At 42.1% G+C, this 127,175-nt stretch overlaps 9 protein-coding genes across 15 annotated transcripts; 5 read left to right on the top strand and 4 right to left on the bottom strand.

Annotated features, from left to right (window-relative positions):
- Positions 1-11,007: 11,007 nt before the first annotated feature.
- On the top strand, positions 11,008-27,213 carry bace2 (beta-secretase 2). Its single transcript, XM_069147608.1, has 9 exons — positions 11,008-11,562; positions 16,969-17,057; positions 17,339-17,555; positions 20,434-20,565; positions 21,126-21,260; positions 22,199-22,300; positions 22,736-22,885; positions 22,973-23,141; positions 24,685-27,213. The coding sequence occupies exons 1-9, from the start codon at positions 11,266-11,268 to the stop codon at positions 24,924-24,926; spliced, it is 1,533 nt and encodes a 510-aa protein (XP_069003709.1). The 5' UTR covers positions 11,008-11,265; the 3' UTR covers positions 24,927-27,213.
- Positions 27,017-33,637, bottom strand: LOC138197504 (transmembrane protease serine 2-like). Its single transcript, XM_069148380.1, has 12 exons — positions 33,589-33,637; positions 32,725-32,817; positions 32,500-32,613; positions 31,097-31,226; positions 30,894-31,004; positions 30,768-30,811; positions 30,261-30,423; positions 29,999-30,171; positions 28,882-28,971; positions 28,480-28,622; positions 27,639-27,791; positions 27,017-27,116 (listed from the first exon to the last, which is right to left on the bottom strand). The coding sequence occupies exons 1-12, from the start codon at positions 33,635-33,637 to the stop codon at positions 27,099-27,101; spliced, it is 1,281 nt and encodes a 426-aa protein (XP_069004481.1). The 3' UTR covers positions 27,017-27,098.
- An 857-nt stretch (positions 33,638-34,494) lies between these two features.
- On the bottom strand, positions 34,495-62,853 carry atm (ATM serine/threonine kinase). The gene is made up of 63 exons (XM_069147607.1): positions 62,595-62,853; positions 62,349-62,456; positions 62,050-62,168; positions 60,629-60,774; positions 60,243-60,407; positions 59,920-60,085; positions 59,586-59,824; positions 59,026-59,195; positions 58,741-58,919; positions 58,231-58,602; positions 57,929-58,132; positions 57,659-57,760; positions 57,297-57,516; positions 57,076-57,207; positions 55,952-56,077; positions 55,746-55,835; positions 55,453-55,630; positions 54,560-54,753; positions 54,395-54,474; positions 54,134-54,289; positions 53,780-53,855; positions 53,444-53,577; positions 52,521-52,638; positions 52,238-52,408; positions 51,883-52,058; positions 51,475-51,718; positions 51,202-51,317; positions 50,971-51,097; positions 50,641-50,840; positions 50,147-50,321; positions 49,565-49,723; positions 49,078-49,210; positions 48,898-48,993; positions 48,628-48,799; positions 48,376-48,517; positions 48,093-48,266; positions 47,624-47,801; positions 47,322-47,427; positions 47,022-47,180; positions 46,278-46,380; positions 46,094-46,182; positions 45,890-45,992; positions 45,538-45,686; positions 45,350-45,454; positions 45,137-45,256; positions 44,801-45,035; positions 44,533-44,703; positions 44,220-44,339; positions 42,836-43,053; positions 42,502-42,709; positions 42,286-42,411; positions 41,586-41,726; positions 40,537-40,675; positions 40,218-40,300; positions 39,911-40,051; positions 38,421-38,537; positions 38,132-38,281; positions 37,696-37,861; positions 37,138-37,224; positions 36,912-37,026; positions 36,238-36,301; positions 35,433-35,575; positions 34,495-35,340 (listed from the first exon to the last, which is right to left on the bottom strand). The coding sequence occupies exons 2-63, from the start codon at positions 62,418-62,420 to the stop codon at positions 35,160-35,162; spliced, it is 9,240 nt and encodes a 3,079-aa protein (XP_069003708.1). The 5' UTR covers positions 62,421-62,456; positions 62,595-62,853; the 3' UTR covers positions 34,495-35,159.
- Positions 62,854-63,154: 301 nt separating this feature from the next.
- npat (nuclear protein, ataxia-telangiectasia locus) lies at positions 63,155-73,133 on the top strand. Of its 2 annotated transcripts, XM_069147606.1 has the most exons (18): positions 63,155-63,348; positions 63,517-63,635; positions 63,751-63,811; positions 63,912-63,984; positions 64,402-64,442; positions 64,966-65,202; positions 65,597-65,672; positions 66,035-66,158; positions 66,651-66,742; positions 66,859-66,937; positions 67,068-67,164; positions 67,290-67,406; positions 67,753-68,412; positions 68,518-69,117; positions 69,743-69,843; positions 70,413-70,506; positions 70,611-71,959; positions 72,381-73,133. In XM_069147606.1, the coding sequence occupies exons 1-18, from the start codon at positions 63,312-63,314 to the stop codon at positions 72,459-72,461; spliced, it is 4,038 nt and encodes a 1,345-aa protein (XP_069003707.1). In that variant the 5' UTR covers positions 63,155-63,311; the 3' UTR covers positions 72,462-73,133. The 2 variants fall into 2 exon arrangements, with proteins under 2 accessions (XP_069003707.1, XP_069003706.1); XM_069147605.1 differs by having other exon boundaries at positions 67,753-69,117.
- A 1,117-nt stretch (positions 73,134-74,250) lies between these two features.
- vmp1 (vacuole membrane protein 1) lies at positions 74,251-91,635 on the top strand. Of its 3 annotated transcripts, none has more exons than XM_069147604.1 (12): positions 74,251-74,347; positions 75,019-75,114; positions 75,423-75,555; positions 75,972-76,062; positions 76,702-76,812; positions 84,014-84,181; positions 84,383-84,514; positions 86,661-86,741; positions 86,923-87,039; positions 88,333-88,394; positions 89,796-89,895; positions 90,567-91,635. In XM_069147604.1, exons 2-12 carry the CDS (start codon positions 75,048-75,050, stop codon positions 90,708-90,710), a joined length of 1,206 nt encoding a protein of 401 aa, XP_069003705.1. In that variant the 5' UTR covers positions 74,251-74,347; positions 75,019-75,047; the 3' UTR covers positions 90,711-91,635. The 3 variants fall into 3 exon arrangements, with proteins under 3 accessions (XP_069003705.1, XP_069003703.1, XP_069003704.1); XM_069147602.1 differs by having other exon boundaries at positions 75,019-75,126; XM_069147603.1 differs by lacking the exon at positions 74,251-74,347 and adding an exon at positions 74,395-74,465 and having other exon boundaries at positions 75,019-75,126.
- A 1,112-nt stretch (positions 91,636-92,747) lies between these two features.
- tubd1 (tubulin, delta 1) lies at positions 92,748-96,271 on the bottom strand. 2 transcript variants are annotated; one of them, XM_069147601.1, is made up of 8 exons: positions 95,937-96,271; positions 95,697-95,844; positions 95,196-95,412; positions 94,843-95,074; positions 93,742-93,906; positions 93,454-93,582; positions 93,173-93,356; positions 92,748-92,986 (listed from the first exon to the last, which is right to left on the bottom strand). In XM_069147601.1, exons 1-8 carry the CDS (start codon positions 96,085-96,087, stop codon positions 92,887-92,889), a joined length of 1,326 nt encoding a protein of 441 aa, XP_069003702.1. In that variant the 5' UTR covers positions 96,088-96,271; the 3' UTR covers positions 92,748-92,886. The 2 variants fall into 2 exon arrangements, with proteins under 2 accessions (XP_069003702.1, XP_069003701.1); XM_069147600.1 differs by having other exon boundaries at positions 92,748-92,966.
- Positions 96,272-101,753: 5,482 nt separating this feature from the next.
- Positions 101,754-105,049, top strand: LOC138197503 (excitatory amino acid transporter 3-like). The gene is made up of 9 exons (XM_069148378.1): positions 101,754-101,775; positions 101,923-102,025; positions 102,153-102,195; positions 102,300-102,356; positions 102,457-102,635; positions 102,926-103,033; positions 103,894-104,016; positions 104,164-104,358; positions 104,911-105,049. Exons 1-9 carry the CDS (start codon positions 101,754-101,756, stop codon positions 105,047-105,049), a joined length of 969 nt encoding a protein of 322 aa, XP_069004479.1.
- Positions 105,050-108,070: 3,021 nt separating this feature from the next.
- On the top strand, positions 108,071-118,329 carry rps6kb1b (ribosomal protein S6 kinase b, polypeptide 1b). 3 transcript variants are annotated; one of them, XM_069147596.1, is made up of 16 exons: positions 108,071-108,230; positions 109,689-109,732; positions 109,830-109,965; positions 110,154-110,222; positions 112,595-112,742; positions 113,555-113,612; positions 113,814-113,914; positions 114,059-114,149; positions 114,801-114,891; positions 115,030-115,137; positions 115,224-115,286; positions 115,675-115,752; positions 115,996-116,103; positions 116,597-116,709; positions 116,826-117,067; positions 117,886-118,328. In XM_069147596.1, the coding sequence occupies exons 1-16, from the start codon at positions 108,162-108,164 to the stop codon at positions 117,963-117,965; spliced, it is 1,599 nt and encodes a 532-aa protein (XP_069003697.1). In that variant the 5' UTR covers positions 108,071-108,161; the 3' UTR covers positions 117,966-118,328. The 3 variants fall into 3 exon arrangements, with proteins under 3 accessions (XP_069003697.1, XP_069003700.1, XP_069003699.1); XM_069147598.1 differs by having other exon boundaries at positions 108,072-108,230; positions 109,845-109,965; XM_069147599.1 differs by lacking the exon at positions 109,689-109,732 and having other exon boundaries at positions 108,071-108,271; positions 109,845-109,965; positions 116,826-118,329.
- A 44-nt stretch (positions 118,330-118,373) lies between these two features.
- On the bottom strand, positions 118,374-124,218 carry slc33a1 (solute carrier family 33 member 1). The gene is made up of 9 exons (XM_069147595.1): positions 124,164-124,218; positions 123,151-123,608; positions 122,857-123,010; positions 122,573-122,768; positions 122,264-122,463; positions 121,942-122,126; positions 121,742-121,859; positions 121,061-121,276; positions 118,374-120,969 (listed from the first exon to the last, which is right to left on the bottom strand). Exons 2-9 carry the CDS (start codon positions 123,564-123,566, stop codon positions 120,802-120,804), a joined length of 1,653 nt encoding a protein of 550 aa, XP_069003696.1. The 5' UTR covers positions 123,567-123,608; positions 124,164-124,218; the 3' UTR covers positions 118,374-120,801.
- Positions 124,219-127,175: the final 2,957 nt, after the last annotated feature.

Below are 127,175 nucleotides of genomic sequence, written 5' to 3'. Positions count from 1 at the left end.
AGATGAACGATAACTATGAAATTATTCTCCACAGCCATGTTCTGAATATGAGCCGAGTGGATTTTTTTGGGGGGGTTTAGTTAAGTGTGTGGGTAGGGGGAGGAAGAGGGAGTAGTTCATTTGAGCCCCCCCAGCATGATGCCTAAACAGTAGTAAGTGAATGTGACAATGAGGCCCCTGGGCTGCTGCAGACAGTCTTGGCCTTGCTGTGTGGCCAAGCATGCATGTCTTCCTGTGGGTGGGTTCGCATGTGCCACCATATCTGTGTGTTGGGGATACAAGGGAGGGAAGTGGCACACATATGAGACAATTCATGAACACTGCACAGTCAAGGTCACGACTCCTCTCACGATAATACACACACTGGCATGGGATGTGCTGTTGCTCTTTATCTCACTGCCAGCTTCGTTGCAGATGATAAAATTAGATGAAAGATATTAACCACAGGGGTGGTAGCAGTTATACCAGTGGAAATTGTATTGTTGTATTTTATGCCACAGTGTAAGAACAAGAATGTGTGGTCTCAGTTGTTAAATCATATTGTGTACAGGTTGATGTCTATAGAATAACTCTCACAATATAGCATGTATTAGAGTTATGAATCAAAGACAAACACTTGATCCTTTAATGTATTGTTTTTAAATTGACAGTGAAGCAAAGAGGAAAATGTAGACTAATGGATGAAGATGAGTTAAAGAAGGTTTTCAGAGCAACCGATATGTGGATTGTGCAAAAGAAGCTGAAACTCTATGAAGAACCCATAATATTAAAATTTGTGTTTCTGGAGGGTCACCATCCAAATTCAAGAGTTGCAACTTATCAATTATTACCTTAACCAGTGTATCAGATGTACTATTAAAAAATAAATGCCTTGACATTTATCTAAAAACAAATATGCATTAGAATGCACACTGGGAAATTATAAACAATTTCAGAAAAGTTCAAACGTTACACATTAGTATAATTAATACATAGATTGTGTCTAAACTTGTCAAGATTAAGATTAAATAGAAGTGATTGTCTGATGACTTTTGGTCAATCTATTCACCAACTCTGCTGCAACAGCTGCATGGATTTACATGAGACTATTTTTTTTGTGTGTTTACTGTCGGTTGGACTCAACAACAAGCATTTGAGATCATTTCAACACTTAAGGCTTTGGAAAGCTGCAGCTACATAGGCCATGTATATTGCTTCAGTCAACAATGTGTTTTCCAAAGTTCACATGTCCAAATCTCAACAACACAAGTTCAAAACAAATTGTTTTCATGACCAATAGTCATAATGGGCGAGACAGATATTAAAAAAAAAATTTAAAAAAAATGGACAAGCCAATGCTTCAAAACTACCACAAATTTTTTTTAGATATATCCACTTGCCAAAAAGACCCCATAGGTAGTGATACATAGTGTGTCTCAGTGGTCATACTAATTTCATCATAAGCCAAATCGAGTGCAGCTCTTTCTCTATTCTTTATTCAAACATATTCCAATACCGTTTCAGTGAAGTCTGCATGTTCTTAATAATGACTATTGCCAATCCAAAATATCAACTATGATAGGAAGATACAGCACATTGCCCTCCAGCTATGTCCCTTCTACCATCCAGCACCTTCCTCCCTGCATGGCACTCACACACCACACATGTCCACAGACCAACACATATCCCTCCCTGTCCCTCTAGCCGACCCTGTCCCTGGCTTGTGTGCAGACAGGGTGCGTAATCCCTCAGGATGGGGCCTCTTGTTTTGACAACTCCTGTGAAGCCCAGTGTCTCTTACAACAAAACACAGACTGGCCTATCATCAGCAAAATGTCAGCCCTCAGCTCACTTCTTCGTCACCCAAAGGAGGATCAGGTTGCCTTTACACCAAGCGACCCATTAACTCAGAATAGAAACATTCTCAGTGTCGGTATAATGATCCTCTTTGTTTGCTAAGACAATGACATTGATAAGAGACAAGCCGCGCTCGTGGCTCCTGATACAAGTGTGTATAAGGTTACATGTTGCCAGGGCCAGAGTAATGTGGCTCCTAAACAGAGATCAGGGTGGTATACTGTTACGTCCTACTGCCCCCTCGGGATAAAAAGACACCTGCAGGTCAATCAGCATTGTGACACATGCACGCTCATTAAATTAGGACTGCTATAATTTGGGAATATGCCAATTGTGGCAAAGGCATTAAGGTTTAAGAAGTCAATATGACAAAGGGACAAATGATAAAATACTAGAGATGAGATATATTTCTGTAGAGGTCAATGGAAAGAGCAAAGAAGAAAGGGTAAGAAGTTTGACTTCTTTGTTTGAAGGACACATCATGTACTCAAACCAAAATATTAAAATCGTCTTTATAGTTTAATTTGAGAAACTTTCAAGGATGGGATGTTGCATTTCTAAATTCATGTTGTGATACAAATAGTTTGCCATTTGGGAAAATAAATGAATTAATGATTTTGCAGAGTTAGCCAATAGGATCAACTCTCATATGTGGAGCTACCTCAGTTGGCCAGTTAGCTTAACACAAAGACTAGTAACAGGGGGATGAGCTAACGTGACTCTTTTGAAAGTTCACAAAATCCACTTGCAAACACCTGTTAAGCTCCCTACTTACTTACTCTTTAAATAGATTTTTTTTTTTTTAAAACCTGGTAATTAGTGAGCCTTAGAGCTGCTGGTAAATGTATTTTGTTACCTGTGAGCAGAGCGAGGCCAGCTGTTTCCCCTTGTTCCAAGTCAGTTCATCTCTGGATGCTGGAACTGGCCTCCTATTTACTGTACAAACATGAGATAATAGCATCAATCATCTGATTAAATTCTTTGCAAGAAGGCAATTGAAACTATTTCCCCAAATCTCAAACTGTTCCTTTAATTTATGTCTAAATTGCTGTTTCAAATTTATACCTGTACTTAAATTACCTTCAACTGATATGACAGGATTTCAAAGGTAAAACATCTATGTAATAGACACCCACATTTCCTGAATACTCCATCTTAACCTCTAAGTATGGTGCCCTGAGAACTCAATACATTCCAGCTCACGAAAATACAGGCAAACAGACCAAACAAATATATACAAGGAAAACATCTTTCCTAATCTGACAACAAAGGCTGGAAAAAGAGAAAACACAACTAAATACAGAAGCCGCTAAAAAGTGATGAACACGCTGGGATGCATTTGTTGTTGCTATGGTGACTCATGAAGTTACTGAAGTCGGCTAGCCAACCGTGGTGTTGGAAAATAAGGTAAAGTGTATTTTTGTTGTTGTTGTTGTTTGCTTTAATATTCTGATCACATGACTCGGGTATTATTCCAGATATCTGCTGTTAACCCTGCGGCGTTTCAAGGCCGCCACATATAAGACTTCAGTTCCACTCGAAAGAATGGACCGCATGCACGACAGTAACCTCACCCCACCTCCCTCTCAATTCACGATACCAACACCCCAGCCTGCTACAGCAACCCCAGCCACTTTCCCATTGGTTAGCCTCAAGGCACAGAGGAGCATATCTGTAGCCAACCTTGACGTGCTAAACTAGGACGCTGAAGGGGACAGAAATGGGAGGAGAGAGTAAGGGAGAGGCAGGAGAGCGAGCGAAAGGAGGAGAGAGAGGGGGGGGTGGGGGGGGGCGTAATCAAAAGCTGCTGGAGGAGTGGCAGAAATAAGGAAGTGAGGATGGAGAGCTGAGATGGAAAAGAGGGGACGGAGAAGGGAGCGGTGGAGAGGGAAGGGTGTGAAGGTGGAGAGTGTAAGTAAAGGGAGGGAGAGAATAGGGTGGGTTTTGGTGATTTGTACTCCAGCTGCATATGCGCCTGGTCTCCATCTCCTCCATTCTCTGCTTGAAAACTGGAAAAATCAATACACCCACAGTCTAGCGTATCCCCACATGAACTGGATCATTAAAAATATATAATCAAACATCCCGTCGTCATTTTTCATCACCATTACCATCATCACATATCTGAACAGGCACAGATACCAGTATATCACCAACATGGCTGTAACAATGTAATAACCCAATCAATGGCCTTCTAATTATTTCAGTGCTTCAGTTAATCGTCCAGTTAAAGCAGTCCTTCAGCCTTGCCTCTCAGCACGGCACGCGGAGACAGGCTGCTTGTTAACAAATGCACACAGCAGAACCGAAGCAGGGCTGTAATAAGAATATCTGACTTCTCAGCTTCACAACTCAATCCAACTCAGGGTCGCAGTGTTGCCTAGTAACGATGGCACACTACTGACCTTATCTATGTGGTCATAAAAATGTATGAAGAGGCAACCCCCCGTCCTATCCCCTAACCCACGCCTTCCAACCTCCTCCCCACCTGCCTTCATTCAGCCCTTCCTACAACACATTACCACCCTCCCAGCCCTTATCACCCCCCCTATTCCTGAGTAGCATCTAGCCAGGGGGCAAGAACCCTCCACACTCTCCTACCCTTGCCAGGGCAGCTCTGCGGTGGGTGAATCTCTGCACAGGAGCACCCCTTTCTTTTCATATGGGGGGGGGGGGGTTGCAAAACATGAACACATTTTGCAAAAATACAATGCACTTGTGTGCACTATGCACACTACATGCAAGCATAACACAACAGATACAGCACTGGTGGGCGGGTAGTGGGAGGCTGGAAAGATGCAGATTCCATGCTATGAAACTGATAGATAGCTGTAAGAACAGAGGGACACAGTCAAGCGCAAAGGAGACTCAATACCACACCGCAAGGTGAGCTGGTGCACCAGCCTTCATGATAATATTCTTTCAGAGTGGGATGTCTGTTCAGCCTGCTGTGGGAGAAAAGGAGCATGGCAGAGTGTCAGAAAAGGTGCTCGTTTGTGTTAGGAAACAACAAAAATACAGCAGGCTTTCCTCTGCAATGAGCATCACAAATATAGTGTGTTTGTGAAAGCAATTTGCTGGTGAGAGATGAGATGTATGTGATCTCTATCCACTCATGAGTCCTGAGAGCCAGGTTCAGCTTTTCTAATTGGGTATCACCTTGGAGATGCCCATCCTAATGAGGAAACAAACTCCAGGTGTTGGACCTGATATAACCTCTGCAAGTCACAAGGGGAGTGTGACACATACTGTATATATACACACACACACACACACACACACACACACACACACACACACACACACACACACACACACACTCCATCTGTCTGCTCTACAATTAACATTGCCAGGCCATAATATGTCAGGATTCTCACAGCAAAGTCAAAGCAAAGATCTGAAAACACAAACTCATTAATTCAGCTCTGGATTCGAAGGGCCGCAGTCAGGAAGTTATTTAGTTTTGTTCATGGCTGAAAACCATCGTAAGCAGTTAGTTGAATGTATTTTTTTTTTCCCCTTTCTGTGTTTTAGCAAAATCTAAAAGTAATTTCTCCACCCCAGCAAACATTTATGTCTGAACCAGTCTCGCATGAGAGTGATAATAGCTCTGGGTGGATTCAGACAGATCTTCACGGGGTACTTTTTACAGGTTTGAAGTGAAAATGATTATGAGAACCTCTTCATTAAACAGATCCCACTAGAGAGGAGTGCCCTAACAGCATCTCACTAATGACAACGTCCACAGCTTATCACCGCTCTCCTGCCCGCTACTACAGCAACATCTGCTCTGTGGCACCCAACGCATCAGGTGGGATCCCTGGTATTTGAACAAACACAGACAGCACATGCATGTAAGTGTAACTAGAGACTGGTGAGGGTATGAGTAGTGCCTTGAGGCGAGGAGCAGAAGTAAGGCAGGGTTTCTGACTCCCACCGCGGCCTGTTTAGACACTAGCCTCTATGACTCAAATACGTGTCACTAATGCTTTCCCTATGAATGAACAAACAGATACAGATACACTGCAGAGAGGCAACGCTATACCACCACGGGGGGAAGAGTAGGTGTGAATAGCCTGTGAGACTAGGATGAGACACCCTTAGTCATACTCCCGCCTGTCTGAGCAGCGAGAGTTGCCATACAGTTACAAGTAATTGATCTAAAAAATAAAAAAGATAAAAAAAATAAATCAAAACCAGCTGTCTTTTGTATGGCTGGAAACACACAGCATGGTATGAATGAGCCGTGAGGTATCCAGGCACCTGTTGTCTGGCTCGTCCCTCTCATCTCATCCTCTCCTCATTTGGGCTCCTATCCTGAAGAGGCAGCTGTGAATATGTACACCTTGTTAGGGGGTTGACAGTTCTGGCAGAGCAAGAGACAAGGAAGTAGCTTGTTATGAAGAACAGGCTAACTACATGTCAATCTCTGCTACGCTGAGAGAAAACGCTAAAACAGACAAAGAGTAAACAAGAGGTCTTCTATAAAATGCAACACAAGAATAAAATCCTCTTTTCAACTCAGTCTAAATTAATTATTTAAGCAAGCTACATTAAATCAATTTGAATATCTGAAAACAGTAGATCGTAATCCAGAACAAACATGAATGTGATGCCTATTTACTGTTCATCCCCCTATATCATGTCTGTGAAAAGGTAGCACAATCAGCAAATCTCTGATCAGCATTATGGACTTACAGTGGCTGTCTGTGGAGCTGCTGCTCTGTGTGGTGCTGTGTGAAGGAGGGTGGAGTCACTGAACATGCGTTACAGCTAATTAAATATTAAATTATATGATGAATCAGCCTAATGTCTGAATAACCTTGAATAGCTCATTCTTAATTATAATGTTTTGTGCTGTAATGTAAAATGTACATTTTTTGAACAAATTTAAATCCACTGCACAATATCTTGTTTAATGTGGACAAAAAACCAACGAGTAAAATGAAAAGTTGTGGTTAATCATATTTATATAAAACCAGGCTAAATGTTTCCTCCCGTTGTCAGTGTTTATACTAAGGTAAGCTGCTGCTGGTGGAGGGGGATAAATAACTGAACTGTCATACAGCCCTAAAATCACATGCTTACACTGTGGATTTCTGACGTGTTGCTTTGGCCGAGAGTTGGTTATGTTCAGAAATATTAATGATGGAACTTCCAGACAGCATTATAAACTTTATATTCTTTTTCTTAAAATTATTTTTGCAGTGGTCTTTTACACCTAAATACATTGAACAGCAAATGAATTGCCAATAATTCTGATGGTCTATTCATCATTAATCAAACAACAACAAAAAGTATTTACTTCTAGCAAAACAAATGTTAGTTGCTTCCTCTGTTTTATATAATTGTAAATTCAATATCCTTAGGTTTAAAATGAGACCAAACTAAGATATTTAAAGATGTCAAATTAGGCTCAGTGAAAATGTGATTGATATTTTATGAGTATAACATTTTATAGGTTAAATTACTTTTTCAATTAACCAAAAATAAAAAAAAGCAACGAGATAAATCAATAGAAAAATCCTCATTTGTTGCTGCCCTAATCAGCATTAATGTTAAATAGCTCAGCATTATCCAAAAAAATAAAGATATGAGGGTTTTTTTTTAACCCCTACTGGAGAGGAACAACACTTCAATATATCAGGGGAAGATATTATGTGAATCAGGTGACTTTATCCTCATATTTTGTTATTAAGAACATAAACAGATGTTGTATCAGGTTGTAAAACTCAACAGCTTTAACCCCTAGTGATGGTGTTCAATTACTAAAACTATTTGTGATCCATAATTGTAATCATTAGTGAGTATCAGTGTGTGTGTGTGTGTGTGTGTGTGTGTGTGTGTGTGTGCGTGTGCGTGTGTGTGTGTGTTGTTAAGGCAACGAAGGAGGGGGTGCATATGGGACAATGTAGAGCTGCTCTCCTCCTCTCATCAGCTGTAATGATCAGCGCTGTGAGGATTAAGTACCGATGTCCCAGTAAAGGAGCTTTACAATGCCAAATGTAGGACCACTGGCTCCCCTAAACTGCCTAATTTGCTCATCCACAGATGCTACAGCTCCTTGAGATTGGATTAAGGGCACAGGAATGGTGTGGAGTGCCTTCCTGTGGCCAACAAGCCAACTGCAGGAGGAAACTGCATGACCAGATTAAAAACCCTAAATCAACAGATACAAGACAGGCATATTAATACAAATATAACTATCACAAATGCTTCTATGTAAATCGATGTCATTGGGACCAATTTTGGCATTATTCAAACTTCAAACTTAAGTCAACAATTAGCTTTTGGTTGATGACTTTCAATGGGTTTTCACATCAAATTTGTTCGATACATCTGACCATGACCGGTTTCTTAATCAAATATTTAATTAAAATGTTTTTTATTTAAAATACACTTGAAGGCAATCAAGAATATATGCTATAATCAGCTTGACATAACAACTTAACAGTCCTCTAATTTCTCATTTCATATTATTTTTATTAGGCATCTAAAAATGAGGTCAAGAGCCAGAAAAAGAACGCCCTTAACCCAAAGAAGTAAAAGACACATGATCAACCGCCGGATCTACAGTGTTTCAGGGTTTGTAACAGACAAGTAAACGATGCATTAAAGCTTCCCCCTGTTTTTATACTCTCAGGCCAAAGAGGTTTCTCAATGTCACAGGGAAGAAGAAACAGGAATTGTGCGTAAATGGGTCATTCACAAGACCCAGTGCATGACAAGCGACACACCGGAAAGAATTATCTTTGTGGTTACAGTCTTTCCCCACATTATTCAGGTTATGGCAACTATAGTGATTAACTTCAATGAGAGTGTGAGACGGTGGAGGAGGGGGTGGGGGGTTAGAGAGACAGGGAGACGGGCTGAACATGTGACTGTAACTGTGGACTCATGAGGAATTCAGAGTGAGACAGTGGTTGTCTCTGTGTGAAACAGGCAGCATGGAGAAGGCCTGTGGCATTGATCTAGCGTCACCACTGGGATCTTCTTCCTCTTTCTTTTCCTCTTCCTCTGCGCTGTCAATGCGGCAAATGAGACCGTGTTGGCCGAAGCATACAGCAAACAAAAACCCCAGTGTTTTTAACTTGGAAAATTAAGTGCAGTGTCTTTTCTTTACTCACAATTAACCAAAAATCTGGTGTTATTCCTTTTATTGTGGTGGAGAATTAAGAGACCAGAAGATGGTGATTGGGTACAAAATTAAATAGAGAAGCATTTCCCAAAGAAAATACAAGTTATGGTACATAACTCTTTATGTCATCAGAATAAGGTTACGTCACGTCAACACTGAGCATTTTGTGAGTTTGTGCTGTTTACAGGTGGTGTGAATGGACGGATGATTAAAATGAATTAGAAACTGTAAATAACGTCAAAATGGGCTTTTGTATCGAAGTATTTTGAAATATGAATTGAGTTTGCACTGCACAGAGTGGATGAGATATAAAGTTTTCAGAATTTAATCACTCAAAAAGTGTAACAATTAAAACCAAGAGGAGCATTCAAAGTGCAGGCCTCCGCCAATGCCAATAGCTCAGTCCTCTGTGGGAGGTGTGTAAATATGAAAATGCAACAAATACATATTTCTGGAAATATTTCTAAGCTATTAGAATGAAGGCAAAATATTGAAGCCTCACAATGCCCACTATGAAGCCACTATACCATAGTGCTCCATAAAGACGGCTTGCTGTTTTAAGTTTGATCTTGCAATATTATAGAGAGAAACCCAACATTTCAACAGTTTCCACATGAGCAAACATTTGGCAACAAAGGGGAAGAAAAACTCACTTTTAACAAGAATAGACCTCTGAAAGGACGAGACTCAGAGGTGGCCGGCATCTGCTTCAACTGGTTACAACAGGCTTCTGTTTGGGGCCGTGCTTCTCCTCCGTACTGTCACCATTCAAGCCTGGCATCCCGAGTGCTTTAGATCCACCGTGGGACGGTTAGCAGAGGGTACGGTGTGTTGCAAAACAGGTGCTTGTGTAGAAAAGGCGTGTGTTATAGCCGTACAATGAGATTTTGGTGTTGGTTAGTTCGGATTTATGAGCTAAAATAACTCGTAAATGGTATCCCTACTGCACCAAATAAGCATAACCTCCTGGGTAATTAGATCAAATTAATTGCCAGAATCCTACAGACATGTGAGTCATCTTTGAACAAATAAAACTCTCTGAGAAACATAAAAAGACATATGCAAGTTTAGTGCTGCATAGCAATCCTACTACTGAAAATAAGGAGTCTCTAAACTAAGAGAAAACATTTATGTAGTTTGTAGATTGCAGGTGAGAGATTAACTGCAAACATGCTTTGAATTAATGCTTTTAAACTGACTGACAGCCTTTAGATTTTACAACTTTTGCACATTGTGACGTTTCCTGATGTAAGAATGTGTGAATTGCTGCGGCTGAAAAAAAGATGAAATAGACTACCATAACAAAACAACCAAAGGCCAGGGACAAAAGGATAGAAAATTGAATTTGCACTGTAAATACATAAGTGAAGCAAAAACTGTGGAGCAATGAGCAATTTTAGTTACAGTCAAAAGGATGGATACATGCCCCCAAGTGTTCGTGTGGCGATTCACATCAATCCAAATTGTGGTGGGAAGTGTTTGACACGCATGATCGGTTTAAATCTGTCACCAGGCGTGCAGGAAGTGGTGAAAACAGCGAAGTCGAGGGTTCAGAAATAAGACCAACGATTCGCCCACTCTGCCTTCAAAATAAAAGATTGACAGATAAGTTGTTTTTTTTTTAACTAAAACAAGTACAGAGTACCAACAAAAAGTATGCATTTTCGATCAAGTGACTTAATTATTTTCTTGATTAATTGATTATTTGTTTAGTCGTTAAAAAGTCAGAACATAGTAAAAACAAATGTTGATCAGTATTTCTCAAAGCCCAAGAGCAGCCTAAAATGTCTTGTTTTGTCCACAACTAAACGGTATTATGAGGGAGAGTAAAGGAACTAGAATGTATTCAGATGTAAGAAGCTAGAACCAGTGGAAGTTTTCATTATAAATGACCCAAAACAATTAACTTATTCTCAAAATACTAGGCACTAATATTCTAATATACAAAAATAATAACCGATTCCTTTAATTTGAAAATAATAACCGGAAGTCGAGTTTTGTATTGCGGCTCACTTGCCTGGCGGTTGGGGGAGTGGATGGAGGCGAAACATCTTGAAGAAAATACACAGACAGCAGACAGGTTTTTGCGTGTCACTCGCACCGTGTTTAATATGTGAGTGTGTGCGTGTTATTTTTGACGGGGGAGAGGCAAAGTTTCCAGGATGGCCAATCAGAAAACTTAAGGAGCAAACTTTGAGCGAGGAGCAACTCTTTTTTTCCCCCCCGAGACTTTCACCAAAACGTTATAAAGAAAGAAAGAAAAAACAAAAACAAAAAAAACTGCCACCACCATGGCTTTCTCTGCTTCTGTTTCGCTTTGGGCATTTGCTTTGAGTTTCTACTTCTGCGTGTGCAGGTGTTACTTCTCTGTCCCGCTGAGGATCTACTCAGGGAAGTTCAACGTGTCCTCCTCGGCTGTGGATTTGACTCCTGTTCGGCGGGTGGCGTTAACGTCTGACGGAAACGGCCTCTCTCTGGCCTCTGATCCGACCGGGACGGTCAACTTTCTGGACATGGTCAATAATTTACAAGGGGACTCTGGAAGAGGCTACTACATAGAAATGTCGGTGGGCACCCCTGGTCAAAAGGTACAGTATCACACACACACACACATTTACTTACTGTGTGTAACTTCTATTTTAATATCTGTATCACTTGTACAGGTGGGACTCAAAAAGCTTCCTTTCCGCTTCTTTCGTTTTCTACTTGTCCAACTTGTCTCTCACTGGATATTCCCACAGGTCACGTCTTAACATTCAGTCCCTGTTGGCAGTGTTGTGAACAGGGGCCGGTCTATCCACCATGTGATCCACTGAAGGTGGGCTGGGTGTGTTAGTTTCACCCACAGGGCCTTCCCTACATATCAGTACAACACTTTGTATTTAAATAAACTGAAGGTGGACAGGGTCGACATTTTAACTAATAGATATCACCATGAAACTTAACTTATTGAATGACATTATGTTGGGACAATTATTAATTGAATGGCACATTTTGAAAATCGATATTTAAATCTGCAAATGAGGCATAATCCAAAGGAATTTGCATACATTTTCAGAAAATACATGTGAACATTGGACACAGCCTAATTCAAATGTTTTTATATAGTGGATTTTGGATATCTCTTTTTATCACTATAAATAAGAAAATATTTGAATAGCCATAAAATATATATATATATACATATAATATATAAAACATGAACAAACCCAAAAATAAATATATATCTTCAACATTTTCTATCCACTAGTCTGAAAAAAGACATGTTATAAAAGCAAAATATGTTTTTGCTTGCCATGCCTCTCCTTAAAAAATATAAACTAGGGTCTCTTCCCACGATGAGGATCATGGGAAGACAAGCCTGACATATTTTAATAAGACAATCCATGTAAAATACAATCAGCTGTTTATATACAGGCCTGCCGGGGACCATCAAGAAAGTAAAGTAGGGTTTTGTAGGTAGACTAAACCCCCCTGCTCACATGCACTCACATGATGCTGCCTGTGAGGGCTAGTGGTTCTTACCAGGCAGCTGACAGGGATTACGAGGCTCGCAGGGAGCAGGGAGCAGAGAGCAGAGAGCAGCCCTGGAGTTGTACAAGATGGCACTAAACCTAGTTCTTGCCCTATTGTTTGCAAGGAAATATGCCCGTGTGATTTATTGTCACCATTTTATACAACTTGTTAAAATCATATTAATAAACTAAGGAGGACTAAATCTGGATGAGTTGGAAGAGGGATTCTCTCGCCACTATTAAAAATACAAGCGGCTTTGAGGGTGTCGACAATTTGCCATTGTGTTGTAAGTAGATGTGTTTGAAATGGAGCTTAAAGCAAAGGTGAATTATCTCATTAGTAAGTTGACCCGATGCCCCTGGGCTTCCCAAGTTAAACAGATCAGAGCTTTTAAGACTCTTGGGTGGCACAGCTCAGTTTCTCAGGCTCACAGAGGCTTATCAGTGCTGCCTGCCATGTCGCTGCCCTGTGTCAACCTTTGTGAGGATAACGTTGCAGCACTTGCCAGAGTACACTTCCCAGACTTTAGAGACACTCCAAAGTTGCACTTCAGGAAAATATTCTTGACACCCCCCGTCCTAAAAGAACACCACAATCGGTCAAAGCCAAGAAAATCACCCAAAGTTCGACTAAACTTAATAAAAAAGAAACGTTTTATGACTGTAGACCTTTTTCAGGCTGCGTGGAGAGCTAGTAAATGATCACCAGGCCTAATTAGTTGTCAACAGGCTCAGGTAGATGCACAACAGCAGATTTACAGTTATGTGATCACATGAAGAAAAACCCTCAAACTGCGCCTCGTCAGAGACGATATGAGCAACCTGCAGAAACAAGATGGAATATACTGTTGAAATGAATTAACAAAATGTTCAGTCTCCTAAGGTTTTTCCTCAGGTTTGTGGAGGGCTTCGGTGCTCAGTGGTCCCAGTGGAAAGTGGGTTTGGGGTAGTTTTAACCTATGCATTTTCACATCATTTTGGACTATTATCATTACAGTCAAAAATAATCCTAAAACATTAATAAAGTGAGGCTTAAAGTGACTGGATTTGAACTGCTATTTCCTCATCCTGCCAGTCAGCATTTAAAATGTGGGGTTTTTTTCCCCCCTATTAATGGGCTTAGTTGTTGTGGGAAAAAACACTTGAATCACATTAGAATCATTATTGCTTTTGCCGTTAGCGTTGTCTTTAATATATAGATTGCTTCACACATGTGGTTGTAAGCATTTTATTTTAAAAGCTCATGACCACATTTTTGTATTTCTCTGTAATGCAGCACGGCGTGAACAATTGTAATGAAGTATTTCTTATTTTCTGTGCGTCATACATTTCGTCTCAGCCCTGGAAATAAAAAAAACATTCTCTGATGTTTAAATAATTAAATTGATATCATAAATAATACTAATTATCACATATTCCATCTATGCATAGCAACTATAACTTAACATTTGTAATCATTTATCAACAGTACATTTGGACATGTAAAATATCTGTTACCTTTTTATGGGAGAAGCATGTGTCGAAGGTGCCTCAGCTGTTGACTAATAAACTAATAAACCTTTTTCACTGCGTGCACTGTACCAGAGCCCTGAAACCAGTTCACCTGTGTGGACAGCAGTCATTAGGGTGTTTTTAATTACACACGTTGTTAGTTGATGTGCTCTCTATAAAGCCAGAGGAAGTACACTGAAGTGAAAGAATGATTCCATGAACAAACATCAGGTTAAAACTTGTGGATGATGCTTTTGATTTAGTTTCAAGTGTATATTGTGAGTTGTGTAACACATAGTTTCCAGGATTTGTGGTTTGTTAATACTACTAGTGAGATGCACTACATCAACAGAACTTCTTTAATATCTTGGAAACAGGTAGGATCATGATGCACCGTATAGCTAGAGGAGACAATTCCACCACCTTCTGATTTCATGGCCTTTACGCTCCTGTCCTCTGTGCATAATTACAGTGAAGCCTTTATATCAGTTATTCATGCCAGCAGAGCTCAATCCACTTTGGTTCAGAGTGGTTATGCGGTGCCAAAATGTCCTGTAACTCAATACTATTGAGTTATACTCTCAATATTATTCTAACTAAATGATGATGTGATTACGGGGCCGTGGTGTTAAATGAGGCACTATTCAAATCAGCCGCTAATTGCCACATCTGTTAGCATGTGGCACAGCCAGGCTGAAGTGTCGGCTCGAGAGCCTCACATCTGCTAATTGGTACAAACAGGTAGCAGATGCACGTTGCCGCCACGGAGCCACCGCCAATTAGACAGTGAACGCTCAACTGCAGGCTGCCACAGCAGGGGAGGAGATTTGCCTGAGGCTCAGGAGCTCAGCTAGGGGAGAATAGTGTGACTAGAAAAAGATACAGTAGGTGGTGTGGGGATGAGGAAATACCCTTGCTCTCCCTCCACACCCTTCTTCATCTTCTACACAAGAATCCAGTATTTTCCAGTCTGGCCTGTTTGGCTGCTTCAGGCCTCGTGTGAGTGGACGATTGCCATCTGCAAGGCGGCAGAGGGGTTTAAGATGGCACGGTGACAGTGATAGGACCGGCGCCAGCCCAATGAGGAGGACCTGATAAACCTGACTCTTACACACAGGCCAACAGGTGCCTCCCGTAGCGGACCGAACCAGTCGAATACAAATGGTTTATAATTACAGAACTGTTTGAGAATGACCTAATGCGCTCACCTGAGCATGACGGCGGGATTTTGGCTACAAGGAAGTATTTATGAGACTTTGGATTACTAAGCAAACAGTAACCAGTTTAATGATGAACGTTTGTGCGTTTTAGCCAGAGGGCTTGAGGAACAAAGGATGTGGAATTTGTATTCATTTATGGAATGACTTTTTGCTTGTTGTAATTTTACGTTTTAAATGAGCGACTTCTTGCTCTTCTGGTCTCTAAAACAAAGACAACCACAGAGGAGTGATGACAGATTGATTGGTAGCAGTTACTAGATTGTCTTGTGACATGGTCTACAGATGTCTTTGTTGTTGGGTCAGAAGGTGGTTGTGGCGCATTAGCTTTATGAACCCCGTTGGGGCGAGGAACGCTTTCTGAGGAGTGTTAACATGGCCACTGCTCACTCGTGGAGGGGACACAAGTCTGCTGGCTAATTAGTTCCTGCTCGTTGACTTGATGCCTGGAAGACAACATTATCTTAACTGCTGTTAGCCGGTCCCCAGTGTTCACAGGACACACACCAGAATGGCTGGATAGGTCACGCAGTCGTGTCTCTAGCTACGGGCTATCACGTTTGACTCATACATCACACTTTAGAGAGTAATTATGTCAGAGAAGTGCAGTCAGTGCTGCTTAAAATTTGTTCTCATGCCCAGTATCTAAAAGAAGTTCACATATGATTTTATAAAAAATGATGTCATTTGTTTTATTCGGGAAAACTAATGGCTGCAACCAAAAAGCTTCCTCTGCCTCAAAAAAACAAAAACACAGCGGAGTGATTGTTGTTTAATTTTTCATGTGGTACACATTTTAGCTGCTTAGCTGTGAACAAACATAAAACACATGCAACACCGCCAAGTTGTTTAAAATGTCCATTTATGACGGGTCCAATACAGATCTTTCAGATGGGCATGAAAAGCCCGTCACAGAGATACACATCTCCACGTGTTTGGCTAATTGAATGTATATAAAAGTGGACGTGGCTTCCAGGTCTGAAAAATGAGGCCAGTGCGGAAACTTCTTTCATGAAACAGAAGGTCAATACGGTTCATCTAAAGATAATCTAATCATTAATTAGGAAATAGGCCTCACAAAGCCATGTTTTTGGGGGCGTGTCTGTTTGATTGACAGGCCCGTCGTGCAGTGAGGTTTCCGTTATCGGGTGTCCAATCAGATGGTGTCAGCCCCGCCCCTTCCTCTACGTAGCCAAGACGGCGACCGTTTAGGGTGGAACGTGTCCAGCGTTTCACGCTTCTTTTTTGGACCGTTTTGAGTGCGTCATCCTGGTACTCGTAGTGCACTGCGTGTTTCTGTACTGACAGTGTGAACGCACTTATGCACTCAAAATAGTGAGTGTTAGTGCACAAGTACGGCATTTGTAACACAGCGCCGGTCACTTCCGTCTCCAAACTGCTCCAAAATAGCAAGATAGCGGCAGCCAAAACGTGAACTCCAGGCCTCATAATGTCAGTTCGCAAACCAACGGGTGACGTCACTGGTTGCTGCTTGGTTTGGCTGTTTTTTTGTTTCACTACTATCCTATTTCATTTTCAGGGTTTCCTGATGAATTCTTGTGTAATACACCTTTTGTGTTTTCTGCCGTCCAATGAGGAGTTTTCTTATTTTCCATCTTTTAATTGTCTATAAAAACAAACAGCGTCTTGCTTTCATTTGTAATGCTTCTGCTGTCGTACTTTGATGTGTGACCCAGGAGGTATGTAAACCAGAGGGTGTGTAACAGATAACCGTAGCGGTTGTTAAAGCAAACTGCCCCGTGTCTTTCAGCTGAACATCCTGGTGGATACGGGCAGCAGTAACTTTGCCGTGGCTGCGGCTCCACACCCATTCATTACTCACTACTTCAACACTGCACTGTGAGTATTGTAATTCAATACACAAACTCTTGAAATGACAATATTGAGTCCCACAGTCTTTTATGACTGAAGTATAATTTACCAATGAAATGTATCAGATTGTAATCTCACAGAAGTAATGAATTTGCTTAGTATTTTTTATATGTATGATATTACATCGTCTTTGCTCTGTAATTGATTTATATGATTTTGAATTAAATTTGATTTAACTATGCTATTTATGTAAACAACGCAGGCCTTTGTAACTATTCAAACGTTCTCGGCTTCTTCCCGGTGTTTAGTTCCAGTACTTACCAGTCGACCAGTCGAACTGTAGCTGTCAGGTACACTCAAGGTAACTGGGAAGGTGAGCTGGGCATCGATCAAGTCTCCATCCCCCATGGCCCGAATGGGTCCATCACCATTAACATCGCGGCCATCCTGTCGTCCGACGGCTTCTTCCTTCCTGGGATCAACTGGCAGGGCATCCTGGGATTGGCCTATCCTATGCTGTCACGGGTGAGAGGGATTGTCTTTAAGTTACAAACTTTGTTTCAATCTTAGATCGCACAGTTCACAAAAGTTAAAGTTAAAACAGAGAGATGACAGAAGGCTTCTAAATAAAGATAAATACAAATGAAAAAGAATAAAAGCTGTCTATAAAATGGGGGAGATTTAAAAGAAGTCATTGATTCTGCGAGCCTCATCTCCTCAGGCAGGTCGTTTCTAGACGAGGGGCCCCGATGGCAAAAAAAAAACATTCACCTTTAGATTTAAGCCTTGACTTTGGAAGAGCTAAAACGACCCCAGCTCTGGATCTAAAGTCACAAACTGGCTCATATGGGGTCAGCATTTCTGCCATGTAGCTTGGGGCCATACCCAGACGTGCTTTGAAAAGTTATTAGTAAAAATCTTAAGATCAATCCGAAATGGAGAGAAGCCAGGATTTGGGTGATGTAATGTTGTCTGTTAAAACCAGCGAGACGCCCAGCTGCAGCACTCTGAACAAGTTGGAGATGAGAGTGACTTTTGATTCATGTCGGAAAGGAGAGAGTTACATTAGTAAGCAGAACAACTTTTTTGATCTGTGGTTCAAAGCTTAAATCTTAATCAAACCAGCACTGCCAAACATCTGAGTTGAAAATTTTGTGCTACCCAAAAATTGACAGCAGCTAGACTTTTAGGTCACCAGGTCTCAGGGGAGCGTAAATCTGTGTCGTATGTAGAGACATTGTGACTTTAAATAATTTGGCCAAGTGGAAGCATGTTGATAGGAAACAAAATTGGACCTAGAATTGAAACCTTACGGTACACCACAGGTAATGTGAGTACAAATATAACCAAATAAGTGTTTGAGACAGTCCATTAAAATGGCATGATCTCCTGGGTCGAAGGCTTCACTTTGGTCTTAAAGAATTAAAACACTCTCCCGCTTGTCCGCTGCTAAAAGCTAACGTTGAGGAGGGTAGTTTCTGTGATATGTAAAGCTCCAAAACCTGACTGAAACTTCCCAAAGATGGTATATAAAGCTAAAAGTTATGTTGAAACCATTTTTTCTAAAGTTTAAAAAAGTTTTTAATTTTGCCTACAATTGTTAACAGAGGGATCATGGTTGGGTTTCTTTACAAGAGGTTGGACTTCTGCCTGTTTACATAATTAGCTCAATTCAGCAATTAATTAATGAAAAGTACTGTTTGGTATCCACAGCTAGAGCTCGAGCCCTGATTATTTTTTTTTTACTTGCAGAGCTGAATTTGATATCAAATGCATTCGGAGTATCCTTGTTTAAGTATCCTATTTTAAGATTTAAAGTCAATTATGTAGCAAAAACTTGAATTTGAAAACATTTGAATTTGTATTATAATCTCAGTGAACTCAATTAAGCCTCATCCCGTGCAATTACAGGGTCCTCTAATTATTCTATATATATTTATATTAGTTATATGTTGGTTTTTTTTATTACTAAAAGGTGAATTTTTTGACTGCACAAAACTAAAGTGAATGTATCAGATTTACTTTAACACATATACAGAATAATTATACACAATAGGAGAGTTATAGTTGAGAAGGAAGCAAAACCTTTTTAGAAAATATGGTCATACAGTTTTTATCAAATGAATCCAGCAGCACTGCATAACTTCCTGCTGCTCCACATATCTTTTACAGCACTGAATAACTTTTCCGTCTGCGATCTTATCTGAATGTAGTCAAAGACATTTCACATGACAACAGACACGTTTTGTGTTCATGATTTATTTTCAGCAGCCAAGGATGTGATGCTTTTGCATAATGCCGTTTATTTTGCCTAGTTCATGTTAAACCTACTTTTGTAGCTGCATTTCATCATGCCTGAGTTTATATCCTTATTTCCTGTAAAGGAAATTTAATTCAGTTAATCCATTTGTTTTCATTAAATTTACAGCAGAAAAACATCCTGTGCATGTGTGAAATGTGACAAAGGCACAAAAACCAAGGTGCTTCGCAGAGTGTCGGCTTTCTTGAACGTGATAATTTAGCGTTGACGGGGCAAGAGTGAAGTCAGCGCAGCCCACCACAATACATGCTTTCATTCGGTGCTGACTACAGCAACCTTTGGGATCAAATGGCAGTGACTGAGGGGCAGATATGCTCACACTGACCACTTTGTGCTGCTGGTATCTCCTGAGAACTGAGGTTTAGTTTGCCTGAGGGCTGTTTGTCATGCATGACATGATAGAAGAGCACTGACATGAAAAGCTGTCTGAGGAAAACAGACAGAACATCCTTTAGTCAAAGGACAAACCACTGTCTCGTACCATGCACATCAGTCCACACGCACATTCGTTAAAAGATGTGTTTCTGTAGCAAAATGAGTACAAATACTTATTGTAGGAAAAACACTATATGAAAGCGGTACTAACTGTCTATAATTTTGCATGTGTTTAATGTTTAAAATGTAATGTTGAGCTGTGCAGTCATGCAGATGAAGACTTAAGTGTTTTAACACACACAGGGCAAAACATGTCTACGACATTACTATGTTGTATGTCAAGTATTTACGCTGAGGACCATATTCTTTTACAAATACAAATTCTACCAGGAACAAGTGCATTTTCTTTTCTTACTACAGATTTTCTTTTTACTGCTGTTATTTACATTTTTATCTGTCTTGGTATGCAGAATATTTTGACAGTCTCCATCACTAAATTAGTTTTCAAGTCAGTTGTCCATTTACGGAATTTACATAAAACCAGATTGAACATTTTCATGTCATAGATCTTGTTTTCTGGACTCATGTTGTTGGTTTTCTATACTGTGTTGAAGAGAAAATATAAAAGTCGGTGTGGATAACCACACAAACTAAACGCACAAAACTTAAACCATTAATGCGACCATCCATCTCCTGTCTGTCAACTAGCCTGACTCGTCCGTGGAGCCTTTCTTCAACTCTGTGGTGCAACAGCTGGGAATTCCTGACATCTTTTCCCTCCAGATGTGCGGCGCTGGACTGTCAGCCGGCAGCGCAGCCGACCCTGCGGGAGGCAGTCTTGTGAGTAGTCAGGAGGGACTGCCCAGGGAGGCGTTTGACTAAAAGAACAGATTGAATAAGGTTTTGTTTGGACAATTTGCTTCACTTTTTTTTTTTTTTTTTTACATTTTGTATCATCTTTGCCTCCAGTTCTGTATTGCAGTGTTGATAGTAATATTTACACTGAACCACTGCTTAGATTAAATCAAATCCGTTACTGGTGGATCAGACAGAGCAGCCCTGGGCATTTTAAAAACATAATATCTGGTATCCTCCTCGTCAATGTGTTTCCCCTTTGGAAGCCCAGTCTAGTTAGAGTGGAGCTAATTAAGCTAAGACGGCGACCTGCTGAGAGCAGGTCTGTCACTGTTATGCATTCGACCTCGGTGTCTCGCTCACTGCATCACCATCATGTGACCCGCTGATGCAGACAGATGGAGAAGGTGCCTGTGTGTGTGTGTGTGTGTGTGTGTGTGTGTGTGTGTGTGTGTGTGTGTGCGTGTGTGTGTGTGTGTTGTGGTAAACTTTTGCGAGAGTGAATTCCACCTGGTGATGACTGTGTCTTTTTGTTGTTTTCTTAGATAATGGGTGGAGTTGAACCAACCCAGTATCAGGGGTCGGTATGGTACACCCCTATAATAGAGGAGTGGTATTACCAAGTGGAGGTTTTGAAGCTGGAGGTCGGGGACCAGAATCTGGATCTGGATTGCAGAGAGGTAAACTTCCAACTCTGTAGTGCCTCTCTGATAATCTCAACCTAAATGCTCACTTCAAAGATGGCCCCGAAACGCCAGTAAATTGTATCTTTAAGTTCGAAGTAGACCCACAAAACACGCGATACTACAACAGAGTATCAGGGCCACATTAATGAAAAAAAAAAATAAGAGGAATATTTTTTTTATTATTATTTGGCTCTCGAGGGAAAAATCTAAATGTCAAGAATAAAGTTGAGATACTATTTTGAGAATGATGTCAAAATGTTGGGAAAAAAGTCAAAATGTCAAGAAAAGAGTTGAAATGTTAAGAATAAAGTTGAAATTATATTTCTGTAATAAAATTACTTTTTAAGATTAAAGTTGAAATTTTGAAAAATAAATCAAACTTGCTTTGTGCATATGATTCTACGAGAATCCTTGTGCAGATGAACTCGTGCAATTCGGAATAGGTTTTAATGGGCAGACGAAAGAGTATCGGTAGTTACACCTGCATCTGCAAAGAGGATTTGTTAGATATGACGATTGATCAGGTTGTTTGATCCTGAAGGCTTGGAGCTCAGATGAGGCTTGCTTCTCAACATTTGGACTTTTTTCTTGACATTTCCACTTTATTGTCAAAATGTAAGACAAAAAAAAAATATCTTCCTCCTCTAATTTTTTTCCCCTCAATGTGGCCCCGATAGTCCATCTTCAAAATACTGATTGTGCAATAGAAACGGTTAAAAAATTCCTTCTTGATTAGCTGTTTGAGTCAAGGTTAAAACACGGAAATGTAACAGCATCTGAGGAGCAGTACTGCTGCTGAGGGAATGTAATCCAGTTTGTCTGCTTGTGAAAGAACTTCCTCATTTTATATTCTTTTGTTTGCTCAAGGTCTTCCATAGGAGCCTGTTGAACTAAGTAAAACCCTCCTGCACTTCACTCTTTCTCTCTTTCAGTACAACATGGATAAAGCTATAGTTGACAGTGGGACGACACTGCTGCGACTTCCTGTCAACGTCTTCAATGCGGTGGTAGACGCCATCACACGCGGCTCTCTGGTACGCCACCTTCTCTCCACAGACAATGATGAAACATGTTGACAGAGCAAAGAGTTGCAGGGGAGAAAGCACACACTCCCTGTTCAAGGACGTAGGAGCTTTAAATGGGAGGATCGGCAGTTTTGGCTCCTTTTTAAAAAATATATGTGTGTGCTCTGTGGCTTTGTTTATTTACCATTCTGCTTTACACACATTTCACCTTTTGGAGCTGCAAACAAACAGTTCTCAAGGTTAATTTGAACTTGGAAGCAACGTTTTCAATTAAAGTGCCCACACCGTCCTTGTGGATGAATCCCAAGTGGGAAAATGAAAGAAAACATCAAAACCTGTTTTGGTGCTGCACTGACCTTCTGTTTCTGTGTTTATCTTTCGCTCTGCCTGTCCTCTTCTGTCTCTCTTTGTCTATTTCTCTGTCTTTGTTCCTCTTTGATGCAGATCCAGGATTTCTCCTCAGGCTTCTGGGATGGCACCAAGCTTGCATGCTGGTTGAAGGGAGAGACCCCGTGGAGGTTTTTCCCCAAGCTGTCCATCTACCTAAGGGCCACGAACACCAGCCAGTCCTTCCGCATCACCATCCTGCCTCAGGTATCTGGGGACATAAACAAAACAAAATAAGAAGTCTTCATCAAGCTACCATATACTCAACGGTCTACATTTCATGTCATCTCGCAGCTGTACATCCAGCCAATCACAGACGTGGACGGCACGCTGAACTGCTTCCGTTTCGGAGTGTCTTCGTCAGCGAACGGCCTGGTGATCGGTGCCACTGTTATGGAAGGCTTCTACGTGGTGTTCGACCGGGATCAGCGCAGGCTGGGCTTCGCTCTCAGCAGCTGTGCAGGTGAGGGTACGAGTACCGTGACGAAGTACTGCTAACTTCCTAACAATGTTTAGAAGTCTGTCTTCAGACTGTTACGGAAGGAATGACTGGGCAATAAATTTATCCTCCATCATCTTAAATTTATTTGTGATTTTTGTATTTTCTAATTTAGGAATTGTCTTATTTATAAGGTGCTTGTTTAAAATATTAAACATACAAATGGATCCCTAGTATTTGTTTAGAGCACCAAAATGACTTATCTTCAGCAAATGTTGATGAATCTTAGACATGATTTTTAACAAGAAAATGAGTCCAGAAGTCCATAAAGTGTCTTCATTGTTAAGTTTTTGACAAGCAAACTGTCAAACAATAAATTAAAACCATATCCTGTTCACCATGAACTTAACAGCAAAGGTTAAATCTTAAGCAGTGATACTTTCCTGTAGTTCTGTGTAACTATAAGCCGGGGCAAGTTTTCCTCCTCTCATTTTAAAGTACAAAGATCACTTTTGTTCTGTTTTAAGCAAACACACTTGGAGCTGATGTAGGCTGAAGGTTAAAGATGCAAGCTTGTGACAGTTGGGTTTTGCCAGCTCTAATTTCTGAGCTGTCTGGTGAAATCCACAAAGAAATTTAACTATTGATGACTCGCACTTCAACAAAACAACTGATTTCAGTTTCAAAATGAATTTGAGGATGCTGCTCAGTAGTTGCCAAAATAAGACAAATGTTGATTTTAGGAAGCTCCCATAAGTAAAAGTTAATTGTTCCTTTTGTAAAGGTGTAAAAAAAAAAAAAAAAAAAAAAAAATGTGTTCATTATCATTAAAGTGTAAAGTATTTCTCTGGTATGAAATAATCTCAAACTCCTCCCCTTCTGCTTATGTTACTGTATTCAAAATCCCCATAGCAACAGGAAACAACAACAACGTTCAAGCAGCGACCGACATGCTGAAATCGGCAAGTTTTGATTGTGGGAATGTAGACATTTTCATTTAAGAAATACAAACAGGCCACAGTGTTGTTCTCCTCTACACCAGAGTGATATGTTGGTGCAGCTACACTAATATCCAGCGCTAACACAGTCTGGTGGCCATGCCAGACTACTCTGCACTTCTCTTCTCATTTATAAGCTCATAGGTTTACTGTTTTTATTCAGCAGTTGTTCACTTTTATTATAAACAATATGGATGAAGATATTTTAGGTACATCAATGTTATCTTTTAAATAGAGCCGAGTTCATATTTATTAGTTTAATGCTACTTGTTCGCTGCGTCGCAACAGCACGGCCCACCCCATAAACACTAATATTCACTAAACGATCAAAGCTACACCGACGGTCTACTGTGACTCCCTGTATTTGTTTTAAATGAAAAGCCCTTAGTTGTTTCATACACAGCCCATCCCTATGGTAGGTTGTAAGTCGTATTGTTTCAGGTTCATGATGTCCAGTTTGTCTTTTGGTTTGCTACGTTCAAATTAAAGGTATATGACCTATTGTTGTGCTCACATGTGACTGAACCAGTCAGAACTGAAGTCTAAAACGACGACTGCTTTGTCTGCAGTGAACGGTGGAGTGGCTCTGTCAGAGATCGCGGGACCGTTCTCGGCAGCAGACGTGGCGACTAACTGCTCTGGCGGGGTGCTGAGGGAGCCTCTCCTGTGGGTGATCTCCTACACGCTGATGGCAGTCTGTGCTATGGTCCTCATCATCCTGTTGCTCCTGCTGATCCTGCCCTGCAGATGCAGATACCGTTCCGGGGAGATCACGGACGAGTCCTCGCTCGTCCGCCACCGCATCAAGTGACTGAGAGGAAATGGACGGGCGAATGCGGTGATCAGGCAGGGGGACAGCGAGCAGAGCCCGTCCACAGTTGTGGAGAGGGGGGTGAGGGTCAGCCTGCACCGACCGGAGACACTCAGCTCTGAATCACTGACTGACTCTAGACTGCCCTCATCAGCTTGGCCCGTGGAGGTAGACACGGACAGATCGACTGCCTCTTAAAGGGAAAATCCACCCCAAAAACACTTCTGAAAACAGCTCCTGGTGGTGACGTTCTGCTTCCAATTTCTTGTTTGGTGGTGTCTCTTTCTTCTTTCACTGATAATTAGTCGATGTGTGTAGATGCCTTGATTTAGAGAGAGACATCCGGTGTAGAAGAACACATGCAATCTGTCCAGTATTCATAGCTTTTAAAGACCATAATAACTTTAAGCTCATTAAAAATGGGTACAACTTGCTTCTGCTCAACTGGAAAGATGCCCATGATACCAGTATTGCCTTTCTCCACCTACATACACTAAAACAGAAAATAGTTTGAGAGCACTCAAATCAAGTTCAGGCTTATTCTGTTTAGGGCTGTCCAAAGGTACTCTGGAAAATGTAGGACATCACAAACACGAGACGGTGAATGAAACTGAAACAATCACAAAATAATTCCTGACACACACTAAACATGACACCAGCAGTGACTCTTATAAGAACAGCGAACTGTGGAGCTTCTCCCTTACAGACAATCACAAGACAGCAGCTGGGGAAGATGTTAACGGTCCGTGTGCAACACTGATGTCATCTCCAGGCAAACTGTTTATTATACATGTCTAAGGCCATACAACCTCCTAAAACGTGCCTTCACAGGTGATAATCTGCAAACCACAGGTGTGTCTTTCAGCTTTTTTTCTTTTTTTTTAAATCTAATGCTAAATCTGTGATAAATTAGTAGTGCCTTCATATATTCAGTCTTCTGTGGAGGAACATTATTGCCTGTGTTTATTGAAGTTTAGGGGAAAAGCTGCTCAAATAACCACTGTTATATTATTAAAGGTTCCACATATGTTTACAGTGCAGCTTACTGCTAAGACAAACTGATAAATCGTATCAGAGACTTTATTCTGCTGAACTGCACTTTGTTTCTGAAGTCGATCAAAAGTGTAACATAAAGCGACAGATCAATATTTCTCGATTTGTTATGCAATTTGTTGCGTTAATGTCATTTTACTAATTCTGTAGATGTTCAGCTTTATATTTAAATCTCTTTCAACGTGATTGTATTATTATTATTATTCCAAATCTTTGCTTTTTAGACTAGACGTTCAGGGGTATTTTATACTGTACATTTTATACAAATCAAACTCTAAATTAGAAGCCAAAGGATTTTTGAAAGTGACATGTTACAAACACCTACTCCTTCTCAGTATCTCTGGGCTACAGTCAACTTTCTAGCAAAGCTGACTGAGCCATTAGCAAAAAAAATAAAAAAAAATAATTGTTGCTTAACACCATTTTGCCGTCTCTTCAGACGAGTGACAGCTTCTGATGTAAAGTCAATGACAGTCTAAAGAAGACGCTCCTCCACTGACACTGTGCAGCACAATCAGTCTGAAACTTGGATCAGAATATCAGTCGAGTGATTCGCCCCCAAGATGCACTAACACATTTTAAAGCTGTAAAATTGTGTAATTGAAGGTACACTTGAATCTTTGAATGTTCACTTATTTATAATAAGTGTGTTTTTCTGTGCCAAAATTGTACTTGTGCTGTAAATAAATAAAATATGCATAAAGTCAGAGATGTAAATCATCTTAAATTAATTAATAACATTTTGGGAGTCAGCGGGACAAACTTGATGTGGTTTGTGAGTGACATCTTGTGTCGACACATGGTAGCTTCATTTAATGGCTCACTATTAAGCACATGGAAATCTTTAATCATATATACAGTAAATACAGGCTATTGTAAAATGTGGTACTTCACATAGATACATCAAAATAAGACATACTAAAGCTGTATTATACTGCATAATAAGAACACATTTTAGGTGTATTACCTTAAACTGAACAGTGTTCCTGTTCAGTCTGATAATAACTGACATAAATTATTTTTAAAAACAGCAGTGCTTAAAGGAATGTAGGAAATGAGGTTGTGTTACAGCTTGTGTGAGTCTCATACATCTCAGAAGGGTCACTTCTGGTCCTGTAATCAGTCATCTTGATGCTTCTGTAAACAGAAAATGTTTCATGAAGTACATTTTTTTTTCTGTGTTTGAACATTATTCGACATGTAAATTGTAATAAATAAAAATAAATGTAAATCAGTTTCTTGTATGTAAACAACTGCCACATTTCTATATAAAAAGCTAAATATACACAAAACTCTATTGACTTTTTAATGATCATTATATTAGAGCTAGAACTATGTGGTTTAATAATTGTTTGGATTAGTGGAAGATATAAATCCCAGGACCATCGAAGTAAAGGAGGCCAAACATAATGTCTGCTTTTGACTGGTCAAACAGTTGAATAAATAAGATGAATAAACTACAATAAGATCCTAATGTCTGTGTATCTGCTGTGCTGTAATTGACATATACTGTATGTATTATTACATCCAGCCTCAGTCAAGCTAAGAGCACTAGCTGGGTATAACTTGTTATTACATCAGGCCCTCAAAGCAAAAAAAAAAACAGTCCTCCAAAATCTCATGTAATCTGTAAATGACTTTGACTTTGACAGTTTTTACCTTCATCTGACTGAAGATCCAGTCCAGGAAGTGTGTGACGTTGCCATAAACACCTGGTTTATTCTGCCCAGTGCAGTGCTCCTCCCAAATACTGTCCCCTCTGAGCCACCAGAGTCCGTCCATCAGGGACACCAGAGGGCCACCACTGTCGGTCTGAGACAGAGATTCGGACACACTGAGCGAACAAGGGTGAACTACAGATTACAGTGACTTTGAGGTCACAATATAAACTCTTTTCATTCGGTTTAAGAAGCATTAAAAGTCCATGAAAAGCACTGAATGACTTAAATAAAACATATCATAGTCAGCTGCCTCCTCTGTGGCTCTAACTTTACATTCATTGTTGACTTGACTCTATAAATTGTCTGTTTTAAGCCACAAAATGACTGTATATTTAAAGCTGTTGCCATGTACAGGACATAGTGCAGGTCTCGTTTGACTGTACTGCAAAGCCAGTTTCACAAGAGCATGAAAATGCTTTGAATTCTTTCACGAACAGAAACAGCCTTTTATGCCTCTGATCTGTTAGTGTGATAAAAAAAAACACCCAGATATATTGAGCACATTATACTCCAGGGTCGGTCAAGTCTGTACGTATGGGATGTATTTTCAGCCATCACTGAAACATAAACTCTGAAGGCAGTGCTTTGGTGGGATGGGAGTCACCCTGCAGACGTCTGCGGTTCTGCTTTGAAACAAATCTAACAAACACTTGCAGACTCGTGGCAATATGCGAGTGTGTATCGTGTCATTGTGACTTTAAGCCGGTGTATTTGTGTTGGTTTTATGTCGTATTTAAATGTCATTTTCACACTGCTGAGAGAGAAGACGCTTGTCTTACATGGCACACACTGGCTCCAGCCTCAGTCTCTCTGGTGCACAACATGTCCTGTGATATCCTGCCGCTGTGAGCGATGGAACTGTTGCACTCTGCAGACTCTACGAGGGAGACCTGAGCCTCCATCAGATGCAAAGAGCCGGAGTCTGTCAAAGAAACACGACAGGTGAAACACCACTCACACCCTCTTGACACCTCTTTAAAGTCATGTTGGTATTTTCTTACATACAGTAACAATATACATGGTAACAGTGGAGCCACCTCGATAAAGGAGAAAAAGAACGATGCAGAGCTTTGGGTTTCATATTTAATTTCTGGGCGTCACTTATTTCCTGTGAATTTCCATTAATGAGGCAAAGCATTGGTTTGGTTCACGTCACATAACTTCATTTAACATTGTCTCACCGTTTCCAAATCGTGTTGTCCAGTACTTCTGAGGAGCACTGACGTTTAGTCCAACGTTCGGGAGGCACACAGCTGCAATGTTACTGGAGGCTACCAAAAAAAAGAAGAAGAAGAATATTTCTATTGTTTCTATTATAAATCTACAAAGGGAAAATAGGATGTTACTCAAAAAGTGACAGTGTGTTCAGTCTTAAAGTCTGTAAAGTGCTCTCAGGACATTGAAATTATCAACTGATTTTAACAGAAAAAGGGCTCAGGTGACATTTTATAAGGTACACTTAGCTCAAACTAACAGGCTAACATAACAGTCCTGCAATACATCCCACCTTCTGTTTCCTTCATATCTTCCGTTTAACAAATACTAGACGAGTCGATCACATCAGGCCTGTTTTGGCCTCTCTTCAATGGTTAGCAGTCCGTTTTAGGATAAATTTTAAGATCCTACTGATCACATTCAAAGTACTTTGTGGTTCAGCTCACAGCTACATTGCAGAGCTGCTGCTCCCGTCTGAGCCTCAATGCAGCCTCAGATCCTCGGGCAGGGCTCTGCTGACTGTTTCAGAGTCTCAGCTCAACACTGAAGGTGACTTGGTTTTAGCAAACGGGGGCACAAAGCTCTGGAGCCCCCTGCCTGATAATCTGAGGCTTGCAGGATCAGTGACATCTTTCAAAAAAATAAATAAAAGACTTGTTAATTGTACAACTCTGTTTTATTTTTTTGTTTTTTATGGTTTTCTTTTATTTTTATTTTCCACCAAGTCTTTCCTGTTTTATCATTTCTGTCATTGTTTTACATTTTTGTGGGGTTTTTATTTGTATTATTTCAATTTTCCTGATTATATTTGCTTCTTTCTTAGACATTTTTTTTAACCCTGTTTTGTTTTTCATGTAAAGCATTTTGTAATTTTGTTTTGAGAAATTCTGTACAAATAGATTATTATTTTATCCATCTCATTAATATTTATCAGGCTGGATGCACTTTTCTTCACAAAAACATTTAGTTTTATGTTCCGGAAATCAAGACAGGAAAACTGTGCTGAGTGTGGCTGTGTTGTCGTAAGATAAACGTGTTCCTTCTTTGCAGCACTCCCGTTTCTGTAAATCTGTCTGCAAGCACCTGTGATGTCCAGAGGTTTAGACAGCCTCATAAGAGCGATGTCATTCTGGCGAGTCATCCGGTCGAAGCCCTCATGTGCTATAACGCGACTCACGGAGTAAGCAGGGTTAAACAGAGTTCCTAATGGATCCACTACTCCGGCATACACTGCCCAGTCTCCAGGACTGGAGGCCCTGCAGAGGAGGAGAAACAGCAGAGAGTCGATGCAGACCGGATCAGACCACAGCTGCTGCTGGAAGGAGTGAAATGAAGGAGGACTCACCTGGTCGCACAGTGTGCTGCGGTGACTATCCAGTAGGGGGAGATGATGGCTCCTCCACAGCGGTGGGAACCCGAAACTTGGAGGCTAACGTGCCAAGGCCAGGACGCCAGAGAGGCCAGGTGGCCCCTAGAGGCCCTGCTGGAGTTCAGCCCGCTCCCACAATCTGAAAATAAGACCGCTTTTAGAGAGGATGAACCTGGCTGTTTTTGCTTTTACAAGCAGGTAGAGAAGAGGTCACGATTCTTTGTGACTGTAGTCAAAGTGTAAACAAAGAACATTACAAATGTAAAGGAGAGAGTGAGTCAGTCAGTTTGATCTGGCCTCTTTTTTTATGTTTCACATGTTAAATCATTGGACAACTGAAGGACACAAAAGTAGAGCTTTTCATTTATTGTGATGGGAGCACAAGAGCACAACATGAAGGAGATGGAAAGCACTACAATTCCCCCCAAATGGATTCAACTCTGGTGATTCCTTTTGTATTTTTCAGACTAAATAGTAACATACCAGTACAATGCAAGGACACCACACTGTTTTTAGGACACATGTTGCTGTGGATGACAAAACATTTTTAAATTAGTTGATTCAATATTTATAGTCGCATCTTGGTCTGTTTTTTACCAGATCACTCACCTGAGTTCAAACTGTTTCAGTATGGAGGCCTGAGGGTTGAAACCCGACTTTACTTTTAGGAATCCACCATCAGAGTCAGTCTGCTCCTGGTCTGATTGAAAATACGTGCCCCTGTCAAACCACATCATGGAAAATACAACTTCATTCAAACACACCTTCATACATTTTGCTGCCATTTTGAATGAGTAACCCGAGCACCTCACCTGCGGTATCCGATGCTCTGGCAACTTGCTCTCCCCTGTTGCTCGGTCCAACCGTGAGAACAAACAGCTCTCCAGTCTTGGCTTTGAGTCGAGTAGATCTGCAGCAGGAAACTGGAGCCGTGCAGCCTCACTGAGCACAAACAGCGGAAAAATAACAAAACAAACGATGACTCAACGTTTTAGAAAGTATGTGAAGAAGTTTGCCACACCAGAGTCAAGTAACACACACAAATAACTGTCAATTAACAATTGCTAAATTAACATGAGAGTGTAAATGAAAGATTAAATATTTAGCTGCATTAACATGATCTCTTCTGAAAAACCCCAACCAGCATGAACAGTGTAAAATGATTTCAGAAAACAGTATAAAATTGAAAAATAAAGGTAAGAAATCATAAAAATATCATGTAAACTGCCGTGTTAACCAAAATAAATGAGGAAAAAAATTACATCAAGGTGTCCCAATTAGCTGTAAAAGGTGCAAAGATTGTAGTTTCTGAATCAGTTTTATATTAGTTTGGGGACCTATAAGTCTGACAGAGACTATCCTGTCTCTCTTGGGGACCACTCCTCGGTTAATACTAGCACAACATGTGAGGTTACTAAAGGCTCTACCGCAGCTCTTCCAGACTGACGAACAGCTTCGCCCGTGAGGCCGTCAGGATGCTGAACTCTGTCCCTTCTGTCCCTCTCACCCCGTAAAGCCTGAGCTTTTGCACTAAGGACCCGTATTTGCACTACATTGTACTTATATACACTACAGTTAAGCGTTGATTTTTATTGTTACATATTTATACTTTCCTTGTTTTATCTTTTTATTTTGCACAGCGTGGGACTGAGAAACAATTTTTCGATCTGTATGTCATATGGTGGATTAATATTAAAGTTGAAGTTGAAAAATCTTCCATATTCTGATCTGAATTTTTAATCTCACATCAGTAATATCACAAAGAATGCTTTTTATATTGTCAAAATTGTTAAAGTCCAATAACCCGATACTGAGAAACGTACACGTTTTTATCACCAGCAGGCTCGATTACTGTAACGCTCTCTTTTCTGGCCCTCCAAGTAAAGATATGAACAAGCTACAGATCATTCAAAGTATGATGCAGTGGGACGAGTACCGACAAAGACCTGTCAAAGAGCTTGTAATCTATTTTATGTTTATTTCTATACTTTTATATACTCTGCCATGTCATTAGTTTTCATATTGTCTTTTTATTCTATTTTAGTTTCCTAACAAATTGTTGTGTTTTTATTGTATTGTGAAACCTCTTGTACTTCAATTTTGCATGAAGGGTACAATAAATAAAGTTTGATTTGATTAGTTTATAAATGTAAAAGTATATGAACAGCTCTTAAGTGTTTTTTTCTGCACTACGGCCCTGCATGAGGCTGTTTACCGCAGTTGTCTTCGTCCTGGCCTGCAGGACAGTCCTTCACCCCGTCACACCACTGCGACTCCCACACGCAGTTCCCGTCGCCACACTGCAGCCCGTGAACACAGGATGAGGAAACTGCAACACAAAGACAGGGGCTTCTGTGAGAACATACAAAATATGTGCGGGTGTCTCTTTAAGCTTTGATGGACATAAAGTGCATAAGTCAGGATAAGTCCTGACACTCACAGTAATAAGCGAGGAGGATTCCAGCGAGCAGCAGGAGGAGCAGCAGGCAGATCACAGCAGCCACGCTGAACTTAACACACCTCTGTTTGAAATCTGACAGAACAACACACACTGTCACTGGGAATCCTTTTTACTCCCACTTGTTAAATGTGTTGTAGAATCTATTCAAGGAATAATGTTTCCATTTCTATACATAGAACAACGACTGTCCTCAATATGGCAATACGTTTTAACTTGATCCCATTAATTAGTTATTTATCAGACTTAAGTATCATTCAGGCATAAAGAGGATTTAATTATGAGTGTGTATTGCATTTTTTTTTTTTTATTTGGCCAATGTCTAAATCCACAGTCACTTATGTCTGCTAAATCTACTGGAAACATTAAAATATGCGATAAAACCTCACAGCCATGTGATTGTAACTCCTTCCTCGTGCCTTCACCCTCACAGACAGAAGACCACTATCATCTTCTCTGCCGGAGCTACTCTAGTTTCTTCGGATAGTTATTACATCCACAAATACTGCATTGTACAACCACTCACACATCACTATTTCATGCACAATACTATTGCTTGCACCATCACAGTCTTATTTTGCCGTAAATAATACGTACACTGTCTGTATTGATTGAGAGTCACATAACTGACAGAAGGAAATTCTGTGTTCATTTACTTGGCCAATAAACCTGATTCTGATGAATTAACCTTTTTAATCTGCCTTTGAAAAAAAAAATCCTTGCTTTTAATAGTTGTATTAGAGTCAGAGATGTACATTATGGTGTGATGAAAGGACACTACCTTTATGTTTAGGGATGGAGTGGTCGTTCTCAGGTGGGGGCTTCAGGGCCTGATGGTGAACATACTGGGGTTTAACATCTGATTGGCTGAGTGGAGCATGTTTCCACTTGTCATCTTCGAGGATGAAACCAGGACCTGAGTTCACATACTGTTGGTAAAAAAAAAGAAATTAAAAAAAAAAAAAAAAAAAAAAAAAGATGAAAATATAGGTTTCATACTCTGGACTTTTTGGGAGGGGGTTTCCTTTTTTGTTTTTTTTCTGTTTAACACATTGGTTAAACTGTTTGTGCAATATTTCAATATTTTCAGTGCTAGTGTTAATATTACAGTATGAATAGGAGATGCTCTTTAATGTGTATATTTAAAGTGTAGAAAGAAAGAGAAATTAAAACTTACCGGACCGGTGATCATTTTCTGTTTAACCAACGATATCTTGCAGCTGAAAAAATGTCTTCCTGAGATGAATCAAACGTCAATGTTCAAATAATCTGCTCGGCATCAGTGTCTGAAGCTGTAAAAGAAAGGATTCACAGCTCTATTGTCTAGAAACATAAAGTTATGATCTCCAGCATCTCCTGTCTCCCGCTCTGCTCTCTGCACTCTGTGATCAAATGAAGACTTTGTGTGAACGTCCCCTTCTGCACTTCACATTTCGAAGTTTCCCTCCTGAGCACACAACAAGCACAATAAGGACTGTTGCCTCGTCTAAACGTGGCACTGGTGTTATCTGCTGACCTGTCAGTGGGCTGAGTAAGTACTTTGACAATGAGTATGCAATGGAAAGGTACTCCACTTCATGAAGTACACAGGCAAACACATTAGGATCTGGTGCATGAGTCAATGAGCGACAAAAAGCATTTAGAAAGCAGTTATTATCTGTGAGTAAATTTGTGGTCAGCAAAGAGTACACCTCGAATGTAAACTGAGAGACAATTCTAACAAAAAACACTAAAACTTTTACTGCTGTTTTTTTTATTTATTTTATGATACAGAAATCATTTTAAAGAGCAGCAGGCAAGTGATACAAAGCAGCATAACGTAGCTGTTGAATAGTAAGAACTGGACGAGCAGTTCGAAAAGTCATACTGTGTCAGCCTTGTAGAATAATGTAACATTCATTAACCTAATACACTGGAAGACAAACTGCTCATAAACTGCTGAAGTGAAACAAAACCCAGTTGGATAATGACTTTAAAAGCATTTCAAGTTATTTAAAGGCATAACTTCATACATCATACATTCATTAGGCATGTTTTCATAGTAAAAAATCTTTGGCTATTCATTGGTAATAAATCATTATTTTGTAGGTCAGTCAACAGTAACAAAACATTCACATCCAACTGGGTAAAATAGAAAGAGAGTGCAAAATTTGCAGGAAACATGTCACTGCTCCGACCCGGCTGTTCACTGCCACATAGTGTTAAGCGGTTGTTTTATATCGTCAGGACTTGGTCATGTGCAGGTTACTGCTGCAAAACTACTGCTGATTGCACTGATTATTTTTCAAGACTGATTTTAAAAGGACACTACGGTGTTGATTTGTTGACTCTGGAATGAAAAATTCGGTCTTTCATCTGTTGAATGATACACCCCTTCGTTTTAAATGAAACCAGCCCGAGAGTACCTTCTCTCAGGTCTACACCCAGGCCTGCCATCCTGGGAAGAGTCTACTCAGGTTTTTGGGGTCCATGGCTTGTTGGATGAGCAGGTTGACCTGCCCCCCCACACTTAGCACCGTGCCCTCCTCCACCCCCTTCAGCTTCTCCTGCAGCCGCAGCAGCACCCGCTCCGCCACTTTGTTGACACTCTGACTGTCACTGCAGGAAGAAGAGCACGAGAGGATGAGTAAGAGATTCAACAGAGGTAGAAAACATGAATGGCTCTTTTTTTTTTTCTTTTTTTTTATCACCTTGATTTACGATGGTTGTCGATGTCATCGCGCCCCATAGTGGAGCTCGGTGTAGCGTTGAGCTCCTGCTGCTCGTCAAGCTGCAGGTAGAAGGCTTTCAGAGGGTTCATGGTCCAGTCAAACAAGGGGTCGTACAACAGCACCTGCACAGCACACAAACACATACACTGTCTCAAATAGCCCACATCCCTTCGTGCAATCGCACACTGTACAGTGCTCTTACATGTTGGTACACTTACCTGTGCAGTGCATGTATTTGGAGAGGGTTGTATTGTCAATATATACCAATATAACTACTGATCTAAATTATTGTACCCAGAAATGAATGTTTTTGTGCCCTTTGTTTAATGCATACAATAAACATCCTGACAGCACTACACTTGAGTACACAGCCCTGATGTCTGGTGAGAGTATGGATGCATACCCTGTGGGCAGAGCATGGCTAACTTACGGTTTAGCACTGTGTTAACTTGAATAGGGAGGAGAGAATTCAACCATGCGGCTCTTCTTGAATTTCCTAATGTTATGAAAAGAATGAATCAAATTCAGGTCATTCATTTCGCGGGGGTTGTGGGCAGACTTTTATTTCATTCATCCACAATTCATCCATCGTTTTACAGCCACAACAACGGAGTCTATGACGTAAGCACGTGTTGACAGGGTTTTTGTAATTACTCTCACTGCCACGAGGGAGAAATAAAAGTTTAATAAAAGGTTAAGAGAAAAAGAAATGGCATTTATGAGCAGCTGAGGTGCCTTTGTGTTCACTCTGTGTGTGTGAGTGTAGACCGGACCATGCTCGTACCTCTACAATAGTCAGCAGAGCTTCTTGAGAGCTCCTCATCACCTCAATCGTTTTCTCACAACATCTGAACAGAGAAGAAAGTGATTAGTCACTGCATCTACTATAAATCACTGCACACCTGCCCTAACCTCAGAAACAGTTGATCTCCCAACACAAATCTTTTACTTTTTTTTAAACATTTAAAATGATTTTGCTCCATCGAGTTCGCTATTCAGCTTTCTTCAATCTATCAAAGAAGTTAAAGTTTTAAAATAAATCCGGTTGAAAAACTCTTACTTTATACGTATAGTGAGACTAAAAACTAAAACTGACTGAATGATGTGATCAGTGTTGTTATCTCAGATGTAGATGTCTGTATTATGGTGAAAAAACAGTGTCAGCCTTCAATGCTCAGAGTATACTTGACCAACAGTAGCGCAAAATATAATATGCACTTTTTTGGAGTTACATTTGCAAAACACGTCTATTAAAAAGACATGACAGATTAATACAAAACAAGTTTTGACTGTGATAGAGAGAAACAGGAAACAAGGACTTGACTAAATATCCTATAATATATTCTGTAGAGTGGACAGATAAGTTACAGTTACTGCAATTCACATACAAATCAATGTGAGAACAACAAATTTAGGAACATCATGAGACAGCATCATCTGAATATGACTCCACCTCACCTCCTGAAAACTCCCTCCACCCCGGTGATGCCCATCCCGTCTACGATATCTCTGGAGAGTCTGAAGGGGACGGTCTCCGGGGTGGGGAGGATCTTCCCCTGCTCAAAGGCCACACCTGAGCACCAAACGCATGAAGAGGAAACACAACATGACCATAATTAAACTAAAAAGTGACCTTTCCTGATGAGTAGAGCTCTGTGTTCACATAAACGAGAGTAGAATCTACCTAAATCGATGTGCACCAGTTCAGCCGTCTGTTCGTCGATCAGGATGTTCTGGATGTGTCTGTCGCCCAGACCGACAATGTAGCCGACTGTGGGCACAAAACAAAAAGTAATTAATTGTGACTGAAACCAAACTGTAGTGTGTCGAAGAAGGTCATTCATGATATATTGTTATATCACCCTATTTTATTTTACATATGAAACGAAAAATGACTTTCTTACTGTAATGCAGTAACTTAAGTCTCCATTTACCCAGTTTTCATTTGTGCTCGGTAGTCGGGTAAACGGCCTGAGGGGCAAACTGGTACATAATTAACTCCTCACACTGAGAACATAATGTTAATATGCTGTGGAGGAGACGGGAAGTGCTTTCAAGACGAAGCAGGAAAAGCTCCATGTTTGTTTTGCATCAATAAACAACCTTCCTGAAAACAGTTGACCTACATGTTTCAACCCAAATACGACTGATTCATGATGTTGTGTATTTGTTTGCGACATGTCGCATTTGTAGAACATAACCTGGGGTGAACATACTGTAGTGTAGTGTTGTGACTGCGTACCTATAGAGGAGGTGGCCACACTGCGAGTGTAAGCCAGCCGTTTCTCCATCCACACGGCAGGATCCAGGAACCGCTCCATGCAGAAGTACCTGAAGACCGACCTAAACTTCCTGCACACCTCGCTGTAGGCCTGGAGCTTCTCATCAAATGCAAGTTTCTGAGCATCCTATGATGACAGCAAAACACAGATTACCAGGACAGGTGTTTGTTATTTTCTTGTAGAGATGGAGAGTGAGATTTTCTGATGAAATCAATCTAAATAAGATTGTCAAAGCTCAGCCAATTCATTTCAAATCCTCAGGATGAAAAAGACACAACAGTGAGATAAGGTGATGAAACACCAATGTTTTTCTTACAAATAAATGTAAAAAAATTTAAAAGTATTTTTGGTGTGTTGTATGCTTTCCATTCAACACCACTGATCCTTGAGACATACCATCATCCTTTTGCGGCAGACCAGGTTGGTCCAGTCCTGAGGTCGGAAGCGTTTGTGGGCTCCTTTGATGGGATCCACCAGAAACTGCCCGATGGGCACCGTACCAGCGCACCACTCCAACACGCCGCTACGCTGCGAGAAAGGCACCACCTGGAATGAAGCGTGCGTGGTAAGCACAGGGTAATGAACAGTTGTTTTTATTTAATAAGCAAAAAATTAAGTAATTACATGTTGAAAATGCAACAGAGACACAATCCTAATTTATTGTCCTCTTAAAAATAAGGGTAACCTTGTATTGTCGGATGTTGAGTTTCCTCTTGCGGGTGTCTGTGTTGCGCTGCAGCAGCATGGAGCACATGCCAAAGACCTGCTGCATCACCGCATCTTGCCGCAGGTCGTCCTGACCCTGTTCACACAGACAGTGCACAAGTCATTAAAGAATATGCACTATAGTAGATTTTGGTACCCAGGAACAATGATCATCTAATTTTGAGCTTTGGTTTATTCTGTTTTTGACAAATGTTATAAAGGGATTTATAATTAAAAAAATGTAAGTCACTTTAAAGTCCTCCCCCCCTAGAAGATATACATGTTGTTACTTCTCTCGAATGTTTGACCTTCAGTGTTCAGAATGATGAAGGCTGCTGAAAGTGGAAAAGTTTCTTTGAGCTCATCTAAAATCTGAGTTTAGGACGTGTACTAGTTTGGTGGACAATCCTGATCCAACTTCTAGATGGGATGTGAAAATGAACTGATCACTCAGTGGAAATGGTCATTCAGTGAGGAAGGAGACTTTCATTTTTTTTAAATAAAAAACAGATTCAGAAATTTTCAATGAGGAAGGAGGAAGAGTAATTCAAAAGTAAATGTAAAAAAATATGTCACACAAAAATATATATAGATACACTTTTACTTGTGTTTAATAGTTTTATTGTTGGTGGAAATTTAAGATCCATTCATTTACCTTTATTTTTTTTATAAATATAAAACATTATTAAATACAAGGAAAGAATCTTATCTTATTACATATCTATCAAATTTCCAGGCCTATAAAATACTAGATATATTTCCAGAACTGACCAACTACCGACAGATCGGTGAATACATCTATCAAAATAAATAATCTCTTTTTCATATATAATCTATTTTGTGAGTACTCTTTAGTGTGGCTCTTTAATGTGTGTTTAAAGGAAGAAAAAAAAAATGAAAACAAAAGATCAGGAACAAATTTTTTTCACCATGACTCTCGCAAATGGTAAATTATTAACCTTTAAGTGTCTGTGAAATGTTCCTGCAAACACAAACATGCTCTCTGTGCGTGCACACGCACACGCGCGCACACACACACACACACACACACACACACACACACACACACACACACACACACACACACACACACACACACACACACACACAGCCCTGTTGTCTCCTGAAGAATGTCTTCTTTATAAAGGTTTGACAGCCTGTCTTTCTTGGTACAAAAACAGGATTAATTATTACCAACGACCACACCTAAATGGAAAAGAACTGATGGCGAGACTTTAATCCTACATGACACACACACACCGCTCTAGCTTCAAAGAGAGGAGATTTGTTTAGTTCAGAGTACACAAATGTACGACATGTAAGATAAACTCAACCGCCTTTATCAAAGGCTAACACTTCATAATAACACACGGAAGGTGTTCACTCTCTCTCTCTCTCTCTCTCTCTCTCTCTCTCTCTCTCACTCTCTCTCACTCTCACTCACTCTCACTCTCTCACTCTCTCACTCACTTTAACCAGCTGTCTCCTGCTCTTGCCATCAGAGCCGACACAGTCGATGATCTTGGGCAGATTGACTCCTCCGGCCAGGTGATAGTGGGGCAGGAAGGATCTAACAGTCACCAGGCTGTCATAGCAACCAGATGGATCCACCTGTTAACACAATGAAACAGCTGTCATTATAATAGAAAACACACTTTAAAGGTACTTGTACAACTTTGTAAAAACTCCCTCTCATCTATAAACATGAGCTACATCCCATCTTCCAAACAGAAATTGTAGGCATCACGGAAGCTGAGAAGTTCCACATATTTTTCACCTTAATCTCCATTGTGGGGATGACAACCTCATCGAGGTCTTTGATTTGCATGATGGGCTGATCAGCAGGGATGGGAATAGCCTCTGCAGTAAAACAAGGACACAAAGGATGACTAAGCAGCCAGGCATGATAAACACATTCAGGGGGAGGGAAAAGAGAGTCTTTTCTGAATCCTCACACTTATAAATGTCTTTCAGCTGCAGTTGCCACCTCTTTGCCCAAAACGTGCTAATTGTCAGGTAAATCACAAAAAAACGATCAAATATCTTGAAATTTCAATAGTAAAACCCCCCCGAACTGTTGAAATGTGTTTACGTACTCTTCTCATTCTTGTGCCTGCTGGCGTCCATATAAGCCAGAGTGATGTAGGCATCGCACAGACGCTCAATCCCTCGGACCATCTGCCCTCGCTTCTTCTTGATCACACTGATGATCTTCTGAGCCACATCTGAACGCTCCTGCAAGAGGAAGAACTTCACGTGTGAAACAGAACTGAGCTCTACGGAGAAGTCGTGTCTGAGAATGACGGCGCATTTATTTACTACTTTAAAACTAACAAGAACGACTGTAGAAGTAGGATTTCCAGCTCGTGGCTAAATGCCACAACATTCAGTCGGTTTGCAATTTATATCCTTGTTTGTCCAGACTGCTATAATATATGTAATAAAGACTTTGTCCAATAAATCAGGTTCTGCTAAAGCAGAAAGTTGTAGTCATGACAGTCGGCAAACATTTAAATGATTCAAATTCTAAAGCGCGGATACTTCAAAAACATCTTCGACCAAACAGCACCACCCTGAAACTGTTCTGAATGTGAAGATCGTTGGACACCCAAGATTAATGGCACTGATTCAGTATCTGACCAAACATGAAATATGGTCACAATCTCCCCGTCTGTTTAGGAACTATGGTGTTAAATAATGGCCAAAAATAGATTTTTGGGCATCGCAGTGAATTTGACCTTTGACCTTTGAGGTATAAAATGCCATTCTTTTAGCATTTCATACTATTAGACGTTTGTGTAAAATTTGGTCATAATTAGTGCTGAATTCATGAATTATGGTCACAAATGCATTTTGTTAGGTCACAGTGACCTTTGACCTTTGTCCAACAAATACTAAACAGGTCATCCAGGGGTCCAAGTGGCCATTTCCACCAAATTTGATCAAATTTCCTCAAGGCATTCCTGAGATATCATGTTCAGGAGAGTGGGACGGACTGACAGACGATCCGTAAACATGTCTGATTTCGTCCAAATCAGCTTTTGTACTTTCCTTTGAGTTTCTATTTATCAAAATGTGTCACGTTCAAGCTGCACAGGGATGGAAATCTCATTGAATGTTCAACATCATTTAATCAGAGTCCCACCAGGTCAAACGGTGAGGGCTGCCGTGTAGCGCTCTTAGACAGCTGGGTCTGGCAGAAGTCCTCGTCTTTGTTGGCGTTCACCAGGGCGAAGATGATGAAGAGCGTGTGGTGAGGATGCTCCAGAGATGCTCGACACATCAGCTGTGAGGAGAGACGACAACTGAGGCAGCGGCAGTATTTTCAAATGCAGCACTGTTATCTGTTATCTACATCAAACAAAAGTCTTGTGACTGTTGGTGTTTAAAGTCTCATAAATCCCACTGGTTGGACTTTTGGTGTTCTTCATTAAATTATCATGTAAAATAAGTCAGCGCTAAATGTGTCGGATGGAACAAATAACATATTCCTTAAGACTCCAAAAATAAATATTTACTAAAAGATGGAGCCTGCCAGTATTATATTGACACATTTTATTTTTTTTATTTTAAGTACTATATTTAAGCTGGAGAGAAGAAAAAAAAAAAAATGCTTTTTTTTTTTTTTTTTTTTTCATTTAATGTAGTTGAATTGTCTACAAAATATATATTTACACCGCTGTAAAAATAGGGGAAAAAAGAAAGAAAAAGAGTTGAAAATGTTTTCAATTTGACTGTATAAGTTGCTGAAACTGAAATAGTTAAGTCAGCTGTACAAGACTGCCTTACAGCTAACAGTTCATGTACTGCTGTTATTGTGTACAAATAAACAAATGAAGTGTTACATCATTGAGGACGTCATGGAATCCCGTTTCCTCGGCGATGCCAGATGCCATCTTGGTTCCCATGCGAGCAGCCAGCTGATACATGAGAGGCAGAAACTTGTAGGAAGGGATCCGTTTCACCCCTTCCTGGAACACAAGATAGGACAGAAAACGTCTGTTTTATCAAGTGGCTTTTATCCCAAGTGCAAAAAGAAGCCATTCAAATGTTTTACAAACCTTCATCATGTCATTCACGACCTTAATGTCGGCGTTCTCCAGCCAGAGTGAAGCCAGGCGGAACACCCAGGTGTCGTGCTCCTCGCCTTGCTTCAAACACTGGATGTAATTCTCGACAGCTTTGCACAGGAAGCGCTGTCGGTCTGTCTGCAGGTTGGACAGGGCCTTTTCATCCAGCTCCAGCTCTCGTTGCACCTTTATTGTGTACCTGTGAAGTCAGAAGAAGATATTTTATGGTTTCTGTGGTCCAGCTGGCCCTTTGTGTAAATTAGCATCCAGGTTCATCTTGCACACAAAAGTGACAAAAGCTGTAAAACTAAATGTGGAAAACAACCTGTTGGAGATCACTTTACGCTGCCTTATCAAGTCCACCTCCTCTTTGGCTTTCTTCAGCAGCGCCTGCTTGTTCTCAAACTCAGAGGAGTTCATGTATTTGTCGATGCTCTGGTACTGAGCATCAGAGAAGCGAGCCAGGGACAAGAAGGCCTCGGTCCGCTGGCTCTGGAGCCTGGAGTCCTGCACCCCTGATTCCCCCTCTATCACCTCCACGGCCTGAGAGAACAGCACGGGAGAGACTTATTAATCTGAAAGGTTATGAGCAGAAGTATGCGTCACCAGAAACTGAAGAACATCATTTTAAAATGAATTCATTAGTTTTAAATTAAATTTGAATATACTTGAATCTGAATATAATTTCATTAAATTGCATTCATTTGCTCTTAAACTGTATTTGATCCTCATAGAAAATTCCGCTCTCTGTATAAATCGACATTCAGGCCTCACAATTCAAATTCAGTTCTTGAAATTCAATTTCAGTTTCTGTCTTACACATCCGGGTCGTAGAGAAAAAGCAATCGAGTGGAGATGAACAGAACTCCTTTTTGGCCAATCATCAAACTTCACTTTACTTCACTCCCATCTGATCCGCAGCAGCTCAGAAATCCAAAAGTGTCTGATTGTATGTTACTGGTGGTGCGTAGTGGTACACAATTCAAGTTGAATACCACAACTTCAAACTATGTCATTTAAAATCAGGTTAAGCAATTCAAATAAAGATATAAATAAGTGAAAATCCAGTTTCTAGTGACACGTGCTTCTGCCCAAGCTTCTCTCACACAAGGAAATTAGGGTCACAATAAAAACAATGAGCAACAAAAACAAAAGTATAAACTGATGGGTATCAATGCAAAACTACATAAAACAGAGGACTGGGTCCATTAGATGTAATGAAAAAAAGCATCGCTGCAAAACAGTGTGACCTGATTTGGTCAGTTGGGTAGTGATGTGTAAAGGAGCACAACATACAGCACAAACACAAAAACAACATGTGAAATGTTTAATTTTCTCCATATAAATCTCCCATAGCCTGAAGACATATCAGCAAATTTGCAGCGGTTTAATATTTATGTCTTTGCCTTCTCCTAATTTATCTGGACATAAATAAATTATTCATGTGTGTGTATACGAGTACGGGTGGCCAGACACTTCCTGGCTGATGGGTAATAACTCTGAGGGATTCCTGCTATATGTGTACTTCAGCGTGTTGGTGGGTAACACACTTTTTCTAAAAATGAATTTATGGCGTTTTATGAGTTTTCCGGGAACTGTGGACGTCTGTGTTTTTCTGAAAAGACATCCAGACCTAAATCCTTGTGTATAAAACTGTCCGAGTGTCTTTTAATAAATCTATAGCCAGGATACCATAAGCTTCCTCTTACCCTCTCCAGGTACTTCTCCAGGATGATTCCAGGACTTTCCAGGCAGGTCTCAGCCAGCCAGTTGCCACACAGCCTGAGGCACTCAGTGTAGACCGGTGCCAGAGCAGGATTCATATCCACCTGAGCGACACACAAACAAAAAAAAACCAAAACACAGAGAAAAGCTCGTTGAAGGACTTTGGCGTGATGGAATTTTTTTTTATTTGAAAGCATTCTGATAAATTTAGAGTTGTTCCATATTTAGAGTTTAGTTTTCAGTACAACAAAGCAGCTAATTATGGAGTGTTTTTTGATTTAAGTCTGTGTGTTTGACCTTTTCCTCGAGGTTGTGTATCATCTGTCTCAGCAGCCCAAGAGCCAAACCCTGCTCTCCCTTTGCCCAGAACACCTGGGCCTCCTCCAGCTGCCATGACGACACAGGTAACAACACACAGGTCCCTCCACCGACATGCTGCTTCATCTGGTAGACTGCACGCTCTGCCAGCTGGACGGGGACGGCAACACTGTGAGCACTTTGTAGGTAGCCTTTATACCAGATTCACCGAGACTAAACCTTCAAGCTGACGATACGTGGAAGCTACCTGTGTGTTTCCCGCCCAGCGAGCCAAACGGCAGAGCTCCATGAGGTGGTTTGTGAGCACAGAGCTGAGCTGCTGTGTGCTGTCAGGGTCTCCCACCCTGGATAACAGGGTGTGCTGGGCCACGGAGCGGACGGCGAGAATGGGCTCCACCACGGCAAAGTCACTGTCGACGAGCAGCTGGGAGTGCTGCCGCCACTGGCTGCAAACTCCTTTCAGAGCCACATCTGAGAGGGGCCTGAAATAAAAAGCACATAAACTTGAATTAGGCCTTGTGATTCCTGTACACGCCTCCTTGTTTCACTGACTGTTTTGTATGTTTTTGTTGCTGTGAAACACCTAGAGAAGAGTTGTTTAACACTCTCCAGCTCCCTGATGCTCTGTAGGTTCCTGAGAGCCGGGTACAGGGAGGACACAGCCTCCAGACTGCCCCTGCACAGCTCCTCCACCTCAGCACCCCTGTAGAGATGCAGGGGTACATAGCTGTGTGAATGTTTTTTCTTTAATGTAGAAATAATCTCATTATACCGGAGATAAATGTGTCCACCATACCTGGCCTGTTTCAGGGTTTCATCAAACATGGAGAACTCTTTGTCCCTGAGCGTTTGCAGGGCACAAAAGACCGATTCATGGAAGCCAGGAATGGATTTCTCACCCCTGAAAAAAAAATAAAGTAATGAGGACACCTTGTAACTCCAAGGCGTCCCTTTCATGTGAGCTTATGCCTCCCTCCCCCTCACCTCTCTGACAGCTCACAGTCCCACTGCATGTTCCTCCAGGCCGCTTGGAAGCGGAGGTCTCGCAGCTGAGCCCCCCACTCCACCCCTTCACTCTCCAGACCCCTCATGTAGGTGGCGAGGATGCTGCTCAGACCAAAGTTCTGCAGGCCCTGTCGGCACGTTTGTCAGAAACAACATCGAGATTAAAGAGAATTTTAGTTGACATTAATCTATACCTGAAATGAAACAAAATCATTTTGTTTGGGTAGAGGGATAATCTACAGCATGTGTTTTCAACATAGCATCAATCTCTTGTTTATTCACAAGATTAGTTAAATTCAAAACCTCCCCGGAGCAGGTTTCACCATCTTACCTCCACGATTCCCACTTGTCGTGTGACCTCAGGCAGAGTAGAGTGAAGGTCGTATGAGGTCAGGGCCTTCCCCCACATAGCCTCGTGCTCGTAGGTTCGAATCCTGTAAATTAGTGTTCCAAAAAAAATTAAAAGTGTTGTTCCCATAATGACTGAGCAACAAGAGGAAACGATTGATAATATGAAAGATCTGTTATTTTCTACCTTGTCAGTGGAGTGGTCATCGTCTCACCCCCACAGCCGTACAGACTGTCAGGCTCTCCGATGCTCCGATACACCTCAATCAGCAGCTCCTACAAGCGTAGAAGAGTGTCATACACAGAAGAGGGGCATTAACCCTTTTCGTACACATGACGTAACTTAAACGTATCGGGCATGAAGAACAAACCTGCAGATTGATGTCCTCCACACTCTGCTCAGTCAGGCTGGAGATGCTGAAGCTCTGGCTGCTCTCTTCAAAATTGATTTTGCGGGTTGCTCTTGACTTGGTACTGCAGGTTTGGTAAACGAATGGATCAAAAAGAGAAAAGTGTATAAAACTTTGAAATAGTTTTAGTCTGACATATGCTTTCAGGAAAGAAATAAAACTTTCCTCTGCCCTGTAGGATTAAGGATTGTTGAAACCGTTTTTCTCTCTGTTGTGGTTTATTTGATGTGATTTACAGGCCTGCATCTACCTCCTAGTAACAGGTTTATTATAGTACTCATTATTGCTTCCTGTGTGGAAAAAGTCAGGTGGTCTTCTCAGTCTGAACAACATGACAGAGATATGTACTTGTTGGTCTTACAAGGTCTACCTCCCTTCAATGCTAGACTGGAGCTCTGGACCAAATCAAACTCCATCTCATGTGCAGATCACCTTGGACTCCTCACAAAGGAGCCTAAAAATTCCTTCTGTGGGAACAATTTTAAATCCACGATCACCAACCATTCAGCTTCTGTTTGTACCTGCTTGTTGATTTCTACTTTAATTACTTGTTTTTACATACTTGTTTTATTGGACTGTTTTTAAGGCATTTTAAATTCGTACACTGCATCATTTTAAATGCAGCCTTCAATAACTTCACAAAGAACAACAAAAGCTCGACAAAAATTGAAATCCCATGTAAAAAATAAATCTTTCATTGCATACCTTCGACTTTCCTCAGTGTTTGCTTTTATCTTGTCGACATAGATCTCGGTGTACAGCAGAGCGGTGAAGTGAGCCGAGCAGGACTGAGCAGCTTTGGCCACCTCCAGGTAGTTCAGCTCCAGCCAGAAGTTTGAGTCACACACTGTGCCGCAGGAGTTACTGGAAGAAAGACACCACATTTATTTCAAAGGCCTAATACACACAATACAGGTCAGTTTGTAGCATCTACTATAGTGAAAGTACACCAGCAGGCCCAAACAGGAAATGAAACGTCCCTGTAGATTGAATGATGTTACAAACCTATCAGCTTCCAGTGGTCTCTTTTGGTGTCTCAGATAGTCAATAACAGCAAGCATGGTGCGCAGAGAGGTCTTATCGTACAAGCCCTGACTGGCAGCGTCAGACTCTGAAAAGAATAATAAATATGTATTACAAACAGTACACAAGAACATTCAGACTCCTGATTATAATGAGAAGTGTACCACTGCCATTTCCTGTCAAAATTCAGGAATATGATTTGAATATATACCACAGCCCAAAACCAATGAAAATAACTAATAGTCACTATTATTTGTCTTGACTCTGGTGAAGCTCAGACTTGCCAGAGTCAGAGTTGAGAGGTGTGGTGGACCGACTAGAGGCTTGAGCGCTTCTGGAACAAAAGGTGAAGAAGTCCTGAATGTGGGTGGAGAGCAGCTTCCTCCACAAACCGTCGGAGTCATCCAGAAGGATGGAGTGAATGATGAGGGGCAGCAACCTCTGACAGCAGTCCACCCTCACCTGGAGACCAACAGAAGACATAAGGTGCGTTTGGATCTGGAGCTCTCGATGGACATACAGTATGTAACTAAACAGAGTTAAACACAGAAGTAGATATTAGTCAGTGAATAATGGTATAAATGCTTTTGGAACAAAACCCCTAATTTACCCCTTCAATACTGCCCGTATTGTTACTGGGGATGTTGCAAATTTACTTTGATGTTCAATACTTTGGAAATACAGGCATTCAGGGGAAGTATTCAGTGTAATTATGAAGGGAAAAAGATGTTCAGGTGACTTCCAGGTGCTCACCAGACACAGCGGTCGTGACAGCAGCAGAGCCTCGCTCCTGACCCCTCCGCTGTCCAGCAGGGCCGTGCACAGAGCCTTCAGCCAGGCCTTGTGGTCGCCTTGTGGACTCCAAAACTCCTGGCTCTGCAGCTTCCCCCTGGCCTCCGTACTCTCCTCAGCACTCACAGCAGCCACCTGATTAATGCAGACAACACAGTCTTTAATATACAAAAGAAGAAAATATATTTGTAATATTTTAAAAGGAGAGTGTTAATGTTGAGACACAAACACAGCTCTAACCCACCTTACTCTTGGCTGTCCTGAAGGGGTTGAGGTAAGCCAGCATGGGATCTCTGTTGCCTTTGTGTTGGTCCCAGAAGTCGACTCCAGACTGAGTCGCGAGAACGTTCTTCACACACTGAGCTGCTGCTCGCCTCACATCAATACTGGCAGACAATCACGGCAGAGAACACAGTAAATACTAATGACACCCGCTCGCCTCTTCACAGTCCTGAATAACAACCTTTTGACCTCAGAGTTTTAGGAGTCACCGTACCGCGGTTGAGTGAGCGCGTCGTTGGTGCAGTTGAGGATGATGTAAAGACACTGCTGCTCAGTGGAGGTGAAGAGAGACACGGCCTTTTCATAGAGGGGGTCTCTGCCATGGAGCAGGGCGATGGTGGAGAAGTCCACTGGACCAAGCTCTCCCAGACAGCTGCCAGCTGCCTCTGCAGGGAAAGGAGTGTGTTATAAAATCTGAAAAAACTGAAGATCAGACACAGCCAACAACACAAAATACTGCTGCCACAGAAGTGATTTTATATACCTAGAATATCGTCTCCTCCAGGATGGTTAGCTGCTATCTTACAGAGCTGCAGCAGACTGAGGACCAGCTTCACCAGCACGCTGTCAGTGGGGTCAGCTAAAGAGGAGGACACAGAGCTCATTACTGGACAAACATTAAGTTCTTATGCAGAGACCATTTTAGTCCCTTTTAGCATCATACCATGGCACTCTTTGAGCAGCTCCCGGATCTGTCTCTTGTTGTCGTGCAGCTGTCTGGTCAGTTCCTTTAAGCCCTCGAGTCTGGTCAGAGGTAAGGAGTCACAGGACGTCACTGACAGGAAGTGGAGGATCTCCTGTTAATGGAAAACATGGAGGGGTGACAAAATGTGAGATTCAGTTTCAGTAATTTATTTGACTTTCCATCCCCTCATTTCACTGAGGAATCAGAGCTACATGTGCATCAAAACACATTAATGATTTAATGTATCTTAATTATTTACATCTATCCCTATAAACAAAATAACACATTTATCCTGTTAAAAGGGAGGGGTTTTTTCCTGTTAAAAGGGAGGTTTTTTTTCTTCCTGTTAAAAGGAAGTTTTTTTTCCTTCCTGTTAAAAAGGAGTTATTGTTTTTTTCAAGCAAAAACATCAAGGACAGACAATGAATCAATAAATTAGAGAGAAGTGAGGATGGTGAGTTGTTACCTGTCTCAGTGTAAAGGTGCCAGTGTTGTATTTGAGTTTGTGCTGAACAGACCGCAGCTCTCTGAACTCAGTGATATCAGGAAAAGGCTCCAACCTGCTGATAGCTCCTTTTAACTTCTGTTGATTCTCTATCATGAGAAACTGCAACAGACTCAGCACCTTTAGGGCAAAAACAACCAAAAAATTCAAAATATATCAAACTAGAACAAATGCACTGATTTATTAGACAAGTAGCAAAGAGTTTGTGCACAAAACTCCAATTTCTATTATTTTGTGTTTGAAGTTGACCATTTTTGGAATTTCTGCTGTTTTACAAAGTCTCTAAAATGACCAAATCATGAAAAGTGTTTATCCATCAACCCAATGTCAACAAACAAAGTGGTTCTTCAGTCCAGTACATAACATCGTACTTTAGTGGACTGCAACTGCAAATTTGGGAAACATATCTTTATATGTGTGTAACACAGTTGCATTTGTCTGCACTTTCCACAGATGACACATAATTACTATTTCAATGTACATCATGTTGCTAAAGGCCTGAATTAAAACAATAAAACCTTTAATAAACTACCTGTCACTTACCTGTTGGGATATAGAGGGCCTGCTGGTCACCTGAGATGTTAGAGTCCCAACGATGACCTGTAGGTGGCAGTCGAGAGCGTCATCGCAGAACTGCATTGCTGCCTGGCACACAGAGGTCAGCAGGTCGCAGCACAGAGAGAGGCTTCGGTTAGAAACCTCATCACACTGTTGTGGTCTATTAGAGGGACACAGAGTGGTTAGACCACCATGAGAAACATGGGACAGATGTTTACTTTTATAATTTTATGTCACCTAAAAACAACCAAGAGCGTAACAGTACAAAAGTAAGTACAAAAGTAAGTAAAAAATGCATAAATAAAATCATATAAACACATTTAGTAAAAACAATTATAGTTAAAATTAAGCTTCCATAAAGTTAATTTCAAATGTAAGGTTTAATTATACACACTATATGTGATATCTACAGTATACATTATATACAATAAATACTGTATGTCGTGTCAATTCACTTGTGAGCCCTAGCGTGTGCCGACCTGTTGTTGATATGGTGGATGAGTGTGTAGATGATGTCTCGGAGGACAAAGGCCCAGGCGCCTCCCAGGCCGTCCTTCACCTCCCTGAGCAGCAGGCCGACAAACAGATGGTACATGAGCAGGATGCGATGGCGCTCGTAGCTGTTGGTCGTCTCTGCTGCTCTGTCGCACACCGCCAGCAGGATCCTCTGGATAGAAATCTACAGTGCAGAAACAGAAGACACTTTTACCCAGAACAGCGGAAACAAAAATCTAAAGGTGATTCATGTCAAGACAAAAATTTTCACTGGCACGTAATGACCAAAAACTCACTTAGATGAGAGATCTTACCGGGGTTTTTGACAGAATGGCCACCACTGACTTGTGGTTGGCGCTGTGGCATTTGCTGAGGTAGTCCAGCGTAGCTTTGATGACATAAGAGCTGAAGTATGGTGGATTTGGTGCAGGATCCAGTTCTCTGAGAGACGTCATTTTATATTTAGGATAGTCGACAGAAACAAAACAGATAAATACAAATGAACTAACAGAAGAAAAATCATGGTAGATTTGAAGTATCAATACCCAATAAAGCGTTTCAGGTCCCCTCTGTCTCCTTCAGCTCCACCTCCTTCATACAGAGTCATCAGCAGCTCCACGACAATATCCGCCAGGTTACTGTGGATCAGGCTGTCAATTTGCTGTGGACACATTTTGAAATGTGAGGACAGACATGTCGTAAACTCAATTTAACTGAGCCTGTGACCCTGTATACCCTTTTGTCCAGAACACTCTTTTTACAGCTTTCAAAAGTAAATATTATTTATCAATAAATAAATGCCGCACAGCTGCGTTTACCTGTTTGCCCAGACAGCTGGCTTCTTTGAGCATGTTGTACACCCTGTGGGCCTTCTCTCTCTGCTGTGCCACCTGCGGGTCCTGGCCAGACAGCGCAAAGTATGGCAGGATGTTGACCATGATCTTCGGGAAACAGTCAGCCAACAAGTCTCTCCAGTCCTTCTCCAGATTCCTGCCGATCGACTTCACCTGCTCAAAGTCGTCCAGGAAGACCAGGTGGGGGATCAGCACCTGGTAGGAAGAGCTGCAAGGATGTTGGGAGAGGATGCTTATTCATCATTGTCTTCAAACATTGGATCCTTAATAACACTGTCTGTATTTTTAAACCTGGAAAAATACAATTTACAGCATTAAAAGGAGAAGTGAATGGAGTCATCGAAACGGCAAGGGACATGTTTATTTTCTCACTTGTAGAAATCTTTGACCGTGTTGTGGTCCAGCAGACTGTAGGGGAAAGATCCAAGAGTGTAGCGGTCATCAGACTGCCGCTGTGCGAGCCACTCGGCTACCAAGTAGTGCAGGTGAGAGCTGACAAATGTTTTTACGCTCCTGTAGCCCAGCGCCCCGGATACACTGCACAACATCTGCGGTGAGAAGAGGGACAGGACAACCATTCTTCCAATTCTCAGTTTTCAGAAGAAAATATAAAAGCTAAATCAAGTATCACATAGGTTATGCAAAGTACATTTTACTTTAAAACAGTTCAGATGCGGTGATTGTTGAACTTTAATTTTAATAACGCACAGAGACCTGAAACCGTTACCTTTTTGATGAGCTGTTCCTCGATATTATTCTCTTTGTAGGACTGGAAGAGTGCAAACAGAGACTGTTTTTCAAACACTGGGCTACAGCCCAGCACGACAGACAGACTCTTCAGCAGGGTGGCTTTGCGGTTGAAAATCTCATCCTGCTGGTCCTCTGAAGAGCTGCTTTTCTGTGTGATCACACAAATAATACACGTAAACAGACAGAAAATATGAGGAAAAGTTAAAAAACATGCATTAATAAACTGTTTCTTGATGTGTGGCCACATTGCGTGATCTTACTGGGAACTTCATCCCCTCCTGAGCCTTCAGGTAAATGTTCTCAAAAGCTGTCTGCTGGTGTTTTAGTGGCAGCATCTTCCTCTTCTCCGGATGCTCTGATCTGATCTCCAGAAACAGCCTGGATGCACAGGAGAACACGGTCAGCTCTCTACGACACACTTAACTCAGTGGTGCATGTGCCACTAGTAATACAATTAATTTCTTTCATCACGGAATTAATCTGTTGATTACTTTCTTGATAAATCGATTAGCTGTTTGGTCTTTAAGATATTATTAAATGGTGAAAAATGCCTACAGATGTTTCCCAAATCCCATGATGCAGCCTGAAATGTATTATTTAATATAACCTACAGTCCACACCCAAAACGGAGTCAATCTATTATCATTGAAACAGAAAATATTCACATTTAAGAAGCTGAAATCAGGGACGTTTAGCATTTTATCATTTAAGAAAATTACTCAAAACAATTCAGCGATTTTCTGTTGATCATCTGATCAATTAATTGACAAAATTTTGCAGTTCTAGTTTCATCTGACAGCATAACGCAAACGTTAGCTTGATACAGTTGGATTCGAACTCTGAAATGATTACAAATTCAAAAAAAAAGGAGGAAAGTGGTCTCACTGGACCTCACGGGTCAAACAAAGCTTTTGGTAACTGAATTAATAAATGATCCTTATATTTTGGAACACTAGCCTTACTTTGTTGTTTTTCTGGGGGTATTAGATGGTTAAATCAGTGAAGAGTGAAGTGGAACATTTTGGTAAAGGATGTGAAAAGCTTAGGGAACCTCTGAAGTAAGTAAATCAGTGCAGTCTAGGTTTAGATTTATCCTATCTGTTTTATAATGTACATATGTTTGTCTATCCAACATATTCTGTTACTTTATCAAAGGTGATAGGTATCACCCAGCTGAACTCACCTCTCCACTGACGTAGCTACCAGCATGCGGACTTGGTGGTGGGCATCTGCGAGGTGAGACGGGAGGATAAAGGACACTGGGTGGTCTTCCTTTCTGTCAGGATTCAGGATTGCCCACTTACAACATGGGTCAGCCTAAAAGCCAGACAGAAACAGTGCCTTGGTAATCATTCTTGCATGGTTCCCAAATATTTCTCATTCCCCAACCTCAGTTTGTTGCGATTGACCATTCAGACATAATAATGAAAGCAGCTGTGATGTTGGGGCAGCTTTAAAGACAATAACAACAGGATTATTATCCCTAATTGCACGCTAAACAACCTCTGTGACAATTTACCTCCAGCAGAGCAACCAGACACTGCACTAGAGCAGCTCGCACATGTCCCACACATTTGCCTGTATGGCTCAGGAAGCTGAAACACAGCACAATGGGTCAGTTGGTAATGGAAACAGCCGCGGTTGAGAGCACTGGAAAAATGATTCATGCTTTGAGAGTCTAATACTTTAGCCAACATTTTAAAAATACAATTTAAAATAATTCTCTCTCCCCCCCCCCCACCCCCCACCCCCACCGCGACTATGAGAGGAGGGACGTTTTTCACTTGTTTATCCTCTGTATGTTGCAAAAGGTTTATTTAATCTTAAAAGACCAGTCAGTCATCTGTGCACGGTGTAAAAATATGCCTCTGACCAGAAACCAGACAGCACTTGAAGCAGGGATCCCTGAACATGTCTCATCTCCTCAGGCAGGTGACGGGTTTTCCCCAGACTCTGTATGGAGGGTAACAGACTCAGCAGCACAGCAGCACAGATCTCTTGGTCCTGACGGTACAATAAACACAGGTCCCTGTGAACACAGCAACAAATACACAAAGTTAAGTTACATTGGACCGTTCACAACATGAATGAAACACCAACAGAATTATTTTGTGTAATAGAAAGGTTCCCGTACGCCAGAGGACGGAGCAGCGAGTCAAACTCCTCTGGAGAGAGCGAGTCCTCGGCAGGAAGCTTCTTCAACAGGACAAGATACTAAAAGAGAACCAGATGTTAGTGCTCAGCAGCTAAAGCCTCGATGCCACTTCAACCTCGACCCGCCGCACTCACTGCTACTAACCATGTGGAGGTGCAGGGCTTTGCTGAAGTCGATCTGCTCCACCAGCAGCAGCAGCCTGCGCCGCACCTCCTGCGGTTTGAAAAGCAGACCGTGGATGTGCTGGATGGAGCCGCACTCGCACAGGAACTCCAAGACTGCGAGGAGAGCCAGGTCCTGCTGCGCCAGGTGATCGTCTGCGAGCAGGCTTTTTGTGCCTGACAGAGGACAGAACGAAGATTTGTTTACCTGCTAGTCACTGAGAAGATGAGAGATTATTTCTGTCTGGTTGATCCAACACAAACAATACATTGTATATTTGTTTTTCACACTTCAGGTATTCGCCAGACACACGGGAGCTCCAATACAAGTGAAATCCTGCAAACGTTTTCTGCACAGAAACAGAACAGGGGCCCCAACGCATAGTGTGATTTAGAGAACATAAATCAATGCTTCATGTTTAGTGGACCAAAAGAAAATAAAGCTATTAAAGGCAGTGTTTAAGATAGCTATTACTAACCAAAGCTGCAGATTGTGGATACATTTCAGCCAAGAGCAGCTACTGTCAGTGATGTTAATGACTTGTATAGTAATAGATTTCTCTGCTTTTGTCTGAAGCTGTAAGTGTATAAATGATAATGATGATGATGATGATGATGATGATGTTTGCTGCTGATGCATTCGACTGTTGAAATGCGATTTAATGCTTCATCCTGAGGCGATGTGGTTACTCTGTTACTTTGTTCACTAAACAGCTAAATTAACCCAGAAACATCAGACACACCATGAGTAGCTGCTTTAATGGCTCTGATGTTTTTCCAGGTACAAAGTGTGTTATACTTTCTACCATTAATATCTGTTTTTTCTTTTTGGGGCAAACTGGGAAAAGATTTAGTAAAGAAACAATCTCTTCTTACATGGCCCGCAGGAAGTGTCAGTGTTGGCTCCCTTCTGTCTGTGGGTCCTGTTGGTGTGGGGCTCTTCATCATCAAACAGGTCAATATCATCCCCTTGTTGAGTTCTGGTCATTTCCCACTCATCATCCACATGATCGTTTTCATCCACAGCACTGAGTTTCTTGGAAACACTGCTTAGCTGACAAGACAGGGACGGAAGCTTACTTCAGAAAACCGGCTCTCTGTTATTGGAATTCAGATTTTCTGTTTTGTATTATTGTACCACAAACATCTCATATTTGTGACACACTTACCGACAGTTTGCAGATTTCTGCCAGATCACTGAGAAGGCTGGCCGGCAGAATCCTTATAAACAAACCAGAGGAGATGGAGCAAATTTGATCCTGCAGAGAAGAGGACAAATAAGTGAATTTAACTGTCCATACATCGACCTGACTTACGAAATAAAGCTGGTATTTTTAACATCATGGTTTGTTGTTATGATGAAGGCTGTTGTCACCTTGGTGTTTCTGCTGGCTGACTGGGTGCAAAGCTTCATAACGGAGCGCAGAGTAGCCATGGTCCCCTCCTCTGTCATTTTTACTTTCACACTAGAAACAAACCCGCTGAAGTCCTGGGCCACGGCCTGTTAGCAAGAACATCCCAACCACATTAAAGTTACAGTTCATATATTTCAACTGTTTTTTAGGGTACATAAACAGTAGAAATATGAAGGAGGAAGAGAGCAAGTGTTATCAGGCAGGCTGTCCATGAAGAGTAGTGGGGGAATCAATAAGTTCTGAGACTGCTCCTATTGTGCCTGAAAGAAGCACAGCATCGTGACTTGCACAGAGCACGGAGAAGATGTACCCATTGTGAATACGTACTCAAACACCGTCTGCAATGTCTTACGCACCTGAAATTCAGGCAGAGACCACACATCAAAGTCTGTGACAAATTATTGGGGAACAGAAAGAAGCAGCAGGGAGCCAAATCTGGCCAGTAGGGGCGGTGGGGAGCAACGTTTGAGTTGTTGTGGGTGACAAACTTGTGCATTTTAAATGTGCTGTGAGCAGATCCAATGTCATGTTGGAGAACCTGAGTGCTATCCCGCCACAGTTCAGGTCATGTGCATTGAATGTTTTTCCTCAGACGCCTCAGAACGTCACAGTAGAACTCAGTGTTGAGAGTCTGACTCTGGGGAACAAACTCACGGTGCACAACCCTGAAAATATCAAAGAAAATCCACCTAGTTTCTTTCCTGACCCGGTGTGCCTTTTTCGGTTTCGGACAGTGGCGTTACGCCCCTCAGAAACGCGAATGTCACTCAAAATGCCTCTCCAGGCTCATTGCTTCATCGCCATAGGCCTCCTGATTTCAAGGGTCTCTGTTGCCAATTTGACACTCATGTCCCTGGAGAAATCGCTGATGGTCCAGCTTTCACAAAAACATGTGTAACTCAGGAACTGATGATGATCAAGCGATAAAATTTATAGCATTTACTCATTAGGTTTATACCTTCCCCCTGCTTTGTGCACATCACGGTCCTGTGGATCATTTGAGCGCACAGGAGCGGTTTATGAACTTATTGATCCACCCTTGTAAATTCCGACGAAATTGTTTTAAGAGAGTCTGAATGTATACCTTTGCTTTCGTGAAGAGCTGTGAGTGACAAGCCTCCTCCTCAGTCAAGAACCCAGTGGAAACGTAACCTGCTAGAACAGCAGTCAGCTGATTGAAACAACGCACCAGACACTCTGGAGGGGTGGACTCAGCCTGTGGAGGGTCGATCAGAATAACATGCCAGTTTGTCACTACAAAGACTCTGCAGACACATACAAACACACACATGAACTTCAACTCACATTAAGTAAATGGTCAGCGACACAAAGCAGGGACTGCTCCAGCTTGTTTCTGAGGCCGGGGACAGCAGAAAACTGACTGTCAGCCGGCGTCATCTTCACTGATTCGTCTGCTTCTCGAATCTCTGAAGGCAGCATGTTGAAGCTGAACTGCTGGTAGAGTTTCTCAATCTCCTCTAAGTTGTCTTTGGCATCTGATGACAGTTGTTCTTGAAGAAATGCACTTTAAAAAAAAAAGCAAACGAATCCGTTTTATTCCAAAATGTTGCAGCTTTGAGTATGCCAAAGAACAATTCAATATGAAAAATGAGGGTGAAAAGCAGGTAGATTTGTTTTCATTATGAGGCCAGAATCACCGCCCTCACCTTTCCGCTCCTTCAGTACCCAGCAGAAACTTCAGGCCAACTTTTGTGTCTTTTAAGGTCAGTGAGACCAAGATGTTCGCTATAAGATTGTTAGGAAAGTCTCTGCAAACAAAAGAACATAGTAACACATAAATGTATGCAGTTTTATCTGGAAATCACACACAAAATAGACACATATCAACAAAAGTACGTGGAATTCATCTTTGGAGGTTATATTTTCTAAATCTAATTATCATTAACATCACTCTTCTTCAAAGTAGATGTGCCAACCTGCAAATGATGGGGTGTGGTCTGGAGTTGTCCTCCATCTCATCGCTCTGATCGCTCATCAGCAGCCAGGCGATGAGGGTCTCCTTCAGAGTAGGTGAGGAAGATGCTTCTGTGACTCCCGCAAAGTCCCAGCTGGAACTCGAGATGAGAATTTTCGGGACTGGACACTTTAGAAGGGCCTGGGTTAGACAGAATGCAGCACTCCTGCAAAAAAAGAAACACGAATTAATCCAGATTTTTTTTGTTTTCATTCAATATTAGGGAAGATGAACATAGCACAATGACAGAAGGATGAGACTCACTGAGATGGTTTGCATGCAGATCCAGAGAAAAGTTTCCAGAACTCTCTGTCCATATTAATCAGTCCACCGTGGACAATGGAGGCCAGCAGGTCCAGGCTGAGGGACTCTGTCTGGGATGAGCTGACGCCTCTCACTGCCAGGGTCCACACCCGAACCCAGAGCCTGCCCAGCTCCGCCCTGTGGACCTGGCATCTCTGTGGGTAGCCGGCCTGGCACCGGGCCACTTCCCTCAGGCAGCGCAGCACATACAGCCCCCTCTCTCCTTTCCGCTGCTCTGCCAGGAGCTGGTGCAGCACTGACAGCAGTGGGACCAGCTCCCGACCGGGCACCATGGACGGGTACTTAGAGGTGAGCATGCTGGTGATCTGCAGCCTGAGAGGAAAATGAAAGTTGGTGATTCCTTCATGCAATGCTCGATTTCAAGTGGTTACAACCAGAAAAACATCAGGCTTTCATGTCTCAAGATATACTCTGTATACCGGAAAATAATAATCAGTACAGCCAAGTTACCATGGTATAACATCAAAGTCATTATGCTGAGGCTGCAGATGGTCACGGAGGACCTCCCAGCCCACTTCAATGCGCCGTCTTTTGCTGGCTGCTCCATTAGTTGGACTGCCCATCTGCGTGGCTCTGAGGGAGGCATGGCTGACCTCTAAGACGTGACTGTCACTGTCGACATTGAACAGCTATGACAAGCAGGAAACACGGGATCATTATGGGAATTAATTATTCCAGAAAGTCACTTCTTTTTTTTATATTTGAAAAGTAGAAGTAAGGTTTGATGTTTCTTACCTGGTGACAGATATCAGCTGTGAGCTCAGTCAGATTGTCCTTGACAGCTACGTGTCTGTTCCCTGTGATGTACTTCCCTCTGCTGCCGATGTGACTGATCTCTCTGACCAAAGCCTCATAAAGGTTGTACAGCAGACTCCGCCACCTGGTCCAGTCCTCAGCATGAGCACCTGAAATACGAGAGGAGTCAGCACTTATTTTACATTACATTATTGTCAACCACTTTTGAAAGCAAACCCCAAGTTCAGCCCTTGGTTTAGGATAATTTCATGATATAAAAATTTATATTTTATGAAGTTTAAGGAAAGGAATGGAATCCAAGTCACCTTTATTCTCATTTAAGTTTTGTCACAGTTACTTCTGTCATTAAGGAACACAATTTTGAGATCTTTCCTTGGTGGTGCAATTTTTACTTTTTAAATCAAATCAGTGAAATCAGTGGACCGATTACAGAACCGTACACAACCCAGAATAAAGCCGGACTAATGAATATTGACAGCTGAAGATTTCACTGCAACTAGAAACAAAATTTGCTGTTAAAAACAGAAATATCACTCGACCTGTGTCCGGTGTCTTGGCTCCTTTTGGGTGGTGAATACAAATCTGCAGGTTGAAAAAGTCCACGATCTCCTCTTTGAGAGATGCACTGGGCCTCATGTCCGCCCACACATACAGCACAGAGTGGAAGAGCTCCTCTCCCAGTTGACACACCCTCATCCTGCAATTCATGGCCGCCGATCTTAAGAAGACGTTCAGAGCTGCGACGAGGTGTTCCAACACGGCCAAGTGTTTCTCCTGTCTAACACGATCATAGAAAACAACAAGTGTGTGATGTTTACATTTACAACGGAGAGCAGAACATTATCAGATGAAGGACCGGTAAAAAGGCTTCACCTGGCATTCAACAGTGCTTTGGAGAAGAAGCTGAACAAGGTGTTGTTGAACCCATCAGTCTGCATGCAGCAGCCCTGCACCACCGTGTGGATCACTCTGCTCACCAGGACACGGTTGATGGATTTGGATGAAGAGTTGAACAACCCACAGTACAAGTCTAAAAGACCTATGGATGAAAAAAAACCAAGTACAAATCCATCCATCCTTCCCTTTATCAGTCTTTTGATAAGTAAAATGATCAAACTCAGGGCAAATGAGAATGGATAATTTAATTCCATAAACATGTATTGTTTTAAACATATCTAGACAGATAGCCCACTTACTTTCCCACTGCTGTTGACTGATGTCACACCAGTACTTGCGGACAGAGAGGATGTCCTTCAGAAGGAGGCTGCTATAATTTTCTCCATATGCTGAGCAGCAGTATGAACTCTGCAGGACCTCCATCACGTGTTTCAGCAGCTCGCTGCACTTTAGACGAGGTCCCCCTGCAGGAAAAAGAGAGACTCTGTGACAGCAAATAAATTCAAACTGATTGCTCAGGAATTTCAGTTAATTTTACTCGGGGCACCATAGTCAGGTGAAGTAATGAGATAATATTCAGACAGCTACAAAAATGTTCCCTGATGTAATGTAACATTCATCAGTTCATCTAAAATGTTCTCATATTGTAAACAACAAAGACATCACCCAAAGACAGTGGCCTTACGTTTGTTTGCGTAGCGAATGAAGTATTTGATTAAGCTGCACTGTTCAGACATTTTCTTCTGCCGTGTGGCCAGCGTTGTTGCGGTGACGTTGGATTTGCTTGATTGCATGCTTTCCGTCTCCTTCTGGATGTAGCCCTGCAGAAACCTGAGGTGAGCAAAAAGAGAGGATTCAAAACAGGATAATGAAGCCATTTCTTCTGGTAGATAGACTTTACCAAAGCACAATTATAAAAGACGGGTGAGGATGCAAGGAGGAGAGGTGAAGAAGAGATGGCGTGCAGCGTGGATTGGGTGGAGAAGACTGTCAGGAGGAATTTGAGGCAAAAGAGTTACAGCATGAGTCAAGGTAAGGTGGCACTGACAAAAAGGCAGGAGGCAGAGCTGGAGAAGAACTGAAAAAGAACTGAAGTGGAGAAAAAGTCAAACTTTCATTTTTAAGTCTACAGAACTTTTGCTGCTGTGCTTTTGTTTTGAAGGATATAGGTTTTCCTTGACGTAGCTCACGAGCAGCGGCTGTTTGCTGCCAGTTGTCATGAGAGTAGCAGCCAAAATTGAATTTTTTTTTTTCAACAGGTTTAAGTCTGCCCTTTTATTGAGCTGAAAAAACAGTCTTGCTGTTTTAATTCATATTTCACACAGTCCAATTAAGATTCTTGAAACTTGATGAGCATCACCGGTTTAAACTAGTTTGAAAAGCACATATACAGTACTTGTAGATCAAAGTAAGTCCTCTATTTTATTTTATTGGGTTTTGGAACTACTTCCACTTTTGCTGTACTTTGTTTGTTTTTTTGTTTATTTCATGGTTTCAATAAAGACATTGTTTATTACAGCCCTATCTTTTAAGTTAAGTTGGCTTAACTTCGTGACTGAGGAAAAATGTGGGTCCTGAGGCTGGAGTAGTTGAGAACCACTCTAATAGAGGGACAACTCAGGTTGGATCTCAGGGTGGATTCTTTAAAGTGAAAGAGACGAGAGTGAGATGGTTTGGACGTGTGTGGAGAGGAGAGGCAAGGCAAGTGGAAAAGAGGAAGGAGGTTTGTAGATGTTGTGAGGACATGCAGGTGATTGAGAAGATGTAGAGGAATGGAGGAGATGTAAAAAGAGGAAAGTAGAGACAGAAACACAATTTACAAGTTTGTGGCACAAAATGTAATGAGAACAAATTCTTGTGACGTAACTTCAGAGTAAGGTTCCCAGCAGTCAGCTAGTGTTTGTGGATGATGCAGAAAATGAAAGTGTAACTAGACTAAAAACAAACTAGTCCCATTGTTTTAGCATGCAAAGTAAAAACAAATTATAATCAAAATAAACCATTACCCTACCAATGCAAGCTTCGGAAAAGATGTGTGCACAAAAACCCCACGGAACCAGTTTTGTTGCACATTTACAAAACATGCAACTATGCAGAGGTGGCTACCTGAAAACAGCATCCCATGTGAGTTGCTTAGAGCCTTTAGCTTTAATTCCTGAGGTGCGATCCAATTCTTGCACAGTCTCTGGAGATCGAAGGAGCAGTTTGAAGCGCTCGGCTTCTTTCTAGTGGCACAAAGGGAGGGCACATCACAAACATTAAGAGGAAGGGTTTATACTGTAATAGCTGGTATTTCAGTATTGGCTGACACCTTGGAAGAATATATCTGATTTCATTGTATATATATATATATATATATATATATATATATATATATATATATATATATATTTAGGTGTGTTTACCTTCCTCTCTGTAGCTTTGTCATTCCCCAGCCCTCTGCAGCAAAGCAGGAGGTCCTGAAGAGCCATACTCATGGTGCCTTACAGTGGATGTACAGGAGACTGCTCTAGCTGCAGGGGCAGGATGTTGACAACAGAGGATGTTTTTATTTGTCCACCGTGTATAATCAGCTTTCTTCTCCAAACAACTACACACGAGTCAAGTGACAGTTCAAATAGCTGAACAGTTAACTTCGCTGCTAAAATTACCTGCATGGTCTATCCGGCTATGTAGACGAACTACTGCAGCAACGCGACGGTGCCGGGCTCAGTCTGAACTGGATTATGAAGAGTCCATTCAAACACTCAGTCTGAACACACACACCTCAACACGACCGTAGTTACAGATGTGTCATACCTGCACGTGCATATGTTAACCGAGATGCTACTTTAACGCCCACGTAAACTTTGCCATCTTGACGTGCGTTTGCAGCAACGTGTACGCACACGCAAATCACGCAGGAAATTCCCGCCCCAACAGCGGCGGCGAAAAAGGTCGCGTCACTTCCTGGTCATGGCTGCCGGTAAACGAGTCCGTTAGCTTTACTGTCAAAATGAAAACAACCTTTCTGCTTCGTCGGGTAAAACGTAATTGCAGTGGTAGATTACCTATTGAAGACACGTTCAATACATCGCAGCACGTACGTGTGGACAGGATCTTGCAAAGCACGATGCGGTGTGACGATTTGCCTCGGACTACAAGTACCGGAAGTCTGACCGGCATGTTATTTTCGACACTTCCGGTTTTACGTGCTTGAGTTCCCCGCCTTTTGAGTGAGCGGCGGTGTCCGGACGACGTCGTCTTCACAATAATACTCCCGACGCCTTTATTATTTGTGACGCTGTGCAGCCAGATTTCTGAGCGTTTTCCCGAACATGTAGTCAACTCTTCGCTGCTGCGTCCGTCGTACGAACCACCGGGCGGTCATGTTGCTGCCGTCCGACGTCGCTCGTCTTGTTTTGGGTAAGTCCGGTCTCGACGCTAGCTGCGGCGTTTAGCCGACAAAACGGCAATAAAAGTGTAAACAGGGCGGCTCGAAGCTCGCGGCTGTGAACGGCTCACTTCGCCGGCAGGTCGTTTGCTCGTCACTGTCCCGTGAACCGGTTGAATACGGTCGTCTCTCTTCTCCAGGGTACCTGCAGGAGGAGGGACTGTCGGCAACAAGCCAAGCTTTCATCCACGAGAGCCCAAACCTGAAGGAATATGCGGAGCACACCACAGGAGATGGGACGATTCCTGCTTGTGTTTTTGTAAGTTTGCCTTAAAAAAACAACAACAACAACACATCTCACATACTCTTCCGGTGGGTAAGCGAAAGTTAAGCACACAAAGATGTTTGTGATTCATTGTTTCCTCTCCACACAGTTTATCTTTGGGAAAGGCCTCACGTCCATTTTAAATGAGTATGTGGCTGCCAAAACAAAAGGTAAGAGTTCCTGTAATTGTCCCTATTATTTAATGTACCCTTGTGTGATCTATTATTATTCATGTCTCCTGTTGTTGTTGTTGTTGTTTTTTTCCAACAGAGTCCTCCAGTGAGGTTCCTCTCATTATGTCTTCGCTGTGGAAAAAGCTGGATTATACACTCAACCAAATTAAGTAATGAACTTCATTATCTGAATCTCAGCAACTTGTTTTTTTATGGAGCGGTGTGTAGGATTTAGTGTCTTACAGTGAGGTTTCCAGCTGCGTGGGAGAATCCACAGTGGCCTTTCAGATCATGTAAAAAATGCAAAGTAATGCCAATGTTTGGTTTGTTTGCTCTGGGCTACTGTAGAAACGTGGCAGCTTCCACGGAAGAGGAACCACCCCCTGTTTCGATATGAAGGGCTCATTCGAAGCAAACGAAAAACACGAGTTTTCTGTTGATTATACGCTAATAAAAACATTATGAATATTATATTTATTTCTGCCAATAGGTCACCCCAAATCCTACACACTGTACCTCTCGGCTTCATCTTAAATCTGGTTCTTTCACCGATATTGTTCAATTCTTCTTCTTTATGCCGTCCTTAGGTCCATGCAGAATACCCCCGCAATATCGGCTTTTCAAAGAAGTAAGTTTGTTTTAGGTTGTCCATTTTAACGTAACATTTCATTGTTTACACTCTAAAATCTTTGGCAGCAGGTTACAGATTCTTATCATCACCAACCTAAGTAGATTAACACAGACACACGATTTTTTTTAACATATTTGGATTAAGATTTTCTACTTTTCAAATGTGTGGAGATGCAGCTGAAAGTGACAGATAGCTGTATAATCTGTTGTGATGATGAATTTACATGCAGATAAATATATAATATGGAAAAGTAATCTGACTACTTGAAAAATGGATTCCCTATTCATAAACATTTTGGGATTGCATGGCTGTTGTTGAGTGAAGTGCTGATTTGTCTAACCTCAAGTGTGTAAATCCCAATCAACACAGATAAATGTTTAATATAATGGAAACGCCAGATTACACACGGAGGGTAGAAATGATCAGCATCATCACTTACAGTAGTCAAACATTGATTTAATGTGTTTACTTGGGGGGTTTGTATGTGGGCCATTTATTTACTAGCCTCTGTCCATTGCAGCACGTTCACGTGTTGGAGGGGCAAACTTGGCCAGACAGCGGGCCTTGACCGTGGCTTCTGCTGGTGGTCTCATCTGCTCCTCTGTTTCTGAAACGAGCTCCATCATGAGCCCAGCGCACCCCCACCATAGCATGCTGGGCCACTCCACTCCTGTGTGCTACACTGGCACCAGACCAGCTCCTGGCAGCGGCACACTCCACCAAATTCATGATGGCGGCCGATTTGTAAATACACCGAGTCAGTATCATAAAACCTAATTGTTTATATATTTTTATTTTTAAGGTTGAGCTGTTTTGTTTTGATATTTGTCCCAGTCATGGTTTGAGTAGCGGCTAACATTGTTGCAGTGCTTGCTATTTTCTTTCTTTCTTTCTTTCTTCCTGGCGCTCACGTGGCATTGATGGTTTAATCTAATATGACATGTAAACATTAGCCCCACTGTCTTTGAACAAAGATCTGTTTTTATGTAGACATATGAAGCACTCAAGTAGCCCAAAAGTTTTCCCCATTAAAACCCAAACTCTTCTTAATTTGTTCAAGGGCTCTTGAAAGATTAAGTAACACACTATTAGCTCTTTATATCTTTGCATACAGCCTTTGAATAATGTGTGACATAATTTGTCCATTTCAGGGGATTCACCGATACAGATCATTGTTTCAGAGCATCGGCTAACTCCTGGTCCGATGTCTCCTGGTCGACGGAAATGGTAGGGATGGTTGTTATTGTTGTTTTGACCGCACATTACTTGAGAGAGTAAACACAAATATAGCACAAAGCTGAACATTAATTACAATGGCTGGCTTACTAGTGACAGGGATGTGGAATAAACATTTTTAACATTTTGAAGTGATTGCAGAAAAAGCAGCGGTGTAATTAACGTGTCATGTCCACTGTGAGATGTCAATTGGCTTCCCAAGTGAAGCTTAAAAATCATGTTGTTTTTACGCTAGAAAGGGTTTGATTGAAAAGATTTTAGTTTGTGGCGTTTTTGTTTTAGGTTGAACTCTATTGTGCTCATAACTTGTAAAAGATGCTACCTACTCTAAAAATCTTTTGTGCTGCCTTCAGGGACACCCCCAGAAAGAGAGGTGGTGCTCTGAGCGTGTCCAGCGGCCCCGGCAGATCTGCAACGACTGTTGGCAGCCTCACTGCAGAACCCCAACCTGAAGAGGCCGTCGACGAGAACTTTCCTGTAAGTATGACGGTGTTGTTGGCTTTTTTGAACGCTGAAATGAAACACTGAAATTTTGAACATAACTAGAAGCGTTTTCGTCTTGGTCCATCTGAAAATTAGGGCTGAATTATCAATAGCTTGTCACTTTTGTAGTACGAGGGTCTTAGATGTTCTGGACAAAGAGCTATAAGGCTTTAACACTGAACTTTGAAAGAGTTTGATCTAGTTTTGGTGGTGGTTTTAGTTTGTCGTGTGGGGTCAGCATCCCTGGGACAAGACTTCACACTTACAATTAAGTTTAATATTTTTATGATGTAACGAGGAAATGTTACTATATATTCAGTCAGACCTGAGAATTGTCACCATTACCGCCGTGTCTCTAGCAGCAAAAGGAGATAACAACTTTATCGCATCTGAAATTGCATGATCTATAATTCAAAGCATTCATCTTTTAAAGTTCAAGAAATCCTCCGTTCTGTGAGTTCAAATGAAACATCTCAATCTTCACAGCAACTTGTGATACAAAATGCACGTGACAAGATACTGGGCGACAGGGCGCTACAAGAGAAGCTTGCTGAAAACATCAACAAAATCCTGGCCAAGTGAGTAATGAGTTGTAACTCTGCATATATATTAAGTTGTTGTGATGGATAATGTATTATGAAAGCTTGTCATAATATGGCTGTACTATTTTCTTCTATTTCATCTCTAATATCAGTGAGCCAACACCCCAAACATCAAAGGCCTCAAGTACAATAGAGGAAGACCAGTCGATCGATGAAATCCTAGGATTACAGGTGCTAAACGATACAGTCATGCTAATGTTATAATCATGTAATTTCTTTTAGATTTTTATCTCAATCACTTGGTCAAGCTTTGCTTTTTTTCCTCTGTTGTGTCTCATTGTTTTCTGACATATATTGTCAGGGGGAAATCCACATGAGTGACGACGCCATCCACGACATTTTGGAGCAAACCGAGTCGGACCCAGCTTTTCAGGCCCTCTTTGACCTCTTCGACTACAGTAACGACAACCTACTTTTCTTTTATTGTTTTTTTTTTTGTGCAGAGTACTTTTGAGTCACAGTACAGTTACAGTACAATTGAAAGGTTTTCAATAACAGACTTTTTATACTTGAATATTTGCAGATAAAACCAGGCTCACTGATGGAGAACCAGAGGATGGAGAAGTTAGCAGTAGTCCAGAAGAGAGTGACATCGCTGGACCTTCATCTGCAGTCAGACCCCTTCAGAGTGATGATCCAGGTATTCCTATGGTCGAAAAGTATCTCATCTCACACAGGTTTCTAGCAGGTTACTATTTGTACTTCTTCTGGACATGTTGTTCAACCAAGTCAAAAATCAAAAGTATGGAGTCATTATTAATAATTGATCTGAGTGCCAACATTGAAATTTGAAATGAACTTTGGGGGGGGGGGGATTTACGCTTCTCGTCAGCCATTCAGTTTCTGAAGATGCGTTAAAAGTAACAAATCTGATACAATTTATTTTTCCGTGAGGATGAACATTCTTAGTTGTACGCCTATAGTTGCCTTAAGTACATGGATAGGGAGAAAATAATCATTGAATCTTGCTCTGTTGTTTTTTTTAGGTGCTACAAACAGAGATGCTAATGCTTCAGACGCAACAGCAATGACACTAAAGACGAGAGCTGGACAAGAGCGTAAGACCAGGAAGTCAACTGCTCCCACCTTGTTGAAGAAAATAATTATTTGCCCGGTTAGCAGAGCATCCAGAATTGAAAACAGTTCAGCCAGATTGTTATCAGCTCTCGGAGACCCCCCGCGTGTGTCCTTTGCAGCAATGGACTCAAACAGAAAAGAAAAAGGCTCTTTCTTTAATAACAGTGCCGGTGTAACACCAATGGATATTGATGAACCGCTAAATACACCTCCTCCTTTCGACTGCTTGGCCCCTCAGGAGCCTGCCACAAAGGACAGCTCCTCCACCAGCTCTGCCCTCAGTGAATCGTCCGCATTTCACTTATCAAGAGACTCTGCTGCATTTGCTGTGCCGGAAGAGACGTCTGCCTCAACCACGGGCAAAAAACCAGCACAAGGATCTAAAGAGCAACCTGCTTCAGGCCCCTCTTCAGTGCTTTTGTCACCTGTAACAGTTCAGTTGGTTAACACTCCAATGCCAACTGCGAACCTACCCCATATATCACTTTCAAGCAGTGGAGCAGACACTCTGCCGGTGTCTGCTCTCTCAGTAACTCCCCTGTCTGTTTCTACAACAGCTGCTTCTGCAGGTGCTTCAGTTACAGCTGCATCTCTCTCATCATCTTACATCACTGCCCCATTCATTGCTGCGCCTGACTCATCTTCATCTGCTTCTACCTCTGCAACTCTTACAGCTTCACCTGCCCCACCTGCTGGCCCTTCCTCCCATGCCCCGGTTGTCGCGGTTGTCACAACACCTGATCCTTCGACCACTAAGCCCAGCACGCCCAGCAAGGCTGCAGCAGACTCCAATATAATGTCTTTGAAGATCATCATAAGTGACAGCCAGGATGTGGACTCTTCCAGCGACACGGTCTTGAATCAGGCAATTTCTAGCATTTCTGAGGACAAGATACCCACCATCTACCTTTCCTCCCCAGCTAAGTCCCCTGCAGGCCCTGTCACTCCGAAGGCCAGCTTTGATGAGGCGGCACTGGCAGTTAGTGGCTTACAAAGCTCGGAGGCACATCCTAGTCCTCTTAGCGGCAAGGCCGGAGCAATAATCGCATCCCCGTTAACCGGGACATCACAGGCCCAGCAAAGCTATATAATTCAATTACCCCTGGACAACCCTGAACTCCAAGCAACCACCGCCAGCTATTTCCTTGTGACTGAACCCACGACTCCAGATGTTCAAACCAGACAGATACTGCTGCCGGCTGGCGTCTCAAAGCCGCTGCCCACCAACCTGTATGGGGTGACCACGCCAACTCGCTCCCAAGGCTACTCCACTGGTAAGAAACAAAAGACTTGAGTCATCTTACTGGTTAGAAATGTTTTTCTGTGCACGATGAGGTTCTCTTCCACATTCAACACATTCTGTAGATTGTAGCGCAGAATAACTGAGAATATTAAAGTTAATCTCATAAAAAATACTGGAAACACTACGGTTGACGATAGTCCAGTTTGAGTCTTTCTTGAACCGGCGGGTACAGTTAAGGACTGTTAATGAAATCTTAAGTATTAATATTTGACAAATCACAGATCAATTATTAATTGCAAAATGCGCCATTACACAACATAATTTTTTACATAAACATTTTATTTAAATGAAAATGTTAAATAAATAAATACAGTATATATATGATCTTATCTAACCTCATAGGGCAAATTTGATAACATATTGATGATATTGGCAACAGGTTATTGCTTACCTGAGAGCAACGATTCATTTTACTGCAACAGGACAAAAGATGTCTGCAGATTGATGATGATGTTCACTCTGGAGCTCCTCATATCACCTCTTAAGTGTTGTCCCTGATGCAGCAGAGATTCACCTGTTTTGTCTGTCAAACGTTTTACCATAATCTTTAAGTATTGGTGTTATTGAAAAATATAATCAGTGTTTCTTGCGTGCAGGGTCAGCGCTCATCTTACCATCACCTGTTAAGCCCATGATGCTTCCTGTGTCTGTTGTGGGACAAAATACTCTGGGGAAGGTCCAGGTGGTGTCCAGTCAGGTAACATTACTATAAGTTGGGAGTTAAGAGTGTTTCCTTTCTTACCATTTTCACTCGAATAATAGGATGATTCCTGATTATTCCAGTTACACTTTGGTCCATGAAACGGTATCTTCACATTGAATGGATTGATTTTCATGAAAAATACCTTATTTTGGAAAATTTTGTGGGCTCCTATTTAGGGCCACTTATATTATAGTAACACCTTAGTAAACACAATGTACAAAACTAATGTTTTGGTTTTCAAAACCAAAAATCTTAATGTGATCTGCTGATCACGTCTAGATTTAATGTCTTAGCCACTCTCAGGCCAACACGTCAACCTACACACACGGCATCTCATACTTAAACCGGCAATTTACACAAAATTTACTCCACGTTTGTGCTTACAGATGAATCAATATAGGTTTTTTAATGAACCCACAGTTCCACTATTTATAAGGCTTCAATAATAGCAACATTGTTAGTATGTTTCTGTAGTTGTGTAATGTGTGGCACAATGAACACTGCCACCACAAGGAAAGCCAGCCATGTCCAGAACAAAAACACTTGAATTTTTATGTTTACAGTTTGTTACCTTACCGAACCCTGCACCAGCGCAGCAGACAGAAACTGTCCTGCCCAAACCTCTAACAGTGGCAACCAAACAGTCTGCACCTGCTGGTAAGTTACAGGTTAACCTGCAGCAGTGCTTCCTGCTTGCTCAGCAAGCAGTCATGGCTGATTTCACTGCCTCCCTTCTCTTACCTTATTTCTCTGAATTCCAGGTACTGAGAAAAATCTGGTTGTTACGGTGGTTCAACCCATGACGGCTGAAAACACAGGCCAGCAGGATCCAGAGAAGGGTCCCAGTCATAAGAGAATTTTACGTTTTGACTCTTCTGCCGTGGTTCAACCACAAATAACGAGAACCACCACACACGCGTCTCCAAAAACCTCCACATCACAATGTCTCCAGCAGCCTGAGAAAAATAAAAGACAGTCTGTCACTCGGACACAGCCCACTATCTTAGGTGGTAACAAACCCAAGAGGAGAGTAGAGACTGTCAGATGCTCAGCAGATCCTCATGCTGGAGTAGGCTTTGAGAAGAAGTCCATACAACAGAGCCAGAAAAACACTGTTAAAAAGAACTCTCGCAAACAGGACCATAACATTTGTAACCACGAGTCTATAAGTGCAAGCAGCAGCAGCAGCAGCAGTGTTGATGCTTCACGGTCCGAGGCTGTGAAAAATTCAGAATCAGGAAGGAGATCAAAATCTGGTGACAGGAAACTAAATCATGATCAGTGTAATGATGAGGCCACAGCTAAGCATTCTCAGAGCTCCAGGTTGTCCTCTGATCCCGCACTGAATTCAGGAATTAGAAAGGACAAAGAGGAGAACGGCAGGAAAGAACCCGCAGAGAAGACTCCTCTGAAATCACACGAGGGCCGTACAGAGAAGAGGACCCCCACTCAGGAGATGCCTAATGTCACGGCCAACAAGGAGAATGAAATGAAGGGTAGCATGCAAGAGCAGCAACAGCAGTCAACACCTTCATCCTCAGCATCAAGAGACTTTAGCCCCCCAGCTGCCACTCAGCCGACCTCCAACACGCAGTCCAAGGCTGCAAAAGCCTCGTCAAAGACCAGTTCTTTGGCCAAACAGGCAGCTGAGATGCTGCAGGACATCCAAGGGCTCAACTCTCCTCCCACCCCAGTCAAAAAGCCTGGAGCGGCCAGTTCAGACCTCAGCCTTCCTGGGACTGGCCGAAACCAGGAGGCGCCCGCTGATTCTCCCAAAACACCTTCCCGACAGAAGAAGAGTAAAGATGGAGAGGGGACTCCCAAGCAACAATTGCCTCCGAACACCCCGGACGTACCCTCCTGCAGCCCTGCCAGTGAAGCTGGCAGTGAAAACAGCATCAACATGGCTGCTCACACACTCATGATTCTCTCTCGTGCTGCCATCGCCAGGACAGGCACTCCTCTGAAGGACAGTTTGCGTCAGGAGGGAGTCGGAGATAAGTCGCATACAAGCTCAAGGAACTCTAAGAAACGCAAACAGGAGTCTCCTGCAGCCAGCCCCTCTGCAAAGAAAGAGGCAAAACAATCTCCCAGCAAAAAGACAGACCGGGTGAGTACAACACAAGTAGGCATGTGTTTTAAAGTCATGCAGGCTCAGCGCATTGGAGAGTCTTGCTTGTAGGTGTGAATGTATTCAGCTGCCCTGTTATAGATTGACAGACAATCTGTACTGTTGGATCAATCCAACAGTTTTCTATGATGGTGTTTAATGAGCATCACAGCCACACGGGGCCACATACATAGAATTATCCTCTTATTGATAGAAAATAATGGTGATTTTTATCAAAAGAACATCAACTTTGAATCAGTATTTTATTGTTAGATAGTATTGAAGTGTTTAACGACGGCATGTTTGAGTTCCGGAAAAAGCAGATCTCACTAATATTGCCATTAAATGAAGGCAAATGTTTATACTTATTTTTGTCATCTGACTTTATGACCTTTTGATTTCAACCTTTTTTTGTTTGCAGGAGAGGAAGAAACTTGTAGATTGTTTTCCCCATGACTTGGATGTGGATAAGTTCCTGTCTTCACTTCACTATGATGAATGAAACCGGACACGGCAACAGAAAAGGACTTCCATATCACTACCTACTTAAGTTACTGTCCAGGAATAGAACAAGCCATCTGCTTAACCAGTGCCTACGGTTCCTATTAGTAGCCTTGCGTGAGACCTTATAAGCAGCCGTGTCTCCTTCAGCCAATGTGAGACGTTAATTCGACTTTTTTTCCCGTGTAGATTGTAGCCTACATGCTACAAGTTGCACTGGAATAAAATCTTGCTCTATGCAGCAGCAGTAGGGCAACCATGACACTTTTTTATTTTAATGTTTGTTATCGTCATCCTCCCTTTCTATTTGAATCATCACTGTTTTATACTAGAACAAAACAAACCATTTTGTTTTGGAGCTCTTTGACATAATGGCTTCACTCTTAGCATTTCCTTGGTCAATATTTGACTCTTTGATAAATCCGCCTAACACTGACTGACAGCTTGATATTTGAGAGTACGCCTCGGAAAATGTCTCTGCCAGTAATTTTCATAACTCTGAATAAAGAGCTCTCATTGGTTTTAGTTATTTCGTGTTCAAAAAATTCTGAAAACAAAAGTAATGTGAATATAATTTTTTGTAGCATATACGTGTATATCTTTTGCAAAATCAGATGCATTTTTGCAGCTGTGTGTAATTTTCGATCAGTGTTGTAATAAATTCAAGGAACAACTGAGTGTGTTTTGCATCCGGAAACACACAATCAACTTTTTAAGCTACAACAACTGAATCCCAGATGATTTAGTAAACAGCTTGTGTAAATGTTGGCGGTTATAAGTAATGGTACAACACTGGGAGGAGGGGGGGGAGGAATTTCTGTGGTCAGAAAAGTACAAGGCTTATGTGGTGGAAATTCTTCGCTGGAGCCCAGCTGGCCTGATCCCGTCACAACCACTCGAAGTCGTCCAAATCAAACACAGGGTCTTTGGAGTCTGATGTAATGACGATTTATTGAAAATCAATGGTCTCATAAGAGGAGTATTTTAATGAGAGCAACTGAAGTGGAACTGTTGAGCACGGCCTTATAACTGTTTAGGTCCCATGTTGTAGTAGGACTTTGCCAGGAAGGGACGTGTCATCACATGTTATCCAGAAGTCCTTATTCACTGTAATTAAAATGCATGCTACCCCCCCCCCCCTCCCTCCATCAGCTGCTGCTGCCTTTGTACTGACACAATGGGTCTTATCAGGTGAGGAGACCCCCTGAAATGCCACTAGGGACACATGACTTGACACTTGGCACTGTGAATCACACAAAAACAATACTACTGACTCAGCATTAAAATTAACATTTGAGTATTACTTAAGTTTCATATATAAGGCAATAAATTGATAGGTTTTGTGTCACTTAATAAAAGCATCTATACACAGTCTGCAGCATTTACCTTTTAGGGCTCAAAAGTAAGAAATCCTTCAAGCATGCCGGCCTCTTTCACAGTCGGACAGACCTGAGACTTGATGGACATACAGTTAAGACCAGTGTGGGATTTCTTTTCTTTTTTTTTTTTTACTTTGGAGAAAGGTCATTTTCATTAACTGCATAGCCCAAGATGTGTTTCAATGCCATCGTTAGGAGTTTTCAGTTTTGTTGGCAAATCTGGCAACCTCCGATTGGACCATAAATCACAATTTACGGAAATACGTCGATACATTATTTTCACAATAAAAGTATCACGTTTATAAGGCGACGCATGAATTGCACTTCGACCCAACACAAGGCTAGAGTTACACCATATTTTACTTCCATATTGATACAGTCGGTTGTTTTATAACATAAAGTTTAGAATAAACTTATTTGAAGAACCGTCTTCAGGGCTTTACAGTAAAGCTGTTTTTACTTTGACACGCTCAGCGTTTGTTTCCGGGTGAAGAGAACAGGCAAAGAGGTACGACGACTGTCATTTAATTTAAACTAATATCGCCCTTTCTATCCTGTATAGCGTTTGTATCCTGATGAGTATTACAGCACAGCGGCAACAAATAGTTTTACACATTTCTCCATAAGTAAGGTTACTCGCTGTTGATTTTAAAACCCTTATTTCCATGCAGAGACTCCCGACGTCCCGAGCTCCGTGTGTTGGCTAACCGGTTAGCATGTGGAGGGTTTTGATGTAAACGCGTCCGGCATCATATCTTGTTGCAGACAGAAAGACAGAAAGACGTATTATCTCCGTGAACTCGAAATGTGCTTCGCCTCATTGCTTTGTGTGATATTTTGTTGTCAGGAAGCCGGCTTGACGAAATGTTCTCATTGACAGTTAGATTATTGCTGGAGGAGCCGCTGATTACAACACAACGTGTCTGTCTTCACGTGTCTGTCTTCAACACAACGTGTCTGTCTTCCGCACAACGTGACTGTCTTCAACACAACGTGTCTGTCTTCACGTGTCTGTCTTCAACACAACGTGTCTGTCTTCCGCACAACGTGACTGTCTTCAACACAACGTGACTGTCGTGCTCTCTCGGTCGGTAGGAAGCGGGGGACACGGAGAGGACAGTTGAAGCTGTGACACCAACCTGTCCTCCTCTCTCTCTCTCTCTCTCTCTCGTGTCCCAGACTGCCTGACCTGCCAAACGGTGATTGACATGGCAGCTAATGGAGCCAGATGTGAACAGCCTCAGAAACGTACAGGAGCTAAAGGCAAACAGAATGGCAAGTCTGCAGGTTAGTTTTGGTCAACTTGAATTTGGACGGCAGAGACGAGGACACGTATCTCCTGACGTGTCCCTGAAGAGTTGATGTGATTTAAACTCGTGCACAAGTGCCATAAACACTGATTCAGTCTGGGTTACTTTCAGTTTTGATCGGTGCCAACAACTTGCAAGACAGAACCAGAGGCAGACTTGTAGATGCCACATGTGTTATGCATTCAGCTCTACCAGATCAACAGGACGCAACAATTGAACTATTAACAAACGTCACTGAATGTCAAAGTGATTTCAATTCTTTGTGTTCTCCAGACTCGTCAGTAAGGGACAGGCGACAGAAAGAAAAAGAGGACCGTCTGTCTCTGGTGGTATGGAGGAGGCCTGTCACCACTCTACATTACTTTCTCCTGGAGACCCTCATTAAGCTAAAGGAGTGGACGCTTAAGTAAGAAGTTAAACAGGTTTCTCTGATGTGCCTTCCTTGCTTTTCCGCTCTGTTGAGGATATCTGCTGCTTACCCGTGCTGGTGATCTTTTGTCATATCTGTTTTCCTTGTGATTAAATTCCTCACCTCTCGGTGAAGCAGATACACCCTGTGACTTCAACAAGTGCATAAAAAAAAGTATTCTTTTTTTTTTATCTGAAAAACTGGATTTGTAAATGTTTTTATTGGCCGTAATGTTTTGCTATAGACAGCACAAAGACGGTTACAATTTTGCAAAGATATAATCCCACGATGGACTTCCTCATAGAAGGAGCTGGGCATTTTGAAGTCTAATCAAATTTAACTTTAAGACAAGATATCTATTTTCAGAACTTGTTTAATGACGGCTCATGTTGTTTTCTTGCTTTCCCGTTCAGGCTTTGGCAACGACGAGGGACAGTGTTCTTATTTTTGGTGTTATGTTGTCTCGTCTCTCTCGCGTACTCCTCTGAGGGAGCACACCAACAAGTAAGGCTTGACTTGCTTAGTTTTTCTTTAGTGATGTTAATAATCAACGCCGTTGTTTCATCACTGCCTGTTTAAAGGTCAATGATAAGTCCCTTTTTTTTTTCCACCTAAAATCTTCCGATAAGACAGGTTGTGTTGGGAAATAATGTGGTCTGAGCTGTTGTCAAGTAACCCTCGATCCTACCAACCAAGTTGGCAAAAAACTCTATTTACAAACCCATCTTTGCAGTGGTCTGTTGGAGAACACTTAAAGCAACACCAAGCTTCAGTGTACAATTAACACCTTCCCAGAACCCACTAATAGCTAATAATTAACTTGACGCAACAAAAGAAATGACAAGCCATTTGACATTTTGAAAATGACACCAAAATGGCTGTAAAATGAAGTCATATGATATTAAAACATTTGCAATGATTTAGTTTTGACTGTAATTTAACAATAATTACATGATTGCAAAAGTTCAAGATCCATGTTTTGTCCCAAGCTGACAATTATTTAAAGACTAAATGTATTAATTCCATCAATTAAAAAGAAATAGTAATAATTTCCTTCAAATCATGAGAGTTTAATGACTGCTCCATGTGTTTGCCCTCGTCTGACATGCTGCAGCTTACTTTCTTTACTTTATTTCCCTGCAGTATGTTCAATACCTGGAGAGGAAGTTCCTGTGGTGTGCCTACTGGGTAGGCCTTGGGATCCTGTCCTCAGTTGGCCTCGGGACTGGTCTGCACACCTTCCTCCTCTACTTGGTAAGTGAACACCAATGGTACAGTGATGTGCATGCAAAATATCTTCACATAGAGGAAATTATACAGAAGACAGATGTACTTGCAAACAGTATACACATGTTTATTCTCAGTTGGTGTAAACAACTTTGAAATGAATAGACAACACACAGTTTTACATGTGAAAGTGTAATATGGTCTTCACACGTATGAAATAAAATGTCAGGCTGCACTCCATTAGGAAAGTACTTCGATCATAGTCGGCTCAGGATGTCAGGCTGCTAATTAGGGCCCTATTGTTTTTCGTAAAAATGTTCTTAGACGTTCTTATTCTTACGTAAAGTGATTTGCCTTTTTGGAGGCTTTATCATATTCAAAATCTCATGAAAGTGGATACACACATGTCTCCCGGCGAAACATTTCATATTCTAGTGGAGTCGTGAGTGGGCGTGGCCAAATGGCTCGAGAGCGCCCCCTAAAGAGATGCCCCGGCGGCCACATTTACCTAAATTCATGAAATCCGGTGGACAGGTGTATCACACCCAGATGCACAAAAAAGTTACATTGCACCGTTATGTCAACTCGACAGGAAGTCCACCATTTTGAATTTAGTCGCCATTTTGGGCGATTCTGACACGTTGTACTTTGTCGAACTCCTCCGAGGGATTTTGTCGGACCGACTTGAATTTAGGTTCTATGGATAGATAAAATGTTTGGGATTAAAAGTTATCAAAATAATTTGTTTTCATCGTTGTGTGTGCCCGTGAGAGGCGGCCATTTTGAGCATCTCGCCATGAAACGAGTTGCTTTAAATCTTATGTAGGTAGGTAGGTAGGTATATACTTTATTAATCCCCGAGGGGAAATTTTTTAAATTTATGTACATGGACCGACCTTCTCCAAACATCACAGGTATGATAACAGCCCCGCCCTGAAGACCCCTGTGGGGTAATATTTGCTCATAGTCATAGCGCCCCCTGTTGGCCACTGGAAATTACACTTTTCATTCTTTCACATTCTACGTCGAGCTGGTTGATCAAAAGGACCTAAAGTCGGGTCACAATAACCTAAACATGTAGTTGATGATATATTGAAACTTTCGTTCGACTTTGTCAAAGGGCGTCGCCGTGACACAGGAAGTTGATGTTTAAGGTCAAAGGATGCTTGAAACCTCATGAAAAGTGGCACATACATCCGGCGTGGTGAGACGATACATCTGAAATGTGTTTTGCGAGTGGGCATGGCCAAACAGCTCGCTCGCCGTGACACAGGAAGTTGATGTTTAAGGTCAACAGATGCTTGAAACCTCACGAAACGTGTGACATACATCCAGCGTGGTGAGACGATACATTATACACCTGTTTTGCGAGAAGCGGGGATATATGGTCCCTCGCGCGCTGCACGTCGGGGAGACGGCTTCGGGGAGGGGGCACGCCTGAGTGCGAGGGCCCGTACATCACTGCTTGCAGTTTTAATTTCAGATGTAACTGACGCCACAAGCGTCTTCTAGATATAGATATACCTTCTAGATATGCCTGCATAACTGACATAAACTCATAAATTTCTGCAACACTCGTGCGTCTGTTCCTGTAGTTACCAGAGGATGGCATCATACTTCTACTTCTGCTTCTTCAAACTTCAAACTTTTGTCACATGTCTGTCTCAGGCTAACCAGGAGTGAAGTGTAATTTTCCTCTGACAGGCAGTCACAGAATGACTGTATGACTGAGTCACCAAAATGTGTGTCATTTGTCTCGGTTGTGGTAAAAAGGAGAATTTAGCAAAATGAAAGAGCGGAAGAAATTCTCCATCATTGTCCGATTTAGGCTGATGATGTGGCTTTTGTTCTGCTTAACTTGTGCAGATGTTTTTACCAGCTGAGTCAACTATTTCCATTATAATGAAATAATGGGAAACGATGCAACGTTGACCTTCCTGTTTTTCAGGACTGACGAGAACTCCCTTCAGTAATTCTTTGCAGCTTTTGTTTGTTTGAGCAGCTTCGCTGTCCTCTACTGTCCAGTAGTCCTCTACTTCTTCTGAGACCGTGTGCTGCAATAATGCCGCAGTAGCAGGGGCTCATACTTTTACATTACTTTACTTTGATATTTTCTTCTTCACATTTCAGTCTTATTTTGTTTGGTCAGTTGACTAAACCTTTTGTTTTGTCGCCTGCCTTCAATGCTTTACAAAAGGGTCATTCAGTCCATCCTGCTGTAGGTCCCTTTAGTTTCTCACCCTGCTTTCTGACACCATCCCATATTACCCACATCAAAAGTAATGGGTCGCCTAACCCATGACCAACATGGCACTCGCCATGACCCTGATCACCTCACACACACAGGACTGCTCTCCTATAGCTGTTTTCATCACATGCTGAACACATGATCACACTAGGTATCTGTTCTTTGGTCTGCATATGTATGAAGCTCACACACATCCAGGCATTGCTTTCGCATATTTCCCTCTAGTTTATAGTTTTTATCTTCAAGCATCTCCTGTTAGAGCCTCTGCGCTCTTCTACCTTTTCAGGATTGTGGTGTTTGAGAAGTAGCGTACCTGTTGAGATTGGTGTCATCCAAACAAAAGTTGATACATGATCCATGACTGTCACTGCATATCCTGATCGGTTTCATCGAGCGTGCCAATCAAAGTGTCCTTAAATTCCTGGAGCCAACTTTAATTTTTTTAGAGAAGTTAAAGCCTTCTTTACAGGATCTTTTTCAGTAATAAAACTAAAAATACATTTTATACAGTGGGGCAAAAAAGTATTTAGTCAGCCACCAATTGTGCAAGTTCTCCCACTTAAAAAGACGAGAGACGCCTGTAATTTTCATCATAGGTACACTTCAACTATGAGAGACAGAATGGGGGGAAAGAATCCAGGAAATCACATTGTAGGATTTTTAATGAATTAATTGGTAAATTCCTCGGTAAAATAAGTATTTGGTCACCTACAAACAAGCAAGATTTCTGGCTCTCACAGACCTGTAACTTCTTCTTTAAGAGGCTCCTCTGTCCTCCACTCGTTACCTGTATTAATGGCACCTGTTTGAACTTGTTATCAGTATAAAAGACACCTGTCCACAACCTCAAACAGTCACACTCCAAACTCCACTATGGCCAAGACCAAAGAGCTGTCAAAGGACACCAGAAACAAAATTGTAGACCTGCACCAGGCTGGGAAGACTGAATCTGCAATAGGTAAGCAGCTTGGTGTGAAGAAATCAACTGTGGGAGCAATTATTAGAAAATGGAAGACATACAAGACCACTGATAATCCCCCTCGATCTGGGGCTCCACGCAAGATCTCACCCTGTGGGGCCAAAATGATCACAAGAACGGTGAACACAAATCCCAGAACCACACGGGGGGACCTAGTGAATGACCTGCAGAGACCTGGGACCAAAGTAACAAAGACTACCATCAGTAACACACTACGCCGCCAGGGACTCAAATCCTGCAGTGCCAGACGTGTCCCCCTGCTTAAGCCAGTACATGTCCAGGCCCGTCTGAAGTTTGCTAGAGAGCATTTGGATGATCCAGAAGAGGATTGGGAGAATGTCATATGGTCAGATGAAACCAAAATAGAACGTTTTGGTAAAAACTCAACTCGTCGTGTTTGGAGGAGAAAGAATGCCGAGTTGCATCCAAAGAACACCATACCTACTGTGAAGCATGGGGGTGGAAACATCATGCTTTGGGGCTGTTTTTCTGCAAGGGGACCAGGACGACTGATCCGTGTAAAGGAAAGAATGAATGGGGCCATGTATCGTGAGATTTTGAGTGAAAACCTCCTTCCATCAGCGAGGGCATTGAAGATGAAGCGTGGCTGGGTCTTTCAGCATGACAAGGATCCCAAACACACCGCCCGGGCAACGAAGGAGTGGCTTCGTAAGAAGCATTTCAAGGTCCTGGAGTGGCCTAGCCAGTCTCCAGATCTCAACCCCATAGAAAATCTGTGGAGGGAGTTGAAAGTCCATGTTGCCCAGCGACAGCCCCAAAACATCACTGCTCGAGAGGAGATCTGCATGGAGGAATGGGCCAAAATACCAGCAACAGTGTGTGAAAAGCTTGTGAAGACTTACAGAAAACGTTTGACCTCTGTCATTGCCAACAAAGGGTATATAACAAAGTATTGAGATGAACTTTTGTTATTGACCAAATACTTATTTTCCACCATAATTTGCAAATATATTCTTTAAAAATCAGACAATGTGATTTTCAGGAATTTTTTTTCTCATTTTGTCTCATAGTTTAGATATACCTATGATGAAAATTACAGGCGTCTCTCATCTTTTTAAGTGGGAGAACTTGCACAATTGGTGGCTGACTAAATACTTTTTTGCCCCACTGTATATGCAGTGCTTTTCAAGAGACTCAAAGACGCTTTACAGGTTAAACCGATCAAAACAACACAATATAAGAATAAATCACACAATATTAGCCACCTATTAAAATCAGCTAATAAAAGGTGGAGTTGTGGGTAGGTCAGTGCAGTCCAGAGGGAGAGGGGGCAGCTATGGAGAAGTCTCTCGTCCCAGGTCCTGCGCTGGTTTCGGGGCGGTGGGGACAGAGGGGTGGCATCAGAGGAGCGGAGGGTGCGGGAAGGAGTATGGTGGTGGAGCTGCTCTGTGAGGTAGGAGCATGGCGTGGTTGTGGAGGGCTTTGTGTTTGAGGAGAAGGGCTTTGTATCGGATCTGTTGTGGGACTGGAAGCCAGTGGAGGTTCTGGAGGACCGGACAGGTGTGGTCACGGGAGCAGCAGCGTGTGAGCAGCAGCGTGTGAGCAGGCAAGCAGAAGAGTTGTGGACGTGCTGCAGTTTGCTCATTTGCTCATAAGGAGACCATTTCCTGTTTCTCTCTTCAATAAAGCTTTGCTGAAGTTCACAGTGCAACAGATCTTATCGCTCGGTGTTGAGACCAACCATTGCCAGAAAGCTCCTGGTGTTAATTCTGAAGACAAACCACATGTCCCACTCACAAAGTTACACGATGTGACTTTACGTCAAGCCTGAAGCATCGATAGCTGGCCCCATAGAGAGGATGATGTCATTGTGCTCATGGGCGGGCGAGGGGATTCACTCACCACTATGATCTTATGATGCATCATGATGTTTTGCAAGTCACTACTCTGAATTGAAGTGCTGATGATCTGAGTCTCAATATTTTGGTTAAACTAAACATGCTCATACTGTTGCTTTTACTTGAAGATTTGTCTATTTGCCATTAAAACCTATCGCCAATTTAAATCATCACCACGGCTGAGTATTTCTACCGCGGAACTGCAGCAACAGTCTCAAAAAGGTGGATTCAGATAGCCACGGCTTTATACGTTACATACCCAAGGAACCAATCCCATCAACTGCGGGATGGAGCTTTTTATATCATCAAGCTGCCAGCTCAACCTACGGGCGAGGGGGGATTATTTGCATATTCGTAGAGCCACGTGTACTCAGTTAGGTCAAAGGTGTTAAGTTGCATCTAAGCCACTGAAAGATGTTGGGGTGAAAAAATTCAAAATATGTAGTTTTGATGTTTTGAGTCTTTAGGAGATTCATCGATACTGGGAGAGCGATTTTACAATTAATGGATGGCTTTCCACAAAACTTTCCCCCCCGGAGGATTGATTATATCATTTTTGGTGACACACAGGAACCACACCCACTTTCAGGTCAAAATGTCACCGCAGATTCACGTGAAATTTGTTGAGCAGCACGTTTTTCTTGTTGCACCACATTCCTAAAACCCATTACATATTTTAACCATTAGTGGTAAAAACAGAAAAGTGCGCGTGGCTTCAAGGGTCCACCAGCATGACTTTTGACAAAAAAAAAAAAAAAAAAGTTTGTTCTCGACACGATTAGTGAAACGGTCAAATTAAAGGCATAAGATGAACAAAGAACTAGTTTCTCCACCCTGAATGTGATCTTGGCTCCACTGACTTGAGTGAACAAAGAGACTGAATGCAGCAGAGCCACTGTATCTTCTGTCAGATGAGTGTATCAGCATTTCTTTGAAAAGTTTGAATCACAGCTTAGTGGTTTTCCCCCCCTTGCTAACACTGACTTGTTTTATCATGAAGGAATGACATGAGACGTAAGCCCTGCTCGGTTGCAAAGAACGTGTTGTGTAAAGTAAAGAGGCCTCCTGTGTGTTCGTACTGGCAGTGGGGTGGAGAGTTTCCCCAGTCACCGCAGACTAATTGTGTGCTGTCCATCTACTGTCAGTGCTGCCTGAATCACCTTAAGGAGGCATAATGGATTACCTGTGCGGTGGTTACAGGTGGGCCGGCTGTTATTGAGGCCAGGTGGCTCTGTCTCACCAGACATCTTTTCAATGATTAAATGATGACATACCTACCTGTCGGAAAGCCTGCGTGACTCAGCTCTTGTTGGTGTCTGTAACTGGGCAAATGACTCCGTTAGCACACAGTCGGTGTGTTAACCGTACACCGGCCGGTTCAAATTTAATCACATTTAATGAGGGTGGACTAAATATTAGAAACGGCTCCCAATCCGATGTAGTTCGACATCACCACAAACTACAGGATCCGAAATTTCTCACATGTTGAAACAACACCTCTATAAAGCAGTTTGAACAAATGCTGAGCGTTATAACCTTCATGAAAGTAGGATCTGTTGCACGAACGATTTAGTTTTAGCAAGAAGTAGCTAATAAACTGGCGGTATTTAGACCCTTCTGTATCTAAAATTATAATTATTATGTTGAGAATATTGAAGTTGGGACACAAGACTAATAATATAAATAATTGAAATTTACCTAAATCTGAAATCTTCCATTTACTCTTGACATTGCAGTTTGTGTATTGTATATGGTTTTGGGTGGCTGTGGCTCAGATGGTAGAGCGGGTTGCCGGTTTAGCGGTCCTCCTGTCCTCATGCCAAAGTGTCCTTTGGCAAGACACTGAACCTGAATTGCTCCTGATGCCAAGCGAGCACCTTGCATGGCAGCTCCATTACTGTGTGAATGGTAAACAGTGTAAAGCGCTTTGAGACTGCTAAGGTGATAAAGCGTTACATAAGTGCCATATGCCATTTACCTTTTTGCTCAGCACACATAAGCTGCTGTATTTACCACATTTACAATCACATGTAGGCCCAAGTGTTTCATGACATTAGACAAAATCATTGTGTGTGCCTGTGTGTGTGTCCCATTGGTTTCCAGTCCTTTGGAGTAACCCACTGTCTCCATCTGTCCACTCAGGGTCCTCACATAGCATCAGTAACCCTGGCAGCATACGAGTGTGGCTCCACAGACTTCCCAGAGCCTCCCTACCCAGACCAGATTGTCTGTCCCCAAGGTGGCGGGGTGGAGGGCAGCATCTCCCTCCTCTCAATCATGTCAAAGGTCCGCCTGGAGGCCTGCATGTGGGTGAGTAGCAGTTTGAATATAGAGATGCATCTGTGTGATCCACACCGAAACAACGGCAAGAATGTCTGGCGGCGTGCCAGCGGCCGGTTGCATCATGACAGCTGGCAACTTGTCAAAGTATCTGGACTGTGTCATCCGCGTGTGCTCGTGGGAAATGAATATGCAAATGCAGCCATGTCACGTGAAGTTGTATGTGTTTAGGGTGCAGGAACTGCCATCGGAGAGCTGCCTCCGTATTTCATGGCCAGAGCGGCTCGTCAGTCGGGAGCGGATCCAGATGATGAAGACTATGAGGAATTCGAGGAGATGCTCGAGCAGGCCGAGGGTGCTCAGGTCAGAGTCGTGCACACATGAGCTTTTGATATGAAATCAATTAGCAGGTTATAAACATGCGTGCATAAATACTGAAAATCTTTTTTGTAGAATAATTTCATTTGATGTGACACATTAAAGGAATATGCTCGGTCACTTTCAGTCTCCGAATGAGGGAACAAATGAGGATTGAGCTTGTGGCCAACTCATGAAAGTCATTGCATTTGCAGCATTATAAACTGAACAAGCTGTAAAATCACAAGTGTCTCACGGTTATTTATGAGTTTTCCATCCCCCAGCAGTGGTTGTTCAACAGACAGTGTAGGCAGAGCCAACGCAACAGGCACTCTCTTCAACTCGCATGCGTGTTAACTGACCGGCGTCACCCGGGCAACACCGCTGCCTGGGAAGTGAAGTTCAAAAACACAGCTGCAGTTACCGCTCATCACCATAGGTGCCGCTAAAGAGAGAAAAACTGACATCTTCGTGATTGTAACTTTAACATTTAAGATGTATCACTTTTGACTTAATTCTGAAAATTTTACAAAGAACAAAAGATCAAGAAAACAGCAAATAGGTTTGGATTTTCTTTAGTGCGACCAGGAGCCCATATTCAACCCTCCCTAATTTCCATCCACTGAAAAAGCACAGCAACTACACAAAATATTGAAGTATCTCTCCCTCCTTATGGTTTATTTTAGCACAGTTGTTTACATGTTGCCCACCCACCCAATATGATCTCTTATCTCAGTTCGATTTGGTCTCATTTTTATAATGCACAACTGACCATGGAGCCACTGTCCAGTGATTGGTCTGAACGTGTCATGTGACTTCAGTGAAGCTCCTCCCTCCTTACTTCCAGTAAATCTGCCTGTTCGTGGGTGAGTCACCCTGAGCACAGCTCCCTCTTTAATCATCCCTCGGCCTTAGCTCCCTCTGCCTTCCCTCCGTCTCTCTTTTCACCAGCCTTTAATTTGAATGACAGGCAGCTCTGTCAGGAACCGAGTTCACATGACTGGGGACTGCTGAGATCAGATGCCGAGTCAGCTAAACACATTGTCTCCATCACCCATTCTCACTTCACTGGTTCTCAGCTGAGGAGGCCAACCACACATCACATCTTTGATCATGGGGTTGTACTCAGGATGTATATACTTGTGCATTAGTCAGAGTGTTTCAAATAAACAACTTCAAGGACGAATCACAAGACTTCATCAATACATGGAAGTTATTGGAATAAATGTCGCTCAAAGTTATTGTTAATTTGATCAACAACAACAAAAACATTTAAAAGATATGTATAGAATTATTCATCTATTTAAAGTAATTATCAATCAATTGTAATAATTATTCAACTTGAGTTACATAGGCTACATTGATCTACACTGGCAAGGGAGGAGATACACTGGAAAAAACTAATCTTTCTATTCAACTCTATTATTTATTGAAACGACAGAAACTGAGGAGAACTTGTCATTTGTAAACCTCAATGCCTCAATGTTGTTTTTGTGAAATCTGCATGAGGAAAACTAATTTATTATGATAAAAAAAAATATGCACCACAAATGTGAAATGCAAGTACAAGGATTTATAAATTAAAACTAGTTTGAGTGTTAATCATCAAGACTAAGACAAAAAAAATTATAATTACTTCCAGAATTACCATTGAAAAGGTGCCACTTTGGAACCGCCTCTTAATCTCCTCCCTGCATCGGCTGTGATCGTCAACACCACCACAGACGTTTGACCCCCACAGGGATGGAGATCAAACCAAATCATCCTCCACACTTTCCAACCACACAGTTTTTATTTGAAATGTCACTAAATTCACCAAAAAAGAAAAGTTACAGTGCTCAGAAATAGCAGGTATCTTGCCACAGTACTCCTACCAAAGCTCTTATCCCTTGTAATAACATCCCAGACAGCACCACTGTTAAAAACTCTGTGGTCAAACTGTGTGGTCAGAAGTTCACCATGGTTATTTCAAGAAAAAAAAAAATGGTGATTATGTTTTCGGAGATGTCCGTGTATGTAAAATTTGAGATGCAGGGGAGGGTTACAGGCTGTGAAAGTTACACAGCAGCTGGAAATAACATACCCAAATATACACAACCATATCTGGTAGCAACAATGTGTTTCACATGTTGTTTTTTTATATTTTTTGCAGGACTTTGTCACAAGAGCCAAACTGGGAGTCCAGCATATGGTGCAGAAAGTGGGGTTCTTTGGCATCTTGGCTTGTGCCTCAGTGAGTAGCTCTTTATCTGACATGCACACATTAGTGTTACATTTTATATTTTCTCACTCTAAATCTGATTTATCTGTGTTAGTTCCTAACGCAAAGGAAATCTATATGTTCAGATCATAACTATGAATCGGTAAGATTGACTGTGTGTGTGTTTGTGTTTGTGTTTGTTTGTTTGTTTCAGATTCCAAATCCTCTCTTTGACCTGGCTGGAATAACCTGCGGCCATTTCCTGGTTCCCTTCTGGACCTTCTTTGGAGCAACTCTAATTGGGAAAGCCGTCATCAAGATGCACATACAGGTCGGTAGCGTGGCTAAAATGTTTGTCAGAGGCGTTTAAAAGTCAAGAAAACAACCAGTTCACCTCAAAGCACACCAGGTTTTTCCATTTTTATTGTACACCATACATACCATGTTCACACGCTTGAAACATCTTGGCTTTAAATGTGATTCATCTTTTGTTTCATGTCATCACAATGTTCTGTCCACAATAATAGAGAATGTCCCAAATCCCCTCGGAAGACAAAAGGCTCTATGCTCTGCTGACTGATACACTTTGAACAATCCCCACAACCTCAAAACGTGTGTGTAAGATCAGACCCAGGACTGAGATCATGAGCTGCCGGTGACTATGAGCAACTCCCAACTCCTCACTTCTGGTTAACTCTTTCTGACGGTGCCTGGTTCCTTTTTTTTTTTTTGGTGGGGGTGGGGGGGGGGGGGGGTTCCTCATTCCTGTTTAGGCTTTGGGATTCATCCACACCATAAAAGCAGGATACTGATGAAAGGAGAGAAGCTTTTAACAAGAGTTTGGATTCTTAAAAATGCACTACATCAAACAAGAAGGGAAAAACGTGTTAATTACGGAGGGAATTGTCAAGTCTCCCACACCAGTGACTAATGAAAGCCTCGACTGCGAGGGTCTGTCTGTTTCTGTGGAGTCACTGAGTGTCTTAACAAAAGTGAGCTGATCCATCTCTTGTTGGTACCAGTCAGTGATCTCACTCTTAGACCTTCCAGACAAAGGCGAGCGTCAGGCAGCGGGGGGGTAATGGAGGATGTAGAGTGGACATGTGAGGGTTGACCTGAAAGAAGGAAACTGAGCAGGCTGCATGGTGGGGGAGCGCTTTGCCTTTTTTTTTCTTTTTTTTCTTTTTTTTTCTCTCTGTATCTTGAACCTCTTGGACATCGCATGTCATATCCTGTCTGATTTTGTCCAGGGGGCCATGTGTCATGCCGTTTTGAAGCTGATCAGTTTCAGAGCCGCAGAAGAATATTGTGGTTTTGAGGCTCTCCACCTCCCCCTCTGCTCCGGCGCTTTGCAAACCACACAAAACCCCTCGCAGCCCAAACTTTAGCTTAGCGCCAGGTTTGAATTTTGTAATTAGTGTGTCTGTGAACAGTGGCAGATGTGGCCTCAAATTTCCCACAGCTGTGCTGCCAAAATTAAGAACCAAAATGTCTTCCCGTCATATGACTTTTGGTAAAGACACTCTCAGTTAATTGTTTGTTTCATAAACTCTCAGTAAATTGTTTTAAAAATTACGATTGTTTGGCTTTAAAGCTTATTAATCTCTCTGTTGTCGTCCTACAGAAACTGTTTGTCATCATCACCTTCAGCAAGCACATAGTGGAGCAAATGGTGTCACTCATTGGGTAAGTGCTTGTATTCTATGTCCTGTACTGGGATGTACTCTGTGTGTGAAAGGCTGCATTAATCAGGTACTTTATGGAGTCATTGTCTCCTGGCTTCGTGGTTGCCATGGCATTTATAAACATTTTCAGATGCATTTTGACCACTGATTGGGGATCCTGTATGAATACGTGCTTTCACTGCGTGCATGCATTTAGCATTGTTGGGCACAAAGATATTTCTCTCCCCCACCACATGAAACCCATCTCCGCGGTGGTGGTGGTGGTCAGGCGTGTGAGGTCCCACCCGAACATGTCGATCTGACTCACGGGAGTTCAGCTCTGACTGATAGAACCACCCCAGCGAGGCAGGAAACACAGACACTGACAAAATAACTTTCTTTGACTAGGTGACCAATCTCAAATTTAGCTAATACATAGGAACTATAAGAAATACCCCAGTTCAACATATTTAGACCTGAATCTCGTGAGATTCAGGGTTCTTTCACATGACGGCCTCCAGTGACTCGCTATGATGTGTTCAAATGTTGCTTCAATGCTGTGAGAGCGAGAGATAACAAGAATGAGTCACTCAAAACTAGTTGAGTTGATTTGACATCAGCAATTACCCAGTACCCATTTGGTGTTTGTTATCTCTCATGTCTTTGCTTAGTCTGGTCAGGTCTAGACAGCATATTTATGTCCTGAGCAGGGGCAGAAATGAATTTAGGCTGCGTCTGAGTGTCTACAGCCTGCTGTATATTTTTCTTTTCATGTTAATGATAAGTTGGACATCATGTAGAGATCCCCTCCAAACTGTACTGCTGCTGAACAAATGGTGAAAGTACAACACCAATGACTATATATGACATGAATTGTTAAAGTGGTATTCATTGCGACCGGCCGCCTGGTGAGCTAATCCACACTGCCTAATAAGGACAGAAGCACACCCTGATTGGATGTCTTTCCACTCAGAGAGCCGCAATGGTAGTAAAGGTGATGACATCATGTCGACTCACTTCCTGATCGAAGGGGCTGACACAGACGCCTATAGAGAGCTAAAGAGTATAAAAGCAGAGCTTTGGAGTTTCTGCTTCATTCCTCCCTGCTGCCTACTCCTGCTCACAGTAACAATTAGAGGAGGTGGCAGCTCCAAGATAGGGCCCACATGTAGCACGGGGCCCTCAGCTGCTGGGTGACTGGTGGATCAGTGAAGACCTCAGGGAAAGAGAAGACTTCATGAGCAGCTCTTTGGGGCTCTTATAGGGACCGAGTGTTGAGGAGCTAAAAGCCTCCGTTTTTTTTGTTTTGTTTTGTTTTTTGTTTTATCTCCAAGGCTGATGAGGTGTGCCTTTTAAGGTAAGTGGCTAAATGTTTCTCTCTTGTCTCTTTTCTTTGCTGCTCTGTGGGGATGCGGGCTGTCAGGTCTGTGCCCAAACTGGGACCATCCCTCCAGAAGCCCTTCAGTCAGTATCTGGAAGCACAGAGGAACAAGCTGCACCATGCTGGAGGAAGTGCACCAGCGGTAAGAGCAACTCATTTAGATTTGACCTCTCTTATCTCTACAATGAGCTTTATTTTATGTCTTTGTCTAAGAGGAAGAACAATGTGGGAGTCTTTTGTCATTCTGTAGACTTCAAATCATGTACTGGAAAGCTTTCATGAAATCAGAGGCCATGAACTGTGTTTAACAGAGGAGGTGTAGTAAAAAATATCTGCATCATCAGTTGTTGTTTTTTAAGTATAGGCCAACCATGACTTGATTGATATTTTTGAGTTTAGAAAGCCTCATAATATCTTTTGTATACAGCTTATCAAATGTGATTATTAAAGGATAATATGGGATTTTAGTAGCAATGTCAGTGCTCTCTGGTGGACAAACGATGTAACTGAGAAACAATTTCTAAAAGACCTTAAACACATCTTTGTACTATATTTCTTATTTCTAGTCTGACATGTGCACTGACACTACTATATTTGTGAAAAGCTATTAAGAGCTGTTTTGAAGCTCTAGTTTGTAGTCTAGATGTGATTTTGGCTGCTAAAAACACACGTAGTCCCTCAGTTCAATTCTGCAAATAGGGAAAGCTGGGTCTTCCAACATTCACAATCTCTTTATTATCAAACCTGGACTATTTGAGTTTGCCTGTACGAGACTGATGAATGATAGACCTGCCCTGATTTTGGGTTTTTCAGGATGAGAACTGGCTGTCGTGGGTGTTTGAGAAGGTGGTGCTGGTCATGGTCTGCTACTTTGTCATTTCCATCGTCCACTCCATGGCCCAGAGCTACGCCAAGCGGCTGCAGCAGCTGCGACACTCGGAGGAGAAAACCAAGTGATGGCGGTCAAAACAAAGCGGTACAAACATCCCAGAGACTGTGTTTTCTGCTGCTGCTGCTGAGAGCCTTCCACTCAGCCGCAGCCACTCACAACTTAACAACAAACCTCACCCTCACCCATTTGTCAAAGAGGCTCAAGAAAGAAAAACGGCACTATTTGTTGGTGCGGATGCTGTCGAGGATGTATGTGCTGTTTGCCGTTTTCTCACTTCAGGTTTTTGTAGTTCCTCCTCTCATCTCACTCTAGGTGTGTGTAGTGCGACTGGTCCCGCCACTGATCTTAACATTTGACTTTAAATTAACCCATTCATTGACCTCAGAAGTAAAGCAGCGGTTTGGTGGGACCTGCTGTGTAAGGGCAGTGCCCATCAGATGCTATGCCTTATGCAAGATGGGAAGGCCTCCCTTCCCCTGAGTACTGCTCTCGACTTACACTTGATTTTTATTTAATTTTTTTAACATTTATGAATGGATGGATCTTTATTTGTTTGTACAGTGTGCTGCCAAGATAACTGCTGCGGATGGAGATTGTTTTCAGGGTTTAATTGTCCTCATGTTTTTGTCCTGTTCAAGCAGTGACACCAATTTGTCTTCTAATGTTTCTGGAACAGTCTGTTTAAAAGGGCGGAGAAAGAAAGAAGAAGAAGAAAAAAAAAAAAGAAGCAATATCAACTTAAAACAGTGTGGTATTGATGGTTTGCACATTGTGTAAATATCTTAATATCTTTTTGACAGTATGCTCAGATGTATTTCTATTCTACTGGTCTGTGTGGACATAAGTCAACTTGAACCAAAACACAAAAAGAAGAGGCGACATCATTCGTAAAGTGACATTGTGCTCTCAGCTAACTAGTCCCATTTCTATTCTGTACATTTAGGTTGAAACCTTGGATCAGATCATATATAAAACATGGAAATGACGGCACTTGTTTCCAACTCTGAGTCTGTCTTTTTTTGGTATTGTTTTAAACCTTCAACCTACAAAGTTTTGTTGTAATCCTGTGACCTTTCACCATCATGACAGAGCTGACGCTCAATTTGCTCTCAGACATGACCGTCTTTAAGGTAAGTGAACAGATCACCATCTGAATGTTCCTCAGTTGAATTCAGTTTCATTCCTACATCCTGCCAGTGTTGAGCATATGTCCCGCCTGAAACACTCTGTAGTTTCTGCTCACCTCCCGCTGGTGGATAAGAGCCCCTCCTGTAACTCTGTGGAGTATTCTACTTCACTACCTTCCTCCTCCATCAGCTAGCTTATCAGACTGGTGTTGGCTGTTAAAATATGCTCGGCAACGGCGGTCTGTAAGCTGGCTGAAGTTGTGGGCTTTCGGCTTCTTTGTCTAAGCTTCCCGGCTCGTGTGGAGTGAACCAAGGCTGCACTGTAGTTGGTCAGTTTGTGGATACAAAGGCTTGCCTTTAGTTTAGTGACGCTCTGCTTCTGTCACCCCACTTCTATTGTGTAAAATAAATAAAATGAAGTCATGAAAAGTATTCTCTTGTCGCTTTTCTTTGTGCAGTGCTGCTTTTTCGAAAAATCACTGAACACACTTAATTGCTTTTAACAGACTTTAAACGTCAGCAGGCGTACTGGAGCGTTCGGTCCCACACAGCATGATCTTCAGCCGGTGTTCGGTCTTACCCGTTACATGAGGTCATCATGCACTAGTAGAAATGATATTGTGAAATCAACCAAGGACATTAGAGGCTCTACAATTGAACTCTCTGAAATGGGTCAGTTGACGTGGAGTACTTTTTATACTTAGTGAGTATCTTTTATACTTTCGCGGTGACATTTGTATTAATGTAGCATTTGTTAACTATGTACTATCATTTCTATGAATTAAAAGAGAAAAGAATAACGTTCAGATAAGTTCGGTTGAAGCCCTGAAACAATCCCATCTCGGCGCTGACATTTTCCCCTTGAACAGGCACTCGATGTGCGTCGCAATGATATTTCTGATGTAAAGAAAAAGCCTCGGTTCTTTTTACTGCAGATGTCAGACAAAGTCGAGGAATTCAAAGCTTTCTGTTAAAGCAAACCATTTGTTTTATTTACATTTTTAACAAAAGTATCAGCAATATCCCAAATAGTGGAATTCTCTGTTCTACATAGAGTCCATGGTGGTGTCTGGTCGTTTTCCCAACTGCTAGCACAGTTGACTGTAGCTGGAGATTACCTGCTCGAGAGATGTAAAGCTGTCGAGGAAGTCCTCCTCTGAGATGCCAAATTTAATGTACTGATGGATGTAGGCCCTGCAACAGAAGACAAGTGACTACAAGCCTTTAGTCTAGAAATAAAACCACCAAAGATTGGGCTCCAGGAGAACTTTTCGTGGACATTTCAACCTCAGTGTATCGATATATGTTCACTGGCTCAATTGAAATATTCTCTCCAAGACTCCCTATTTTTGAGAATTAGTGATATGCAAGTATTTTTCCCACAACGGGGACTGACTTACTTGGAAGCAAACATATTCCAGGCTTTTCCCACCATGTCATCCAGAGGTCTGAGCAGAGCCTGACTGTTGCTGACCAGCGTCGCAGATTTTTCATACTTATTAAAGGAGACCGGAGATTTCCACAAGCTGAAAGCGTCTTCTGGTGAAAGCCAGGAGGTGTAGAGAGCCGGGTCCTCAAAGCCACCTGCAGATAGCAACGTGGTTCACGTCACTCGCTCTGCACAATCTGAAGAGTTGCAAGATCAAAACTAGAGAGAATCATGATTTCACACTTGTCTGACCCGTTTCTGCGCTGTAGACGTCTTTCCCTCTCAGTATGAGCAGGTTGGCCAGAGAGGTGTTGAAGCTGCCTCCTGCGAGACTCCTGGTCCGCCCAGAGCCTGAAGGAGGACGCACCTGCCAGTCTATACCTGAGGCGAGACGAACAACGAAAGATCATTCATACTTTCACTCATAACTGATGACAGTTGAGGAGGAGTCCACGCTATCGTTCAAGCCCTAAAAAAAAAACCGACTTGATATTCATGTTATCATTTTGACACAACGGACTGAACTGAAACTGCATTTGCCTTCTTCCATCTTGGCGTTGGAGACGAGCATCTGTCGGAGGTGTCTGAGCGGCCCCGGCCAGCTGAACGAGCTGTAGGCTATGGAGGAACTGGACATCTGAGGGATGGTGCACACACTGAGCAGCTTGTACTCCGGATGGCAGGCGAGAGCGCTCACCAGCTCACCTGCAGGCCGTAAAGAAAACGATGACGAGGGTTACGACAGGCTGGTGACAAGTGTGTGTGAGGATGTATAAAGGCGAGACCGAGTCGTATGACTTGGTCTCTTCCTCCTTAATGATTCAGTAGAGGTGTTAAATGGTCAAACTCAGCTCAGAATCAACAGTATCGTTAACAAAATTCAGTGAACGTTATTTATACGTGATAACGCGTATGTGGTCACACGTGGAAACGCTTTTATGCGTCAGGTAACGACACACGACATGCAGCTTTTGGCGAGAAACCCTTTTTTCCTTCGGACCCCTTCAATTTTCCCAAGCTCACACGTTTCCGTATACTTTAAAATTGCCGTTATCGCTGACCAAATTGAAAACATTTTTGCAACATTTTCTTCCGTTTCTACTCATCTCAAAAACTGCAATAGAATTTGCATCAAACCTCTAATGAACAGCAGTGTTCATGAACATAAAATGGTTTTAATGTCGGCTTATACTAAAAAGAAGTGTGGCCAAATAAACTGCAAAAAGGGCAAAAATGCTCCAAGAAATCTCAGAATGTCCCTAAAAGCTGTAAATGAGGGACAAAAATTGCTCCCAAGATTTAAATGATTAATTATATTTACAGTTTCCCTTTTTTTATATATATATATATATATTGTAATTGTTCTTAATTTGTAAGTTGCCCCCCAAATATTTTTGGTTATGTACTTATTGGGGCATTTTTACAGTTTTATCTGTTAGACTGAGTTAAACAACCCGGCTTCCACCGCAGCTCGATCATATCATGTCCTTGCAGGTGGTGAAAGGTAGAAAACAAAGTTATAAACCTGTAAAGAAAAGAATTTACCTGTGTGGACCACATCTCTCCTAATCCAATGGTATTTGTGGAAATCCTGACCTGTGTGTGTGTGTGTGTGTGTGTGTGTGTGTGTGTGTGTCTCACCCAGAGGATTTCTGCTGTAGACTCCGTGGGAGTCAGCGGTGAGTGCTGGCTGCAGGACGCTGCCCAGCTGGTGGGCGATCACCCCGTTGATGTCGCTGACAGAGATGTGCTTTATGTTGAGCAGCCGGCTGCAGATCCTGTGCACCGTGTCGTTCTCGTGCACCAGGACGGCGTCCGAGAGCCGGTAGAGATGAGCCAGCGTCAGCACCGAGTTGTAGTTCTGGACGATCACCTGAAATACATATCAAGGGGAGGAGAAGAAGAAAAAGAAAGAAAAAAAAAAAAAAGTAGAGATGGCCACGTATAGCACATCACTCTTCCACACTATCAGTCAGTCACCGAGTCTCCATTACCTCCCCTGTCCCGTACGGCCAGGTGAGGTGGTTGAGGATGAAGGACGATGGGTAGACGTCTCGCAGGCACTCAGTGACGTAGGTGCCGACCCCCGACCCCGTTCCCCCCGCCACACTCATCAAGGCCACGAGCCCGGCCAGTCTGTCACAGTTTTCCACCTCCCGCCTCACCAGCTCCTCCATCGTGTCTCTGTGACGAGGACCGTGGACAGAGTACCTAGTTTGAGAAGAAGCACGCTGTCAGCTGTTACCTCCAACCTCCACCTCCGTGTAAACACAAGACCACTGTTTCACTGTGTTGTCTGTAAAAACAATGCACTCATTCAATTGAAGGGGTGGAGGTTCATTCTTAACATTAGAAATGCCAGTTTGACAAACCAATCCCCGCTGATGAGCTTCTTATTGTCAAACAATTATTTTGAAAGTCAACTTCTGATAGTTGTAGCAGTCCGTGGGAGGACTGTGGACCAGCACCGGGTTCCTGTTTTATTCTCTTCTTACCCATTAGCCCAGTTGTTTCCAGAGCCCTGCTTTTGGCTGAAGTGTGATGTCTCTCCATACCTCCACCTGCCAGACTTTGCAGCGTGGCTCATACAGTGGTTGATCACTTTGGGCTCCATGTCGATCAGCACCGCCCTGGCCACCAGGTCTGGAAAACACACGGCGGGTCAACACGCACACGCAAGACAGGAATCAAAGTGATTTATTTTTTTTTTAGATCGGGAAGGGGGGGCGTCTTACCTCCATTTGTGGTTTGGCGGAAGAAACGCTCACAGCTGGCTGCGCCGTATGTTTTCCTCTGCGCGTCCTGAGCGTCGCTGCAAATGACGTCGAACAGCTGCTGACCCACCTGGTTACCGCACTGACCGAGCTGAACGGTGACGACAGACATCCTCCGCTCCGGATCAGGTGAGAGGACTTTCCGGGAGGATCTGTACTTCTTCAGTCAGGACAGTAAACACCGACTGATCCCGGAACTGGCAGTATTTTTTGATCGCTCTCAGTTGCCGCCGGTGCCATTGAGTAGGGTGACGGGTTTGTTTGCGTGGCTCCGGTTGCCGCCACGAGAAGTCAGAAAGGGCATTTCCGGCCCAAACTGTCAAAACTTTCAAAATAAAAGTGCTCCGACAAGTCGGTTCCGACGTCACTTGACACGGCAACGTTTGTGGTGGACGGTAGAGGTCCACTTGATTTAGGTAATACTAATTAAAGCAGGGTGTTGTGCCGTTAACAATACTAACTTGTTTGCAGGCCATTGAAAAGGAGAAATCCTTCAAACGATTATCCTGAAGAGATTACAACCAGGATCAGAAGCGGATACCTCATTGCCCAACTCACCAAAAGCTAAGGAAACCCACTTTTTAAATGATGAACGGCATCTGTCGTTGTAATGAGAGAAGAACATATTTAACATTGATAAAAAAATATATATTAAAACTTGAGAACATTTGCTCTTTGCTTGTCATCATACCGGATCCTTTTGGGAATCTTTTCAATACTGGACAGATGGAAAAGGACTCAATCACCCAAATTGGTATTTAAAGGCCGTGTAAAGCAAATTCCGAGATTTGCTTCTAAATACGTGATATATGTGTGAGATGAGTTGCTGAAAGTATGTGCAAAGTTTGACAACTTTGTCACACTGACTTGTGGAGGTCGACCATTAAACTGTTTTCTCACCTGTCTTCAGCTCAGGGTTTTGTGGGCGGAGCTTAAAACTTCTCAATGTGGAGTTAAATTACAAAAAACATAAGAAATGCTGTTTAACAGCCTAATTATGATTATGGCAAAAACAATTCCTCTCCAGATGCAGATTCATTCACGTCAGAAGACACTTCTCAGCCTTAATGAATGAGTTCATCAATTTTAAGAAAGCTTGTAACATTAATTCAAAATGTTTTAAAAATTAAACGAGCCTTGACAGTCTACAATCACATACAGAAATTACTTCCTGATTACATCTCCAATCTATCTTTTTTTTTTTTTATTGTATTTATTTTGCTGTTGTTTGTTATTGTTGTTGTTATCTTCATTTATTTATTTTCTGTTACTGCTACTGATTTGCATTTAAAAAATATTATAGTTTATAAGTTACTGTTCCAACTGAAGACTTTTTTTTTGTAGACGCCAAATTTTAATTTAAATGGATACAAAAATAAATACAAAAGAAAACTTGTTGTGTCACATGGTCTTTTTGAGCCTTTTGAACCAAAACATTTGAAGACCGACACAAGCTAGTGCATATTTATATTTCCCCTCAAGCCTAAAGGGAAACTAGATCGATTAATTATTACGTCCTGAGCTCTTCCCGGGTGATATCTTGTGGAAACGGCATCGAAATGGGGGAAATGGCGGAAGAATTGCGCGACTTCTTTGTCAGTCACTTATTACTGATTTTACGTCTGGTGGCTGTTGTCTTGGGTAAGTCATAAGAAGTTAGGCTGCTGATGTGATGTTAATGAAACTTAACCCGCTCTATGACTAAAGCTGTGATAACCTTTTGTGAGAACAACATCGTGGATCAGTGACGACATTCATCAGTAGCCTACAAACCTTTATGAGCACGTGTCTGGAGTTATTTTCTGACCAACTTCCAATTCGACGAACATTTTAACAATTTACGAAACATCCTACATTAAGTCATATTAAATATTGTGTCCCCGCCGTTCGCCTCGTTCATGTATTCTGAAATAATTCGCTGAACAACAATGGTCGTTTTGTAAAGCTGTGCTCTTGGTTGCCGAGGCAACGCCCGCACGCTCTTGTTGCCGGGTGATTTAAGAATGGCGCCCAAGTCGGCCTCACCCTGCCGACAGCAGAGCTGCCGTCCCCGGTGGTGTCGCCACCCGGTGGGCAGGTTCGGTGCTCAGGTGTTTTGCCGCCGCTGCAGAGGTCACAGGTCGAGTTGTGAAAAGGCTTCAGACATTAACAGGCTAACTACGAGTTCAATGAGCCGAGCTCTTCTTCAGGTTAACAGCTCCACCTACTGACCAGTTTGGGTCATAGCGTCTCTGACCCTGAGTATCCACAGACATACCAGACACGTTGACAGCTCATTTAATGCGTAATTCTTCGGTCTAACTGAGTTTAGTCAGTTGAATCCGAGCTGAATATGTTAATATCTTAAAACGTGCCCGAGGGTAGCAAAACAAAGATATGAATTATGATTTGTCGTTGTGTAACTTCTTGTTTGACGTAAGGGACGTGTCTTATTGTGTCTCATCAAAGTAGGCTATGATGAGGAAGTAACAATTCCCAATGTGCTCTGTGAATTTACACCATGTGAGTTGTTATTGGATGAAAATGTAAAAACCTTTCCTGTAAAAAAAAAAGGCGTAAAGCCTTTTTACTTTTGTTGCATCCTTACTCTCATTTTCAGTGTGCTTAATGGTTGATTTTCTAATTTGTCTGTTTTATTTTTACACAGGGATTGCTTATGGCCTGATTGTCAAAAACTTTAACCCAGATAGGGATAAAAACCTTTTACAGATCCCAGGAAAAATTCTGATAATGGTACTTCAGCTCCTCACGTGTCCTCTCCTTGTGACAGGCATGATAAAAGGTGGGCCATAAAGTATTTCTTTCTATGTAAACTCTTAACATTAACATATCTATATTATTTACATTATGTTAGCTACGACAATTTGATTGTTTGTTTTTTTCATAACTCCCAAAGCAATATCGTTTGTCTTATGACAGAGACTGTTTTGAAAATAGCTCCAGTGAAGACTGTTTACTGTAAAGTCTGTCAGTCACTGAGAGTAACTTGAACACTTTTCTTGAAAATACAACCATTGTATATGTTGTGCTCTTGACGCTGTGTTTACCCTGAATGGGGCAACCCGCTCACTATGTCCAGGCAAAGAGCACCCCCGGCTCGATTTGGCCCCTTTTACACACGCATTGTTAACCCAGGGTTAAAATTTGTGCAGGGCTATGTGATTCTTACTTCTCCTCGCCCATGGCTAAATGTCTGCAACTCATGTTTCTGCTTCAGCATCACTCGACTACAGCAACTTTACTGAAGCCCCGTTTCACACTGTTTCACCTTTATAGCCTCGTGTCTTGTTGATTTTAAGGGGCGAACCTCATACACTCGCGCTAACCCAATTCTGGACCGGGGCCAGTAAGTATGTGGCTCAAGTCATGGTTAGCCCACTTTGGAACGTGCGAGGATTGAGCCAGCGTGAAAACTTTCTTAGCTTCTTCGTCTAAGGAACTATTAGTGAGCTGCGTAGTGTGAAGAGCGCACTCCAGAGCAGGGTGAGCCCCGAGTGGGCCGTAGTTATCCACCCAAAGTGGACTAAACATGGAGTTAAAAGGTGCCAATGTGGACTAGGGTGTCATAGTTCATCCTTGGTGTTTAGTTTGGTCTTTTTATTTTCTTCGTGTCCATTATACTGTGTTTTCGTGGTTTAGTCTTGTCAATGTGTTTTCCTCATCCTCTGTCCTCAGTTTTTCTCGTTCATTTCCTGTTTTATTTTGGTAGCTCAACTTGCCTTGTTTTTGTCTTAACTTCCTGTGCTCTGGTCTTCCCACCTGTGTCTGTTTGTCTGCCCCGCCCTGATTATGTCCACCTGTGTCCAATAGGTCTCCTTGACCTCATGTGTATTTGTACCTTTGTCTTATCTTCATTTCTTTGCCAGTTCTTGGTAGTTTCCATGCTTTTCGTTCCAGTGGTTTTCCTCTGGTATGACCTGAGTTTTTGTTTCTTGGATTCTGCCTCTTGCTTGCCCCTCTTTGTACTCCTGCCTGATACTCTAGTTTTGATTCTCTGGACTGTGATTCTGATACTGCCTCTGGAACTCGTATTTTTACTTTTTCCTCTGACTTCTTCAGTAAACCAGTTTTATCTGATCTCCTGTGTTTTGAGTCGGGCATTTGAGTCCACTACTGTCAGCCCCCGTACCATCGGGCTACAGTAAAGTTGCTGCTTGCCGCGTGACGCACTGTTCCACAATGAAAACATTCGTGTCAGACGTTTAACCCGAGAACAATAAAACCCAGGGCTGGTAAAGGGGCAGTGTGAATCTCATGGCCTGGGTCTAAGGACCGCCCTGGTCCGAGCACCGGGCTCAGGACACGCACTGTGAACAACAAATGACAGTAGATGCCGCCGGGCCTGAGGGGGAAATATGTTGTTGTTTGGTTTTTTTTTGTGGTTCGAGTATATAAATGGCATCACAACATGATTTTCACATTTATCTGCATCAAATTATGACAACCAGCCCATTCATCAAAATGTTCATCAATATCACTATTGATAAACAGTAATGTCATTTTTCACACTTTTTGCACAACAATGTCCTCCATAACGTTAGTACCAAACACTAAGGAAGACGCTGTAAATAATAAACGTGTCATGCAACAACCAAAAATGATTCTTAGCCAATCACGTTCTAAGTGTGGATTTGATAGGTATTTTTTTTTATAAAAGCCTACTTAAATGTGTAATACCAGAGTTTTTGCAGTTCATCAGTGATATGTTTGAAATTGTCCCCCTTTGCCTGCCTACTCTGAAATGATAGTCATGTATGCTGTAACACTGTAAGTACTCATATTTGACTCTGTTGATCTGCTAATGTTCAGCACACAGACAGTATTATTGAATGTTTTCTGTTTTTTTTATAGGAGTTGTTTCTCTGCGTGCTGACGTCTCCAGAAAATTAGCTACTAATGCGACCTTGTACTTTGTCTTGACAACTGTTTTGTCTGTGACGACAGGTAAGAGAAATAGAGCATCAGTTGACAGAGTTTCACTTTCTTTTTTCTTTCGCTCACATTTCTGAATACAGTCACAGAAGTCTTGAACAGATCTACCGTAATCTGAAGCATCATTTTATGTTTTAAATCCCTTTTTTATTGTCTTTGCTGTAATTTTCATAGAATGAGTTATTTTCCAATTTTTTTTTCTGTATTGATTATCATGAAAGGTGCAGTAATATTAAATACATTTTTAGTTACAATAAGCGACATACAGTAGCAACTGTAAAACCCAGGGCTTGAAAACTTACTCAATGATGGTAATGCTCAGGTTCTGATTGTGTACATCCAGGTCCTTGGCAAGAACTTTCAAACTTGCAACTATGTTGAACTTAATGCCACAATATGTATTGTCTTATACTGTTATTCTTGTAGTTTGACCAATGACCATGGTATAACTAATGTTTAGCAGAAAAAAAGTTAGATGTACCAGCAAGGGCTGTCCCGGTTATGAAATTTGAGTTGCCAGTTAATTATCACACGAAAATTTTAATTACCTTTGACTTGTCTTTTTCTTCTCATTCTATTTAGACTGCCACCTTTTTGTTTCAAATCCAGAAAATTACTTCCAAGTTATTGGGCTGTCCTGTTTCATTTGGCTTCAAACCGAAATGTACCGACAGCAGTACTGTGGTGTTTATGCTAACAAGTATCGGGCCTAAATTGTGCAATACACTCGTCTGTCCCAAGTTTTGATGCGCCTGGGTATCAAAATTAAGGTTGCAAGATTTAATTCATTCAACCTCCCATAACCTGCTTTCCCACTTGAACTTTGTCACTCTTGTAGTTCGTCAAATGACCATCTTCTTCGACCCTGGTCATACGTGCATGTACTTTATACACCTGTAGACGAGGCCAAATGTGAAACTGACATGGCATCCAGTGGACTGACAGGTGTACTACACACTTTGACGTATGGCATCTTTTTTTGCTCCCTATGTCCAATCTTGAATGTGTTTTGCAGGATTGGTCCTGGTGCTGGTGTTCAAGCCGGGGTTTGATATTAGAAAAAGTAGGACAGAATATAAGGAAATATCCTACCCCCTTATCTTGATGAATTTAGGGAGGTAAGAAGGCAGGTGCATCACATCATATCTGCAGAGTGCCTGAATTTATAGTTTTGTAAACACTTACAAGTTGACTAATTATTTTCACTTATCATTATGATGTTTGACTTTCATTTAATCTTGATAGAAACATGGTGCCGCAGAATCTGGTCGAGGCTTGTTTCCGAACGGTAGTTTGTCTTTCTTGCATGCTACATACATCACACATTTCCTTGCTTTCCATGAAGGAAAAAAAATGCAGAATTTATTTGAGCCCCTTTTTTTTTTCTCTTAGTACAAGTATGTTCTGGTGGAATCTAAAATGTCCGGGTCAAATTCTACCCTGAACATGGTACGATTTGTTTAAGCTTACCTTTTCAGTGTCAGCTGAGAGTACATGACATTGCTGTCAGACCACTGCTCTTACTGGGCTCCTCATGTCTCTTCACAAGACCACTCAAGAGGAAATGATGGATGCGTCTTACGAAGAAGTCAGCACCCTTGGCCTGCTGACGTCCTCCTTTGTTTTTGGAATGGTGCTCAGGAAGCTTGGGGAAGAAATTACCATCATTGCTGATTTCGCCTTCATCTTGTATGGGATTACATCATGTGCGGTTGTCTGGATCGATTGGTAAAGTGGAACAACATTATCTTTATACCTGAATTTACACACATATGTGGAGAAATAGACTGAATACTGTGTGTATGTTAAATAATATATATATATATAATAGCAGTATGTGTCAGTCCTCTAGGTTTTCACATCATTTTTTGATTTCAGGTTGTAATTTCCAACAATTCGGAGTCGTATTAACTGGATTCTTTTGAGTAGTACTGTGATAATAATCAGACAACTGTCTCATGTTTGATAAGTAATTAAAGTATTCATGCCCTCTTTTGATCTAGTAGTTTCCTTTCCAGGTACTTGCCACTTGGTATCCTGTTCATGACGGCATCCTTTGTCGCCGAGGTCGACAACTGGAACACATTCTACAAACTGGGAAAATTCATTGGTGTGATTGGTATTGGGTATGTCCCTTCTCTCTCATTCACCACTTACAGATTCATGTCTCAAGGCAACTAGAAATATACTAATAACTTTGGTTTAGGCATATAGGGGCAAACCATCTGCATAATGTGAGAGGGAGGGAACACTTGCAGACGTCTCCCACAGTATTCCCCACACATAGACTTTACTTAGTTGGGCTGTCCAGGTATATTAACGGCTGCACGAGTATATTTTCTGACCAATTTTTAAATTTTTGGGATTCTGTCTGAGAGAATGATGTAATCTGCAACAACAGATGTAATCTGCAACAACAGATTACATTGACAATCTCCCCTCACGCTACTTCACTTGTCTTTACGTTTTGAAACGAGCAGAGGTGAAGGGGAGAAACCTGAATGACCGTCAGTGACACTAAAACACTGCAGAGACTTTCACTTTGAGCTGAAAGGAAATGGATGTACATAAATTGAGTACACCCATTTCTGAATACAGAGTGCACCCAGACATCAAAGTCACACCATTGGCCATTAATCACATGATTTACATGCACTGCAGTAACTGAGTGGGGATTAGAGGCTTCTCTGTCTGCAGCCATCTACCTAGCATCTACCGATAGCCTGCATGTGAGGTGTTTTAGTTTACATCTGTAAATTGTAGCAACAGAAGAAAACCTGAAACCTCTCACCCACTAAACTGCATGAGTATCTGCATGCACATCTGTCACATGCCTCTCCACCCCCCTGCCTACAGTAAATTCTCAACCTGCTAGAAACACTGCTCCAACACTTGCTTTGATTTCAGAGGGGACGGGTAACTTGGTCCTACCCATCAAATATATACATACATCAGTGGTCACTGTATGTTCAATTTTGTGTTTCAGGCTCATGTTTCACACAGCAATAAATCTACCAATGGTCTACCTTCTGCTCGTGAGACATAACCCCCTAGCTGTCATTAGTGGGGTTTATCCTGCGTTACTGAGGGCATTAATCACCTCTTCCAGGTAAGAAGAAATTTGAGGTCTCGGTTGTCTGCTGTCTGATGTTAGCCCCGTGTTCATCATCAGGGCTTATTTTTAAATTGATCACCTAACCTGCAAAATGGTAAGCAGTTTCCTGTCTTGATTTCTTTTCAATGTTTGCCTCCAAAGTTCTTCCACGATGCCTCTCACTTTCCAATGCTGTGAGGACAACCTCATGATTGATCGCAGAGTGACTCGGTTCATGGTGCCCATTGGGGTGTATCTCAGCAGGAGCGCAACTGCCATGTACCAAGTGGCTGCGGTAGTTTTTATCACCCAACTCAATGAGGACGATGTGGAGTTGGACCATGTCATCATCTTGGCGTAAGTCGAAGTATTATTTTGTTGTCACATTGTCGGTTCTAAAGAAAATCCTTGAAGTAATCCCAGAAAATCTCAAAGGAATGCTCATAGAAATTATGTCTGCATTCAAAGGCTCAGTGTGCAGGATTTCACAGGATCTATTCAAAGAAAAGCAATATAATATTCATAATCATGTTTTCATTAGTTTAAATTCACCCAAAAACTCGGAATTATCTTCATTACCTGAGAATGAACCCTACATACGTAGGGAGCAGGTCCTCTTCTACGGAGCCTGCCATGTTGCACCGCCATGTTTCCACAGTCGTCCACAGTGGACAAACAAAACTCGGGCTCATAAGAGTGCCTTTTTGTTTTTATCAATTGTCACGGCCACTGTAGATTCTCTTTCGTGCCTGGAGACGGAGTGCGAGCAGAAAGCTGTTGAGTTTGTTGCAATCTGCTACCTGATCACTGGATGCCACTAAAGCCTGCACACTACTCCTTTAAGCGTTAGCAATTTGAACAATATATGATACAGTTTTCCACACAAGAGTCTGTATGTTTGCTCTGCAGATTGACAGCAACCCTTTCCAGCATCGGAGCAGGGGTAATCCCAGCGTCAGGAATGGCAACAACTTTTTTCATTCTGACTGCAGTCAGTTTACCTGTCGGGGATGCTGTCATCTTGGTGGTTGCAGAATGGGTGATGTAAGTTTCATCTGTAGTTTAAAACCAGAGATAGACACCAAGGGCTCCAACTTACACCCAGGCAAAGCAGAGAAAAGTCTAACCGTCATCGTCGTTACTTTTCTGTCCAGTGACCCATGCTGGTTAAATAGCAAATTTAGCCCATCTGAGTGTCCGTGGGCATGTTGGTGTTAAAATGAGCTTTGGTCAGCTGCGTTGTTGGTGCATTGCTGTCTTGAGGCAGATGAATGTGACTGAGCAACTGACCAAGAGAAACCTGGACTAAAGTCAGTGGTGCAGTACTTAGCTGTTCTTTTAAAGTTTTTATGATTGTGACATATATACGGTACACTGGTGGGTGCACAATGCACATACACACTGCATGCTACACACAGGGACATGCAGCAACGCACAAACGTGCAAAAATGTAAAAATAAAACGATTACAATGAAACATTATTATTGTACACATCAGTCTGCTCAATCTCCACACAAGGAGGTCCATTTCCTCTGCAGAGAAGGTGCAAAGCACACCTGGCTTTTAAAGGGAAATAAAAGCCAAGTGTGCTTATTATTGAATTAAGAGACTGAGTACCACCTCTTTAAACCATGCACATTACTCTGTGCTAGGATCAGCCGCAGTTACTCACTAGTTCAGGTGGATCTGGACATGCTCTAAATCCAATTGTACCATAAGCTTTTGACCATGCGCTCAGATTGTTATCCATCTCTGGTGAATACTTTTAGCAGGGATCACTAAAGATGCCCTTTCATTTTCGAATAGTTGATTATAAAGAGACACACAATGTTGATGTATGAAGAGTGAATCTTTTATAAAACACTGTGAAATAGCTTTAATTCAGTTCACTGTGACTTGTTTTTCTTTCAGCAACCACTGCAACACTGCTGTCAACGTTTTGGGAGGATGCTTCGGTGCAGCATTCGTCCACCATCTGTCCAAAAATGAACTGAACCACAGTTAGAGGCCAGATGAGAATCAGAAAAGGTGATATTCTAGGTGGTCTCAGTGTTTTTGCATTTTTATTGGAACCCATTAAATTAACAAAGAAGGTTGAGCATTTCTTAAACTTCAAAGCATGCATGAGCTAAGATAAGAAAAAGGAAGGTTTCACGTTATCTAATAACAACTGGACCAGCGCAAGCAATGTTATGGCACAGGAGAAGTTTTTACCTTTTGTCTCACACGGCTGTGTTGTGCTTTATCTCAATGACAGTAGTGTTGAAGAACGTGCCCCCCCCCCCCCAGCTGACTCCCACCCTTCCCCCTTCTGAGATTAGTTGAATGATTTGTTTTGTCATTTATTTTCTTTTTTTTTTATTTCACAGTAGTTGCATAGTTGAATGCTTTAAAGAGGACTTTGTCTTTTGTGTCAGAGTAATTTAGTTGAGTTTAAATTTATTTAATATTTTTGAATTTAATTAAAATTGTTTTAAAAAGTGCAGCTGCTGAATTTATTTTTAATATCTATTGGTAAATAATATTTAGAAACCGTAGACATGTATTTTAATTCCCCACAGCAAAGTTTCCATTAAGATAAAATCAACCATCAGAGGTTTGTAACGAATTAAATAATTGATTACAGAAACAATCATTAGGTCATTTTATCTGTTTATAAAGTCACACTGGTCCAGTATCACATTTTGTAAGTCAGGTGCTGCTTTGGTTTGTCTGTTAATATGACAACATAACAATAATAGTATTCATATTATTGAATTCATCATATTTTGGACAACATGCTATAGTCTGACTTTTCGCTGAATATTACTTAGATATTTTGACTTTTTTTTGTTTTATCACTTTTTGGAGTGTGACTTTTTTCTGAACTGAACTCAAGTTACTCACTGGACTCACTGTGAGGCTCTAACAATGCACAATGAAAAAAAAAAAAAAAGGGTTTTGGACTTTTATCTTTGTTAGAGTTTTGTATTGTTGTTGGTATTAGTATGACTGCATGTACAAACCTGAAGCTGTTTGGCTTTCCTTTAGAGGGACTTGCCTTAGGGGGATTCAGCCCCTGTGAACCATGTGGCTTACCCTTAGAGGGATTCGCCTTAGGAGGTCTCACCCTCGGTGAACCACGTGGCTGACCCTTACAGGGATTCGCTCTCCGTGAACCGCGTGGCTCATCAAGGGGACTGGCCCTCTCCGTAAACCATGAACCATGTGTGATACCTGAGCGGGGCTCTTCACAAGGTCGTTTCCAGCTCGGCGTCGCAGACCGCCGGACTATCTTCGGCGCCGAAGGAGGAGCTGCGGCAGGAGAAAGCGTTTCACGGCGTTCACTCAGAGCTTCCAGAGACTCAACAGGTTAAAGATTCTACTTCACCAAGTTTACTATTCATGGTTCAGATTTCACCTCGGCCTGTTGAATTAAAAATGGCAGACTTCCTGTTGTAATGGTGCATTAGAACTTTTTTTGTGCGTCTTTGTGTGATACACACGTCCACCGAATTTCATGCATGTAGGTAAATGGAGCCACCGGGGCAACTTTCATGAATTTTGGAATATGATAAAGCCTCCAAAAGTGCAGTTCTTTGTGGAGAAAAATAAGGAACGAAAAGAATAATATTCCTTTGGTGCTCGGGCCCTAAAAATATGATCCAATCTTATCCAAATAATAAACACAAGTTTTTGTTGTACACCACACACCAAATAGTTTCTGAATCTGTTCCAATAATTTAGCAAAGCTCACAGGCGCTAATAGTTTTTTTTTTTTAACGCAGTCAGCTGCGGAGCAAATGCTTTGTTTTATGTACACGTTTGGCCAAAGGTTTTTTTTATTTATTTTTTTTCCTAACAATTTTTGGTGGGTTTCCAAAAAAAAAAAAAAAAAAGCGAGGACCGGTATTCTTGTAATAAAGCAGTGAATCCAGACATTTATAGGGGAAACAACGACACTGCGCGTTATGACCAAATAAGACAAGTCACCCTCCCCCTCCTCCCCCCCTACCACCCCTCCCTCTGGTGAGCGGCGCAAATGCGCATGCTCGGTGTAGTAGCCGGTTATGGCGGCGGTGTGTGTTTGTCCATGAGGTGGGGGGGGGGGGACGCCTGCTGCCTTTCTTGCGGTGTGTGTGTGTGTGTGAGACAGAGCGAAACCGAGCGAAGCGCTTGCCATGGCAGGAGTGTTTGACATTGATCTGGACCAGCCGGAGGAAAACGTCTCCGACGACGAGATCGAGGAGGTACTTTTGCGGGAAGATGCTGAAGCGCCACCGCGAGAGCTGTCACCGGCCGAGAGCGTGACGTTAGCCCCGTTAGCGCTGTTAGCACTGTTAGCACCGTCAGCCGACCGCCGCAGGCCTGCTGCAAAAAAAAAAAAAAAAGAGGGGGGGGGGGGCTTCTCAAACCGGCTCACCGCCGTCAGCCTGACCGCGACAGAGCTGTCACCTGTGTGGGTTTTTGTTTGTTATTTTAATCGTAATGTCAGACGGGGGCTTGAAACGCTTGTCACGTTTTAAATGTCCCGTCGCTGTCACGTTGGGAGTTGTGCAAAGCTAGCTGCACTTGGCCAAAGGTGCTGCAGTGATAAATGTGGCTCCGTGTGCAACAGTTTATTTTGGCAGGACTTGGGACATAAAGGGGACTGTTTGCCCCCCACCCCTTATTTATTTATTTGTTTTTGCTTCTGTTCACGCGTGTAAAAGTGACGCCACAACAACACTGCACATTTAGACTAAACAAACCGAGATTTAAATGTTATTTTGTGCACGTGTCGACCCCTAGGAACCTGATTAAACCTCAACTCTTGCTGTTATAGTGATTTTTTTTTATTTAATTATTATTTTTTTTTGAATAGGAGAGTCCCGACAGTGCAGAAATAAACTGCACGCACAAACAGTTTACACACTTCCCCGTGAAGATAAACAACTTGTGTGCTGTTGCCGAGTGTCCTGCAGCATGTTGTTGTGAACGCTGCACTGTTTGGACTTCTCTTGGATCAGAGAGCACTTTGTTTTGAGTGTTACTTCACAGCTCCCGTGTGAATGTGAAGCCAAAACACCTCCGTAAAGAGATGGATGTTAAGACTAAACCTATTGTACAGTCAGATTTAATGTGAGTAGTGCTGCAGCTAATGAATATGTTCATTAGCGATTGATCTAATCGTGAATTTCTGATTTTGATCAATCTGTTGTGGCCGATTTAAAAGTCAACAAATATTCGGCAATAAAGTGGAGAATGTCATTTAAAAATTAAATTTGCTTTAAAAATGACGTGATTACTTATGAAAAAGATTTTTTTTTTTTTCTGTTCATTTGATTAATGTGAGCATTTAGAGCCGTTTCTGTAGTTACATGAAGTCATGAACCCAAATATCTTTTCATGTAAGTGTTTTTCCAAATTTGAATACGCTTCATTCTCTATTTAACTGCAGCCGTTATCGAAGCTGTTTCTTTGTTTAGGCTGTCAAGTATTATTAATGCTTTATTATTACAGTAGCTGCTTAAACGAAGGAAGAAAAAGCAACACACATGCATCATGCGTTTAAAGGCTTCCACAGACTTAAATGATAAAAAAAATGTAAAGAAGTCATTACCATACCACAAACATGTTCTCTACGTTTTCATTTTCACCCTGAAGTTCCTCATTAGAACAAAAGCAACTTAACGCCATTAAATTCTGCTTTCTCCTTTTCCTTTGAGGCTCAAATCAATGATATCATGGACCAGTGCAGTGGATTCGAGTTGTAAGTGTTCAAATGTTCATCATGTTGTTGTTTGATTTTTTTTTTTTTTTTTTTAAGTTGAAGTAGTCAAGAAGAAGCATAATTAAATACATTAAAGCATGTCTCACTGCAGCAACATGGACGACTGTGAGAAGATTGAGATTTCTGAGGACAACGTCAACCAGGGGACGGAGAACATCAGACCGGAGTGCTTTGAGCTGCTGCGGGTTCTGGGGAAGGGCGGCTATGGAAAGGTACATGTCTCGGCCAAGGAGCAGCGAGTCTTGACAAAGTACACTGAACGTGCACACACTCCTACGTACACACACGTTGGATTATTCTGCGTCCACAAAGTGAAGCGTGGAATTATTCAGACTCGTATTTCTTCCAGCTGTTCATTTGATTTCTCCAAACATGTAAATCACTTCCCTTTGCTGCGCAGGTTTTCCAAGTTCGAAAAGTTGTCGGAGCTGCATCGGGCAAAATATTCGCCATGAAAGTTTTAAAAAAGGTAAATTTCTCCCTCATTAGTTCCAGATCACGATCCTGTTTCAAGCAGCATCGATTACACATGAACACAACTGCACGCTTGTTATCACAACTAAACATTATGATGCTTCTGTCTGCAAATATTGGTTGCCGCTGAAGCCAGTGGTGGGGTAAGATTTCACTGCTATTTGGTAGGTTGCCATCTGCGCTACTCTGCTGCAGCGTTGGCTCTTAAAACACTCTGCCTCAGCCCATTAGATCCTGCTTGATATTTGTGCTGCTTCTGCTTGATTGGCTGACGTGACCCCAGTGACACATCGAAGACTTGCCAAAGCTCACTTATTGCCTTCGATCGCTAAGCTTCGGAGCGGCACGGCAATCGACGCCGGTGGTGTTGGGATCGAGGCCAGGGCTCATATTTATGATGCATCTCAGGAGGTGAAATTGGTCCTGACTCGTTCTAAAAATCTCAGTGACATGCTGTATAGATTTATGTCACTGACTTATGAAGCTTTTCTCCTGAGGAAGTTATCCTCTCTGCTGGATTTTGGAAGAGTTGCAAGTCTGCCCCAACCTGTTAGGAGTTCCCACCAGGTGGGTAGTGATAGGAAAAATATGCAGTATATATTCCAAAAGCTGCACGGATACCGCATTTGATCCAAAATTACAAGCTTTCCTAAAGATAAAAGAGTACAAACGTCTTTGAATTCAGATTTTGTACGAGATAATCACTCAAAACTGGACCCACTGCAGAAAGAGAAAAAGAAATGTTCTTGAAATTTATGCTTCATTAAAAACAAATGGATACAGTATTTATAATATCATTTTATATTAATTATTTATAATTCTGCCTGTTACTTCTTTGAAGGTGTTAAAGAAGTCCTCATTCATTTCCGTCTTTATAGTTCATAGTTTATAGAGTTATCATCATGTCATTTACTCCTAAATGAGATCTGTGATTGTGTGTGTGTGTGTGTGTGTGTGTGTGTGTGTGTGTGTGTGTGTGTGTGTGTGTGTGTGTGTGTGTGTGTGTGTGTGTGTAAAGGTCAGTGGCTTTTAGTAGAGCGGTTACGAGCTTCGCGGTAGTGTTGTTGTTGTTTTTTTAATCACTATAAATCTATTTTTACATTTGGAAGCAGAATCTGAAGGCAAGTGAACAAGATGTTGACACCAGAAGTGTTCTGGTTTCTGTTTGAAGTCGGAGTAGCGTGGACCAATCATGTTGGAGCGGGCTTTGAGTTACATGATGCAGATTAAAGCACTGGCCAAAATGTACTCTCAAACTTTTCAACCATTGTTTAATGACAATTTAGCTTTTTATCATCTGTGTTATAGTAGTTTTATACTGTTAACTGAGTGTAAACTGGCTACCTGTGAATCCGGTCGTAGACGTCGCCTCTCAACTCCGTTCTCAGGTCCCAAGTTGCTAATGGGACCGTAAACAACGAGCGGCGCCCCGTAGTGAGTTGTCCCATCTGCGGACGCACAGGAGTACACGACACACCTACTACATGACGCATCCACGCTGCAGTCAGGGTTAGTGTAGGACTATATTTCGGTATTTCAGAGGTGTGTCGTGTACTCTGCAAGACTGCTGATAGACTGAGGAAAAAGTGTCTTGACAGGGTATCCGCTAGCTACGCCAAACCCCCCAAAATGTGTGCCGTTGTTCCCAGAGGCTAAATCATCATCAGACGGAGACGGTGGAAACACAAGGCCATGTGGTTATTGAAAAAGGCCTGTTGTCACCACTCAAAGCTGAGATATCATTTTTTTGCAGACAGGCAGCTCTTTAGCTTTCTGACACAAGTAAACAAACAAGAGTAGCAGAGGAGAGCTGGAGGAACAGAGGGTTAAAAGCTGAGCACATAGAAAACGACAATGATGCTCAGTCTGTTGGCTTTATTGTACTCTATAGATCTGTAATCCCACTGTGTGTTTAATGCACGTCACTGTCAAACTTGTTTTGTTGCATGTACTTGAGTCACTGTCAGAACTTAACTGAACAAATTTCAAAGAAACACTTAATGCCTTGTTAAACGTACTTTATTCATGAATGTAGATTGGCAACAATAATGAAATGTCACTTTTCTGGTTCAGTGATACAGTTGATGAAGCTGCTCAGCTCAGCTCAGCTCAGCTCAGCTCAGCTCCTGCCTCTCAGATGTTGTACAGTGAAACACTTTTTTGTTTTCTCTACATTAGTCCTGCAGGACAATCAAGCAAGCAGCTCGTAATGATACAGTGATGTGAAGCCGGTTGAGAGAAGGTTTTGTGGTTTGGATCGATTAGAACTTGTCCGGTCTTTTTCCACCACTCTTTGTTTTATGCTGCTGTCTGCCTCCTAACTGAAGTGGATTTATTTATTTATTTATTTGTTGTCGGGGTCGCCAGGCTATGATTGTACGCAATGCCAAGGACACAGCCCACACCAAGGCGGAGAGGAACATCCTGGAGGAAGTGAAGCATCCCTTCATTGTTGATCTCATCTACGCCTTTCAGACAGGAGGAAAGCTGTACCTCATCCTGGAGTACCTGAGCGGTCAGTGCACACGAACATACATGCCTCTGATACCCTGCAGGAATATGAAGGCAAATGACACATGCAGGGTCAGTGTGGAATCACTCTGCTTGTAAGGGTTGTAGTTCACATCAAGACAAACCCTGTCTTATTTAGACTTTCATGAAGTAAGTTTAGATCTTTGTGTTCAGAAACTTCAGAATCTCACCAACGTGGTTTCCGACCGGCTGGATCTGTAATTAACAGAAGTGAAATTAATTACTCAATAGCGACTCCAGTTGGCTATTGTAGGCTTGGGACAGGATATGGAAGCTCCTATTGGCTCAGTGAGGTGTCAATCAAACCGACAGAGTACAAACTCAATGTAGAAGCTGGCACAGCACTTTCATCCACAGCTGTCTCCAGTTATTATTTTACCCAATGCCGACCAATGAAAGTGAGCCGAGCCGGTCCCGGCCGCGATGGGGCCGGACACACACTGGCAAAACATCACAAATACATCCTGTAGTACATGTTGTAGCTCAGCCTCCCACTTCTTCAACTGGCAAATGTTAAACATGCGTCTACATTTGTGGAGCGTAGCGAACTAATGAGGTGATTCATAAAGACGGAATCACTTCCTGTTTGAGGGTCCGAGTTTACCAGAACGTTTTAGATTCCCAAACAGACTGAAAAGGCTCAGATCATGTTTAACTGCATCAACGTGGTGACCAGATAGGCAGCACTTCTCTCTACTGGTCTGCTCCTGGGAGGTCAGTAATGGAGAGAGATGTGTGATGTTACGGATGAGTGCCACCCGTGTTGATATTATAAACATGTGCTCACCTTAACAGGAGGAGAACTCTTCATGCAGCTGGAAAGGGAGGGCATCTTCATGGAAGACACAGCCTGGTGAGCTTTGCTTATTTCTATACTGGGTATTTCTAAACTGTGGAAAACAAGTGCTGCAGCCGAGCTGTTTCAGGCACCACCGCTGCTGAATCATTGAGTATGAATCACTGGTGGATCCCTATTTAGATCAAATGTGCCGTTTCTTGTCAGGAAGTCGTTTTTATTTAGTGAAATGGTTTCTCCACCGGTTTCTCCTTCTAGTTTTTACCTGGCAGAGATCTCCATGGCTCTGGGTCACCTGCACCAGAAGGGCATCATCTACAGAGACCTAAAGCCTGAGAACATCATGCTCAACAGCCAAGGTGAGTGGGAGGGGATCAGTGGAAGTCATCTAGAGATTTAGTCACATAATGTGAAAGCAGTTCCTCTTACTTTTAATGTTATTATGATTTAATGCATGAGTACTAAATGTTAGTGTGTCTGTTTATGTGTTGTGTACCTTCCAGGTCATGTAAAGTTGACAGACTTTGGTCTGTGTAAAGAATCCATTCATGACGGCACGGTCACCCACACTTTCTGTGGTACCATTGAATACATGTAAGTAAGGCGCTTTCGCTTTAATCTGTCTCTGATCCAGTGGCATTTACGTATTTGTTTTTCTCACTCTTGCTCTCCTTCTTCTGTCATCAGGGTTCCCACAGGTCAGGGAATTTCATGGAATATCAGGGATTTTTTTTAGATTCATTTCCAGGCAGGGAGAGTCAGGGGATTTGATCTTTTTTTTTTAAGCATGTTTAAAGTTTAGTTGCCATTTATAAAAACAGTATGTTCCATGTAGTCTTTTTTTTTCCACATTTCCTGTATTGCGTTACTTGTCTCCGTTTCACAACGTGACCATTACTAAAGCACTAAAGTTACGCAGTTACTTATACCTGCTAAAGACAAACATGCCTTTGGCTACAAAATGATGACTTCAAAGACTGAGAGATAAAAGTAGATGAGGAAAAAAGAATGTCAAGTTTGTAAAGCTACTATAGATCAATCAAATGAGGAAGAGGGAGCCCTATTCTTTGTCTGCACAGCACAACGGCAGCCTGTTTTTCTGTTTATTATAGGTATTGAAAATTTCAGCTTTTTTAGTCAGTGAATTCAACATCTGACTGGGAGTGGGAACCCTGCTGTCATGCTCACTGATGATCTTTGCTCCTTAACGCAGTAGTAACACGTGCGCACTCGTGTCGTTTGCAGGGCGCCAGAGATCTTGATGCGAAGCGGCCACAACAGAGCGGTGGACTGGTGGAGTCTGGGCGCTCTGATGTACGACATGCTCACAGGAGCGGTCAGTTCACAATTTACGACCTTAAAAAAAAAAAAAAAAAAAAGCCTTGAACGTCACTCTTGTAAATGGTCTGCTATAAAAATCTGGATCAAAGTTTGGGCTGTTAGAGTAACCGCTGTCTCTCTTCCGTTACCGTAGCCACCGTTCACGGGGGAAAACCGGAAAAAGACCATCGACAAGATCCTGAAGTGCAAGCTCAGCCTGCCACCCTACCTCACACAAGAAGCTCGAGACCTCCTCAAACGGGTATTTACTGCTCATCCTACTCAAGGTGCTTGTCCGTAGAACTGCTGCGTTAGTGTTATTTTGACATGGGACTGCTGCTTGTACAGTTGCTGAAGAGAAACGCCTCATCGCGGCTGGGAGCAGGAGCAGGAGACGCTACGGAGGTGCAGGTGAGAATACAACACCAACTCTGTCACCAAGCACTGATCTCACATTTACTACTGTGGACCCTTTTTAACATTGTGTGCAGCAGTTAAAGAAGTAAACGTGGGTGTGATTCTTGTTTTTAGCTGCAGCCAGCAGTTAGTTTAAATAATTATGCCTCCGCTACTGCAGAACATCCAGTCCAGACTTAAGGAGTTTCTAACTGGCTGGATTTTTTTTTTTACAAACTCCGAGTCCCTCATACGCAAAACACACTCGTATCGATACTTGTTTTCTTGTTATGTTCAGAAATGGCTGCGGCTGCGTAATGAGAAGTTTATTTACTCCTTCCCGGACTGAAGTGTTTTATAAACGCCTGTTCGTCGTGCTCTGTGTTCGGTATCCCGCCCGCAGGCTCATCCCTTCTTTCGACACATCAACTGGGAGGATTTGCTGGCTCGGAAAGTGGAGCCTCCCTTCAAGCCTTTCCTGGTGAGTGTCAGAGGACCACAAGTAGTTACTGAATTTGATTTTACTTACAGTAGTTTTAGTTGGGAAATGTGAGAATCTTCACCGTTCACACGTAATGCCGCCTGAGCAGCTTGAGTTTCGAGCGAGTTTCAGGAATTGAAACCGAAGGTGTTCTCCCGTTTCAGAGCGTCTCCTGCTGATCTTGACAGCCGACACGTCGACTCATGTTGCTGTGCCGGTGTTTCTTCTCTTCTATCTTTGCAGCAATCAGCGGAAGACGTGAGTCAGTTTGACTCGAAGTTCACCAGTCAGACACCAGTGGACAGCCCGGACGACTCGACCCTCAGCGAGAGTGCCAATCAGGCCTTCCTGGTAACTTCCCACCACGTTTTCCTCAACTTTTGTAAAAGCGAACTGCTCATTCAAAATATCTGTGGATGCCAAAAAACAACAGCTCTAAAAATGTCCTGCTTGCACTGAAACACACTTCATCAATTCATCAATGTCTTTGCTATTCAGGATGAATAATTGCACTAATTGTTAACAGTCATCTTAATTACGTCTCTTCTCAGTTACCAAAGATTTTAATAGTAAACTGGCCAATTGTCAATCAGTGTTTTGCTCCTTAGTTTATTTGCTTATGTATTAATATTATCAAAAATTGTGTTGATTGATATTCAGTTTAACAGACAACACAGATGCAGCTGTCAAAGAAAAGACCAAAAATAAATCAGATTGAGCAACAAATATTAGATTTACAGGTACTGCAATTCTGACTTAATCAGATGAGCTCATGTCTTCCTCACGTTAAATGTGACCGGGCACCACCTGCTTCCTTCTCACGACCTCTGTGTGTTTTTCTTAGGGTTTCACATATGTTGCTCCTTCAGTCCTGGAAAACATCAAAGAAAAGTTCTTGTTCGAGCCAAAGATCCGCTCGCCTCGACGGATCATGGACAGCCCAAGAACGCCCCTCAGGTACGTCTGCCGGGTCAAAGGATGTCCCGAAAGATGCTCTAGATGTCCTTTCAAATGACACATGAAAACGTTTCTGAATGTACCACACCTGTATCTTCTCCCCTTTGTGCCTTCAGCCCAATCAAGTTCTCAGGCGTGGACTGCTGGGCCCGGAGTCCTCTCCTCCCCGCCGGCGGACAAAGCGTCCTCCAGTCTCCTCAGGACCAGGCCATGGAACTGTCCACCCCGGAGCAGATGGACGTCACGACAAACTCCGAGGCCTCGGCCCCTCTCCCCATCCGTCAGCCCACCGGAGCCAACCTCGGTCAGATGAAGCAGCAAGCCTATCCTGTCGTGGCCAAGCGACCCGAGCATCTACGTATGAACCTATGACCCACCGCACCTGTTTAGGAGAGTTTATTTCTTGACTCTTTATTTTTTTTTTTTTCTTTTTTCTTTTCTTCTTTCCTTTGTTGATATTTTTTTAAGAAACAAAGCAAAAAGATATGGATGCTAGAGACAATTGAAAATCCAAAATTGCACATCCGCACACTACATATACTGTCACAACCTGGAGTTTGTGCTTCTGGGACTCCAGGGTGCTGCAGTTAAGTGCTACCGACGTCACCATCTCACCACTCTCTCCTCCAACACCTCAGGTCTGTTGACCCTTGTCTTCTGCCCCACCCCCCCCTCCACCCCCACCTACCCCTCTTCTGTGAACTGGACAATTAGGACTGGAAATAATTTGAGGAGTGACAGTCTGTGTGTGGTCGGGAAATCAAAGGCGACAATGTGTTACACACATCATGTTCTACAAGACATCCAAAGTGCTTTGTGCTAATTGAATGAATGCCAATGAGGAAACGGCTTCCACTGGAAGATTTCAGCAGTACTTCTTCTCAGATAAAATGCTTCCAGGCTCTGTATGAAATAATATAAATTAAATTTATTATTTAAAAAAACATGATCCAAGCAGGCGAGCAGAGGTTCTGGTATCTATGAAAAGAGCTTTATGTCTTAAGTTTTATAGCAAGGATGCAACACATCAATGACGAATCAAAGAGCCTAAATTAAAAGAAGAAAAAAATGATGTTGACTTTGTACATTGTTTCAGCATTAGTGTTGTGGATGAATTATGAAATAGCTTATTCGATGGATTTGACTGATCCATACTTTGGTTATCTGCTCTTCCAGCGTCCGACACTCTGGGTTTTATCACTGGATCAGCTGAAACTTCGGCAGACAGAATTCAGCTTGATGCGACATTACCGTGACCCACTTTCTCATCACCACCCTAAACGTCAAACTGATCTCGGTGCTGCTTTGTGTGAGTGACCCCAACCCACACCCCACCCCACCATTGTCTCCCTCTGACTCCCCCTCAGCGGTTTAGGACGTCAGACTTGCCCCCTTGCCTCCACCCCTCCACCTGAACCCCTGGAGTGAATTCACCTAGGAGACTGTGGCACCAGTTGATCTGGACACTCTGCAGTTGTGAGGTTGAACGCTCCAAAAAAAAAACTTGGAGCAACATTTACAGCCTCCTGCATCAGCATTAACTTGTTTAGGAGGGGAAATTTTAGATTCCCTGGAAAGCAAGGAAAATTATAAATAAAATCAAAAAAATAACAAAGTGCATCATGTCTTTTGTGTAGATTCAGGAAAAACAACTGGAGACCTCATACGTGTGAATATTTTCTTTTAATCACATATATTTGCTTTAAATCTCATCAGTATGAATATCAGAGTCCATAATCAGAACAGGAAAGAGAACTGCTGCTTGTATTTTTAAATTTCTCAATCTTCCCTCACCCTGTGCTTATATGTTTGGAGATATGGGCTAATTGTAAACAATAAACAATAAATCCACAATGAAAATAAAAAAAAAAAATTCACGGTAAGATATAAATTAAAAGCAATTATCTGTCACGGATATCATAGTAGTTTACCACCAAAGGCCAGGTGAGCAGACTACGGTGAAAAGGTCAGAAAGCTAAAATATCAAAAATAAAAAAATGCATGTGTTGTTGGAATGAACTATCACACGGTATCCACAATTACGTTTCTCTTAAGAAAAAATAATCAAAACAACAAATGTAGTGACCCGGTGTAGCCAAAACAGCCACACAGGATGAAGTGCTGTCATCAAAAACACACGTTGCTGTGAATGAACATGAAAAGCCTCACGCGTATGAAGTTATGTGAGGAACATCTGTGCGCTTCAGAGGAAGCAGTGGCCCTGAAAAGCGCTACCTTAGCAACCTAAAAATGTATGACCTTCTGTGATTCAGTCAGAAATATGGTTTGACTCTCACGTGAACCCTGATTGTGCACTTCAACATTTACATTCGACAGAACAGTTGGCTGTTCAGTGCTGGCTTTTGATAAAATACTGTAACATTCAGTTCATTGTACAGTATGAAAAACACGAGCAGAGCATTTGCTTTCACGAAGTTGCTCTCTGAGGCTGCCGGTCTGGGATCTGAAGAGTTTTGTGGGCAATAAATTTAGTGTAATTATTACGGGCCACAGCGAGTGATTAAAGCCCCAATATCCACCGCTACACGGTCTGTGTATTTAATGATAAGCTAACAAAAGAACACGGCTCCTCAGGGAAGCTTGATACCTGCCAAGCACAAAGTTATTACAGCTAAAACCCTGATGGATGATGGCTAATGCCCCATTAAAGTGGAATCTACAACACAAATTTACACAGATTATATAGATGTTAAATGTCTAAATGAGGACTCCTGTAATAATTTGTTGCTTTAAGTTCAGTGCGCAATACATCCAGTAAGTGTATCAGTAAATCTGGAGAATGCTGCTTCCTGTCCTGGCTGTACACTGCCAAGTAAAATCATACCATGAAACATCATGGTATGATTTTACCATGCAAGTATAACAATACTTGCAAGTTAAAAAATAACCTCAAGGGAAACCATTTACCAACTAGGCCCAAGACAGCCCAACAGTAAAAGCACCGAACAATAATGCTCTTAAGAAGTATAATCAGTCATATGAAGATTAAAATCAAATCAGATTTAAGGAAGGATGGAAAAATGGAAGATTTCTCCTAGAAGCTTTTTAATATTTCGGACATCTAACCACTGATGACACTGATTTTAAATTAGGCAGTTTGCAAATTGAACTTGCCATAAGTAATGGTTACTCAGCTTCAAAGAGATAAATAACTGAAGTATGAAAACATCTGTGTTGATTTGTGGCATCTGCCAAACTACAGTACATCACTGAAAACAGAGTTACACGATGAGCCTTCCTCAGCTTCATTTCCTGTAATAGTCCTTCCATTATTTCAGCTCATTCCATGTTGGCTTTGAATTGTTTCTCCAAAAACATTGTAAAACTAAATGAGGCACAAATTACTTAAAAGGAAATTAAAAATTTTTTAAAATACTGCCTGAGATCTGAGTCAAACAGCCAGGAAAGCTATACTTCACACCGGCTTGAATTTAATTGGATTACCAGATGGATCGAAAGCATCAGGTCAGACACGAATAGGAAATCATACCCACACACGCCCATCCAGTTAGATGAGAGGAGTGAATCGATCTCATGTTCTGCCAGTCTGTTCCTTTAAGTATCCTTTTAGTGGCGGTTAAATGGTGGCCAGGAAGCTAAACAAGTTCCTTAGATTGTTTTGCAATAATTTTCTTCATGAGGAAAGGATACATTTTCAAGAAGTCACGTCTTGCTGCTATTTGGGGGCAAAATGCAAAAACACATGAAGCAGTTCGTCTTGGTAATCCAAGCAGGTTAAAGAAAAACTTGAACTCAGTCTCCCAGTTTTGGTTTGGTTAAGCTATTCCAAGCAGCAGAATATGGTTTTAGAAAAAAACAAAATCAATATCTAACTGGTCTGACTGGTTGTTTCGGTTTGACACTTTTACAGTTAACCCAAGTAATGATGGTCGAAAATGATAATAATGGAGAATTTCAAGTGTGCTGTCAAGGTGAAAAAAAAAAAAAATAGAAAGTGAGGGTAAATGTTGCTGCTAGAGCGCCACCACATGGATGAGGATGGAATGACAGACGTTCCAGCATTAGGCCGTTTTTGGAGAAGTGTCTGTGGTATTGGATGACAGAGTGCTGTCACTGCCTCGATCTGCACCTCCACGCAGCGGGGCCCTGCTCCTGCAGCCGCCTCATCTTCTTCCCTAGCCACACCCACCAGGCTAAACCAATCACGACACACACCACAGACTCCACGTAGTAGCCGTCCAGCGTCGTCACACAGACGCCGTCTTCCTTGACGCACAGCTGGTGAAGAGGACAGGAACAAAAGAAGTTTGGACTTTTCCAGCTGCGAACCAACACTATTATTGCTCCACCTTTCTCTCTAATGACTTACCCCTGCCTCTTCTGGAGATCCACAGCCCTGCGTGGCGGCCCCCTGACACTCCTTAGAAGTCAGTGGATCCACCATCCACAGGGCCAGAGTGGAGGGCCAGTTTCCTCCGAGGTTAGTGACGGTGTTCAGCAGGGTCATGTAGGTCCCGCCGATGAGGGGGTCGCTCACTTTGGCGTGGAAGGCCATGCAGGCCACGTACATGCTGTACAACGTCACCTGGAGAGATAAACACGGGGGTTAACTGGCTGTGATGTTAAAAGGCCTCCCTACTACAACTTTTATTATTATTATTGTTTGATATTGACTTATTGTGGCCTGCTTGTTGTCAAAAATCTAAATCCCTGAAGGAAAAAAAAAAAAACATATATTTGGATCTTTCAGTAGGATGACAATAAAGACATATGAAAGGGATCACGTGATGTTTTAGGTGCTTTCTGTCTTGTTGCACAGCAACATGTGAGAGCAAAGACTGGAAATAAGTGAGTGTGTCAGAAGAAAAATGAAACGAGTCGCAACACTTCATCCTTGTGTACCTGCTTCAGACACAATATTGGTGATTAAGTTGCATAATCCTTCATAAAGGATGCTGTACAGGGAGTCAGTTTGGTTTGTGTGTTGATAAGATCCTGCCAACCGGAAAAACTAGAAGTAGAAATTGTAAATAGAACAGAAGTACTAAACCTGATGCAACGCGTAGCTAAGCAGCACAATGGCATAGTAGTAAACAGGAAACCCTCCTTCCTGTTTTACACTGGGGGTCCACCACACCAGTACAGCATAGCCCAGCCCTATAAGTAACCTGCAACACAGGAGGAGACCGTTTAGCTCACAATATGCGTTTGTGTGTGTGTGTGTGTGTGTGTGTGTGTGTGTGTGACAACCTAAAAGGGAAGGCCTTGTAGAAGATGTCCAGAGGCCGGGGCCCTGCTGTGTATCTGCTGATGACCACCGGTAGGAGGATCTGCAGCGGCACCATCGGCACTGCCAGCAACGCCAGCTGCTCCTTGGGGACTCCAGCCTCCACCAGCTTCAGACCTGTAACCGCGTCTGCTGCGGAGAAACCCATCTGAAACACGGAGAAGAAACGAGGTGAAACCTTCCCCACGCGGAGCGCTCACCTTCCACAGCCGACGTGCAAAAGAAAAACCGTCAAAGTTACATTTCAAAGTTTAACCAAACTTTTCTCTGGTGATGGTCAATTACTTTAGCTGTGAGGAGTAGAAAACAAAAGGTGAAGACTGTGGGCATCTTGATGATAGAAAAAAGCAGCTTGTAGGTTTCCATGACGCCCTCCGTCTCCTCCGGGACTTTCCTCTTCCCTTTGACGTGTTCATTTTCCCTTTTAAAGACGGCTACCAGAGTGGTGGAAACCAGGAACACCACCCCCCAAAAAAACAAGAAATCTGCAGCAGAGGAACAAAGAGAATCAACAATTATTCAGCTGATCACTTTAGTCGTCAACCATCACAAAAATGTCTCTACTTAAATCTGTAAGATGTGGATAGAAACTACTTGACAAGGTGACGATGCCGGAGTCCTTGGGCTCTATTCTGAGGTATTTGTTGCAAAAGTCAGCAGACTCCAGAGCCAGAAAGAGCACGTTTCCCAGGAAGTAGCCGGCCGTCTGGCCCACCGAGTTGCATGTAGATGCGTAGCCCACATTTTGTCTGGATAACATCGTCAGCGCCCAGCCGTCCACAGCTATATCCTTAAACACAAGAGGAGGCGCAGGGAGCGAATGAGTACATTTATCTTTCTGGATGCGTGTTTGTATTGCTGCGTACATGAACGTTCACCTGCGTGGCTGCCAGGAAGGAAAGCATAAAGAAGACTGCCGTGAGCATCAACACGTTGGGCCCTCTCTCGCTCTGCAGCAGTGAATTGACCGTGACGGAAAGATAGAGCATGAAGAACCCCAGCAGGTACTGTGTGGGCACCAGCCAGGACTTTCTGCAGAAACAGGGAGGAGGTGAGGGGTGGGCCCTGAGATGTTATCAGGAAAACGACGCACAGCGGAGGGGGTGGGGGGGGGTGGGGGTGGGGGCAGGAAAAATTGGCCACATCATTTAAAACGATGGTGTCCTTCTTACCTTCTACCAAACCGGCTGAAGTACAGTGCGTCCACCATCGGTGCCCAGAGAAGCTTGAGACTAAACGGCCAGAAGACGAAGCTGAAGAAGGCCTGGTCTCTGTAGCTGACGCTCTTGCTCTGCAAGATCAGAGGGATGCTGCCAGCCAGTCCGAGAGGAATCCCTTGCAGCACGTAAAGGAAGAGGAGAAGCAACACGTTCCCCAGCTCTCCACGGATACCGGGCTGCCCCCTGCGACGCCTCCTGCTCTCAGAGTCCGAGCCTCTCACGAGGCCCTCTTCTTCCTCTTCCATCTCCGGCTCAGAGGAGCTCGGGTCTCTCTGCTCCATGTCACTCACGTTTTCAGGCGGCAGGGTGGACCCCGCCGGTTTCCTCTGCCGCCAGCTGCTGTGCGCGATGAGATCTGAGGGCTCCATGATGGAGCAGTGGGCATCAAGCCTGCTGCGCCCTCAGCAAATCTGCAGGGAGGAGATGAGAAGGAAGTCCTGAAACAGCTCAAACAGAAAGCTTATGAAGAGCAGGGTCTCTGAATCCACAAAGGCAAACATTACAACAACAGAAAGTTACCACACATCCACAAATATGTGCGCACTCACGATTATCATGAGGTTAAGTGCTATTATGAGAAATCGAGAAATGTGTTAAAAGTTTTCAGCAGTCGCCTTAAAATGATCAGGTGTTATGTAAATATCTATATCTATATCTATATCTATATCTATATCTAGATATAGATATATATGTAAAAAAAAAAAACATACGCACCATGAACAAAACTGTTAAAGCGCGTTTCCCCATAAGGACAAGAAATGAGACATGCAAGGGACATGAGATGGAAAAGTAAAGCAGCACATGAAGTCATGCAGACCTGCTGATGACAGCATGCTGAATGAAAGACAAGAACAACAAACGGCTGAATCAGAGCCGATCAACGGGGAATAGATTTTTATTAAGTCGATTCGATCAAAAGTCGGCAGCATCCCGATAAAGGTAATGAACACAGGGCAGTTGATTACCGTACGACTGGACACGGGTTACATCAATGGACATCAACACAACAGAGGCAGGAAGTGCGCCGCGTGCAGCATTTAAATGTGTCCGGCGCCTACAGCTGACGTGTCAAAACGCAGCTGCGTGTTGTTCCGCTTCAGTGTACATAGTTCATACTTCTTTTTTTTATTTTTTTTATACATACACATTGTGCCATACGACAAAAAAAAAAGATTGTTTGATAACAAAAATAAAAACTCAACTCGAAGATACTATAGAGGTATTTTATAGGTGGTAATCGTAGGTCTCGCGCTGGCATTGATCCTTTGATGAACAGGGACTGAAAATTTGAAATATTACAGAAATAAAGTTGCACAAAACGTGGTGTTGAACTGTTTTTTGTTTTTAAATCCTTTAGTAGGTCCTTTTTTTTTTTTTTAACTTGTTTTATTGAAATTACTTATTCTTAATTGCACAGTTACTATATACTATATTATGGGTTTTAGATTTTAAATAAACATTTTTACCATTCCTTAATTATTATGCCTTTGTGATCCCTGCTGCTCTCCCGCTGATTTTTAAAAGAGCCTGTGTTTTAAAGGGAAACCGAGACTCCTCAAACTAGTTGATGTTGTCAGACAACCGTTTAACTCCTATTTATTTCATTTTAAAGCTTTGAGTCTGCTAAAATTATTTAATTTCAAACCTCAAATGAAAAAACTAACAACAAGCTCAGACCGGGGTCGTTCGCTCGTCACCGGCTTTGTCCCGTCCTGTTGCAGCCAGAAAGTCCACGTTGGACTAAGAGATTGCGGTGAAGTGGCATCGCCACACCTCAGTGTAAAAGGTTGATAAGGTAGGTAGGTATTTACTTTATTAATCCCCGAGGGGAAGTTTTTTTTAAACTTCTCAGTTCAGACAAATTTGACCAAAAACAATTTTAATTACAAAGTAGCTAAATCTCAATTCCAGACTACAGAATAATTTAACATGTCACCATGACACACTGCAGGATGACCTCTGCTAATCTCTGATAATCCTGATGAAAATACAATGCAAAGAATTAAGTAACACATCGAAAATCTCTATTGTTGCCCCCCCAATTATTTTTTTTAACAGAAATCACTGATACTTTCTGCTTCATCAAAAGATCTTTTGGCAGGGGTCATGATGCATCTGGTTACCCCAGCTTTAATTTGGAGGAAATGAATGACAGCACGCTCTGACTTGTGATTGCTATGAGTGCATGTGAAGCTGCTTATCCCTAGATAGCATGTGACAACAGGCATATCTGGGGCATCAGCATGGGATGAAAGGAGCACTGTGAGGCTGCAGTTGTGACCGTGTGAGAAGGTCTAGTGTGAGTCCACAATGAGGCATCCTGGTACAGGTCAATAAAACAGCATATTTTCACCTTCGGTTACATGTTATGTTCACCTCTGCCACTGGTCAAATGTGTTCAAATCAGTCAATAGCTATTTCAAGTTTGCTGGCTGGATTATTTAATGGGCAAACTGGACGACTTCTCTGGGCTCCAGACTGTCAGTGGTCCTAATAATCCTAATATTAATGTAATCTCATCAATTACAAATTTGTTTAAGAATATGCACAAATGGATGTCTTGTGGAAGGGCCTTGTGTCAAAATATACATGGTGTATATTCCTTAAACTACCTGCCCGAAACCAAAGGCCAACAGGGTACACGGGATCATTTTATCCTCAAATAGATTAATCCAACCATGCTAATGATAAATTTATCTAAGCAGTAAATCAACCAAATCAGAAGTACTGTTGCTATGGTTATTGTTGATAGTCTTTGTGCACTGATGCACCTGATGGTTAAAGTCTGACTGGTTTTAAATGACACACTGGCCTGCCAACCAATCAGAAAATAATATTTTCCCTGACAATGCTAATGGATATCTAAGCTGTAAAATGTTGTTTATTATATTTTCCACAGGATGGCGCTGGTATCATCCCATCTATGTATCATGACCCATGTGGTTGTCAGTTTAATGCACCTTAAAATGTTTTAACATCTCATGATAAGCATGTTTTCTTTTTTTTTTTTAATGTGTGAATCCTGTGGAAAACTTCTCAGCAGTGCTTGACAAAGTTTTTTCTGTCAAGTCCCCATTATGAAATCCTGGAAAAAGGTTCTTCAGTTTGTGATATCTTGGTAGAATGAGAGCAGTCCTCTTTGTTGTTTCTGATAAATTACATTATAGCAGACATCTGATTGGTCACAGCAGGAAATGCGGAGGGAGGACTAATGATGGCTCTCTTCCAGCAATTATTGTGTTGCAATGCAACACATAACCTTCTACTAATTTAATTACTGTATCTTTCTTTTCAAGTTAAGTTTTTACCACACATTCCCCTTATGTTTGCCCCTCTCATGGTGAAAACTATTCCCCTCCTACTTCTGTAAACTAACTTCTCTGATACGTTGTCGGGGTATTTTTAAACTGGGTAATTTTATAGCCTATTCCTAAAAAAGATATCCATGATTAAGGGTAATTTAAGACAAACTTTCTTAGCATGAAGTAGAATTTGATAGGGTGTTTATCTGACTGTTGGATTTTGTGTCTTTGCTCTGACGCGCTTCTTTAACTTTCAAAGAGTGGCACATTGAAGGTTTCTGAGAGCATGTAAAAATTCTTTATGAAGATAATATGCATGCAGCTACCTTATTATTGGCCAAATCAAGACAGAAATGTCAATGGCCAGGTGAAAAATGAGCCTCAACGTAACTTCTGTCATAAATATGTCTGAAAAGGATGATGGGATAAAGAAAAGTCCTCAGTGTAACACCTGGAACAAACTGTGCAGTATATGTGTTAAAGTACAAAGACCTCCTCTCACATACTTGCTGCTTCTGCCTGGCAGTCTGAAGAGTAAACACTAGTTATACTCGGAGAAACTTTTTGCGCTAGAACATAGTTGGCAATAAAAGAGCAGGCCTATTTTAGTCTAAAACTAAAAATAATGTAGGCGTACTTCATTTGTTATAGCTCCATCACCGGAGAAGCAAAAAC

This window comes from Embiotoca jacksoni, unplaced genomic scaffold, assembly GCF_022577435.1.
Source record: "Embiotoca jacksoni isolate LCO1_2020_lvr unplaced genomic scaffold, fEmbJac1.0.p SCAF_14, whole genome shotgun sequence".
Classification (NCBI taxonomy): domain Eukaryota; kingdom Metazoa; phylum Chordata; class Actinopteri; family Embiotocidae; genus Embiotoca; species Embiotoca jacksoni.
The sequence above is the reverse complement of the archived record's forward strand: the minus strand, read 5'-3'. Positions and strand labels throughout refer to the sequence as shown.

What these genes read in the sequence shown, in the direction of transcription:
- bace2 (XM_069147608.1), top strand. Translation starts at nt 11,266, where the DNA reads ATGGCTTTCTCTGCTTCTGTTTCGCTTTGGGCATTTGCTTTGAGTTTC. An exon ending in CACTACTTCAACACTGCACT is followed by an intron (nt 17,058 to 17,338) that starts GTGAGTATTGTA and finishes CCCGGTGTTTAG; the next exon opens with TTCCAGTACTTACCAGTCGA. An exon ending in ACCCTGCGGGAGGCAGTCTT is followed by an intron (nt 20,566 to 21,125) that starts GTGAGTAGTCAG and finishes TTGTTTTCTTAG; the next exon opens with ATAATGGGTGGAGTTGAACC.
- LOC138197504 (XM_069148380.1), bottom strand. Translation starts at nt 33,637, where the DNA reads ATGACAAGTGGAAACATGCTCCACTCAGCCAATCAGATGTTAAACCCC. An exon ending in TAAACCTCTGGACATCACAG is followed by an intron (nt 28,972 to 29,998) that starts GTGCTTGCAGAC and finishes TTTTTTTGGTAG; the next exon opens with CCTCCAGTAACATTGCAGCT. An exon ending in GACAACACGATTTGGAAACG is followed by an intron (nt 28,623 to 28,881) that starts GTGAGACAATGT and finishes TTTCTTTGACAG; the next exon opens with ACTCCGGCTCTTTGCATCTG.
- atm (XM_069147607.1), bottom strand. Translation starts at nt 62,420, where the DNA reads ATGAGTATGGCTCTTCAGGACCTCCTGCTTTGCTGCAGAGGGCTGGGG. An exon ending in GCACCTTTACACTGAGACAG is followed by an intron (nt 49,211 to 49,564) that starts GTAACAACTCAC and finishes TTCCATTAACAG; the next exon opens with GAGATCCTCCACTTCCTGTC. An exon ending in GACAACCATCGTAAATCAAG is followed by an intron (nt 35,341 to 35,432) that starts GTGATAAAAAAA and finishes TTCTTCCTGCAG; the next exon opens with TGACAGTCAGAGTGTCAACA.
- npat (XM_069147605.1), top strand. Translation starts at nt 63,312, where the DNA reads ATGTTGCTGCCGTCCGACGTCGCTCGTCTTGTTTTGG. An exon ending in TATACACTCAACCAAATTAA is followed by an intron (nt 63,985 to 64,401) that starts GTAATGAACTTC and finishes TGCCGTCCTTAG; the next exon opens with GTCCATGCAGAATACCCCCG. An exon ending in AATATCGGCTTTTCAAAGAA is followed by an intron (nt 64,443 to 64,965) that starts GTAAGTTTGTTT and finishes TGTCCATTGCAG; the next exon opens with CACGTTCACGTGTTGGAGGG.
- vmp1 (XM_069147602.1), top strand. Translation starts at nt 75,048, where the DNA reads ATGGCAGCTAATGGAGCCAGATGTGAACAGCCTCAGAAACGTACAGGA. An exon ending in ACAGAATGGCAAGTCTGCAG is followed by an intron (nt 75,127 to 75,422) that starts GTTAGTTTTGGT and finishes TGTGTTCTCCAG; the next exon opens with ACTCGTCAGTAAGGGACAGG. An exon ending in GCCTGGAGGCCTGCATGTGG is followed by an intron (nt 84,182 to 84,382) that starts GTGAGTAGCAGT and finishes GTATGTGTTTAG; the next exon opens with GGTGCAGGAACTGCCATCGG.
- tubd1 (XM_069147600.1), bottom strand. Translation starts at nt 96,087, where the DNA reads ATGTCTGTCGTCACCGTTCAGCTCGGTCAGTGCGGTAACCAGGTGGGT. An exon ending in CTACAGCAGAAATCCTCTGG is followed by an intron (nt 93,907 to 94,842) that starts GTGAGACACACA and finishes TACGGCCTGCAG; the next exon opens with GTGAGCTGGTGAGCGCTCTC. An exon ending in TGGAATATGTTTGCTTCCAA is followed by an intron (nt 92,967 to 93,172) that starts GTAAGTCAGTCC and finishes CTTCTGTTGCAG; the next exon opens with GGCCTACATCCATCAGTACA.
- LOC138197503 (XM_069148378.1), top strand. Translation starts at nt 101,754, where the DNA reads ATGACCATCTTCTTCGACCCTG. An exon ending in CAAATTCTACCCTGAACATG is followed by an intron (nt 102,357 to 102,456) that starts GTACGATTTGTT and finishes TCTCTTCACAAG; the next exon opens with ACCACTCAAGAGGAAATGAT. An exon ending in GCATTAATCACCTCTTCCAG is followed by an intron (nt 104,017 to 104,163) that starts GTAAGAAGAAAT and finishes TTGCCTCCAAAG; the next exon opens with TTCTTCCACGATGCCTCTCA.
- rps6kb1b (XM_069147596.1), top strand. Translation starts at nt 108,162, where the DNA reads ATGGCAGGAGTGTTTGACATTGATCTGGACCAGCCGGAGGAAAACGTC. An exon ending in CTCCCTTCAAGCCTTTCCTG is followed by an intron (nt 115,753 to 115,995) that starts GTGAGTGTCAGA and finishes CTATCTTTGCAG; the next exon opens with CAATCAGCGGAAGACGTGAG. An exon ending in CAAGCGACCCGAGCATCTAC is followed by an intron (nt 117,068 to 117,885) that starts GTATGAACCTAT and finishes CTGCTCTTCCAG; the next exon opens with CGTCCGACACTCTGGGTTTT.
- slc33a1 (XM_069147595.1), bottom strand. Translation starts at nt 123,566, where the DNA reads ATGGAGCCCTCAGATCTCATCGCGCACAGCAGCTGGCGGCAGAGGAAA. An exon ending in CGGCATCGTCACCTTGTCAA is followed by an intron (nt 122,464 to 122,572) that starts GTAGTTTCTATC and finishes CCTCTGCTGCAG; the next exon opens with ATTTCTTGTTTTTTTGGGGG. An exon ending in TTCTACTCCTCACAGCTAAA is followed by an intron (nt 122,127 to 122,263) that starts GTAATTGACCAT and finishes TCCGTGTTTCAG; the next exon opens with ATGGGTTTCTCCGCAGCAGA.